This window comes from Mercenaria mercenaria, chromosome 6 (assembly GCF_021730395.1).
Source record: "Mercenaria mercenaria strain notata chromosome 6, MADL_Memer_1, whole genome shotgun sequence".
Lineage (NCBI taxonomy): Eukaryota > Metazoa > Mollusca > Bivalvia > Venerida > Veneridae > Mercenaria > Mercenaria mercenaria.
The window spans coordinates 45,471,921-45,616,099 of NC_069366.1; the positions used below are offsets into that span (position 1 = coordinate 45,471,921).

A 144,179-nucleotide genomic window follows, 5' to 3' on the forward strand; every position below is an offset into this window, starting at 1 on the left:
TCGGGGAAAAAACACATTCCTCTTTTATTGATGTATTTACATTCTGCTGATATGATTTTATTTTAAAAAAGTTCATATTTCACATATAGTGAGAATTTGACCCATAAGCTACAACCCCTGAAGAAAAGAATCGAAAGATCCTATATTCTTTACTTATAACACATGATCATTCCCCAGATTTAACATTTGCAGTTTTTGTAAGATATTTTTATTTTCCAATAAATACAGTACATCTACAACAAATACATCAGTAACAGGTTATTTCTTTCTAATATTGAAAAGGAAGTACATTCTTAATTAATCTGCAGTATTCCTTTTTTTTTATTATAAATGTAAGTATTATTGGAAAATATGGTAAAAATACGAGGAGAGTAAAAACTAGTAAATTAAAGAAGAGAAAAAAAAAGAATGACAAAAAATGCATGAGGAATGTGTTCCTTATCTTGTTCATGCGATATAATTTTCAGGCATTCCTCAGATGTTTCAAACCAGTTACTCTCGATGGACAAGTCGTCAGCGGTGTGGCCCTTCTTCCCGGTGTTGCGGTCATATTAATAAATGGAAAAGAATTCCAATTTCTAAAACAGGTATTTTGACAATAAATATGATGCATCTTTAGCAAGCAAATGTAAAATGAATTTCTAATTTTGCATTCAAGATTGAAGAAAATACTAAGAGTATACACAGTTGAAAGTAATATAAATATTTGAACAACCATATTTATGGGAGTGAAGGTATGTCGCAGTGTCAAGGAACGGAACGGGGCTTTAACCATTCGATTCTACAGAAATTATGTACACCTTACACGCATTCAGATCTTGTTTTGTACATTGCTTGTATGACATAAAACACGAGACTGCCAACTCCAGACAGTGGTAGTAAATGAGTTCATTATTTTATAAGAAATATGTTTTGAATAAGGATAAATAGATAAATCGTGCATTCAGTTACAAATTATTAATTCTTTATTATTAAACGCAAGACGAATGTCTTAAGATGTATTACGAGTTATTTGTTGATGTCAAAGGCTCTGCGAACAGAGAAAAGAATAAAACCGGTCGAGGAAGCTCTGAGGTTCGTTTTAGGACAACATGATCCTGAAGAAATATGCGAAAAATATATCAACGACTTTATAGGTAAATTTGTTAATGAAAACCTTTATAAAGAGCTCTTTCATTCTATAGTAGTGTTGAAAAACGTAGATTCGGGTGAGGGGGTTTATACTCCATTGATAAAATACACTTTAATTCCAATTTTCAATGTTAGTTTATTATGAGATTTTGTCTAGTGATGGAAATAAGTCATCAAAATTATAATTTCTCTCATTCCTCTGGTCTAAAGTCACTTATAATTTTAACTGTAAATATTTCATTTCTTGTTTCTATGATCTGTCATTTTCAAAGTCCGAGCCAAAAGTAAAGAAATTCCCTCCCAAGTTCTGACCTAGGCTTATATACAAAAGCATGTACCCTCCCATATTTGGAGTGTATCACAGTGATGAAAGACAAAGATTACCCCTAATATTTATGAGGATAACCGTTGACTGATGGTACCATCCCAAATATGGAGCCACCTCTAACTCTAACAAACCAGACATGTTTACGATGGTACATGATGACAACATACCCTGATAAAATGATACAAAACGATACACACTTCAGTCCCAAACAATTTATGGGGGTAACTGGTGAATGACATCTCTAGTAGCAGAGGCCAAAGTTTCACATCAGTAGAATCAATTAATAAATCAACTTTAATAAGACTAGCTGCTAAATTTACAACAGTAGTTTACTTGATAACGATACAGTAGTCAATAGTAAAACACTGATAGCTTCGAAAACACCTTTTTTTCTGTAGCATCATTTTCTTTCATGCTGCACGAGCTAGATCGAAGATTTAGTATGCCTTATTTCGATTGTCTCAGACCCAGAAAGCAGATACTTCTCGCAGCCTTCGAGGTGATAGCCAGTTTATCAGCATGTAATCAATAAAAAGCAATAAATCACATGTAACTGCTGATAAGCTAAGGCTAAAATTTCATTAACGTAGGATTTAATCTAAAAACACATTTTAGTGTATTCTATTTTTCTTTCTGAACATCCTTTATAATTTACAAGGAAAATGGTCTTTAAGATGTCTTTTAATATGACATTTTTTTGATAATGAATGCAGTGCAAATCTACATTTTTGTTTTTTTGAAAGGTGATACTACTGTTTAGCAGTAACCATTCTACTGCTACAGATGAACTAGACGGCAGCAAGCATCTGTCAGAGATAATTAGATAGCTGCTGTGCTTAATGACCATTTTATCGGTCTCTGGCCAGTAAATCAAATGCATCATTATGTATAACAATATCCAGCTTATCAAAACTACTAATTAAAAAAAAACAAAAAAATCTACACTGAAAACATTTTATAGTTTTAAATAATATAAGAATCATTGATTACATCTTTCAGCTGCTATAAACTGCAGTAAATAAAACAGGAATAGGAGTATTTCTTCACTACCTGCCTAAGTAAAACAATTTATTTTTAACGTATATGAAATACACTATGTTCACTTTTTATGTCTCAGGTCGAGGTGTTTTTGCGAAAAAAAATATCAGAAATGGAAAATTCCTTGCGGAATACCATGGCGTTTTATCCAAAGCTGACGACGTGAAGGACAAAGATACAAACTACACATATTTCTTTGACTTTAATGGTGTCAAGTACTGGTATGTAAAATATTTCAACCTTTAAATGACACAAGCCTTTAAATTCAAGCTATAAAATTGGATATCAAACGCAAAGGCGGTTCTGTGTCTGTTTTAGAATAAGGTAATCAAAGGCAAGGCAGTACTGTGTAACATTTACATAAATGTGAATCGGATTCCTTCAAGAAAACTAATGTTTATGCTTTCTTTTATTAGTATAATGCAACATTTAATCCATGAAAATACTCGTGTGAATAAAAATGCATTTTCAAAATTAAAAACATCCATTTGAAATCTGCATGTTTATATTTGGTCTCATAAATGTATATCTAAGATAAATAAATTAACTTTAAGACTTTATCGCACTAGTTTGACACATTTGTCTGTTCAGTGCGTTTTAATTTTTGCTATTATCATATTTTTGGTAGCTTTGATGCCTCAGAGGAACCAAAACTGTATCAACCGTCGTTAGGACGGCTAGTAAATCATGCAGACAAAAAAACAACAGAGAAATTCAAGAATAACAGTCATTGGTGCGAATGGGGTTCCTCATCTTGTACTGTTTGCGACTAGGTTAGTTGTTGCTGTAATTTATTACACATGTTATGAATATGAAAACAGGAATGATCTAATCAGTTGATTTTGCGTTCTTTATATAATTAAGATTCTCCATCAAATGTATAGTTACTGTCAAGCAGCGATTCAATATCTGGCTAAGAGACAGTTTAAACGAATAACTAACGGTTATTTCAGAAAGAGAAAAAACATTCATATCAATAGATATGTAAAATATATCTAATTTGAATAATATTCAACAATAAAACATCATAAATAACATACATGATAAAAATTGTGGACATTTACTCTTCACTGTTTTTATTGTCGCACTGTGGACACCAAGTCAGTGAGCGTTCAAATCTATCAGTCTGCATTGTGGACACCAAAATACTGCTCACTAAATCATTATATCTGCCTTGTGGACACCAAATAACATATATGTAATTATAGATGATTTAATGTTGATAAATATTAGTTTTTAACAAATGAAATTTGAATGATGTGTTATTTATTACGCGTGTTACTTCTGACATGTTTTGAAATACAGTAGGGGATTTAAATTAAACATTAACATGTTTATTCAGATTCTTCGTAATTAATAATTATTACGTAAATGCAACATGCCATATTTACAAATACAACAGTTACAAATTGTCAGTAAATGCATTTGTGTAATTCCAATCAAAAGTATAGTCAATGTAAAGCAATTATTAAATATAGTTAGGAGACTGTTTAACCGAGGTACTAACAGTAAATGCCAGAAGCGAAAAAAACAAACAACATAAATTTCAACAGATATGTTAAATTCTAATCTGAACAATATCAAGCAATTACATATCATAAATAAAATTTATGATAAAAAAATTGAACATTACTCATCAGTGTTTTCTTGTCACACTGTGGACACCAAGTTAGTGAGCGTTCAACTCAATCAATCTGCATTGTGGACACCAAGTTACAACTCACAAAATCATTCTATCTGCCTTGTGGACACCAAATTACATATGTGATTGTAGATAATTTAATGTTAATATCGATTATTTTTTACCAAATGGAATTTAAATGACGTGTGATTTATTACGCGTGTTACTTCGGACATGTTTTGAATATGAAAACATTAATAATCTAAGCAGTTGATCTTTAGTCATTGTGTAATTAAGATTCTCCACACTAAATGCAGTCGGGGGTTTAAATTAAACATTTACATGTTTATTCAGATTCTTCATATTACGTAAGTACAGCCTGACGTATTCACAAACTGCGACTGTTACAATTTTTAGTAAATGCATTGTGTAATTCCCATTAAAAGTATAGTTATTGCCAAACATCGTATCAATGAACTGTTTAGAGACAGTTTAAACGAATGACTAACATACATTGCAGAAAGAGGATTCAAACATAAATGTCAACAGAACTGTAAAGTTGTAATTTGAACAATATCAAACAATAAAACATCATATTTGATAAAACACATGATAAAAATAGAGAACATTTACTCCTCACTGTTTTCATTAAGTCGCACTGTGGACACCAAGTCAGTGAGCGTTCAACTACTATCAATCTGCACTGTGGACACCAAGTTACAGCTCATTTAATCATTCTATCAGCCTTGTGGACACCAAATTTAAAATGTAATTGTAGATTATATAATGTTAATATCGATTTTTTTAACAATCGGAATCTAACTGATGTGTAACTGGTTACACATGTTATTTCTAACTTGTTTTGATTATGAAAACAGGAATAATCTAAGCAGTTGATCTTGTAGTCATTATGTAATTAAGTTTCTCCACACTAAATACAGTCGGGGGGTTAATAAAACATTAACATGTTTATTCAGATTCTTGATATTACTAAGGGTGCGACCCACCAAATTTACAGATACGATATTTACAATTATAAGTAAATGTATAATTGTAATTTCCATTAAAAGTATAGTTACTGTCAAATAGCGCATCAATGTAATGTTTAGAGACTGTTTAAACGAATGACCAACAGTCATTGCAGAAAGAGAAAACAAACATAAATTTCAACAGATATGTAAAATAAACATAATTTGAACAATATCAAACAATAAAATATCATAAATAACATGATAAAAAATGTGAACAATTCCTCTCACTGTTTTCATTAAGTCGCACTGTGGACACCAAGTCAGTGAGCGTTCAACTCTATCTAAAAGAACTTCCATTTCAATCTTCACCGTTCCAGAAGTAATTTCTTTTAAATAACATTTGTAGGACAATTAAAAAAACACAAAAAAACATGTTTCTTTTTTCAATCATTACCGGGTATTTCACTTTGTTTTGGTCTACATTCAGATTTGACTTGTAATGAAAACTTCGACAATGGGTCAGTTCAGTCTCCTGTAGAACGCAGGACGTGTGAATACCAAAGGAAGGTCTGTAGTTCGATTGGTCATGAGAACAACAACAACAGTGGTGTAACATCGGCTTCCAAACGCAAAGCAGGTATTGTGTTAACACAATCACTGCATGATTTTTTTGCAGTCAGTAATAGTTGTCATTCAAATAAATTAGACATTAATGTAAAGGCTTAACAACTTTATATTTCTTCTTTACCACTTGTACTTTCTAAACCTTAAATGTAATTAGAACCCTTTGTTGAATATGATAAATTTAATTCATTTTAATTTCAAAGCTTTGTTTATTTATTGTTTCTTTATTCTTTTTTCTTTCTTTTTATCCTTCATGATTCTTTGTACTATGATTTTATGTGTTTTTTACAAAGTAACTGAAACAATTTTCTTGTATATATTAGAATTTCCAGTACAAACAGGCAAAAAGATCAAGGTCGTTTCTTGGACAGAGGAGCAGTTAGAGGTCATGCAAAGGTCATTCGCCAAAATTCTCCGCTGCTTAAGAGTTCCTAACAAGGAGGAATGCGAACAGGCAAGGAAAAATGAGAGCCTGTTGCTTTCTCGTGACTGGAAGATCATCAAATTCCGTGTCCATCATGAAATACAGATTAAAGAAAAAAATGAAGTCAGTCTGAAAAAAAAAATTAACAGAAAAAGAAACATACGTTAAACTTGCAATGAAATCTTACAGACATACATTTTCAAAATGTAAAAATGTTTATGTGTGTTTTCTTTTACATAAAGTCCCAGACACTCGTTGATGTAAAGTATTGTTTTTGCTGGATGTCCATGTTAAGAGGTTATGAAATATCGACAAATTACTACCACGGGTTCGTTCATGAAAAAAATAATAAATTGACTAAAATAAAGTATTGTAGTTCTTCTACTGAGGTTGTCGTTCTTAATGAAAGCTATACCTCCCAAACAATTCATTCTTGCAGAATTTGTACAGAACTTTTGTTTAAGTATTAGTCCATTATCATTCATTTACATTTATTTACGATAAAATCGTGTCCGCGGTCCGAATACATCTATTCATCCTTTGCACTGTGTTTGTTTTCAGTAATTGTGATAGAAATTTTAAATTAAAGGCCTAGATCTTGGCAGTGGGCCAAGGGATTTCTATCTTCACCAGCACAGTTTGGGGCTAATGACTATCACAGTATGGTTCCAATAAACAAGGATCATTGTTTATTGGAGGTCAGTCTACCTTACAAATGTATCAATTAGTGAGAAGGGAAAACATAAATATTGATAACTTTTAAAGTTATACCTATTTGTTGGCATTTTTTGTGTAAAGAAAAATATCTATTGGTCAAACACATTAATTAAATAATAAGTAACTTTATTTTAGGAAAAAAGCAGGTTTTTATTTTTTCAAATTCTGTCTGGAGACGTGTGATCTTGCAGAAAAATGTGACTTTCACTCATCTAAAAGTTTTGTTTAATGCTTGCAGAATACTGTATGTAACATTTGTCTAAGATTGAAACCGAATGTGCATTTCAGTGTTACAAAATAAAGCATGATAAAAGTACACATTTGGCAACTTACTGAAGTTGAAAGTTCAGTATAGATGGAACACAATAATTTGATTTTATCCAGTATATTATATTCAAATAATGGTGATTTCATAAATACGAGAAAACCATTTTCCAATTCTATTTGTAAATATTCTAAATAAATATAAGGATCACCTTCATCAATGTAGGGTTAACGCACGTTTTTTTTGTGTAACAACATCTGCAGAATCCCAAGGGATTGGTTGGTGCACGAGCCCGTAGGGCGAGTGCACCAACATAGCCCGAGGGATTCTGCAGATGTTGTTTCACGAAACAAACGTGTGTTATCGCTATTCTTGCATAAAACACAACTAAAGTGCTGGAAATATCGAAAAAAAAACAAGACTATTCAGCTGACATTAGCCGATCGAAGTCGGCCGTTTCAGGTTGTTATGGACACATATTTTATTTATGCATTTCCAGGGCATACAGAAACAGTGCATATTTTATACATGTCGAACGGACATTCTTGTTGTGGTAATTTCTTTAATATTAAATATATGTAAAATAAGCATGACACCCCCTTTTTCCGATATATCGGTAGGAACTTTAGCTTTAGAGGCTCTGAATTATGAGAAAAGGGCAAATACACGGCATCCTGTCTTTACACAATTTGCAGGTGTCTGAGGTGAGGTGCCGACAGAACACAATTCTGCTTGGTTTAAATTAATAGTCTGTCCCTTATGCTTTTTAAATGTAAATATTATCGTTTAATAGAAACTGGTATCGATACCTATATTCTTCATGTCGTTAAAAATGAAATCTCTAGGCCTATAACTAGAAAATTTTGCTTTGCACCCCACATCATCGCGATCAAAGTTTGATAAACACAAAAATTTGAATTTTTCCAACATCGATATAACCAACTTAGATTGGATTTATCAACTCAAACATGGTTGGAGAGATCTACAAATAAATTGAAAAATATATAATAAATACCTTCTGTTCATTAAATGTTCATTAACTATGGAAAAAAACTTCAAACTTTACGCTTCGTCATGTTTATGCTTTACATTACACACCATCACTACATCAGTAAACTGCATAGATGTGTAAAGTAGACACAAACATTTTTTAAAAGTTTTAGTGTAAGATTTAAAGTTAGCATGTCAACTTTCTCGACTCAAATTAATTTGGAAAACGAAATTGTATTTTTGTAAATTGTTGTTTGCTTATCATTTTCAGGGATTAAATCGCGGCGTGTAAACTTACTTTGAGTCTAATACGCGTAATAATACAATAATAAGGAACGCCAATTCAGTCGCGTATCAAGAGAGGTAGCGCTTATTACAAGTTAAAGTAAAGTTAGGTTGAAAAATGATATTTTTAATAAATATGCAGATGAAAAGATTTCATAAATCTCGGACCTTTCGACTTCGGCCAAAATTGATTCGGGATCCATAATTTGCTTACGTTGGACCCACAACAGCATATTCAAAACGTTCACCAACAGCGCGTGCTCACGAGAATCTCCTTGTTTGTACACATTTTTTCCCTGTTTGTGCATGCCCGAAATCGGCAAAAAACAAAGGTTTTATGCAAGAATATGGATTTCATAATAATTATGATATTGGAAAATATTGTTTGTCAACACAAAGAAATCATTGAGTTTTCACTATAACTGTGTTTTATTATCATTATTATTTGTAATAATATTACTATATCTTTTATTATTTTATTTATAATGTTATATTATTATTGTTATCTATATAATATCAAAATAATAGTAATTATTATTATTACCGGTATTCCATATTGAAGGAAAATTAATTTCTTTCAACTCCACTGCAACATCTTCATGGTCTAGTTTGGACCCTGCTGAGCTAATTGTCCTTTAATCAGCTACTGTTACATAATCGCTGACAAGCAGCAAATAAGATGGGAGTTGTTCATTGGATTGTGGGGGACACTTATATAGTAGTGGATCTAGGCCTTTAAATACTATTGTGTTGAATGATCCCTTAGTCCTTATCCTTTACCTGTATCAAAATGTATGCACACTCGCACATGTGACCATGTGGACACCTACCATATAAGGCTGGTGTCCACAACAACTAATTGGTGTCCATATTGTGGGTTACCCCTTCTTCATTTCTATTGGCTATTTTCAGTAAATCATCGAATGAGTAGCCTCAGTAATAAGATAGAGTAAGAAAATTATCAATTCTGTTTGAATAATACCATTAGAAAGTAAAGTGTCCACAGTAAAGGTTAAAACTGCAGTGTCCACATGGTAGGCAATATGAGTATGTGTGTGTGTGTGTGTGTGTGCGTGCGTGCGTGCGTGCGTTTGTGTGTGTGTATACTGTTTTAAACAACAAAAGCAAGCAGCAACGGATTCTAGAATAATTATGAACTTGGTATTCACATTCGAAAACTCCGCTTTAGGTTTAGGGTTGTAACTGGCCCCACCTTGGGGCAAACTTAATTTTACATAGAGCTGTATAGGAAAAAAACCTTTAAAAGTCTTGAACCACAATGCACAGAGCTTAGATATTTGGCATGTAGCATTTTCTAGTGGACCTCTACCAACATTGTTCAAATTATGACTGATCTATGCCAAATGAAAAGTTGATTCTTTAAGTGTATCGGTTAAAATGTATGGCTTACTCACATGAAAAATTCAACGCCACGAGTGAGGCTCGAACCCACATCGATGAGGGGCAAGTGATTTGAAGTCAGCGACCTTAACCACACGGCCATATTAGAAAGAATGCTTTGCTGCACCATTTCTATTTCTGTGATACAGTCTGTCCATGTCTAGTTGACATGTCTCTTCCTAACTGTAACAACATCTACTAGATAATTATATGTAAACATATATCTTTCTCTGCACATGTTTCTATATTTAGAACAAAACATTATAGTGCCTTTAATCTAAAAGAAATTATTACCCCGCAATACCACCGTCAAAAATAATGTTTGTCCTAGTCCAAGTGCACTATACTATTCTTTGTTAAGACTGACATAACAAGAGCTTGTAGAACACGAAACCCCCCGCTTGATGCATTCAGTAATTGCACAAGGAACAGAAATTATTTGGTCACAGCTGTGCACTGGACGTTTAACATACTGCTCTCAAATCAGTAATTATGGGTCATTTACCAGAGTCATTAGTAAACTCTGCATCAAAAGTGATCTTAGACCAAAGCATTTTCTAGTTATTTGGCAAAAAATGTTCTACTGTTCTGGGTCAATATGACATTGACCTTTGACCTACTGACCTCAAAATCAATAGGGGTCATGACCAACTTCATAATCAACGTTCATGATCCTACGCCCAAGCGTCCAGAAACTGTTTAACTGTTCCGGGTCACTGTGATCTTGACCTTTGACCTACTGACCTCAAAATCAACAGAGGTCATCTGCGGGTCATGACTAAAATCCTTATTAAGTTTCGTGATCCTAGGCCCAAACATTCTCGAGTATAGTCTGGAAACTGTTGAATTGTTCCGGGTCACTGTGACCTTGACCTTTGACCTACTGATCTCAAATCAATAAGTGTCATCTGCTGGTCATGACCATCTTCCCTATCAACTTTCATGATCCTAGGCCCAAGCGTTCTCGAGTTATCATATGGAAACCATTTAACTGTTCCGGGTCACTATGACCTTGACCTACTGACCTCAAAATCAATAGGGGTCATCTGCTGGTCATTGCCAACCTCCCTATTAACTTTCATGATCCTTGGCCCAAGCGTTCTTGAGCTATCATCCAGTCTACAGACTGACCGACCGACATCTACAAAACAATATACTCCACCTTCTTTGAGGGGGGGGGGGGGGGGGGGGGGGGGGGCGGCATAAAAAGAAATACTTCTAAATTAGACATATCCACAATTCATGGAGAACATGTGTGTGAAGTTCCAGCTTTTAATGTTGGAGGAAGCCCCCCAGGTGACAACTGGGAAATGTTTCATACATAAGCAGGCACATGGAAAGAGCAATGGATCCTCAGTAACTCAGTGGATGCACATATATATATATATACAGAGTTGTATTTATTGATGCAGAAACAAGCCAAAATACTTCACGGAAATGAAGGAAACTTTGTATGGCTGTAAAGGGGAATTTTTGTTTATAAGGTACTTGGAATTTATCAAGAACTGTCCAATGGTACCGAGTGTAAGACAGAATTGGACAGTTCTCAATAAATTTAAGTTTTCTGAGGGAGTTCAGGTTTATGATAATTTCTTTGAGACATTTACAAGAAGACCTAGACATCAGTACTGGATGGAGGGTGATTTCTCAACGTTTGATTTAAAGGTTTTCCGATATGGTTTCAATATAATTCAAATAAACCAACACACAAAAATATTTCTTTTATATAAATATAATCTAATTTTAGTCTTTAATAATTCAAGAGTAAATATTTTTTTATTCATGTCAATAAATAACATTCAAATCACACATCTAAGAACATCCTAGCAGTATTTAAAGCTTTGAGCAAAGTCAACTCTCATTATACGTTTTACCATTTTTTTTTGGTCACACTTCAGCTATTCTGCCAATTTCAGTGAACAGCCTTTTTTACCAGAAACAATCAAATGAACAAAACTAATACCTGTACATAAGCAAGAGATGCAACTCCGGCAGTCCAAGTTCTGATATATTCTAAAATGACAACATCGCACCTTTTAGAAAATGTCCACTTGCTATCTTATTTTTCTCATTCAATTAAGCTTGAGCTATTTTTCAAAACTTGATGAAATTCAGTAACTAAATACACGACTAATGTCATTCACTAACCTTTCATTTAAATAACATCCACAGATATCTTCTCAAGGCATAAAATAACATTCAGTATTTTTGCATTCCTGATGATTATAATAATAATTTATGGCAGGAGAAAGACAGTTTAGCTGCAAATAATGGTCATAACACTTAAACACTGTCAATTATAAGTAATCATGTATATACAAGATATGTACATCTAATCTTTTCATTGTATGCTAATCTATTCTTACAACTTTCTGGCATAAAAAATCACACTAATATCACATAAAAATTGTGACCCATCGCATCAATAAGGACCATATCTTCCAATTTGTGTTTTAAAATGTTCCCCATAATAATAATCATCCATATTTTTATACTGTTTCCAGTTATTTTAAGTCAAAATCACAGGGGCTGTATAAGGTAACATGAGAATACTTGGATGCAGTGTAAAGTACGTTTGATACAGCTAGATGTTTTGGTTTCGTATTTTTCTCTCTCCATTTTTTGTTTTGTTTTTACAACAGCTTGAATGGCTTACCAGGAGAGCTAAAAACCCAAAACGACATCAAACCAGTATTTTACTCGCCATCCAACCTGTCCTCATGTTACCTCGTACATCACCTGCTAAATGTTGGAATTATCTCAAAAATCTTTATTTTTCAACAGGATGTTATCTTTGGAAGATGGCCCCTTTTAATGCGATGAGTCATAACAAAAGATTGTTCTTAAATCACAGTCTATTATAACTTTGATGAAGCTTTCTGCTGGAAGAAGTTCATTATTGCAGTCATACATTCATTGGACTGCCATCTACCAACAAGCACTCTGCATTCCTCCTTGTTTACACTGTGCAGCTTCTCTCGCTCGGCATCACGAATTAATACTTTTGAAAAACTCATACTCTGAAAATGAAGAAGGTTAAGATCATGGAAATGCAATATACATGTGAATATTCAATAAGGTCAAATAAGAGGCCCATATAGGCCTAAGTTGCTCACCTGAGGAGGAACTTGACCATTCGACCTTACTTCTGACCAAATTTGGTGATCATCATTTAAGCAAACTATTAAGACCTTTCTAAAGCTTATTCTATATTTTGCTATGACAGCCCCAAAATGTGCAAGCTTTAGAACAAACCTGAGAGAGATCCAGCAAAGGGTGCAAAATAGTAAATAGTGTCCATCATATTCATGACAAGAAGTTGTTACTTTTCAGCTCTGGCAGCCCTTGCCTGCAGTCAAGTGGAAATATCTTTCAAGTGTTTCATGACTAAGAAAAAGTAGTTTAAATGTTTTTTTTTCTATTTTTCAGCTGTAATAAGCAGAACCATCTGAACAAAACAGAGGTACAACATTTTTAAAAGATTTCTATGGATCAAGTTTAGTGATGATCAATCAAATGGTCTTTGAAAGTTTCCCCCCCCCCCCCCCCTATCTTTAGCTCCGGATGCCCCTAAATGATGCCATACACAGCCATCTGAACAAATGTAAGAGAAGTCAATACAATGATGCTATAGACCAAGTTTGGTGAAGGTCCATCATCTGGTTCATAAAATGCAGTTTGTTAAAGTTTTTTCTCTAAAGTTAATTTCTCTATTTTCAGTTTTACTGCTCCTAAAAGGGTCCAAACAGAACCACTTGAACAAATCTGACAGAGAAATATACAGAATGGTGAAGATCCATTAATTGGTTCATAAAATGTTGTTTAAAGACTTTTCTACTTTTAACTCTGACAGTCCTTAGAAGGGGTTGAGCATTTGTCAATCTAATACAGGTCCATACAAGGATGCTTCTAAGAGGTTTAGTAAAGGCCCATCAACTATTGGTTCATGAAATAAGTTGTCTAAGGGGTTTTCTGTTTCCAGCTCTGGTGGCCTCTAGAAAGGGGTGAAACTATATGAATAAATTTGACAGAAGAACATTCAAAGACAATACAGTCCAAGTTTGAGGAAGATCCATAATCTGGATCATAAAAAGAAGCTATTCTAAGCACAACCATTTGAACAGATGTAAGAGAAGGCCATACAAGGTTGCTACAAACAAAATGTTTCATATAATATGTCATTTAAGGTGGAATGCGCCCCAAATTTTTTTTCCGAATTTCGTCCTGAAATTTATACTGTACAAAATTCAGGATATATGCGATTAGGTTCCGATTTTACTTTGTCGCCAAATTCTTCGAGTTTTTTGCTATTGTGTCACAAACATGCCCCCTGACGTCACTTTTCGTGCAACGCCCAGTTCCGAATGCTCTCGGCATTTTTCCTTTCCTGCGCTCTGAATGTCATAATAATGAAAAATACAAACTTATAATCACTTTGCGTACAGAAAATGCTACTCAATAGTACGAAATTCAGCGAAATAAGATTGATGCTTAAAACGTCAAAGACGATATTGTGACGTCAGAACGGAAAAACTCACATCAAGTTTTGCTATGAATTTTGCATTAAAATCCAGTTTACAAGAAGTCGGCTCGATAAAAAAATGTATAACTTTTGCATGTTGTTTCACAGTATGTGGTCGTCTAACAGACACATAAATACTTAGGGGTCACCGACTTCTATTTTTCGCAATATAATATAACTTTACCCCCACCCCCACATGGTTTTAGGGTATATGACGTTAGAGTTAAAAAGAATGCGTTTTCAACTTGCACAACTTACGTTCTTGTTAAAAACGAGATGTATTTATTATAAGAAATGTTCACGATATATTTGATCTGAACTGCAGAAGAAAAGAAAACAACTTTGAAACAAGAGCACCGCCTTGCGGGTGCTGACGCTCATCTGATTTTTTTTGTATAATAGAAATATTGTCCTACCCATGATTTTCTAAGTCTAAAAAGGGCCATCATTCTTGCAAAAAGCAGGATAGAGTTATGTTTCTTGATGTACAGTGTCCACTTATGATGGTGAAAAACTGTTGCAAGTTTTAAAGCAATAGCTTTGATAGTTTATGAGAAAAGTTGACTTAAACATAATACTCAACCAAGAAAATGATTTTCTAAGTCCAAAAGGGGCAATAATTATTGCAAAAAGCAGGATGGAGTTATGTTGCTTGCTGTACAGGGTCAGCTTATGATGGTGAACAAGTGTTGCAAGTTTCAAAGCAATAGCTTTGATAGTTTAAGAGAAAAAGTTGACCTAAACATAAAACTTAACCAAGAAATCTGATATTTTCTAAGTCCAAAAGGGGCCATAAATCTTGCAAAAAGCAAGATGGAGTTACGTTTCTTCATGTACAGGGTCTGCTTATGATGGTGAACAAGTATTCTAAGTTTCAAAGCAATAGCTTTGATAGTTAAAAAGAAAAGCTGACCTAAACATAAAACTTAACCAAGAAATCTGATATTTTCTAAGTACAAAAGGGGCCATAAATCTTGCAAAAAGCAAGATGGAGTTATGTTTCTTGCTATACAGGGTCAGCTTATGATGGTGAACAAATATTCCAAGTTTCAAAGCAATAGATTTGATAGTTTAGGAGAAAAGCTGACCTAAACATAAAACTTAACCAAGAAATCTGATATTTTCTAAGTACAAAAGGGGCCATAAATCTTGCAAAAAGCAAGATGGAGTTATGTTTCTTGCTATACAGGGTCAGCTTATGATGGTGAACAAATATTCCAAGTTTCAAAGCAATAGATTTGATAGTTTAGGAGAAAAGCTGACCTAAACATAAAACTTAACCAGGCAACGCCGACGCCGACGCCGACAACCGCTCAAGTGATGACAATAACTCATCATTTTTTTTCAAAAAATCAGATGAGCTAAAAAATGTATATACTTCATACTTTTGTCCGTAAGTATTGACCTGGCACTCATTAATCTTCGCTGATATTTTCAGGCGTTTTCGTTACTTTACGCAATATTGTATCCTGAAAAGACTATTAGCACACAAATAACCTTTATAGTTAAATGTCTGACTTCCACGCACGTTACCACGGGTAAACACTTTTGACAAAATGTATATTTTATACTATTGTCGTAAGTATTGACCTGGCACTCATTAATCTTCACTAATATTTTCGGGCGTTTTCGTTACTTTACGCAATATTGTATCCTGAAAAGATCTATTATTACACAAATAACCTTTATGATCAACTGTCTGACTTCCACGCACATTACCGCGGGTTCAAAATTACCTCAGACCATTTTTGTATATTCAATGTACAAAATGTAATGTAGTGTTATCGTAATTGCTTGTATTCTTACATTTCCTTGCTACAATATTCACGCATTTTTATTTGTTTTCACTTGTAGTATCAATTTTCGGGAGTAATTTGTCTTTTTATCTAAGATACCTACCTTTACTCCACACATTCTACAAAATATCTTGAATGCAAGTGTATTTCTTTCAATAAATGAACCATAAAATTTGATCAGATAAGTTTTAATTTTCCGGCCTGTACAGTTTGGAGATGAAATTTAAAAAATAGATTATCAGACAGAGGACTCGAACCCACAACCCCGGGATTGATGGATAATCGGCTTGTCCCCGCAGCTACTTGCACATGCGATATTTTGTTTATCATCAAGAAATATTTACGCTATTTATGTCCGGACACGGAGAATTAAATAACGGAAATGTACGGAATATTCATGACTGCCAGGTCAATACTTACGGACAATATCCACTATTTACTATCCATTGTTTATTTGCTATTGATGTTTTCAAAATGCAAATTCAAAGGTTGAAAAATAGTTTAACGTTCAACACAGTCTCTTGCAAATGCTACCTTAGCTTTGTAAAAAAGCTTGTATGTGGTCCGTTGTCGATTTAATATCGTGAAAATAGGTACTTTAACGTGTTTTTAGCATTTAGAAAGTTCGTTCAAATGTAATTTTATGAAATGAGCATTTGCCTGATTTTACCAGAAATATTTATCGACGCATGGCAGACAGTTGCTCCACTTTACATGTATAATCAGCACGAATCAGCACGAAAATAGTATATCGGATCCTATATCTGATAAGAAATTATTATTTTTTGCACTAATTAATTTATGGTGAATCATGAAATAAATTCTACTAATTTAGACATCAATCTCCAAATCTCATTCATGCGAGATTACGAGTTGAGAAAGGAGTCTATTCTATCCGCATAAAGCTGAGCAAATGGTATCATTTTTCACATTCTTGGTAAACGACTGGCAATCAAAGTCATAATATTTCGCACCGGAGGCAGACGCTCCAGACAAGATGACTTCACTGAAAGTGGAATCGTGTGCATTTATAGCTCAGTGGAAGAGCGTTCGCCTCTGGATCGCGAGTTTCGGAGTTTGAGCCCCACCGGAGAGAGAGAGAGAGAGAGAGAGAGAGAGAGAGAGGTCACAGTTAGGCAGAGTAGCTAGTTTTTATTACAATTAAGCACAGCTGCAGGTCCGATGCAAAGAATTCATTTCTTGGCGGAAACCTTTTAATCAAGTGCAGTAACAAACTCTTAATAAAGTAATAAATACTAGAAAAGATGTTATAAAACCCTCACCAGTTGTAGCGTTAGATTTACGGAGTACGGAGATTTAGTAAAAATCCTATCTGTTTCTCCGAATGTCCTGGATATAGAAATTATAGTTTCAACACTTAATTTAACCAATGAACAAGTTTTTTTTTTCTCGATAATATCCTTAGATACGACATGTCGTTAACATGATTTACACCCTTTATCAAATATCTCACCAAGATATTTCATATCTACAATTCTTCTTTCGGAATATGTCCGTAATCACTGAATGTTTCAATTTATTACATGTATTAAAAAATCTGACCTTTTCTAACACTTTCTTAGCGAATCTCCCCTTATGTCTCTCAATACCTTCCGATTTACCGTTGATACATGCAACTTCGCATACTATTTAGATTATTTTGTTAAATAAAACACGATTTAGCGTGAAAACACGATTTAGCGTGAAATTTCTTAATGGGGTAGGGGTAAAATATCGTCAAATATTGAAAAATAAAAGTCGGTGACCCCTACGTATTTATATGTCTGCTAGACGTACACATACTGTGAAACAACATACCAAAGTTATACGTTTTTTTTATCGAGCAGATTTTTTTATAAACTGGATTTTAAGGCAAAATTTATAGCAAAACTTGATGTGAGTTTTTCCGTTCTGACGTCACAATATCGTCTCTGACGTCTTAAGCGTCAATCTTATTTCGCTGAATTTTGTACCATTGAGTAGCATTTTCTAAATGCAAAGTGACAATTATTTTGTATTTTTCATTTTTATGACATTCAGAGCGCAGGAAAGGAAAAATGCCGAGAGCATTCGGAACTGGGCGTTACACGAAAAGTGACGTCAGGGGCCATGTTTGTGACACAATAGCAAAAAAACTCGAAGAATATGGCGACAAAGTAAAATCGGAACCTAATCCCATATATCCTGAATTTTGTATAGTATAAATTTCAGGATGAAATTCGGAAAAAAAATTTGGGGCGCATTCCACCTTAAGGTGTTTTTTTTTTTTTTAGTTTTAGCTCGGGCAGTCCCTAAAAAAGCAATGCAGAACCATTTGAATAAATTTGAGATACTTCTGGACAATTTTGGTGAAGATCTGTCTTATGGTTCATGAGAAGAGACCTTTTGTTTTTTTAAATTTTAACTCTGGTGGTCCATAAAATTTAAGGACCCTACACTGATGCTACTGACAAAGATCAAGTGTTTCATGAGAATTAGTTTTTTTTCTAGTTTTAGCACTAGGGGGAGAGGGAGTGGGTGCGTGGGGTGGGGGGCAAATGTAACAAACTGGAGCGAGGTCCATGCAAGGATACTGACCAAGTTTTGTGAAATTCTGTTCAGCAGACTTCATCCAACACTGGATCATCCACCTATACAAATAGCTCATCCGGAACAAAGTTCAGGTGTCAGAGCTAAAATGGTATTATTTAATGTAAGTTTTATGAATGTGTTTATGTTAAAAGTTACTGAAATCTAATCAACCTGATTCTACACAAAAAGAATTCACCAAAGATTCACATTTAACCTTTAGCCTGCTGGCGGCAAGTGATTTTGCCTTTGCGACCAGTACAGACCTTGATCGGATGTGCAAGCTGATCGTGGTCTGCGCTGGTTGCTATTCAGTCAGTAAATTTTCAGTGAACACCCCTTTGAATAGTAAGTGCTCCTGCCAAAACTAAATGATGATCCAGTTCATTTTAAAACTTTAACAGCATAAAGGTAATATGTAATTATTTCATCCCACCTGTTTTTGCTTTGAAATTTCTTTATTATTAAAACATGAAAGCAACCATACCTCCTTTGGCAATTTAGCAATAGCCTGAACTTTAGCACTAGTTTCCTTTGTAAATACATCATCAGGTATAACCTGGGTGACTAGGTTCCTGTTGAAGGCCTCGGCTGCTGAGATCTTCTTGTTGAACAGTAACATCTCACTTGCTTTGGCAGCACCCATGAGTTTAGGGAACGTGTAAGAGGAACATCCCTCTGGTGACTGGCCTAACTGGGAAAACGGTGTGTGGAATGAAGCCTGAAGGTATAAATGTTTTCTAATAAAACATAGATGTAATGTATTTAACATCAATGACAACTTATCAAAATTCTTTTCTGTGTATTTATAATGATGTCAAACAGAAATATACAACATTTTTTGTGACATCTTTTCAACAAAATTTAACAATTATCACGCTGGATTTATCAACACAGAAACATTAAAGAATACAGAGATGAGAAGATTTTATTTAACAGCTGTGAGGAACATGAGATTCAACCTTAATACTTTAGCAAAGAAGTCGCCTAAACATACAAACATGTAGTTAGAAATGGCATTTTATCATCTAAAAATAGACTGTTCTGACATTTTCAAGCCATGGATGGTTAGAAACATTTATTTTTTCATACATCTTTGCCTACCACTTACTCTGTCACTTGCATATACCGCATCAAACAGACCTAGTACTGTCACTGATACACCAACAGCAGGCCCATTCACTAGGCCAATCAATGGTTTCGGGAAGTCTATAAATGCAGATACAAAACGCCTGCAACAAAAAAGAAATTCAGTAAAATTAAGTGTTGTAAAAATGTAATATGAAATTGCCTTTGTATCTAAATTGCCTTTGAACATATTGGTCACTACAAGGGCTCTATATAAATCAGATTCTGGTAGAAGCTTGATATATTTGCTGGGGACTAATTTTCTTGGATTTCATGGTTACATGAATCCATGAAATTAAATTCCATTGAACATGTAAATTCCCATTCATTTTATATTGAAAATTTGAAATCCTCAGTTCGTATCTGTGCCCATGGAATTTAATGATTTCACCGTGTATGGTAACAATTTATCATACAGTTATACCCAAACAATAAAAACAATCAGATATAAATTAATCAAATGCTTGATAACAAATTCATTAGAAAGAATATTAACCATTACCCTGTTAAACGGGGTGCTTACCAAAAAGACTGACTGAACGGTGAACAGTGCAGATCTTGATCAGACTGCACTTGTCACAAAGGCAGAACCAATCGTGTCCAGCATGAAACTTCAACATTTATATCATCTGCATTGCATCAGTGTGTAGCTTAAGTATTACCGATCCAAACATAATCTTGATTTTAACATTTCCATTTCAGACCAATTAGCACTAAGTTAAATATGGGAGGAAGTTCTAAATGTTTTGCTATAAATACATAGCTAAAATCTCAACTTTCATTACCTTTCAGTTACTGTATAAAAGCAATTATTAAAACGACTTTTGACGTGAATTGAAGAAATGATAACTTGTATTCTAAATTCCTTTTTGACTGATTTTCAATTTAAGTCAGTCAAAATAAGTGTTCCTCAATTCAATTAAGTGTACCCTTTAAACGTTAAACTTCAAAGCTTTCAAACTTAACAGAGAACTTCTATAAACTAGACTTACTCCAGAAGTTCTCCGCCTTTCACAGCCATGGCACCAATACCTTCTGGAGGGATGTTCATAAAGTTACTCAAATCATTCCCACTACAGTAAAAATCACCAGCTCCTAGTGAATGACAAAAATAGGTTTCCAATATAGAGACATAGACTTACTGGAGAAGATCCCCAAACTTCGCAGCCATTGAAGCCATTCTGTCTTGAGGAATGTTCATAAAGTTACCCAAATCATTGCCGCTACAAAAATAATCTCCTGCCCCTAACAAATGATACAATGTATGTCAGAAAACTATGGATGTGATTACTGGAACATTCTGTATTGATAAATCAACAGGCAAGTGCCTGCAATATATTAATACAGTGACAGACTCATGCGCTGAAGTTATGACAGGAAGAAACAGACCAATCTGAGGTTAATGAGGTAAGATAATAATTACTGCCCTTGAAATCTAGGAAGATTCTGTACCAAAAGCAAGTATAGAAGAAGTAGTAGTCTGTATGATTAATAGAAGACAGTTTTTCTACCCGAAGTAAATGGAAATTGCTGTGCTCCTTATTTATTTATTTTATTGGATTTAACGTTGCACCGACACAATTATAGGTCATATGGCGACTTTCCAGCTTTGATGGTGCAGGAAGACCCTAGGTGCCCCTCCGTGCATTATTTCATCCGAGCGGGCACCAGGGTAGAACCACCGACCTTCCGTAAGCCAGCTGGATGGCTTCCTCACATGAAGAATTCAACGTCCCGAGTGAGGCTCGAACCCACATTGCTGAGGGGCAAGTGACTGGAAGTCAGCGACCTTAACCATGCTGTGCTCCTTAAATGTATTCTATAAGCATAACCTGATACATATAATCAATCTAAGCATATTGTCAAAACATTTTTATCTCCAGTAAGAATGGCAGTAACAAAACTTTTAAAGAAAAAACAAATCTTATTTGTAGAACAATGCCAATATATTTACCTTCAAGGAGACTGTTACTTACTGTTATATACATTATGCGTAGGTACAGAAAATCTAAACCTGATGAAAAATCGATTTTGGTATTTACTTTAAAGCTGTTTTATAATAAAAGTTATTATGGTAACACATAGAGTTATCAATCACTATCAATATTTAAGAATTGGTATTTAGTATTTACTACCCGACTACATTTGTAATTACAAGAACAAATGAGAAACTAAAGTACATAGAAACAAAAAAATCTTTGAAAGCAATTAACCCTATTCAAGGACTTGTGAAAGTTCTATGCTGCAGGAAAGTTACTTTTAAAAACAAAAGCTGTCCATAAGACAGCCAATGCTCGCTATTTGAACTGTTGTCCCAGAAGCTGGAATATTACCCTAAATGATAAAAGATCTATAGAGTTTCAATCCAGTATCTGCATTAGTTTTGGAGATAGTAACTTGCATGCAACACTTTAACCAGAAGTTTAAGTTCAAAAAGGGACATAATTTGGCCATAATGCATGTCAGAGTTATGGGACAGGATGCTATAACCTAGTTTTATAACCCCAAAGACACATGTAAAGTTTCAATGCAATATCTGCATTTGATTTGGAGATAGTAACTTGCACGAAAAACTTTAACCAGGATTTTCTAAGTCTAAAAGGGGGCAAAATTTGCCCAAAATACATGTCAGAGTTATGGGACTTGACCTATTGAGGTTGATAATAGACCTAGAAAAGAACAATTAAGTTTCAGAGCTACATGTATATGCCTTTAAGTAATAGCTATATGTACTTGCATGCAAAACTAACCAGATAATGATTTTCTAAGTAAAAAAGGGAGCATAATTTGGCCAAAATACATGTCAGAGTTATAAGACTTGACCCAGTGAGATTGATACTTGACCTAGAAACAGACAAAATAAGTTTCAAAGCTATATGCCTTTACATGATAGCCACATGCGCTTGCATGCAAAACTTCAACCAAGGTGTGCCGCTGAACGCCAACATCGACGTCAGGGTGAGTAGAATAACTAGACTATTCTTTGAATTGTCAAGCTAACAAACATGACACTACTAAAGTTATCATGAAATGACTGTCTTTGTTTACTGGTACATTGACCAAAACGAGTAGATTTTAACAAAATTTAAGGGACATTCAATAAATTTTATGCAATAAGGCTATTAACTGCATTCTTAAGAAATAAAGTTTAAAACTGCATAAAAATTCATATACAGTCAAACTCGCTTTATACGAACTCATCCGGACTGAAGAAATATGTTTGTATCAAACGAAATTCGTATTAATGTATGTATGACCAGATAATTTGTCCGAGCAATTTGAGCAGTATCACCAGTATCATCGGTGAATAGATTCCAAAATTATGATACATGAAAGTAGTTAATAGTTTTGCAGATAACATTGAAATTACTCAAGAAAAGTCATACTTAAACATGTAAAACTGTATTAATTTAAATTTTAATGTGCGGTCGAGGTCAAGAGCGCCAAATTATATCCACCACCAACATTGAAGCTTGTACTATATAACAAGCATTCTAAGAGGTATAAAGTTTGTTTATTTTGTAAGACACAGCCTACCTGTATCAACACTAGAATGTCAATAATGTGTTTAAAATTATTTACACCTCTTTAAATCTTGACCTGTTAATTGACATGATACACAAAAGACCGAGTGTTTGTTTGTGAGTAAGTGTGAACTACTCCATTGTCCATTTACCACGCGGCACAAGCTTGACCATATTATTATTTTCAACACATTTTATAACGGCCCCGACTTCTAAAATGAATTCGTATCAAAGAATGGAAAAGTATAATATTTAAGCTTATTGGGACTCCCAAAATGTGTTCGTATCTACCGATTATTCGTATCAAGCGAGTTCGCTATTACCGAAATAATTTTACAAAGAAAATAGAAGGACTCGGTCGGGGAATTCGGACTTTATTCGTTTAATCCGAAAATTCGTATCAAGCGAGTTCGTATTAAGTGGACTCGACTGTATTCAGAAAATGAATAATAAGTTTTGATGTCACCATAATTAATTCTATTATACATTAGCACTAAAGATAGCCCATGTATAGCTTTCCCTTAAATATTTGTATTCACGTCCAATGTAAAAAAACATCAAATGTACCTATCGTAACTTTATGAAATAAATGATTTGAGTACACAGAACTACATTAATAATCAAATGTCATATAGTAATAGTTGTTTGTTAAACGCTTCTAATTATTTTACTGCAGTATACATTAATTAGACTAGCCACCAGACTGATAATAAAGATATTTCCACAGTTTTTTTCTCTTTTTGTCTAATTCCATTTCATACAGACAAGAGCCAGTCTAATTCAAGAGGTTTTCTTTTGAGAAATGATGTTAAAATTATGATATTGGACATTGGATGTAGACTGGGTCAGTTCACAATGTTCACTAAATCATAGAAATGTAAAAAGATATATCATAGTCTTGGAGCTAGTCTAATTAAAAGTTTAGCTGTATTTACATGTAATAAGTGAAACCTTACATAAATACTATGTACACGAACTTCTGAATTTATATTTACAACAACTATCTGTAGTAACTGCTAAAACTTCTATAAACAAGAGCACCGCCTTGCGGGTGCTGACGCTCATCTGATTTTTTTTGTATAATAGAAATATTGTCCTACCCATGATTTTCTAAGTCTAAAAAGGGCCATCATTCTTGCAAAAAGCAGGATAGAGTTATGTTTCTTGATGTACAGTGTCCACTTATGATGGTGAAAAACTGTTGCAAGTTTTAAAGCAATAGCTTTGATAGTTTATGAGAAAAGTTGACTTAAACATAATACTCAACCAAGAAAATGATTTTCTAAGTCCAAAAGGGGCAATAATTATTGCAAAAAGCAGGATGGAGTTATGTTGCTTGCTGTACAGGGTCAGCTTATGATGGTGAACAAGTGTTGCAAGTTTCAAAGCAATAGCTTTGATAGTTTAAGAGAAAAAGTTGACCTAAACATAAAACTTAACCAAGAAATCTGATATTTTCTAAGTACAAAAGGGGCCATAAATCTTGCAAAAAGCAGGATGGAGTTATGTTTCTTGCTGTACAGGGTCAGCTTATGATGGTGAACAAGTGTTGCAAGTTTTAAAGCAATAGCTTTGATAGTTTAGGATAAAAGCTGACCTAAACATAAAACTTAACCAAGAAAACTGATTTTCTAAGTCCAAAAGGGGCAATAATTCTTGCAAAAAGCAAGATGGAGTTATGTTTCTTGATGTACTGGGTCTGCTTATGATGGTGAACAAGTATTCTAAGTTTCAAAGCAATAGCTTTGATAGTTTATGAGAAAAGTTGACCTAAACATAAAACTTAACCAAGAAATCTGATATTTTCTAAGTAAAAAAGGGGCCATAAATCTTGCAAAAAGCAAGATGGAGTTATGTTTCTTGCTATACAGGGTCAGCTTATGATGGTGAACAAGTATTCCAAGTTTCAAAGCAATAGCTTTGATAGTTTAGGAGAAAAGCTGACCTAAACATAAAACTTAACCAGGCAACGCCGACGCCGACAACCGCTCAAGTGATGACAATAACTCATCATTTTTTTTCAAAAAATCAGATGAGCTAAAAATAAGGGTCTAGTATACCTATAAAATGAATGCCAAAATCTAATATTCCATCAGATTTTTCTTTTCTCAGGCTAGGTATAATAATTATATATAAACTACAGCTGCTTTTGAGAAAAGCGCATGTCTTCCACAACAGCCTAATCATCTGAGTAGTAGTATGAGTCAACCATGCACCAAGACCTCAACTGCCTAATCATCTGAGTAGTAGTATGAGTCAACCATGCACCAAGACCTCAACTGCCTAATCATCTGAGTAGTAGTATGAGTCAACCATGCACCAAGACCACAACTGCCTAATCATCTGAGTAGTAGTATGAGTCAACCATGCACCAAGACCACAACTGCCTAATCATCTGAGTAGTAGTATGAGTCAACCATGCACCAAGACCTCAACTGCCTAATCATCTGAGTAGTACATGCACCAAGACCTCAACTGCCTTATCATCTGAGTAGTAGTATGAGTCAACCATGCACCAAGACCACAACTGCCTAATCATCTGAGTAGTAGTATGAGTCAACCATGCACCAAGACCTCAACTGCCTAATCATCTGAGTAGTAGTATGAGTCAACCATGCACCAAGACCTCAACTGCCTAATCATCTGAGTAGTAGTATGAGTCAACCATGCACCAAGACCACAACTGCCTAATCATCTGAGTAGTAGTATGAGTCAACCATGCACCAAGACCACAACTGCCTAATCATCTGAGTAGTAGTATGAGTCAACCATGCACCAAGACCTCAACTGCCTAATCATCTGAGTAGCAGTATGAGTCAACCATGCACCAAGACCACAACTGCCTTATCATCTGAGTAGTAGTATGAGTCAACCATGCACCAAGACCACAACTGCCTAATCATCTGAGTAGTAGTATGAGTCAACCATGCACCAAGACCTCAACTGCCTAATCATCTGAGTAGTAGTATGAGTCAACCATGCACCAAGACCTCAACTGCCTAATCATCTGACATGATTAAATCTTGGGGCATAAATGACCCTCATACTACTATTCACATTAGTAGTATATGGGTCCTTTATGTCCCCAAGACCTGAGTGATTTTCGTTAATTCAAGGGCCATAATTCCGAAGTGCCTGGGCAGATTTGGCTAGTTATCGAACTTCGCCGAGGACTTATTGGCAAACACATTTTGTTCAAGTTTGGTAAAGATTGGATGGGAAATGTTCGACTTAAGAGTGCGGACAAGATTTGTGACAGACAGACGGACACACACAGACAGAAAGGAGTAAATCAATATGTCTCTTCCCGCACCACTGGGATTAGAAGGTGTGTAGAATCATTCAGCTATAAAAACTGTGCATATATTACTCATATAGCTGTTACCTGTGACAGTTGCTATGACAACAGAACTATCAGCACCAGCTTCTTTCAATGCCAAAATCAGCTCTTCATACATCTGTAAAATTGACAGCAATAAATTGTTATATGTAATTAAATAAAATTACTATATTCAGAAAGAGGAAAATGTATGACAGTCACAATATGATTTATGTTACACTCACTATACAGGGTAGTTACTGAGAATTCGAAGCCGAGGTTTTTCTTGTCTTGTATTTATGCAGGGTTGAAAAATGTTTAGGCTTTAACCATTTTTAATATTTTAAGAGGTAAGATGGATATTTTACTTTCAAAAAATCAAAACATAATACTGAGGCACAGTTTTATTGTGCATATTTAATTTCCTCTCTAGGCAAAAGGTATGGGGACATCAGTTCCATTCTCATGTTCCTAAAAATATCTCTGTTTTTTTTAAATTTTTCAGTGAGCTTTCAGAATGTGCTGTAAATGTTTTATCAATAAAAGGCTTATCAACATAGAAATTTGAATCAACATGTGGTGTCACTATGATGTCAATGGCTCTGTGCTAACACAAATAAATAGGTTAGATACATTAAAGACTGTTCTACGACACATTTTAAAGAGATTGCTTAACAACAATCTAAGCTATAACAACAGTTATAAGGCAAGTAATCCTAGAGTAATACATTTCATACAGTAGTCTATGAATGTATGAAATACCTGAACAGTGATGGCATTTTTCTTGCTTGGTCTATTGAGTGTAATACTGTATATACCATCAGCACAAGACACAGCCAGGGTTTCAAACTTCTGGTCTGTGCCTGACTGAGCCCCGGATGATTCTTTGGTCTCTGCTCCAGCCAATGTATCCACTAACTCTATATACTGCTTCTGAGCCTCATCCTGCATGTACATTACAATAAAGCCCAAAATTACTTCAACAAACAATCCTTTAAATGGTTTTACATTTTTACATTGCCATCACAGTGTCTATTCAATATCTTTTTGTTTGTATACAAATTTATTTATAGCTGCCACCAGTAACCCATATGGGCTATTCCGCAAGAAGACTGTTAGTAACGTTAGTGGGAGGATGGTTCAAGATACAGAAGATGCTCCAATTCCTGAAGCTTCCCTGGTTCTTTAGCATGTCAGGTGTAAAGCACTCATGCACGGGACTCATATCCCAATGTTAGTATTTTTTAGTTGGAGAAGCGTGGGCTCAAACTCATGACCCCTGGTTTTGTAGTCAAACAGTGTTACCACTGGACCACTGCGTCCACTCTATTTTCAATTTCTGTGTGATAGACTTTCATTTAAACAGGTGATATGGGGGACATAAAGGGCATTTCACTTATGATTACTTCTAATGGATGGACTTAAAAAAATATATATCATCTATTTTTTTTTTTGCTTGGTTGCATTCTACGCATTCAAAGGAATTTCTTACATACACCTCTTTTCATGTAATTAATTATTAGATGTTTCAAAATAAAATAACTTTCAACACTTTCAATTTTCTGTAATGTTTGAATCTTGAAAGCCATAAATTCATCTCCCCACAAAATAAGACTTCTTGGCCACAATCATGAATTTTAAGGCTAACAAATACAAGAGGGTCATGATGACCCTATATCTCTCACCTGTTAAACTTGGCCTTGGAATCATCAAGATAAACAATCTGACCAGGTTTCATAAACAGACCTGGGGTTAATTACTTTTATGTAATTAATTAAATTACATTGTGAAATGCTCAATTAAATTACATGTACAATTACCATCACATGAAATTTAGCAATGTAATTAATTAAATTACAATTACATGAAATTTAGCAATGTAATTAATTAAATTACAATACCAAATGTGGTAACAACCTATCATTCTTTTTACATGAACACTGTTGCAAAGTCTTTATTATGTACTACATATACATGATAATACACCCATAAACTGATTTCAGTTACTTCAAAATTGAATTTATGCTCGAAGTAAAATGTGCATTTGCGGGAGAACATCAATCAGTCCTTAATATTGCAAAAGAAAGTAACAGTCAGCCCTTAATTAATTTATGACTCATAAATGTGGTTTCTCTACAGTGTTAACAAGCGTTTCCTTCGATTTGAGTGGTGACATAGTTTTTGACCCCACATGACCCAGTTTAATTTTATAGTACCTGAGATATATCTCCTAAATCATTCCAGGCATTCCACTTGTACTTGCCAACAATATCCATCATTCCTGGTTTAGGAACATTACATTTTCCCACAGTTGCCTACAAATATACATAAAACATTACTCAGACCCTGGGTATTCACTACTGACTACAACAATAAGCCAAAGGAACACTTTTTATTCATCTTTCAAGTTTGTTGTTACTAAATAGATAACAAGAGCTGTCACAGGAGACAGCGCGCTCGACTATTTCGATGCTGGATAGTGAAACTGGGCACATCTGAGGAAATTAGAGCTGTCACTGGAGTGTTTAATGACTCCAACTGTGGATGAAGATATTGCATAATAGCCTGTGTCTATGTCAAAAATATCAACTTAAAGTAATAAGAGAGGTAAAGATAAAATGTATCAAAACACTATATAAGTATATCCTAAGCAAAAAGGGGCATAATTCATTTATTATTGGTGCCAGAGTTATGCAGCTTGTGTCATATAGTGTGGGTGATGATGTTGAACAACTATTTTAAGTTTGAATCAAATCCATTCAGTAATAACAGAGACAGAGTGAAAGTGCATCAAAACTTTAACCTAAAATTCTAAGTAAAAAGGGGAAATAATTCATGAAAAATTGGTCCCAGAGTTATGCACCTTGTGTCATATGATAAGGGTAATGATGTTGAACAATTGTTTAAGTTTGAATCAGATCCATTCAGTAATAACAGAGATAGGGTGAAAGTGCATAAAACTTTAACCTGAAATTCTAAGTAAAAAGGGGAATAATTCATGAAAAATTGTGCCAGAGTTATGCATCTTGTGTCATATGATGTGGGTGATGATGCTAAACAACTATTTTAAGTTTGAATCAAATCCATTCTGTCATAACAGAGGTAGAGTGAAAGTGCACCAAAACTTCACCTGAAATTCTAAGTAAAAAGGGGGAATAATTCATGAAAAGATGGTGCCAGAGTTATGCACCTTGTGTCATATGATGTGGGTGATGATGTTGAACAACTATTTTAAGTTTGAATCAAATCCATTTAGTAATAACAGAGATAGAGTGAAAGTGCATCAAAACTTTAACCTGAAAATCTAAGTGAAAAGGGGGGATAATTCATGAAATATTGGTGCCAGAGTTATGGCCCTTATGTCAGATGATGTGGTTGATGATGAGGAATAAGTATTTCAAGTTTGAATCAAATCCATCAAGTAATTACAGAGATAAGTTGAAAAAAGAGAAAGTGCACCAAAACTTTAACCAAGGTGGGGACGCGGAAAGACGCCGACGCCGACGCCAGGGCGAGTAGGATAGCTCTCCTTATACTACGTATAGTCGAGCTAAAAATAAAAGGAGTTTTAGTTTACTTGCACATGTATTTACGTAAATGAGTTATTTTATTACTATTACAAATATAAATTTTGCAATGGCAATGATAACAACTTGCGTGCAAATTTCAACCAAATATTCAAAAGTCAAACACCAATTATTTGAATTAATTAAAGAAAAAGATTTCTCTAACTCGGGTATGTAAGGATGTTTGATGAGAAAGATGTCTGAAAGACATGAAGGTTGACTGCTTCACATAAAACTTTAACCAAACTTTGTTATTAAATATGGGTAACTTCAGGAAATATCTGATTATAAAGTATCTGTGTCAATCATTCACACCATATAAGAAGTATTTTATCATGAGGCTGAGAGAATTCAACACCTTGAGAAAATGAAAAAAAGGTAACGTATCACTACAGTAAAAGAAAGATGATCACAGAAATGTTCAGAAGCACTTAGACAGAGTGATGGCTTGAGAAAAGATAGTCCAACTCGTGACATAAGTCCAACTTGTGACATAATTATCACTTTCATTTCATTTCAGTCTGATATTACGACAAAATTTATTAATATTACGTCCAACTCAGACACGTCCGAACACAGGCGTAATCACTAATGAAAAAACAAAGGGAATATTTTAATTTGCTGTAGGTAATACATTTATCTCGTGAACAGAAACGTTAATTGACATGTTCTGCATAAAAAACTATAGAAAAACAGCTACCAAATATATGCATGAACGTACAGCATTTAGCACAGTGTGAAGTTGTACTCGATTTGTTCACCAAAGTTTTTTCCGGGTGTTCGTGAAGGAACAAGCACACGTTAGTCACATGAGAATATATATCAGCATGCCTACTCATTTTTAAAGTTAAGGGTACATGTACCCCTGCTTCTGCAAAATAGGGGTACACTTCAAAATTTGGGGGTACAGTACATGACAGATCTGATCAGATAATTTTAGAAAATTTAAAATGTTTTTCCAAAGTTAAGATAGTAAATTCTGAATCAAAGGACCCCTCCCTAAATTATACTAAATATAAATAAGTTTTCTGCAAGGTTCATCTATTCCCAATTTTGTGGACAGAACATGATACGTCCGAAATAACATACAGTCAACTGAAGACTGGTAAAAATCGCTGATCAATAATAAATGCCCGAACTATTACAGACATGCAATGTGTATCAAAATTGCAGTTAAATATCGAAAAATAAAATACTGTTAACCTTTTACTGAGTCTATAAAAGCTAAAATGCCTTTTTGCATTTTTATATCCATACTTTCTTTGCGCACGACCTGTGTGACGTCCGACTAAAACGCTCACCACACCTCTCTATGCGGCTGACAATTACGCTGAGAATTCGGTGATGGAAACGAAATTATCACCTCTCTTGACCGGATCTGCGTTTTAGACCGTACCAAACAATTAGCAAGTGCACGATGAAATAAAAAGCGATTTGGCAGCCAAACAGGAGTTCTGAATCTCTGCGTGCATGTACCCCCAACAAGTGATTTTTATGCGTGCATTTGATATTTTGTGCGTGATTCACGTACTGCAGTGCGTGAATGGGAATGCTGATATATGAGTAGATCTCTCCCAATATCTGTTTTGTTTTCAAATTTTGTAATTGAACTTTAGATCGTAGTAAATGTACAAATAATATTGCGTTAATACATTTAGAATTAGTCCGAGACGTTGTGCTCATCCGGTACTGGTACCCGACTATGAATGAAATGCGCCAATAGTGACGTAATAAAGCTGTGACATCACCAATGGCGAAAAACAAATCGATAATGTAGGTCAGTGGGTGACTTTCTTCAGGTACTACGAAGTGCTCATGGCATGACATATCGTGTTTTCACAAGACAAGCACAAGAATAAATTTGCTATTCAGAAATATTTTTCTTTTCGCCATTAAATCATCATTCTGCTTGCAATCATGTCTGAAAGACTGAAGTACCTCGATTACACCGATTTTAAATAGTCGTTGCTTGTGACTCTGTGGACAGACCGTCAGGGGAGGTAACTAGAGTCATGGATTGGGACTAGAGAAAGGAGGGGTAGGGCATAATTATGACTTAAAATTATTTGACCAAAAATGGTTATGTTGATGATGCTTTTTCATCATGTGAAATCTTCAATAACTCACACAAAATTCGGAACACATATCACTTTATTATTAAATACAAAAAGAGATCACCTGTTTAAACAATGCATAAATCTTCAGTTTCGCTTCATTTCCAGGGTCTTCTTTCAAACTATTCAGCCGTTCTTTCGCCTTGTTGAATTCTGCATCATATGCACCCATTGTTTTTATAGCCAGATGAAAACTGCGTTGATGATTGTTGATTATCGCTGTTGTACTGAAAGATAAACAACAATTTGGACTTTGATCTATTTGGATAGAGATGAAATTCGAACAATCTGTAATCCTAAATTATTAACAAATATGATTTCCCCACGCTCGCTTTGAGGTTTACTTGATTTAATACAAATTTAAATTCCCCAAGCGAGCGTGGGGAAATCATATCAGTTGGGGTCGAAATGTCTTGTGGTCGAATCGTCTCCCGGAGTAGAAATTATCGCTACCCCTCCCCAATTTAGCCGTTGTGGCTTGCTAAAATTCAATCACAGATAATGCCTGAAAAAAGATCTCTTCAGTTCTTAATTAGTGGCTTATTATCCACTTCGGATCGTAAACTTAATTGGAAGTAAAAGAAAATGTTTATAACCGGCTGAATTTCCTCAGAATGGGCGCTGCCATTTTAATAGAAAGAGCCACCTGGCGGACACCGGCAGCGCTTCCTGTAATGGCGGGCACCGGCGAATTCGACTACGAGGTGAGAGAAATCGATTTCCGATAGATCACGTCACTTTAGAAAATGAAAGAAGACAAGTGCAGTAAGAAGGCAGTTCATGAATGTTGTCACTTACTGTTGTCAACTTTTGAGTTGTTTTTTTTTGCCGTTTCATTTTTGTCTCCCCCAATCACCGAGTTGGTGCCTTTGTTGTTTGTTCACAATCATGAAAATAAATAGATGTTACACCGAGTTCAGTTTTATAAATCTGTCTATTTCATTTAATATAAATTACTGTTTTTTATGTTGCATGTGTCTGTATCAGAGCAAAAGATGTGTTTGTATCAGAGCAAAAGATAAGCTTATATCACAGTATCTGTCTGACTTGAATAATTTGCATATAAAATTATTCATGGCTATTTCAATATCTAATTCTTTATTATATAAATAAACAAGTCAGAGACTGAGTGTTTAAAATCGGTGATTTCATAGTTGCTATTTCTTGCTAAGGTGCAGGCTATTATTTAACTTTAATCTGAGTACAGTATATTATACATAAAACACATAATAACGGAAGATAGTCTTAATATTATATCAAAGTTCTAGTAATATCCACAGGTAAATAGGATAAAATGTTTGGTGACAAGCAACATTTCTTTTCATCAGCTGTTCATCGTTTATCATGTTTATGTCAGCCAACGCGTGCCTAATTGTCTAATCAGCTGGGTGATTAAACTCGTCAGTTAATCCAATTATACAATTAATTTGACACCGAAAGTGTCACTGACTACTCAAAACACAAGTCTCAAAGTGTCATACAGGTGATATAAACAACACATGTAATCATTCATGCGCGACCTTTACCTTGCATAGATTTTCAGTGTATGAGATAGGAATTTTACTTCCGTAATAAAAATCTCATCCTCAGTTTTTTTGTTTTATTGTTTTAGCAGGGATCATCCTAGGTCAAAATTTTAGGGAGAAGTGACCTCCCTCCACAGAATTTAGGGAGAAGTTGAGGAATTTAAGGAGAAGAATCGGCATAGCTTTCAGTTTCCTGCCTATATATATATCCACTTTCTGTGGGTCTAGCTGTAACTTATAAACAGTAATTATTTAAGGAAATTGATTCTTGTATTATCATTTTCATGAATTTCTAAATAAAGTATAAACTTAGCTATGAAAAAGGCACCTTTAAATTTTTATCCGAAACTTCCATGTCCGAAACTCATAAATTTAACAGGTGCACGATCAAAACGCCGTGAAATTTTTCAGTCATGTTTCGGTTCTCGTGCTTTTATAATGCCCGATTTTTGCATCAACTTGTTCAGATTTATACATTTAATTTATTTATTTATTTTTTTTCTCGAAAATAATATCAAACTCGTAGATAATGGCGATCTTTTTACAATATTTTGTACGGCAGTTCTGACGTCCGTGAAATCATTTTTATCCACAGTACCCGAACAATTCATTTACAGAAATTGACCGTAATCATGGTAATTGAAATGATTTTTGAAGTAATCTTTAATAAAATGAAAGAATAATATATAATTGTTGCATAAAATCATGCTGCATAAGATCATGCTCTCATTAAGTTTATCGGCTTTTTACACGCCGATTGAAAATTTTCAAAATGGTGGCGACTTACAATATTATTGATTGACACTGTGGGATATTAACGCTACGAATGGCTGAAGTTTGACAGGCGAGTAGGCGGGGTTGACTATGGATTAATCGATAATTTAATCAAGTTTTGCAACTTTAAGTAAACAGATAATAACTCGCTGAAAAACTCGGCGATTTGGATTTCGCCCGGAGGCAATAATTAGGCGAAGTGGCCGATTTTAAAGCGACGATATCACTCAAATCGCCTTGTAGGATGATCCCTGTTTAGGCGCCACTAAAATTTGCCAATTTAGGATTTTTAGCACCAGAATTTATTAGCATTTGCTGGTCGTAAAGCTCTTTACTTAGCAAATCGCTTATAAATGTTTTCAGGGTGACAAATACATATGCAGTCACTGCATAATACAATTATCAGTCAATAATACACTTGAAACTTGTGTATACCCTGTATTGCATATTCCACAAATTTAATTGCTTATTAACCTAAATATATTCAGGGTTCGAATTTAGCCAGATTTTCTACTTGCATTTTTTTGCAAGTGGTATTTTTTTTTAAATTGCTAAATGAAAAAGCAACTTGCATTTTCCGCGACTTGTCACTTTATTAGAACATTAACACAAACATCCACCTGATGAGTCCAGCCAATCGTATTTGCGCTATATAAATAGTAACTTATTATAGATTACCAAAAAACCCACCGGATGCGGTAAACGTCATCAAAATTGGCACAGGTACTTGTCAGCAGTTGAATAGACACGAGACATGTATCGATTGTAAACTTCCCTTTACGACGAAAGATGAGAGTGCTCCGAAATTCGTTTGCAAATGACAATGCGCTGCAGTGACCGCGAGTTGTTAAAGAAAGAACAGTGTAAGATCGAGACGACCGTTAGAAATGCACATTATTCGGCCAAAAATTTTCACTCGCAAAAAAATGCTGGTATCTGAAATCTCACCTCGCAGTTTGAAATTTGCACTCGCATTTCGCAAGTGGCATTCGTGGATTATGGTCCTTGAATTACTCAAAAAACTGCAAATTTAGCCTTGTCCGCTCTCTAAGTAGAACAGTTTTCATCCGAACTTCACCAAACTTGCTGACAATGTTTGTGCGCATAATATCTCGACCAAGATCGATAGCCACCCAAATCGCCTCAGGCACTATTGGATTATGGCCCTTGAATTACTCGAAAAACTGCGAATTTAGCCTTGTCATCGCTCTAAGTAGAACTGTTTTCATGCTGACAATGTATGTGGGCATAATATCTTGGCCAAGTTTGATAACTACCCAAATTGCCCCTGGCACTCTTGGATTGATATAAATTAATTAAAACCTTGCAGGAGTCTTTATCATGATATGAACTTGTGCACCTCCTATTTTTTGTCTGGCTCCGCCCCCTATTTTCAGAGTTATGGCCCCTGAAATAGTAAAAAATGCACATTTTCACCTTGTGACACGCCTAGCTCAAAAAGTAATTGATATAGATTCATGAAACCTTGCATGAGTCTTAATCATGATATGAACTTGCGCACCTCCTATTTTTCATCTGGCTCCACCCCCTATTTTCAGAGTTATGGCCCCTGAAATAGTCAAAAATGCAAATTTTCACCTTGTGACATGCCTAGCTCAAAAAGTATTTGATATAGATTCATGAAACCTTGCATGAGTCTTAATCATGATATAAACTTGTGCACCTCCTATTTTTCATCTGGCTCTGCCCCCTATTTTCAGAGTTACGGCCCCTGAAAGTCAAAAATGCACATTTTCACCTTGTGACACGCCTAGCTCAAAAAGTATTTGATATAGATTCATGAAACCTTGCATGAGTCTTAATCATGATATGAACTTGCGCACCTCCTATTTTTCATTTGGGTCCGCCCCCTATTTTCAGAGTTATGGCCCCTGAAATAGTCAAAAATGCGTATTTTCTGTGGCATGCCTAGCTCAAAAGGTGTTCAATATAGATTCATGAAACCTTGCATGAGTCTTAATCATGATATGAACTTGCGCACCTCCTATTTTTCATTTGGGTCCGCCCCCTATTTTTAGAATTGTGGCCCCTGAAATAGTCAAAAATGTACATTTTCAAATTGTGAAGCACCTAGCTCAAAAAGTATCTCTAATGTTTTGGCTGGCTCCACCCCCTATTTTTAAAGTTATGGCCCCTGAAATAGTAAAAAGATGCACTTTTTCACCTAATTATGTGCCTTACTCAAAAAGTATTAGATGTAAATTCAGGAAACCTTGCCGGAGTCTTTATTGTGATGTGACCTTGCACATTTGGCATTCTTCTTGAGAATCTTAGCTTTTATTACAGAGTTATGGCCCTTGAAATAGCCAAAATAGTGGATTTTTTGTTTGTGATGCTCATAGCTCAAAAAGTATAGGGCCTAGAATAATGAATCCTTTTCATAAAATGTTTGTTGAGGTTATACCCCATTAAGACTGCAAACATTTGAATTATTGCCCCTTACTTATGACAAATGTACCATTGGTGGGCACACCCTGTGTCCTACAGACACATTCTAGTTTTTTAATTATAATTATTATTTAGAAAGCAAATACGAGTTTTTCAGTATTTTCAACTGTTTTAGTTCTGTAGACTTGATTAGTTACACATTGTTGATCTTAAATGCAGGTTCTTCTTTCATTTGTTCAATGTTGAGTAGAAAACAATTCAGCTTCCAATGAAATATGTATCACATGTATATTTAAGTTTTGATCGCTTATTTTGTCCTATACCTGTATACACTAATCTATGTCCATTAAAAGTTTACTAACACCTATCTAACCTGCCATCCATAACAATACAACTATGATATTCAGTGATGCAACAAATCATTAAGTAAAAATTACCTTCAAGTTCTTTGGTTTGATTTGTGTTTTATGGAGCACCAAAACGGTACAGGTTATATGGTGCCAAACAGGTTTAAACATTTTGATTCCGCATCTCATTTACATGAAAAGAAAAATGAGATATTGAACCAAAACTTTTATACCTGCTGAAATCATGGAAATACATCAAAAACAAAGTGTTTATACTGTATTAGTCACCTTGCACAATGATGCAAATGTAAGATGGTAGTTCTAATACTTTTCATACACATTTAGTGTTCTGGAACCACATGGGGCTCCCGCTGTTTCAAATGACACTTTAGCTTTGCATCTGGTTGGTGGAGCCTAGCCAGCATTACTAAGATATATGTCTTATTGTTTGATTTTCACTATAAGTAAATTATATAATTTACTTTATAATGAGGTCCCTGGCTGAGTGATTAAAGTTGCTGATTTCAAGTCAGATGCCCTCCACCAATATGGGTTTAAGACCGTGCTTTGGGTGCATTTTTCATGTCAGGAAGCCATCCACCTGGCTTACATAACATTGAAGGTTCTACCCAGGTGCCTGCCTATACCTACTAGGACACCTGGGTCTTTGTCCACAATCAAAAGCTGGAAAGGCTGTCATATGACCTAAATTGTGTTGATGTGACCTGAGACCCGGCCCATACAAACAGAACACTTTATCTGGTAACTACTTGCACATCACAAGATCATTTGCTGTAAAAGAAGCAGAAATAAGAGGATTAAATTGGAAGAACTGTGGTTAGATAAATGTCTTTAATACGTAATGCTTACCTTTAACATGCAATTATGTCATGACTTTTAGCTAGAAGCACATTTTTTGTAAAACACAATTTGAAAAAGTGATTTAAATACATGTCATAAATATCCATTAAATCCATAACGCAGTATTGAAAATCATGGACCAGGCCAAAGTGCCTTTGTCTTTTTGACACTTTATTGTCATTAAAACTACCAGGTGATATTTCTGATCTTGTCAAAATTTTGGATCTTTTTAAAATAATTTTTCAGGTTGACAGCCTCGTGGAGAAGCGAATTGGAGAAGGTTCCCAGGTTGAATATCTAGTACACTGGAAAGGCTTCTCTGCTGACTGGGATACATGGGAACCAGCATGTCACCTTGAAAACTGTAAACAAAAAATTATCAAATTTGAGAAGGAACGGAAGAAAAAAGCTGCAAATACTCAAAAAATTGTCAAGAAACTAGTAAATAAAAGTAAAATGGCCAGACAAGACCAAAGTCAAGTCACTTCAGTGAAACCAAATTTCAAACGAAAGAAAAAAGAACCAAAATCTGAAAATATGAGCAAGAAAAAAGATGAAAAGTCTAACCAGAATATGTCAGCTTTGACTTTGGATGATGTGTTTGAAACAGTAGTTAATGGAACTAGTTCTAAACCATCCTCTATTAAAAAAAAGAAGTCCCCAAAGGATAAATCTACCCCGCAAAAAGGGGACAAAAGTCAGATTGCTAAGAAAATCATTAGTAGTGCTAAGAAAAAGACAATTGCATCGACACCCAAACAGAAAAAGAAATTACTGAAACCAGCGAAATTATCGCCCTTTGCTAACAAGACAACTAAACCAAAGAAACTGAAGGAAGTTAACAAAAGGAAATCAGACAGCGATGTTTTAGATTCCAGAAAAATAGGTTCTGGAAAAAAAGTTAACAAGACAAAAAGTTGGACAGCTGTTGATGAGGAAATTTCATTTTCAAGTGAAGATGAAATAAATGAAAAATCTTCATTGAAATTACAAAAAGACAAAAGTAAACAAAATAAAAAGGACAATGAGGTAAAACTAACAAAGAAAGCTGTCAAAATAAAAGATGTGAAAGTAAGTACAGGTAGCAAAGTAAAACATGAGTCAAATGCTGTTAAGAAAGGTCTGAAAGTCTCAAAATTTTACAGTCCGAACCTGGGCTCAAATACTAGCCATAAATCTGCATTTAAACCATTTAACAAAAAGAGGAATCATATGAAACTATCAGTTTCTCATTTGATAGGTGCAAAAAAGAAATCAGACGGAGATAAATTGGAACTAAATAAAAGTATAGGAAACTCTGGGAAGCAAAAAAAGAAACTTAACTCATTGCAGCAAAGGAAAAGAAAATTGGACTCTTCTGACATTAAAATAGAGACAGACAGTGATAGTGATGAGGAGATACTGTATTCATTGTCTGATACGTCTGACCTAGCTATAAATGATCCAGATTCTAGTCAATTTCAAGCTTCTAGGAAACCAGATGCAGATTCTGGAAGATCAAAGTCGGAGAGTAGTGTGGATAAAAGTAAGAAAATATTACAAAAGGGAAAGAAAGTTTCGGTAACAAAATCCAAGTCATCCTCGGAGACTACACCAGGAAAGTCCAAGAAAATTAAACTGCTGGACAGTTTAAAACAAACCACATCACCTGAGAAACTTGGTAAGAAAATGTGTACAGCCTTATAATATAGTATAATGCCATTATACACATTGATCATTATGATTATCATAAATGTAAATCTATATTTGATTATTTCCGCTTTAGTTCTCAATCATACCTCATTGTTGGAAAGACATTTCTTGGTTCCACTTAAATTGTAGGAATATGCCAAAAGCTACTTTCTGTTGAAGTATAAAGCAGAAAGAAACGCCTATTTATAGATTTAGAGAGACTATGCTATGCATACCATGTTTTTCATGTTATACACTATGGGACTTGCGTGGCAGAGTGGTCAAGGTCGCAGATTTCGAAGAATCTTGCTGTTTACTAGTATGAGTTTGAATCCTCGCTAGAGTTGTAAAATTCTTCTTGTGAGAAAGCCATCAATCTGGCTTGTAAAAGGTGAGGTTGGTGGTTTATACCCATGTGCCTGCCCATACCTAGAATAATGCCTGGAGGTGCACCTTGGGTCTTCTTCCAGCATGAAAAGCTAGAAAAATTGCCGTGTCATCTAAATTGTGTCGGCTTGACCCTAAACACGGCAAGAACAAACAAAAATTCATGTTAGTTGAAGAATTTCTCCTAGGTTTTCAGCTATAAGTGTTTATTTGTGGGCAAAATGCTTGTATTGACACATGTAACTCAGATGTTTGGTTTCGGAAGACATTCATGTATAAATCATATTTTGCAGTGAGGCCAGTTTCTCCTACCCCAGTGTACACAACAGTGAAGCACACTACTCCGTCAGGGAGTGTATTACAATCTAGTCAGCCGTTGCTTGCTCAGCCACAGTGGGTATTGGATGATGAGATCACTCCTGGTACAGCACAATCAGCTAGTTTGCCCATCAGTCCAGCTTCTATGTCATACAAGGTATTGAACTCACTTTTTTGTGACTAATTGAAACTGCCTGAATTTCCAGTGAACTGACTTAGTTAATATATTGCAGTTTTGTAATGTAACAGTATGGTTACTGTAAGTAGCTGACAGGTAAAAAAAAAGAGTTAATTGCTGTATGGATAACTCAAATGAAATTCTGTTTTAAGTGTTTAGGAAATGTAGAAAAGATAGTCAAATTTATTCCATGTAATTTAAAAGAGAAAATCTTCAGTGGATATGGCATAAAATTTTAAGACCAGTGTTGAACACTTTCTCCATATCCTTACTGTAATACATACTTATAGTTACATGACACTATTTATATATATATAATGGAAACTTTCACAGGTATTGTTGGAAAATCTCCCCCATCAGCTCCACCCAAAGAACAAAAAGAAAACAACAGATATAGTGGAGAGTGACATTGAGCGTCGTGTCAGTGTGCGTGCGAGCGAGTGTGCTTTCAAGTACAAGGAAATAGTCATCAAGAAATGTCACAAATACACACAAATATGGCTCAATACACACACCAAGATGAAAAATGCTCTCAATCCATTGGTAATCTTATTTGATGATAATTTTCTAAATTCTTCCAAGTCTAGTAATTTGCTGAAAGCTTCATATCCACTCAAACACTATGGCTCATTAGGACTTGACGAATCCACTCGTCTGATCATGAATATAAGTATAGAAAAGCTCTGTGCATGTAGAACATGTAGTAGTAATCATCCTGCAGGATGAGTTAGATTTTTTACTGCAAGTATAAGAAGACGTACTTAAACAAGCCGTGCATAAACTTGATAACTAAAGACCCGAGACAGAAGTTGATTTATGATAGTAACTCTAAAATCTACATTATGTACCATGTCATAATCGAATTATCAAGATGTTTTGTAGTTTTAGAGCAAGAGTCAGGCATGTATCAATTTTAACAGACTGGAGGACAACTTGCTTTCAAAGAATTTGTTGAGCCTTGGGTACTCTTGTTGCAAAGCCAGATACTCTCACATTATTGAAATGCAACTGCTTTATTCAATGATGCGTTTTTGAAAAAATGATTGTAATAAATATCAATTAGCTTTAATTACCTTTCAACCCAACTGTGACACCAGTGACGGCACCAACTCTGACACTAAGATATGTAGAGTAGCTTTCACTTTCTTTTAATAGTTGAGCTTAAGAAGGCCAATAATTCTGTTAAAGTAACCGACTTGGTTATGCAAGGTTTGATGATAGGAAGCCTTTTGTGAGTTTCAAGTGCCCTGAACATATATTTAATTGTAACACTTTAATAATTTATGTTAAATTCTGCCAAGAATTATCTAACTTATGTGATGATTTAGAAGCATTTTGTGAAGTCTTAATACAATACCTATAGATTTTATTGAGAAACAGCCCAGTAGTTCGTTCCTGCAAAAGTTTAACTGAATTTTTTAAGTGAAAAAATGTCTACAATTTACCTTATAATTGAAGTTATATTCAAACGAAAAACTTAAAATGTAACAATGTATTGTTTTATATGAAGGTTATGCAAGAGATCTCATCAGCACTGAATGCAGCCAAGTATGATGACAGTAACCTCGTTATGTTCAGTGGTTTGTGTAATGTTTTCTGTTCTGGTGTAGATCTACACTATCTTACTGTGGGAGATAAGAAAGTTGCTGCCAGACAGATGGCTGATGCTCTCAGGTAATACCTTGTGTTCTTGCTCATCATGAAAATGTTGTGCATTTTAGCATTTTCAGGAAGTATTTTAATGTTTCACTTAAAACTGAACTCTACTAAAACAGTAAAGGCTGCCTGCTATCCATGGCCAAGTGGTTATGATAATTGTACTGGAATCACATTTTGTTCATTGCAGCTGGTTCAAAACCCCACTTAGGATGTAGGATTCCCTCTCCCCCTTGCCATTTATTTGTGTGTGGAGCACTTAGATTCACCCTTTCCAGTCAGTCTATCTTTCTCAAACAAATTTTATCACACATATTTCCAGAAATATTTAACCTAGAGTTGTTTACCTGTAATAATGCTGTTCAGCATGTGAAGTTACTCACCTGGAGTTCTGTTTGGGATTCGCTCAGTAAGACCAGACCTGTGGCCTACAATGAAATCTGTAAACACATTTAGACCTAAAATACTTAATATTGATTATGGCATTCAGTTCAAATGCCTTTGAATGTTGATTATGGCATTCAGTTCAAATGCCTTTGATGTCACTCTTTAAGATATGAATCTGACCTTACCTTTTATGTACAAATTATTTTACCATATACTGTAAAAGCACATATTTTCGCTGGGTAAAAATTTCGCGAATTTGAAATTTTAAGTGTGTTCGCCTGGTTTAATATATTCGGGAAATAGTAAAAATGGTATCCTACTTGAATTAGAATTATACTAATGGTGAATATGTAAGCGAGGATTAATTTTTCACAAGATGTAGGGCCTCGTGAATATAGTGAAATTAAACCCTTGCGAAAATTTCTGCTTTTACAGTAGTAAGTATGACCAAAGAATTAAATTGTTCCTTTTCAACTTTAATAGGAGAAAATTGTTGTTTATGTTCTAATTTTTTGTTTTCAGGGATCTTGTCCGAAAGTTCATCACATTTCCTAAACTGATTGTTGCAGTTGTGACCGGTCCAGCTATAGGTCTGGGCTCAACCCTGCTACCTCTGTGTGATATTGTATATGCCAGTGACAAAGCTACCTTTTACATGCCATATGCTCAGTTGTCACAGACACCAGAGGGTTGTGCCTCGTTTACACTACCAAATATTGTTGGCATTGCTATGGTAAGTCACAACTAAATACACTGTTGTCAATATGAATACAATTATGCAAAATAGATTTATTAAATTAATGTTGTAATCCAAATTGTATTAGATCTCGCATTAAGGAACTGCAGTAAAAACTCAGATGACAAGTAATAAAGTTACACTAATACCAAGGGTCCCACAGAACTAAGAAATCTGGAAAAAAATCCAGACTTTTGAGCAGTTGATTCCAGGTTATGAAAATGCCAACAGATTGAAAAAAAACTAGTAAAGTATGAAATTGTCTTGGTACAAGTATTTGGTTAAATATTATGGAATGAAAGTGTAATTGTAAACAGTTGCATATTAAAATGCTACATGTCTGTCTAAGAAGCACAGAGATTGATAATTGATAATACAATGTAAATAAAACAGCCATTTGTGGTTTTGGGACTCAAAAAGGAGGATAGAACTGAAACAACCCTGAAGTCCTGCATGTATCACGAGAGGTTATTTAGCAGGCTTTAAAAAGTAGAATCTTTGCTAGTATTAACCACTGGAATTTTTCCCATTTGTTGAACCTGGAATTTGTAAAACAACAACAACAACAAAAAAAACCTGCTCGTTGAAAAAAGTATGAAATTTTATCAGCAAAGAACTGTAGCAATCCTGCTATATGCATCAAATACATGTATTTTGTGATAAGTTATATTTCCTGTTCACCTGGTAAACTAACATACATGTGATCTCCTGCGCGGGAGGGTAAAAATCCCGATTTTTTCACCTTGCCTCCCGTCTCCCGACCAAAACCATATTTCTCCCGCTTTTCAAAAAAAACAAAAAATAAGTATTATGACTGGGTTGATAATTACCGAGGAGTGCCATGCCAAACATGTTTACACAGTAAATCAAAGTGTCACCGACTGTTGTGTATTATACATGTTTGACACACATGTAGCTACAGGAAAGAGTTGTTTTTCACAGGTGAATTACTAATTGTTTGTTTTGATAAGGGATTAGACAAGCAGGGCCTTTTCCACCTGTCTCACGTGGCCAAATATCGGCCCATTCTCAATGCCAATTAGGCTCCATTTTTTACCAATTTGAAGCAAAAAACTCCCAGTCAGAAGAAATAATTCCCAACTGAAATGAATTATGATTATTCAAAGAAAAGTTTTGTACATAAATAATTGTTGGAAAAACCAACCCATTACTATTTTTAGAACAGGAGGTTATTTCCCCTTATGCAGTTACGCCATTTTCTTCCAATGTTTACCTAATTAATTTGCTACTTAAATTGGACTTATTTCATTGAAATTGGATGAAAACACACACTCATTTATTTGATAACATCAATCTACATTATTTTGGTAATGGTAAATACATGTTGATGCATTTCTGTTTTCTGTTTTTCGTGTTAAAGTCATCAGTATTTTTATACGAAAGTGGGTGGGGTAAGGAATTTACATAATTTATGAGTTGTGTTCAGACCAATTTAGAGCTTCGTTTTTTTTCAATCCTCGAGCAGAATAATGTTAATGCATGTTCACCACCATTTCAGACCTAAATTGAGACTTTGTTTCTACAAATTTAATCTGTTAAGAAAATAGAGGGAGCTTATGTAAGACAGCATGCTCGACTTTTCTCAGCGACTGACTCTGAATTAAAGCTTTGCCAGTAAAAGGGGCATAATAGTCAATAGCTTTGAATGTAACAGCGATAATAGACATTATATAAAACAAAAATGTAAGTTAAAAAGTGGCATAACTCTGTCAAAATTCAAATCAAGAGTTATGAGGATTGTTTCTTCTGTTGTAGACATATATACGTTATTGTGTGGCCAAAAATGTTGGATTTTGTCTCTAAGTTACGTGTCCGCGCGCTTAATTTATGTCGATAAAAACCTCCAGTTTTGAGACCCCAACTCCAGCTGAAAAATAGCAAACCTCCAGTTTTGGGATTCTGAACTTATCACATGTATGAAACTAATCTTGTTTGATGTTCTGTGTAATTTCATGTTCATTATTACATTAAAAGTGCATAACATAGCAAGTTTAAAATGACTTTTAAATGTGGTTTATACCAGTTGTCCATCCTATTAACAAGACAGGGTTTGAATTTATTTCACTGCAAAATTTACAAACTGATATTTTATTAATGAATTTCAGGCGAATGAGTTGTTGGTTGGAGGAAGGAAGATTACAGCCATTGAGGCATGTCAGCTTGGGTTTGTATCTCAGGTATACTGGCCAACCAGTATGATGCAAGAAGTCATTCCACGGGTACAGCACATGGCTCTTGTCTCAGGGAAGGTAAGGAATCATGTTTGATATTTTCATGAAAAGATACAGATAACTTGATAAGGGTGAACAAGACAGAATATTTATTGTTTAGTCTTCCATTTACAACAAACAGTAACTATGGACGAGAATGTTTTTCTTTGGTCTTTAGAAATAAGCCACTTACTGACTTGACTTGATAAAACATGTTACATACAGATTCAGAATAAATGTGATAAAGACAACAAAAAGTAGTTTTAATTTTCATCTGGTGTTGCTCATACCAACTTCTTTTAGTTTGACTTTGATGAAAGCTTCAAGTTTATTTGAACCACTCTCAGTTCTGAAAAAGCCATTACAGGCGTATTAGAGCCAGTGCAGCTGTACCTGTCAGCGTAATTGTTAACATATTGTATTTACTCTAGGCCTGCTGCCTTTGCGACCAGTGCAGACCAAGATCAGCCTGCACATCTGTGCAGTCTGATCATGGTCTTCGCTGTTCGCCATTCAGTTAGTATCTTTTTGGTAAGCACCCCTTTTAACAGTTAATGGTACTGTCCAAATTGAAAGATGGATAAGTTCATTATAGAAATTTAGCGGGGTAAGGGTTAGAGCTGCTTCTATAAACTTAACATTCATTCTGTTTCAGGTACTTGAAACAACGAAGCTGTTGATTCGAAGTCACCAAAGAACAAAACTTGATCTCACTAATGAATCGGAGTGCAATCTCCTTGTTGAAAGATGGCCAGCAACTGAATGCCAAAAGGCAATAGAAGAATTCCTCTCGAATGAGAAAAATTACATGTTATAATTTTAAGTTTTGTAGTAGTTTAAGCTAGTGCTTTTTAAACCACAATCTGTGGATCTTGTAATGGAAGAAAGAACTTATTTTTCAGATTTTTACTTGGTTTTGGCAGAGGTCTATGGTTATTTATTAAGTGTATACATGTAAACATTAAATAACTGTGTAATAGTCTGTAACAAGTGCATGTCTCTAGTTTGAGCCAGGCGGAGGCTTGGTTCCCTATTTCAGAATTTAAAATGTGTTCATTCTACAATAGAATCTGTGTTCATTCGTCAGACAGCTAGTCATAATTTTGTATACATAATGGTTAGGGAGGAAAGGTTTTCTGTTCCTGTTACCTAGGCTATAGTGTTGTCTCAAAAAGATGTGGAAACATTACTGTTACATTACATTAATTTTTTTTTTCTCATAACAGAATTCAATTGTTTAAGAGTCTGTATATATTACACTTCTTTTAGTGTTATTTCTAGAGCGACGCAGCGGGGCGCCCCGCTCTGCCCTTTTTTATTGCCGCCACGCTGCCCTTAAAATGTGCCCTCTTGCCTTTGATCTTCTGCTAAATCCCGCCAATTTCCCTGTTGACATGCCTCGACGATTTTTTGATCAGCAAATTACGTCACGGCGAGTGCACACAGGTAATGAGAATCAGTGTAGTGTTAAAACTAATTGATAAAGAGAATGGATCCTGTGTAATGTCAAAAAGGCGTTCGTAAGCGGCCAGCTGATTACCGAGCACGTGAAAAGTGCCCTAGATTCCTTTGTGCAAAATTTAAATTAGACCGTTGTTTAGTTTAATAACAAGTATATATCAATGCAGTTTGATTGAACTAAAAAATGCACAAATTTTAATGAATATCGAAAGTAAAAATAAATTTAGAATGTCCGTTCACGAGTCTTATTCCTCCTGATGTCGTATGCAATTTTTCTATATTTCCTTCAAAAAAGCTGACTGTCGATGTATTTTTTATGATGAGAAACATCAAAATTTGTGGAACTATCTCTGGATTACCCTAGTGATTCATGTAAACTGAATAAAAACTACTTTCAGACAACATTCCGAAAGTGTACCAGTATCCGGATAGTATATCTTGGATATGCGTTTTAGAAAACTTTAACCTGACTGTAATAGCACTTTATTGTTAATGAAATATTGATGAAAGACCTGGTCAACACAAAATGACTTGATAATTATTAGTTTACAATGTGGCCTGAAACAGGCATTTTACTATGTTGTTTACAACATGATCTTGATTTCAAGATTAAGCTTATATTAAAGCCCTCCACTATTTCATATTCATATGAATAAGTTGACATTCTAGGTGACATTTTTAAGAGAAAGGCTTGAATGGTTTAACCTAAACTACTAAGTAATTAAAAGGCCTTTGTAAACTATGTTACTGCCTTTGAAAACGTTTACTACTTTATTTTGTGACATTTCTTTTATGTGTGCAATAAAGATAAATGGAATACATATTAACTATAGACATCTAGAAATGCAACTACTGCTATGGTAACTTTCACGTCTAAAAGAGCACCCTGCCCTTTTTGAGCTCTAGAAATAACACTATCTTTGGTACACTAGGAAGGCAGCAGGAATGATATTGAGGCAGCAGGTATTGGTAACAGTGTTGTGTAAAAAAGTTCTTAATCACTTATGTTATTAATGTAAGAATTTGATCTCTTTTTTAACATTCAATTCAAAACTCCGCTTTGTAGGTTCAGTGAACAAATGTTGTAAAAATCTGTTTGTTTTTGTTGAAGTTAGTACTAGGTAGTATCTTTTTTTAGAAAAAAGACTGAAATTGTACATATTTTATGTGTATTTAGTGAATGTTTGACTGAGAGCGGTCTGTATACTTTATTATATTGCATGATTATTAAGATGTTATTTAATTGATTATTTTTAAAACTTGATCTTTTTTTTTATCTGGGCTATCCTGTAGTTTTCTGTTGTGACTGGGTTTACTGACTTGGCTTGATAGAAAGTTTCATTGGAAATTGTTAGTGGTATCCAAGATACTGCTTAATTTGTATTGAAGAGAATTGTATCACAAAAGGTTTGCAGCATAAATCCCTTGACTGTCATCGCCTGAGTTCATTAAGATGATAAAACAATAGGAAGTAGGAGTATATGCATACAAGTTGGCTGTTGATTTCTCAGCTATTTAAAGAAAACAACAACAGAAAAAAGCCTACCTTTTTTGCTTGCATATTGTTGACCACTCTATGGTTAAATGACAATTAACAAAGAGCTTTTTAGTTTTAAAGAATTTTTACAGCTAGTACAACAAAGTACTTAGTACACTACATGTTTGGTGATACAAATTAATTTGAAAAAGTTGAGATTACTAAACTTCTGATGTCAGTTTCCTATTCATAAGCATTTGTTGATATATACAAAATTTCTTTGGACGGCTACCAAGTTCGAAAACTTGGGAACCAATGCTTTTTGCGTAAAAATATTTTTTCATTTAATCGAGATAATTTTGACATTAGGAGCTTCAAATTAATAGTTTCCTTGGGTAAACCTTATTGCAACAGATGTATCTATCTAACTCAGATATCAGTAGTCATTAGTGATTTTATGCTGATTGAAATGAAATTGGAAGAATTAGTCATTGTATATATTATTATGTAATATTTATTGAAGAAGAAAACAACTTTTTTACATAATATCAGAATGAGGAGTAATTTATTTTATACAAGTGTCACAAGATTGACATAAAAATTCATGTTGTTGATTTACATTACTTAGTACAAATTACATGCATAGTTGTTTTTATACGCCCAAAGGGACGTATTATGTTATGACGCCAGTGTCCATCCATCTGTCTGTCCATTTTCGCTTTCCGCTCTGTAACTCTTGAACCCCTTGAAGGATTTCGAAGAAACTTGACACAAAAAATCACCACATCGAGACGACATGCAGAGCGCATTTTGGATGGCTCGCTTCAAGGTCAAGGTCACACTTAGGGGTCAAAGGTTTGTTTCATGTCCGCCCTTTAACTCTTGAACTGCTTAAGATTTTAAAGAAACTTGGCACAGATGTTCACCACATTGAGATGTCGTGCAGAGTGCATGTTTCAAATGGATTGCTTCAAAAGCATAGGTCATACCTTCGGGCATATATTGCTCCGCATTGCGGTGCTCTTGTTTTATAGAGTTATGTCAACTTAGCCATTATTATTAAGTTACAGTTTGTAAGTTTACCTTGGCCGACTACTTAAATTTGCCCACTTCCAAATACTTGCCCTTTACCTCTGTTAGTTTGAGCACTGCAAAGAAACCATCTATTGGGTTTGCGGACAATTTGGTTCTACTGTAGGTGAAAGCCCATACCTGAAGTAGTCACTGGAGAGGCACCTAAGTCAACAAAATTATACCATATTTTGACTTTTGAGAGCTGTTTTAATAGAATCGAAATTTATGATGTAAGAATACTTTACGTTATTGACAGATACAAAGCTTTTTCCATCTTAGCAACTGCTAAGGGTCCTTGAGACATGGAATATCAAGGATGTCTTGGAACCACAGTTTTTCTATAACAGGATATGAGAGAATTTCCTTGTGTACATTTTTTGCAGAAGATATTTTTTTATAAATGCGTAATATATTTTACAAATTTTAAGGTTGTTCATTTGCACAATGTGGAAAATTTGCTTGGAAATAAATTCAAAGACCAGAGTGTGAGGGGAACCAGTTATGGTCTGCTTTACTTTCATTATTTAGTATTTTGTTAAGGCGTTTTACCTCATGCTTTCCAGTAGTTTACAACAGATTTTATTTTGATAAATCTCAGAGAATAGATAGTGAATAACTATCAACAATATTTTTATTACACATTTCATGTATATTGATAATTGATGTTCAGTAGGTACATATGTATACATGATTTCTTACAGGCACATGGACATATGCAAAAAAACTTTTCAAGTTACAGTAAAATGTAAATTTCATAGTACTATTTTACTTTTTTCCAACATAAGTTTTGTGGTGTCATGACTTTAATGTGACATTGTGTAATTTAATGTTTTTTTGTGCTCCCCCATTTAGGGGGAGGGGCCACTTATGACTTGCCTTTGTCTGTCTCTCAGTTCATTTAAAAATTTGTGTTGTGCATTTTTAAAAAGTATTTGACCCATAGTCATCAAACTTCACAGGATTGTCATTCAAAACCAGGTGTTTTAATTGGCACTGCACACAACCACACAAGTCAAAAATATGCTTAAAAAGGGCCTAAAAGTTTGTGTTGCAAGTATCTCAAAAAGTATTTTACCTAGGACTTTGAGATATTATATAAATATTATTCAGCATGTGTAGTTGTGCCCCTGGGATTTTGATTGTGATTTCACTCAGCAGACAAGAGTTATGGCCCTTGAATTAGTCAAAAATATGCATAAAAGGGCATAAAAGTTTGTTTCGTCTCAACCTCAAAAAGTATTTGACTTAGAGATGTAAAACATTACAAGATTGTTATATAGCATATGAAGTTGTGCACCTGGTGTTCTGTTTGGGATTTCACTCAGCCAGACCAGAGTTATGGTCTTTGACTTAGTGAAAAATACACAGTAATATGCTTCAAAGTTTCTGTTGAATATTTCTTGAGCAATTATTGACCTAGAGTCATGAAACCATGGACAGTGACAGGAAAGGGGGATGGCACCTGTGTCCTATGGACACACATCTAGTTTTTATAAAGTTTAGGTTCAAACCATTGAAAAGAGTTGAAATTAAATGAAAATTTATTTTTGTTTCACATTTAATTATCTTTAATACACACCTATAGCTTTAGTACCACCGTTAGATATGAAACCTGCATTTCATGAAAACCTTGTTAAGGTACAATTTCTTCATCTATATTTTGATACCAAACAGTTCTTGGCAAGTGTTTATAATGTGATTAGGTACTATGTGACATTAAATGATCTAAACTACTTTGGATGTTGCGTCTCCTTTGGTTTTCAAAGCTGCCTTAGCCACTACCTGTATCAAGCAACCACTTAAGCAGCAAAACAGCCAACTTCCCAAATTGACTGTTTGTTCTGTGTTCTACTTGTCTTAAGCAGCCAGATAGTGTCACTGTCTTTGCTGGCTGCTTAATACAGGTTTGACTGTATTGGTGTTTTGTCCCCGTTCAAAAGCCCATTTGTATAACGTCTTACATATAGGGGAGACAAGTGGACTGTGTCACTTTTGACCATCTGTATCAAGCTTCTAAAGGTTGAAGAATGTTTTGCAGAAGTCTGGTCCTTTATTGTTTGCAGCTGACCTTTGTGAAGTGCATTTAGTGGCTACCAGAGCTAATACAGAAACGTTAACCCTTAACATACTGGACATGATTGATTCTGCCTTTGCGACCAGTGTGGGTAATGATCAGACTGCACATCCATGCAGTCTGATCATGATCTGCACTGTTCACCATTCAGTCAGTATCTTTTTGGGTAAGCACCCACTTTAACTGTTATTGGTACTGTCTAAATTGAAAGATGGACAAGTTCATTATAAAAATTTAGGAGGGTAAGGGTTAATACAATATTTCTCCATGGTATGCTTAATGATATTCATCAAAAATGGCCTGTACAACTAGAGTACTAACAATTAAATAGTTATTCTAACACTTAACAAACCTCTGATTATTAGCTCACCTGTCACATAGTGACACGGTGAGCTTTTGTGATCACCCGTCGTCCATCCGTCCGTCAACAATTTCTTGTCTGCACGATAGCGGTTTCATTTATAATTTTATTTTAAGCAAACTTGCACACAACTTGTATCACCATAAGATCTCGGTTCCTTTCTTGAACTGGCCAGATCCTATTATGGGTTCCAGAGTTATGGCCCCTGAAAGGGCCAAAACCAGCTATTTTGACCTTGTCTGCACTATAGCAGCTTCATTTATGATTTTATTTTAACCAAACTTGCACACAACTTGTATCACCATAAGATCTCGGTTCCTTTCTTGAACCGGCCAGATCCCATAATGGGTTCCAGAGTTATGGCCCCTGAAAGGGCCAAAACCAGCTATTTTGACCTTGTCTGCACAATAGCAGCTTTATGATTTGAGTTTTACTGGCACACAACTTGTATCACCATAAGATCTTGGTTCCTTTCTTGAACTGGCCAGATCCCATTATGAGTTCCAGAGTTATGGCCCCTGAAAGGACTAGAATTAGCTATTTTGACATTGTCTGCACAATAGCAGCTTCATTTATGATTTTATTTTAACCAAACTTACACACAACTTGTATCACCATAAGATCTCGGTTCCTTTTTTGAACTGGCCAGATCCCATTATGGGTTTCAGAGTTATGGCCCCTGAAATGACCAAAATTAGCTATTTTGACCTTGTCTGCACAATAGCAATTTCATTTATGATTTGAATTTAACCAAACTTGCACACAACTTGTATCACCATAAGATCTCGGTTCCTTTCTTGAACCGGCCAGATCCCGTAATGGGTTCCAGAGTTATGGCCCCTTAAAGGTCCAAAATTGGCTATTTTGGTTTTTGCAGCCATATAGAGACATCATTTATGGTTTTATTTGAAACAAACTTCCAAAATATCTTCAACAACAATAAATCTTGGATTCCATGACAAATTAGATCCAATCGTAGGTTCCAGAGTTATTTTATATCTGATTACCTCCCCTGATTGTAGTCAAAATGGATTAATATCAGTAAGTACTTATAGGACTTATTTGAAATTTCATTATTGTCATTAGTTGGACTGAGCCAATCAGAGTATATAACTATGGACTGATTTGATGTCAAATTACCTCCCTTTATTTCAAATTAAAATTGGTATATCTCCATAACTAATGAAAATACTGATCTGAAATTTCATTTATGTCAATAGATTTATTTGGCAGATCCTTCTCTTGTTCACTTACAATAATTTTTTTTTAATTACTTCCCTTTTACGTTATTATAAATAGCTTATTTTAGTAACTTTTTAGCTCACCTGTCACATAGTGACAAGGTGAGCTTTTGTGATCACCCTTCGTCCGTCGTCCGTCGTCAGTCCGTCCGTCCGTGCGTGCGTGCGTCCGTCCGTCAACAATTTCTTGTCTGCACGATAGTGGTTTCATTTATGATTTTATTTTAACCAAACTTGCACACAACTTGTATCACCATAAGATCACGGTTCCTTTCTTGAACTGGCCAGATCCCATTATGGGTTCCAGAGTTATGGCCCCTGAAAGGGCCAAAGTTAGCTATTTTGACCTTGTCTGCACAATAGCAGCTTTATTTATGATTTGAATTTTACCAAACTGGCACACAACTTGTATCACCATAAGATCTTGGTTCCTTTCTTGAACTGGCTAGATTCCATTATGGGTTCCAGAGTTATGGCCCCTGAAAGGGCCAGAATTAGCTATTTTGACCTTGTCTGCACAATAGCAGCTTCATTTATGATTTTATTTTAACCAAACTTGCACACAACTTGTATCACCATAAGATCTTGGTTCCTTTCTTGAACTGGCGAGATTCCTTTATGGGTTCCAGAGTGATGGCCCCTGAAAGGGCAAAAATTAGCTATTTTGACCTTGTCTGCACAATAGCAGCTTCATTTATGATTTGATTTTAACCAAACTTGCACACAACTTGTTTCACCACAAGGTCTTGCTTCCTTTCTTCAACTGGCCAGATTCCGTCTTGGGTTCCAGAGTTATGGCCCCTTAAAGGTCCAAAATTGGCTATTTTGGCTTTTGCAGCCATATAGAGACTTCATTTATGGTTTTATTTGATACAAACTTCCAAAATATCTTCAACAACAATAAATCTTGGATTCCATGACAAATCAGATCCAATCATATGTTCTCCAGAGTTATTTTATATCTGATTACCTCCCCTGATCGTAATCAAAATGGATTTATATCAGTAAGTACTTACAGGGCTTATTTGAAATTTCATTATTGTTATTAGTTGGACTGAGACAATCAGGGTAGATAACTATGGACTGATTTTATGTCAAATTACCTCCCTTTATTTCAAATTAAAATTGTTATATCTCCATAACTAATGAAGATACTGATCTGAAATTTCATTTATGTCAACAGATATATTTGACAGATCCTTCTTTTGTCCACTTACAATATTTTTTTTTAATTACTTCCCTTTTACGTTACTATAAATAGCTTATTTTAGTAACTTTTTTATTATTGGCCGTAGGGAAAACACGAGACCAGTTTTCTGTGGTACAACATGGATGGTACCTCCAATTTTTAGGTGTATTTTAACATATCTATACCTTGTAAGATTTTTTTTTTCTTTTTGGTTAAATTCCTTCCCTTTGTTGTTCCTGTCCTTTGGACTTAGATATTTTTTCTGAGGACCTTCTTGTCCTCAATTGCAATGATAACAGGTGAGCGATATAGGGCCATCATGGCCCTCTTGTTTATTATTGGCCGTAGGGAAAAATCGAGATCACTTTTCTGTGGTACAACATGGATGGTACCTCCAATTTTTAGGTGTATTTTGACATATCTGTACCTTGTAAGAATTTTTTTTTTCTTTTTGGTTGAATTTCTTTCCTTTGTTGTTCCTGTCCTATGGACTTAGATATTTTTTCTGAGGATCTTCTTGTCCTCAAGTGCAATGATAACAGGTGAGCAATATAGGGCCATCATGGCCCTCTTGTCTTGTGTATAAATGTGATACTGGTTCAGAAGCAACAATGCAATTTAAGAATTATGTCTTTGATTTTTATGCTCCAACATTTATGAAGGGGGCATATAGCATTGCTGCTGTCCGTACATCCATACCATAGATACCGAAATCTTGTTTGTCCAACTCCTCTAACACTAGAAGCCCGATTTGCTTCAAACCTTTACAGATGAACAAGCTTGATGTGCAGAGGATCTTAAAGGAAGGATCTTGTGCTGTGACTATTTTTACCGCAGTTATGGCCCTTTGATCTTTTTGCTATATAGAATTTAGAGAAAGATCTTGTGTGCCCAACTCCTCCCACACCATTACCCTGATTTACTTCAAACTTCCACTGATGAACAAGCTTGATGTGCAGATGACCATTAAGGAAGGAACTTTTGCTGTGACTATTTTTACTGCAGTTATGGCCCTTCGATAGTTTGCTATATAGAATATAGAGAAAAATCTTTAAGTGTCCAACTCCACAAACATTATTGAAAGGATTTGCTTGAAAGTTTCACAGATGAAGGATCTTGATGTTAAGATGACCATAATTGATGTACCTTTTTCTTTGGCTATTTTTTTCTAGAATTAATATGGCCTTTTCTGAATTTCACAAAATAGGCATAGGATGGTGCAAAACGTTGGGGACATTTGTGTCCTATGGACACAATTCTAGTTGTACATGAGTAGATCAGAGGGCAATTTTTTTGTGTGTAAATTTTAAGTGTTGACTTGATTAGCAGTACAAAGCCTCATACTTTCATACTTTTATACAAGAAAGGTGAGTAATAGTTTTTTCTTCATAATATAAATTTACCTTTTTAGCAGAGTCCTTGAAAAAAAAAACAATGATACAATCTTATTAGCTACATCTTATAACATTGTATTATTAGGTTTTTTCAAGGACTTTCCCAAAAAGGTTACTTAATTTTATGAAGAAAAATAATTATTTCCCTTTATTAAGTAAATGTAGGAGGCTATGTACTGGTTATATAGTTACAAGAATGGAAACCGAAGTTGTTTAAGTACGTTTAGGATACTTCTGTATGTACATGACTGAATAAGACCTTCAAATTTAATATAGTGTTTGTGAGACAGTCTGCAGATACTGACTAACAAAAAGCAATAGTTTTATCAAAACAGTTTGAGAAACATTAGTGTCTGTAGAAATTCTGTACCATGTACCCTTGTCAATTTTAGTGCAATACAAATCTATTTAAGGTTTAGGAGTATATCACCAAAACACAGAAATATTTCATAAACGAACAACATCGTTACCAATATTTTACCTGACCATTACATGTTCTGACGTACTGTCCCGTACTGAAAATATTCTGAAAAAGTTGTCCCCCTTTGAAAATGAATGCCATTTGTAAAGAAATAAAAATAAACAATCGCTGAAAACTGCGTTCCACCTAGTTATGTGAAATTTCAACACTCGCACGCTATTATAAATGCATCAAAACAAACATGTGTAACAGTTCCTTGAAAATGGTGAGTTTTTAAAAGCGCTTGACTGTCTGGAAGTGGGGCCTGTTTAAACAGTTCTTTTTTTCGGAATTCAACAGGCTGGTAACATTGCCCGATCGGGCTTAAGACATAAAAAGTGATATTTCTTGAAAAATAATAAAGATATTTCTTTCCAACTTGGTCCATTTATTAAGCATAACATATGATGCTTATCAAGATAGAAGTAACTTTGTTGCCTTCAGTTTTGTTAGAATTACTTCCCTTTTTCAGTTTTTTATGATGCATAATTTTTGAAGTCCAAAATAGTTGTGTTTTAATGCAATGTTTAAAACAGAAAAGGTTCAATGGCTTTCTATTGCTCCAAACTTGTGCGCCAATACCTTTATTCTGTATATTTAGGGTTAATACTTCGTTTCTAGTGCAGATGTATGAGCATGTTTTTAAAACTAATATTTCTCTATGATGTTGTAAGTGAAAGCAAAGTAAAATGTAAACATTCATGTACTAGCGCAATAATTTAGAGCATTAGAAAGCCATTGAACCTTTTTTTTGTTTTAAACTTAGCAATAGAACATGTTTTTTTGGACTTCAAAAATTATGCGTCATAAAAATCTGAAAAGGGGAAATAATTCTACCAAAACTGAAGGCAACCAAGTTATTTTTATTTTAATTTGTATATTTTGTTATGCTTAATAAATGGACCAAGTTTGAAAAAAATAACTTCATTAGTTTTCAAGAAATATTACTTTTTATGTCGTAAGCCCGATCGGGCAATGTTACCAGCCTGTTCAATGCTTGTATCCGTATACTGACACTTGTTTTGTAGAGTAATATAAGTAATATACACGCTATCATTACAAAAACAACAAAACAAGTGTCAGTATACAAATATAAACATTGAATTCCGAAAAAAGGACTGCCTAAATGGGACTCACTTCCGGGCAGTCAAACGCCTTCAAAAATTCACCATTTTCAAAGAACTGTTAGACTTGTTAGTTTCGATTCATTTGCAATCGCATGCGATGTTGAAATTTCACATAATTAAGTGGAACACAGTTTTCAGCAATTGTTTACTTTTATTTCTTTACAAATGGCATTCATTTTCAAAGGGGGACAACTTTTTCAGAATATTTTCCGTACGGGACAGTACGGCAGAACATGTAATGGTTAAGTAAAATATTGGTAACATGTTATTCGTTAATAAAATATTTCTGTGTTTTGGTGATATACTCCTAAACCTTAAGATGTAAGTTAACCCCTAACAAAATTTCCAGTAATAGAATAATGTATAATAATTAGAAATTCGTGCAGCTCGTTTTACTGTAGATCAGGTAATTTTCGTGATCATTTCAGTTTCACAAACATCTAGTAATATGCAAATACAAAACACTCGCGAATATTAAGAATCATTGTCTTCAATGACGAAAAACCTGATTTTTTTATCATTGCATATGTAACTCGTGTCTGTCAGTCACGAAATAAAAAAGTACAAGTTTTCTTTCATGTATTTGTTAAAATCAAGCCAGTAATACTAAGATCATTCCATTCTGAATTTTCATAATTGCTGCACTGTGGTTACACGAGTGACATAGTTTTGTCTAATGATAAACATAAACCATTTCATCTGTGCTACACAATCTCCCGGATACACATATATATGCAAGCTCTGTTTGGTCACAATATCATTTGTAACTATTGTACGAAGATGTCGTGGTTTCTTTACTTCTCAAAATATTTTTGCAATTTAAGCCAAGTTGGAATTTCAGTTGTTGTTGTGAAGTTTGGGGGTATTGTTAAAGTGACTTGTAAGCTTCCATTGCCGTTGTTAAGTTTGGGTTCAATGTTGAATATATATTATGCAGACCAACCTCTTCGTTTGGCGGCGAGAGTTTAATTCCTATGCTAGCTCTCAACATACTTGCACTAATCTGAAGCGGTATGATGACCAGAATGCAAATTAAGCACGCTATATACAGGATCTTGTACAAGGACAGTCGGCAACACATTCGTCTGTCGAAGCGGCCTTGCTCTAGAAAAAATTAAATCACGCAGTTATAACCCGTTTAGATCGTGACAATAAAAAACATTTTCTCAAGAACTGCTGGTAATGTAAGGGAGAGGAATAGTTAAATGCAAAATATATCGTAATCATTCTCCCATCTTAGTACCTGTAGAGTCGCGAGTACGCGACCTACACGGAAACGACTATCAGTTAAAGTAGACTTTAGTGAAGGTTGACTACTGCTGTGTTAACTCAAAGATAAGCCCATACCTTAGCTTTTGCGTCATATTTAGAAAAATACTTGTCGGGCAGGAGAAAACCCCAGCAAAAAAATTGGCTTCTGCACCTTTAGCGTATTTCTTGACACTAACTAGTCATTAAAAACAAACCACTCATTTACAAAACTACATTGTATTTATATTTTTAAAAAATCCACTTTCTAACGTGGCCTTTCACTGATAATTATATATTCCTACACCAAAATATTAGAAAGTTATTTTAAGCAATAATTGAACATTATTTAAAACTTAGGCAAACATTATCGCACGATTTCAATAAGAATCAAAACCTCAAATTCATTCTTCTTTTAAGCCCTTACAGAAATGTTTGTTACTTTTCGTTCAGACAGCCTAATGCCTAATCTATCAGGTACGCTCTGCATAAGAGTCAATTTGTTATGGTCCAAGAGAAAAGGAATGTAACAAAAAGATAAGTTTATTAACTATTTGAAATCTGTTGAATATTTGATAAACAAATCACTTTGGATATAGTACATCTGCAGACTGTACAGACAACATTTATGAGTTACTAACCAGGTTTTTCGGAATCAAGAAGCCTCAGGCGTTTGTATGGTTTCTCCTTTCGGCCACCATGTTCCTTCATGTTTATCATGTACATGATAACGGCAAGCAATGCCACACCAACTTGGAAGCAAAAAGACAATCCCAGCAGCCATAGAACAACAGCAACATCGGTGGAGCTATTGGTGACTTTCATGTTGTAAATGTTCGTAATGTCAGCAACGGTACTGCAGAAGAGAGCTGCATAGAGGCCTACTGTAGACACGCCTTCCAAAAATTTGTAATCGTTTGGCTGGAAAAAAGACGAGAAGTCCTTGTTGCTTATAAACAATCATTTTTCTTACTTGCTTATATAATTGTTTATTTTTGGAGATAATGATCTTGAAAGGAACCGAAAACTGAAAAAAACAAGAAATGAAGTTTAAATGATATAAGATGTTTCACCGTTTTCTCTGTTTTACTAGGGCGATGATTGATATTAGCAAGCGTCAAATTCTTGCCCTGATTGTGCAATAACGAAAGAGATACGATGTTACTTCATTATATTACAAAAGCGGATGGTTTTAACTTTAGTGAAAACTTGATTTTTTGTACACAAATGCTTTCTGAGGCGATGTTACTATATTATACTACAAAAGCGAATGGTTTTAACTTTAGTGAAAACTCGAATTTTGGTACACAAGTGCTTTCTGCTGTACCTTAAATAATATGATGTTGAATGAGTAAAGCTGACCTTTGTTTTGGCATCTTCTCTTTGATCTTCTAAATCCCAAAAATATGAATTCTAACGTTTATTTTTTTTCGTTGAAAAATTCGTTACATGTATTATATTCGTAGTATACTTTGAATGACGAGACTTTATATTTGATATTTTTTCTATGTACTGCTTTTCCCAGGTCGTAGGCCCGGGTATCGACAGGAATACGAAAACCAGCAGAAAATGAAAGGAAATCTGTCAGAGCTTATAAGTCGGGAAGATTTATGTACATTTCACATGGGTCGCAAAATAAACAAAAGAATAAAAGAAGTTCAGTTTCTCAATTAATAAACAGCAGATTGAACTTACCGCCATTTTCTATCCGTAGTTTGATTGTAAAAAGAATTCTTTAAAACATTTAAATGATCATATCATGTGCAAACATTGTTCACAAAACAGATAAGATAATCATGCCTGTCGAAGTGGGTATTTTAAAACGAGTGGATCAAACTGTCAATTTTAGATACTAGTACTCCGGAAATATTAGAATAATGCATGATAACATACAAGACCTTGTAATGCATGCACAAATGTTATCAAAATAGCATTGCCCCTGCACACTGCAACCACTTAATCATGCATACTCTCCAAATTGCTCGCGATATATCAATGAACAAAATTAAATAATATACAGAATTATTCTCTGTAAAGTAATTTATGTATGTACCAGGTTTGTGATAAAATCAATTGTCCTTTGAAAGTTAATTTTGGATTCATCTTCTGTGTTTGGCCGAAAGACTGGCAACAAGCATAGGAAAAGACAAATGTACGAAATGAAAAGATGTATCTGTAAAGGTACATATTTCCTTCTATCTATGAACAAGATTTCATGGAAAAGTATCTTATTATACTTTCAAAGATACGACAGAATCCGCCTTTTTGTGACTGCCTGATGAACATACAGTCTACGGAGTCTTTCTTAAACACTTATAGTCATTTACAAATGTATTACAGTACCTAGTTGTATTAAAATACCTGCAGAAAGCATATTTTGCGGAAAGACATCAGACGGACTGACTGGTGGACGGAGAACAAATCGATAGCCTACACGTTTCAAAGACATTCCTGGATATTTCTTATGTTAATGAATCATTGTATTAAAAGATGATAGTACTTCAATTTCCAACAAAGATTCCGCTTAAGAAATTATCATGACTTAAACAGGCGTACTGCCCATGCGCAGTTAATGGATCCTTTCGATTTTGAGGTTCAAGGTCATAGTGACTGTTTCCGATGTCTTGACATAGGATCCTCAAATTTTGCTGGCATATTGCCTGAGCACTGAATGACTCCAAATGATTTTCAGGTCAATTGTCAAAGTCACAGTACTTAGTGGTACAGCACAAAATCTTTTTGCTCAGTATATTAAGAATGCATTTAACTCAAACATAGCAGGTACGTTGCCATGAGCAGCGGATGGTCCCTATTGATTTGAGGTCAGAGAGTTAAAGGTCAAGGGAACAGTGTTCGTTAGTGCAACGCATTTTTTGAAGAAAAAAAAAGTCATTGCTACTGCCATGCTAATTGATTCGATGGACGTATGTAATGGTGCCGGTATTAGTCCGTCTGTTAGCAATTTAATTTCCGCTCAATACCTTCTGGATTCTTGACCTTTGACGCTCAAACCTAATAAGCCCATTCTTTCGGGCTTATTTTGAACTGCACAGGGGTACTGCTTCAATATCATGAATGATATTTTTGAAGACAAATTGTTTTTGTTTTGGTTCTCAGTTGAAACAATTAATGTTAGTTACATAATGTAAAGCAAACGCAAAGACTTCTTACAGATTAATGTGCCTTAGTAGATGTCTTAATAGCTCACACATGAGTCAAAGGCACATACAGCCACCAAACCTTAAGACAGTTTAAATAAAAACTTAATACAACTTTTCTTTTGCTGCTTGATGGATAATTTACCAAACCTGGGGCATAGAACTGGAGATCAAAATATATTCTGGCTCTAATCCAACATCTGATCCTGTACATAAATGTCACACTGATTCAACGCAATAATGCAATGAAAAAGTATGCCCATGTACATGAACAGGTATGCAGGTCTTAGTTTTTGGAAGTGTATACTTGACAAGCAGTATAAAACTTCCACTTTGTATGCAAATATCCGGAGCAACTAAGTGGAATTAGATATTCAATTCATTTCAAAAGTTTATTGCCACAATGCATATAGAAAAAGTTCATAGCAGTTTATATAAAAATAGTATGTTAAAGTTATAAGTACTTTTTTATTTTGAAGTATTTGTAACTGTAGTTGATTGTTAACATGAATACAAATCATATTTTTAGGTATATTAGATCCAGATCTTGAACGTTTATGTAAACATAAATTAACAAGCTTTTATGTATTAACAGTACTATGCATTATATTTGTTTACATGCATAGAAATAAAAAAAAACTGGCTGTTATTACTTGCATGACATTTGATTATGAATGTAGTTCTATATGCAAACTTAATTCATATATTTAGTAAAGTTAAATACATTTGATGAGGATTTTATACATCGGAAGTAAATATCAAATATAAAAGATGACCATTGGATATCTTTGAAGTCGACTGTCTAATTTTCTTTTAATTTGTGTAATGATAAACGTACACCCTTTCGTTTGTGCCACACAACCGCCGGAATTCACATGCTCTATTTGGGCCACAAGATCGCTGGTAATGATACGAAGATGTCGTGGTTCCTTTACTTGTCAAAACAGTTGTAGAATGATAAGCTGGTGTTGTGGTTTCCATTGTGGTTGTGAAGTTTGGGTTCATTGTCGTGTGAGAATCACTAGTATACTGATCAACCTCTTCATTTGCCGACTTAAGTTCGATTCCTAAACCTGCACTCCAGATACTAGCGATGATTTGGAGGAATGTGATGATCAGTATGCAAATTAAGCTCGTCAAATACAACATCTTGTACAGAGACAATCCACAACACACTGGTCTGTGAAAGCGGTGATTTTGTTCTTGAAAAAAAAAGAACATTTTCAATAATAAACTCTATGCAGTTATATTTAGGTTTTGTTTTGAATCATGACAAACAGATGTTCTTGTTTTAAGAGACGGTAATAGGAGCCAAAACATAAGTATCAGTCTCTATCTCTAAGGTAGCAGGTTTGCGAAATGGCGGCGGACTATCGCCATTCAGTATGACATTAATTCACGAGTGAGTTTAATTGGCGTTCGGGCGAATACTTAACAATAACTAATCTGTGTTGAATTTGATCCACAAAATGGTAAAAAGTTACTAACCTGGTTCGTCTTCGTCGCAGTTATAAATTGACAGACGTTTGTACTTGTCCGATTTCTGTTGGCATTTGTCGTCCTTCCTACCCATCACATACATAAGAATTGCGATCAATGCCACAAAAACTTGGAAACAAAAAGACAACCTCAGCAACCAGAGAACAACATAAACATCTGTGGAACCATTTGTGTCTTTTGTATCGTAAATGTTCTTCATGTCTGCAACAGTATTGCCAAAGAGAGCAACATTGAGACCAACGGTAGCAATGCCTTTGAGCTGGTGATAATCGCTGGGCTGGGAAAAAGAGAGACACAATATAAATACTTTTACGTGCAATTTATAATTGCTTCACGAACCACAATCGTATCACTGTTTTTTGTTAACCTTTGTATATTTTGTAGTTGCCATGGTTCATTATCCCTTTGAAATAGAACCTGGGGTTTATGTGTTGTAATTATAATATTTCCCTGTAAACAGAAATAAATCTATGGTATCTATTGTGTCCCCCATGACATCCCAGCTTGCTGCAGAATTTTCTAATCCATGAACGAAAAAATTAGAGATAATGTGAAATGTTAAAGATGACATGCGTGTTTGTGCAATTTTCAACATACAATTAGTATGACTGTTTAATTTGATATTATTTATTAACCCCCAGCAAATCAGAACTCGTTTTGAAAGACAAAAGATGGTACTTCAACGTATACTGCAAAATCAATGTGGGCGGAGTTGGAATGCGGAGTGTCACAGTACCCCTTTTCAGGGAAAAAATGGCAATATTTCATACTCTCGGACTCGACTAAAATACACTTAAAATTGAATCGTGTATATTGAACTTTTAATAGTTTTTACACTTGACCGAGACAAATGACTGTTTCCAGGCAATTGACATTTTTCTGGCTTTTGGATCGTGTTCATCAGCTAGATACGAAAACAATCTAAAATGGTCTTCCGTAGTCCAAATTGTTGATATATATAACAATTTTTATACGGCTTTATCAGGGAAATTTTTTCAACATTTCCTCAAACATCTTCGCCCCTCCCCTACAGGAGAAGTACGTATATATTAGCTTATAAGACGCACTATAAGGAGTTATATTTCCAGTTCAAAGAGTGGGAGCATCTTATAAGCATGTACTACAAGAGAATTAAAAAAAAAGAAACCCCAGATTGCTGGGTGCGTCTTATAAGCGAGTGCTTCTTATAAGCGAAAATATACGGTATATCGCTGACAAAGCTACCCCCACGTCTTGTCGAAACTGAATATCGCATCTCCTTTTACAAAGTTGTGTCTACATCCCTTGTGAAAATTTCACAGAAATTGCTCGAAAGCTTCTCTTTTCGCGTGCTACACTGACCTCTGTTTTGGCATCTTCACTTCGATCTTCTAAATTTACCTCTTCCCGGTTTTCAGACTTGTCCTAAATATAAAAATGCATTCTGTGTAAATTCATTAAGCATATCATTATTTATCTTATCTACTAAGTTTGTCAATCAACGTCATGTGACAACCGTTTATTTTCCATACACGGCTGCCAGATGCTTATTGATGTACTAATTCCCTTTTTGTCGGCGATGAGTAATTATTTAATGTCTTACACCAGAAAACACAAGCAATTTAATAAATCGAAAACAGAACTGTTCTAGTATATTTTTTCAGCTTTCGACGTCGGTTTTTTTTTGTTGGTTTTTTTGCCAACACTAACAATTTCGAAAAGTTTGGGTTTTTTTTTCATTTTTAAGATATCTTAAATAATGTCAATTTTATAGTCAAAACTGTATTTCCCCTGTGTAAAAAATCGAACCAAATCTAAGTTCAAATTTTAGAAATTTTACATGGAAACGGTACCTGTATGCTAAGATATTTTTTGTTTCAGAACTTATCAGGTATTTTCAAAATTTAAAAAAGTTTCTATTACCGCCTTCGGAATTCTTTAGAATGACATTTGATATATAACATTCAAAGTGAAATCAAGGGGGAAAACACTTGTTGCGGAAAATGCGGATCAAACTGCTATAACATTCAAAGTGAACTTGTTGCGGAAAATGCGGATCAAACTGCTAAAGCAATAAAAACGAAAATGAAAATGAAAAGAACAAACAACAACCTATATGCACAAAAATATGTTAAAATAAATTCGTGATGTGAGTAACTACATTGTAATATGTTTACACTTCGGATGAAATAGCTTAATACTGGTTTTGCACGGTTGGTGGGTTCGTATACAGACAGTAAAAATCTGACAAAAACGTGAACAGTCAAGAACATAAAACTTTTCATTTAAGCATGTATGTTACTGGTCAGAATGAATAAAACACGTGACGAAATTCACGTACTCTTGTAAAAAAAGTTGAACTTACCGACATGTTTGCTTGGATTCGTCGTTAAAACATTTTAGACCGTGTATGATATGCAAACATTGGTTTTCCAAAACTGATAAAATAGCATGTCTTGCCAAAAAGGCCAAGTTAAATTTATGTTGTTTTTCTCTGTTAATTAAGCAAAGAGAAGTGCTAAGACGATGTTATTGCTGTTGTTGTTATTAGAATACTCTTACACGAATGAACCAAACAGTCAATTAAACAAACAAACAAACAAAAAAGAAAAGAAAAAAAAACTCAAGCTCAAGTTTTGCACATACAGCTAAACCTGAAAAAGATACTGAACCAGGATATATTCTTGTGCATGGAGTCTAAAGTAGCGTGTTCAAATAACAGGAGAGCTGTCCTTAGTTTTTCTCGTGCCTAATAAACAATAAGTAAGCAATACACGTGTGCCCTGGTTAGGATGGGGCGGTAAGGATTTAGACGGAAGTGTTTTGAGGATTGTTACAAATTGAATTTATGTTTCTGGCCTAACTGAATCTAGACTTCTGGGTCTGGACAATTTATCGTATGTACTTTTAGCCGTGACAAAAAGAAAGTAAAGACAGACGAATATATCGATTATCAGATGGTAGACATCTGAGCATTCCGAGAGAGGTGCCGTATGTTGCATGAATATCTTCACTTCGAAATTAAAAAACAAAACAAAAAAAACTTCAGTGATGTCCCCGCAGTTCATAGGTTATCAACAGACTAAGTTTCAAGTGACATAAAGATTAACTTTAATGATAACCGCGTAATTAAGATATTTTCTGATATTCAGATAATAACTGTAACCAAGTATACATCACTAAAGGAAGGTTTGACATTGAAAACTAGATGTACAGTTTTACCTGCCTGAGCGGTCACCTCTATCAAGCAGACACTTGCCTTAAACATCCAGTCAGCTTACTTCTCAAACTTACTTTCTGTTCTAATTTCAACCTCTTTTATTAAGTGTACATGATCAGAAAGTTTTTTTTTGTCCGACTTGAAATTATAACAAGAGGGCCATGATGGCCCTAGGTCGCTCACCAGAGTAACACAACATAAACATGTTTGACCTAGTGACCCAGTTTTTGGAACCACATGACCCAGTTTCAAACTCATCTGAGTTTTCAAGGAGATAAACATTCTGACCAAGTTTCATCACGATTGGAGCAAAAATATGACCTGGGTAGAGAGTACAACCTCAATAAATACCAACAATACATTTTATGACTTGACCTTATAACCTAGCTTTTTATCTTAATGACCCAGTTTTGAATATGACATAGACTTCATAAACGCAAATATTCTGACTAGGTTTCATCAACAAGACAGAAAATATGGCCTCTAGAGTATTAACAATGCTTTTCTATGACTAGACCTAATGACCTAGTTCTTGATCCCAGACAACCTAGTTTCAAACTTGCCCTGTATTTTAAAATGGTAAACAATCTGACTGGATTTAAAAAGCAAAACGATCTGACCAGGCTTCATATAGATCTAGAAGAAAATGTGACCTCTGGAGATTTAACATGGTATTTCTATAATTTAACCTATAGTGACCTTGCTTTTGACCGCAGACGGCTTACTTTCAAAGTCATTCAGTATTTTATTGGGGTAAACATTCTGGCCAAGTTTCATTAACTATGATCTCTGGAGTGCTAACTGTACAAAATGTTAAAAATAGACGACGTGTATCATGACAGTTCATCTCTCACAGTTATCTATCATTATACAATTGTTAAATTCTCTTCAGTGGTGTCAAAATTATTGTCCTTAATGTTTCTGGATGGATGGATGGGAACGGATGGATGGGACAATGGTTCAAATTTGTTTTACCTCCAACAATATTCTAGAATTTTATTGGTTTAAACATGGTGACTGAAAAAAGTGGTTGTTAGAATGAATCAGTTATTGGGTTTGTTAGTGATCTGCCACAGAACAAGAGCTGTCTGATTTTTTTTTCTGAATTAGAGCTTTGCCAGTAAAAACTTTATAAAACTTGAACCAAAAAATCCTAAGTTAAAAAGGGGCATAACTCTGTCAAAATTCAATCTGAGTTATGGGGATTGTTTCTCCTGGTGAAGACTTTGATAGTAAATAACTACTTTAAGTTTTAGGTCAAAAGCTTTGATAGTAACAGAGATATTTAACTTTTAAGTTTATCAAAAACTCTAAGTTAAAAAGGGTCATAACTCTGTCAAAAAAGTTTTGATTGTAACAGAGATATTTGACTTTATCAAAAACTTTAACCAAAACATTCTAAGTTAAAAAGGGCATAACTCTGTCAAAATTCAATCAGAGTTATGTGGATTTTTTTCTCCTGGTGAAGACTTTGAAAGTAAATATTTTAATTTTAAAGTCAAAAGCTTTGATAGTAATAGAGATATTTGACTTTACCAAAAACTTTAACCAAACAAGAGGGCCATGACAGCCCTATATGGCTCACCCGAGTTTAGTTGCTTGCTTGAACAAATTTCTTTGCTAAAGCTTCAAAAACAAAAAAGTAGGCGAGTAGGTCACAGTAAAGATAATGATATAAACTACTGAAATCTATATGAAAAATTACAGTTGGTTCAAATTTCTTTGCTGTAGCTTCAAAAACAAGAAAGTAGGTCAGTAGGTCTTGATTAAGACAATTCAAAATGAATATTGAAATCTGTATCAAACATCATACTTGTGGTGCAACTTTCTTTGCCACTGCTTCAAAACAACAAATAAGTCTATGTAAAACAAGGGACCACCCGGGCGTGGCTTATATTAACCCCAGGGTCATGATTTGAACAATCTTGTAAGAGAACCACTACAGCATGCCACATACTAAATATCTAAGCTCTGGACCTTATGGTTTAAGACAAGAATTTTTTTAAAAGGTTTTTCCCTGTACAAGTTTATTTAAACCATGACCCCCCCCCACACACACACACACACACTCCTGGGTGGGGCCAGGGGAATAATTTGAACAATCTTGGTGAAGGACTACTATACAATGCAACATACCAAATATTAAAGCCCTAGGCTATGTGTTTTTGTGCATGAAGATTTTCAAAGTGTGACCCCAAGGGTGGGGCCATTTTTGACCCTAGGGAGATAATTTGAACAACCTTGGTAGAGGACCATTAGATGATGCTACATGCAAAATATCAAAACCCTTAGGCACTGTGGTTTTGGACAAGAAGATTTTCAGGTTTTTTCCTATGTAAGTCTATATAAACCATGTGACCCCTGGGGCAGTGCCCATTCTTAGTAGAGGACCATTAGATGATGCTACTTACCAAATATCAAAGCCCTAGGCCCTGTGGTTTTGGACAAGAAGATTTCAAAGTTTTTCCCTATATAAGTCTATATAAACTCATATTTGACCCTAGGGGGATAATTTGAACACTATTGGTAGAAGACCACTATATGATGCTACACACCAAATATCAAAGCCCTAGGCCCTGTGGTTTTGGACAAGAAGATTTCAAAGTTTTTCCCTATATAAGTCTATATAAACTCATATTTGACCCTAGGGGGATAATTTGAACATTATTGGTAGAAGACCACTATATGATGCTACACACCATATCAAAGCCCTAGGCCCTGTGGTTTTAGACAAGAAGATTTTTTAAGTTTTTACTTTTGGTTGCCATGGCAACCAGAGTTCTGTATGGAATTCAATTCTTTGAACAATTTTTAAAGAAGACCATCCAAGGAACATCCCTGTGAAGTTTCATCAAAATTGGCCTTGTGGTTTAAGAGGAAATGTTGTTTAAAGGGAAGTATGGAAGGATGCCCGACGGACGGTGAGTGATCACAATAGCTCACCCTAAGCCTTTGGCTCAGGTGAGCTAAAGAATCTAAGTTTAAAAGGGGCATAACTCTGTCAAAATTCAATCAGAGTTATGTGGATTGTTTCTCCTGGTGTAGACTTTGAATAACTATTTTAAGTTTCAAGTCAAAAGCTTTGATAGTAACAGAGATATTTGACTTTATCAAAAACTTTAGTCTTTAACCAAAAAAAATCTAATTTAAAAAAGGGGCATAACTGAGTCAAAATTTGAATCAGAGTTATGGGGATTGTTTCTCCTGGTGTAGACTTTGATAGCAAATAACTACTTTAAGTTTCAAGTCAATAGCTTTGAAAGAAACAGAGATATTTGACTTTATCAAAAACTTTAACCAACGACGACACCAATGCTGGGGCGAGTGCAATAGCTCTACTTTTTCTATGAAAAGTCGAGCTAAAAATGTGGGGTCAGAATTATAAATATCGGAATCTGAATAACGCCTTGCCTCAAATTTATCAGAATGACCATAGATATTTCTACAGAGTGTCACTAACAAACCAGTTACTAATGACAGCCCTCCATCTCAAATGTTTTTCATAGGGATATAACTAATAAAGGTGTCATGAGAAAGTGCTGCAATGACCCCAGAAATGCCTGAACATATGACCTCCAGATGAGCTGCCAACACTATAATCAAAAGACCATTGCATCTGCCACTAATATGGTTTCTTAAGAACTATGAGGTAAGGACAATGCAGTTTTTCATTAACCCTTAGCCTGCTGGCGGCAATTGGTTTTGTCTTTGCGACCAGTGCAGACCAAGATCAGCCTGCACATCCGTGCAGGCTGATCATGGTCTGCACTGTTCGCTATTCAGTCAGTAAATTTTCAGTGAACACCCCTTCAAATAATAAATGGTATTGCCCAAACTGAATGATGGACCAGTCCATTTTAGAAATTTAGCAGGCTAAGGGTTAAACTTTAAAAGAATTTATTCAACAATACAACATAAAACATATAATCAGAATCACAGTACAATGCCAAAAGCTCTGAAATTAAGACAAGAGCTAAAAGATTAAATTTTTTCAAATTGTTTTCTAAGTGATTTCTCTACAGCGTGCTTCTGTAGTGGTACCTATAATTTCTATTTAAGGTACTTAAGATATTTAAGTTTTCCATTTCTAATTTATTTGGTATCCTGGTGTATATTTTCTACCTTTATCACTTACTAACTACAACTATGTATCCGTTGTTTTTCTTCCTACAGTAACTGTACACTCTAACACTTTTTTCCTATCAGTATTTTCAATTTTAAAATCACAGTAGCTTTTATTCAAGAAGAGACAAATTTCCTTAAGTGTCTGCAGGTGGTTTAACATTTGGAATATCTTGACTTTTATCCACTTCTGGCATTACAGGATCTGGAATGTCTTGACTTTTATCGACTTCTGGTACTTCAGGATCTATCTGTTGAGTATTTGATGCAGGATGCAAATATTGTTCTGTTACAAATATTTCTGGAGCAACAAACTCTGTCCTTTCCTCCTTATTCTGGCCCGACTTCTTCTGAAACAGAGAAATGTAGAACACAGATTCAATGCTCTGAGCAGTTTCAGTCCAAGAGTAAAACAAGATACCAGAAAGACAGCACCTTTCTTGACTATTTCAAAATGTTTACCAAGATATTACTACTTAAAAACTTTAAGCAGCTCTACAACAATGTTTGACCCTAGTGACCTTGACCTTTGAGGCTTCTGACCCTATTAAAACTAAGGCATGTCTGCCCACTACCTAACCTTTATGTGAAGTTTGATGACAACAGGGTCAAAAGGTAGGAAGATATGAGCCGCGCCATGAGAAAATCAACATAGTGGCTTTGCGACCAGCATCCAGACCAGCCTGCACATCCGCACAGTCTGGTCAGGATCCATGCTGTTCGCTAACAGTTTCTCTAATTGCAATAGGCCTTGAAAGCGAACAGCATGGATCCTGACCAGACTGCACGGATGCGCAGGCTGGTCTGGATCCATGCTGGTCGCAAAGCCACTATGCTGGTTTTCTCATGGCGCGGCTCAAATTAAGAAGCATGCCATAAAACTTTAACCAGTACTATTACAATATTTGACCTTAGTGACAATGACCTTTAGGATACCAGACATTAAGGTACTAGATGTATGCTCCCTACCAAATCCAATCCGTATGTGAAGTTTGATGATACTAGGGGCATTTGTAGTGACACTGAGAAGCTTGACATAAAACTTTAAGCTGGATGCAACAGCAACAGCAAAGGGTACAATAGCCCTCCTTAATCTTCAAATAGTAGTGCCAAAAACTAGATTTCATAATAAATTGAATACACTCTAATAACAAGAGCTGTCCGTAAGACCGCGCGCTCCACTATTCTGGGATTTGACAGTAAAATGAATGAGGCCTAGCGCTGGGTTGAAAAAAGTCTGAGCCAAATTTTTACATCGTGGATCGAAGAGGCTCGCATGCTCAGTAGCGTGTCCACGACAGGGCTTTGGTGGGGTTTAAAGGGGGCTTTGCCCCCTGAAGCTTTTGGGCTTTAGGGTATATCAAATGCTTAGATTGCAGCAGAAAACACCATTAACTGAATGGTCTGTCCTTGTGTAATAATAAGCAAAACAGTGCATCAAGGATAAATTTATTTTTAACCATAATTTATATCATTTCTTAAGATATTAACAATATAGTCTCGCACGCCCATTCGCGTGTCCATGACAGGGCTTTGGTGGGGTTCACAGGGGGCAAAGCCCCCTGAAGCTTTTGGACTTTAAGGTATTTCAAATGCTTAGATTGCAGCAGAAAACACCATTATCCACAAATGTTAAATCATACTAAATGCTTCATAACTGAAAATAACTGAAACTGTATTTGAAGGAATTATGCCCCTTGGTGTATCTTCCTTTTTTAGTAGAGGTCTCTTATTCAGACATACATTCAATGTATGTCTGAATAAGAGACCTCTACAAAAAAGGAAGATACACCAAGGAGCATAATTCCTTCAAATATACAAATTAGTGTTATTAGGATTGTTACAACAAATGCAGATGATGATGGTAATGATATATTTTGAGTTTCAAGTCATTATCTTATAATAATATTATAGTACTAAAGTTATGTCCAGAAAACGAAGTTAGTTAAAAGATTTAAGTATAAAAGGGGCATAATTTGCAAAAATACAAACAGAGTTATGGGGATTGTTACCACACATGCAGATGATGGTGATAAAGATACACTTTAACTTTCAAGTCTTTATCTTATATTGCATTAAAGTAATATCCAGAAAGCGAAGATTGCAAAAAAAATTTAAGTACAAAAGGGACATAATTCTGTCAAAAATACAATTAGAGTTATGGGGTATGTAACCACACATGCAGATGAAGATTATAAACAAATCTTTTTAATTTCAAGTCATCAACTTTTAAAGTACCAAAGATATGCCTATTAATAAAGCTTTCAAAAAATTTAACATGAAAATAATTCCAAGTATAACTCCTTGGTGACCTTGACCTTGGGTATAATGGGCCCAGCCCCTGCATTTATTATGTTTGTATGCCGGACAATGTTTATGAGAAATTTCAGTAAGGTATAAGCAAAAGTAACAAAGTAACGACAGAAAAACAAAGGTTGCCGAAAAACTTTAACCTCAAAAGCAACCTAAGTATAAGACCTTGGTGACCTTGACCGTGGATAAAATGGGCCCAGTCCCTGTACATACTTTGTTTGCATACTTGACAATGTTTATGTGAAGTTACAGTAAGATATAAGCAATAGTAACAAAGATATGACAGAAAAACAAAGGTTGCCGAGAAACTTTAACCTTAAAAATAACCTAAGTACAACACATTGGTGACCTTGACCTTTGGTATAATGGGCTCAACCCCTACACATAATTTGTTTGCGTACTGGACAATGTTTATGTGAAGTTACAGTAAGATATAAGCAATATTTACAAAGATATGACAGAAAAACAAAGGTTGCCGAAAAACTTTAACCTTAAAAATAAACTAAGTATAACAGCTTGGTGACCTTGACCTTGGGTATAATGGGCTCAGCCCCTACACATACATTGTTTGTGTTCTGGACAATGTTTATGTGAAGTTACAGTAAGATATAAGCAATAGTAACAAAGAAATGACAGAAAAACAAAGGTTACCGAAAAACTTTAACCAAGAAGGGTCACGCCGACGCTGGGGCGAGTAGTATAGCCCCCCTATTCTCCGAATAGTCGAGCTAAAAAGGAATGTTCGATCTAAGGTTTTTCTCATGATGCACAAAATAATCTGAATGCAACAATATCATAGCATAAACAGTTGATGCTGTAGAAAACCTGACTGACCCTTGTTTATAATTATTCCAACCACATAACCATCATAATATACAGATCTTTGCTTCCACCCACACAGACAAATATGATGAACAGTTTGATGGAAACCGGCTTTATTCTTCAGTATTTCAAGTTTAAGATTTAGATATTAACTAGATTTCACTTTGCTTGTAACTCTTTAACAATTTTTACATATTCAGTTTCTAGGAATAAATTTTCTTATGTGCTGAAATTTTGAAAAGGAATCTTTAGCTATAAGAACAACAGTCACAAAAACATGATAGTTTAATACAAATGGGACCAAAAAAGTTTAACATACATTAATGCTTCAGCCCTAATTTCATAGAAAATGTTAATCAATATAATGTATGAGGCTAAAGAACATTCTGATATGCTTTTCTCTGTTAAAACACTCTTATGCTAGAATGACGTCACGTTAACGTGCGGTGATGTCAATGTTTTTGTTGCGACCAAGAAAGAGCACTACTCTATTTTACCTACTGTTTTGGATCAAGGGCATATTAGAATCGAAATAATTTATAGCAAAACCATGTCTTAACACTATTTATACATTCGGGCGGTAATACGTCGTACAAATAATTGCACTCGGGCTGCGCCCTCGTGAAATTATTACACCCGACGTATAACCACCCATCGTGCATAAATAGTGTTAAAACACTCTTCTGCTATAAATTATTTCTTAAATAATATCTCAAGAATGCAACTTATATTTTGCATTGTATTTGAAGTGATCACCTACACTTTACAAAAAAAAGGTTTAAAAAAAATTAACTGATAAACAATTCAGAAGAGACAACAATGAGACATGCAAACATGATAGCAGAAATATGTTTGAAGTACTCTCCTAAAATTCAGTTAACTGCAAACACAGGAAAACTTTAACATATCTGAAAATAAGCTGAAAAAAGATATGAGCCGTGCCATGAGAAAACCAACATAGTGGGTATGCGACCAGCATGGATCCAGACCAGCCTGCGCATCCGCGCAGTCTGGTCAGGCTCCATGCTGTTCGCTTTTAAAGCCTATTGGAATTGGAGAAACTGTTAGCGAACAGCATGGATCCTGACCAGACTGCGCGGATGCGCAGGCTGGTCTGGATCCATGCTGGTCGCATACCCACTATGTTGGTTTTCCCATGGCGCGGCTCATATACTTACACCACCAACTAAAGAGGAGAACATTTTCCTGAAGCTACTAAAGGATCCCATTTCATTCTCAGCCTTGTTTACACATTCTTCCATACTGTTCACATCTTCACGTACAATTTGCACAAATGCCTACAAATAGTACAAAATAACATGTACAAATTCCTACAAAAAGTACAAAAACATGTACAAATGCTTACAAGTAGTACAAAATAACATGTACAAATGCCTACAAATAGAAAAATAACATGACTTGTACAAATACTTACAAATAATACAAAATAACATGTACAAATGCCTACAAAAAGTACAAAAAACATGCACAAATGCTTACAAATAGTACAAAATGCCATGTACAAATGCCTACAAATAGAAAAAATAACATGTACAAATGCCTACAAATAATACAAAATAACATAACTTGTACAAACACTTACAAACAGTACAAAGAACATGTACAAATGCCTACTCCAAATAACATGTACAAATGCTAACATATCGTACAATAGCAAGAGCTGTTTATATAACACACATACTCCCACCATCATGATGGCCTGTCAGAGGTAACTAGGTATGTTATTTTGTATGTTGTGACTTTGACCTTTGCCTAAATAACCTCAAACATAATAGTCATCTGTGACCTAGGTCTTTGACAACCTGGCCTCCAAAATAACAACAGTCATATTCTGACCACAACAACCATTCTATGAAGTTTGACGATTCTAGACCAAAGCATGCTTTACTTATTTAGGAAACCATTTTCAGTCTCAATGTGACCTTGAACTTTCTCCTACTGAACTCAAAAACAATAAAGGTCATCTCTTGATCACAGGCAATCATCCTGTTGATCACTGGCAATCATCCTGTGAAGTTTAACAGCTGGAAGCGAAAGTGTTTTTGTCACTGTGACCTTGACCTTTGTCACTGTGACCTTGACCTACTGACCCAAAAAAACACTAGGGGTCATAATTATATAGTTTATTCCAAATGCAATTCAAAAAACAATTTGAACAATTTTTTAGAGGAAATATATGAGAAAGTCACTTTAGTTAACTTGAAGATGCTTTTGTAGAAAAGCATGTATCTCCCCCAAAGCATAATTAAGTAGAAATTGGCAAGAAGCCAGTAGGGGACAGGAGCAAAAGCCAAAGAGACACTGATGGTTTGCTATTAAAGTGACTGGAATGCAACTGGAACCATTTATTTGGCATGTCTAATCATCCTATCAAGTTGCAATGTTCCTCAAGTTATGGGTTGGAAATGGCTTTCCATGCTCTGGCCCATGTGACCTTTACCTCTGAATGAATGGCCCCAAGATCAATATGGTTATTTACTAGCCATGTCCAATCATCCTGTGAAGTTTCAATGTTCTGGGTCAGCGTTTCTCTAGTTATGGATCAGAAACAGTTTTCTTTGTACTGGCCCTTCAAAAACAGGTTTCCATGATCTGGCCCTGTTACCTTCACCTTTGGTCGAGTGGCCCCAAAACTAATAGGGGTCATCTACTCTGTAAGTCCTATCAACATAATGAAGTTTGAAGGTTCTGGGTCGAATGGTTCTCAAGTTATAGAATGGAAACGGGTTTCCATGTTCTGGCCCATGTGACCTTGATCTTTGATCGAGTGACCCCAAAATCTATAGGATCATCATTCTACTCTGCATGTCCAATCATCCTATGAAGTTTAAACATTCCGAGTCAAGTGGTGCTCAAGTCATTGATCGGGAACATTTTTCCATGTTAAGGCCCTGTGATCTTGACCTTTGATCTAATGACTCGAAAAACTATAGGTATTATCTAATCCGTAAGCCCTATCACCCTATAAAGTTTGAAGATCCTAGGTCAAATGGTTCTCCAGTTATTGATTTGAAATGAAGTGTGATGGACGGACAGACAGGGCAAAAACAGTATGTCTCCCCCAATGATGACAGGGACCAAATCCATTTGCTTGTTTGTTTTGGGCTTAGCACCATTTTTCAACAGTATTTTAGTTATGAAATGGTGGGCACATAACCTAATGAGTGTTCCTGGATTTTGTATCAGTACCAAGCTGTTCTCAGCAAGTAACTGCTAGCTTCTTCACATGAATCTGGGATAAAGTTAAAGCATATATTACTAATGGCAACATTATTATATGACAAAGAAAAATGCTCTGAAAAAATTAGACACTTACCTCCAGTTGGTCAATTCGTGTAAAAATTTGTTTCATGTCCGCACACTTTGCCTGTATCTCTCGAACATTTTTATCTACACATAAACTTGTGTCACTTCTGATCTGGTGTAAAACGTAAAAGAAATGCAACATATAAGGAACTTCAAAATTTAAGGATTTCAAGAGAAAATCCTTAAAGCTTAACACAAAATCATCAAATTTTATGTTTGTTCTGAAAATGATATTTTTACATGATGCTATTTGACCTATAAAGAATAACTTCTATTCTAAAAAAAGTTTATGAATTTCAAATAAAAGTGACTGCACTATGTGTTAAAATTGTTGCAATTTTTATCACTACTTAAGCTACATATTTGAGAAAATTATGATGCTTGCATGTAGTATCATACTAGTATGTAATGTTACTGAGAAAACAAAATGGAAAATTGTGCAAGCAGTTTAATGACAGACATAGAGTCTGCTAAGTCTGAAACTTACAATAAGAGATAATCACTTTAATAATGAAAGATTATAGAAATTTCAGTAAGTAATATTTAACTTACTGTGTCAACTAAACCACCAAACTCATCCAGTTTTGTTAACATCTCTTCTATACTGTTGTAGAAAGCCTGTCTCTGAAAAAAGTTAACATGAGAATAACAAAAGTATATTAACCCTAACCCTGCTATCTTTCTATAATGAACTTGTCCATCTTTCAATTTGGACAGTACCATTAACAGTTAAAAGGGGTGCTTACAAAAAAGGTACCGACTGAATAGCGAACAGTGCAAACCATGATCAGACTCAAATGTCCACAGATATGCAGGCTGATCTTGGTCTGCACTGGTCGCAAAGGCAGAATCACTTGCCGCCAGCAGGCTAATTTAAGGGTTAAGCTAGTGAACTTACAGGATGTTTACATTTTATGTGTTGGCTTTCATTAGTTGTACAAAGCTGCAGTTGCAGTCAGCTAGATCAGAAACTCGAAGGTACGTATGCAATATCACAATGAAATCCAAAGTTCATGAATGTTATCAATACCATTTAATGACGAAGCATTTTTCATCTTGTTTACATCTTTTGCACATAAATCAAATGAAACCCAAAGAAAATCTCATGTATTGATCTATGCACTTTTATAATAAATGCATTTTATTTCAAAGTTTCTAAACGTTACCAATTGTAAGTGACTGAGATACTAAATTTCAGAGGAAAAAAGCCATGGCAATTAAGATTCAATTTTTCATCATTTCCATGAAAAGGAAAGTGTATCTTGTTTCTTTGTCAGAATGAGCATTAACACTTGCCAAGCCAATACATGCATACAATATTTCATATTATAATAGCATTAAAGGGATATTACATGTGCTACCTATTAGCTAAGCAAATGAAAGTATTAACTCAGATAAAAATGTATAAATTGACATAGAACACATTATAAATAAGACAAAAAATTTTGTTCTTTAGCCCTTGTACCAGTCCTATATAATGGTGTTTAGTTTCATATGTGGTGGACGGACAGCTCAGTGGTTTGAACACTGGCCTTCCAATCCTGTCGATCCCCGGCAGCTACTCAGGAATTTTCAGAAACGCTTTTCAGTGTTTCCCACCCAACTAGAGGTGTACATCTACATCTTTCACCCAACCGTCGATTTCCGACTATCACTGGGCGGCGCTGTCAGAGAAACAGTTGTTAAAGAACTGATATGTTACAATGTTAAAAGAATAAAAGCTAAAAAAGACAGTATGCTACAGTTAAAATGGGACAGAGGCAACAGAATTACATACTGACCACCGCCAGCCTCTCCCTAAAGATACTGAGACTGGGGCTAGATTTAACATAAGTTGATAGGGAGTTCCAGAGTCGGATGGTCCTAGGGAAGTAGGAGTTAGAAAAGTACTGAGTGTGAGACATGGGGATTAAGTAATTTAGGTTTCTAGTTGGAATAAGATGAGATTGGTCGACTGCAACTGTCTGGGTCCTTATTTTATAAAACATTACTAATGAATTGTGTAACCTTCTATATTGGAGTGTATTCCATTCTAAGGTTTTCAGCATTTGTGTAACACTACTGGTGTAACTGTAGTCATACATGACGTACCTAGCAGCTGACCTTTGGACATTTTCGACTTTGCTAGTAAGGTTTTTTGCCAAGGATGCCAGACGCTTGAACAGTACTCAAGTTGAGGGCGGACATAGGTGTTATAGGCAGCAATTTTGACCTTTTTATTGTCAGTTTTGACATTTCGTTGTATGAAGCGAAGAGTGGAAGTTGCTTTGGAGGTGATATTGTCAATGTGTTTGGACCAGTTTAGATCTTTGGAAATGGTTATGCCTAAGTATTTAGCTGCCTCACAAGTTTTTAACTCTATGTTGTGAAGTTTGTAGGGGTAGACTACAGGATTTTTCTTTCTAAAAATTCTAAGGACTTCACACTTGTCCGGGTTGAACTCCATGGACCATGTCTTCTCCCAGGTTTCTAAGCTAATGAGGTCTTGTTGCAGAGATATACTATCTGAAATGGAGTTGATGGTAAGGTATATTATGGTGTCATCTGCAAACATTCTTGCGTTACATTTGACGGAATCTGGTAAGTCATTGATATATACCAGGAAGAGACAGGGCCCAAGAACAGACCCCTGGGGAACTCCAGACAGTACAGGAAGTTCACTGGAAAAATGACCATCAACAGCGACTTTCTGGGAGCGATTGGACAGGAAAGATTTGACCCATTTGGTAACTTGTGGGTTGACACCAAGGCTTTGTAGTTTATAAATTAGTCTAATGTGATCGACCTTGTCAAACGCCTTGGAGAAGTCCATGACAATAACATCTGTTTGTTGACCCTGTTCAGTGTTATTGTAAAGTTCCTGAGTGAAATTAATGAGCTGAGTCTCACAACTGTGACCTGATCTAAAGCCGTGCTGGAACTGGCTAAGTAGCTTATGCTTGTCAAAATAGGTCATAAGATTGGAAACAACAATGTGTTCAAGGAGTTTGGAAGCAATGCAAGTTAGGGAAATTGGGCGATAGTTACTAGGTTTAGACTTGGGACCTTTTTTAAATACGGGGGCTACGGTGGCTTTTTTCCAATCACTGGGTACTAGGCCAGATTCGAGAGATAACCTGTCTATATGGGCAAGTACAGGAGCAATTTCATGGTGGAGTTCTTTTAGGATGCGTGGGGATAATTCATCAGGTCCTGAGGCTTTATGTGGGGATAGGCCATAGAGCAGTTTTTCCACACCTTCAGTGGTGACCTGGATCTTATTCATCATGGAGACTGGGGATGAGAGGACGTTGGAACATATATGCTTCAGACTAAGGGGCTGGGGAGGGGAAAAGACAGATTCAAATTGTTTGTTTAAGATAGTAGCCTTTTGGATGGGGTCTGTGTAGGTAAGACCATCTGATTTAAGGGGGGCAATGCCGACATTTTTGTCAGGAACCCAGGCAATCCTTGAGTGTATGAGTGCTATACACTGGGCATGTTAAAGAACCAGGCTGTCTATTCGCAACGAGCTCGGCTAAGTCGGACAAGCCTGTATCTGATTTCTGATCTCTCTGTCATGGGGACTTTGTCTCAGTCTGTCCCTCTGGTCAGATCGCTCTGTGTCTGTACTAGTAGAGGATGAATTATGCGCCCTGTGTGGCTGCATTTGAACTATGTAAAGCGCCTTTGAACGTGAAATTGATCATGAAAAGGGTGCTATATAAACCTGGTATAATAATATAATATAATATAATAATATAATATTTAGTTAAAATACTAGGATATTTTTAGGGACAGACTGATAACTTTTAACTGTTGCTGTCCAGAGGGAAATCAACTTTTAAATATCATATCATAAAATAAGTCATCCTGATTAGACTAATGAGTATATATTAAAGGCTAAACCTTGTTCTGCAGAGCTGGTTTTCTAGTCCCAGACTCAATAAATTATCTTATATACACCAATCATCCTATCCATATCATCATAACAGCATATAATCTGAGCTGATTTTTTTAGCTAGATTTTGACCAACCTCTTTTGAAGCATCCACCTGTAAATACTGGCCATAGTCTTTTGTCAGTTCATACAAATCTGTCTGCAGCACTTGTAAATTCTCTTCCTCTGTCTGTGGATTGTCCAACATACTTAGTTACTGCAGAATACTTGTTATTTTGTAAAGAAATGCGGACAAGTATTCATTTCCTTGTTAGTAATTGTGGTTTTCAAGTGAAGAGTATGAGTGATCATGTGACAGTACCACGTGACGTAAACATGTCTGCGCCCACGTAATCGTCAAAACAAAAGTAGAAGTATGTCAGCTGAAGATAATTCGTCTTTACAGGTAAATTTCATACTACAGCTTATTGGAGTTTTTCTTTAAATGTATGATAATAGTTGAAGCACACTCCACTCGAAAGATCACGTGAGCTTATGTTGTACTTGTTTGCTTTCTTTTTTATTCTATCTTGCATGTAACAGATGACAGTATCTATTCATCTTCGTAAGACGGCTCAAAGTTAAGTCTAAGCATAGCTTTACTTATTTGGCCTATCAAAGTGGCTTATTTTATGATATTCTACTTATAGTGTCCATACCTTAAGAGTTATCACGCTATACCTACACGTCCTGTAACTGTTCCAAAAATACTTTATCTCTTTTTTCTTATTCTCACCAAGATTTTATATATTTGCATACAGTTTATCACATATAAGCTATCTGACATTATATAGCTAATGTACCTATTATATGTAATTAGGCTTAAGTAGAATCTAGCCGCACAGTGAAGTGCATCCCGTTTTTCAAAAAAAAAATGGATATTCTATTCCATTGTTTATGCAATATTCTCTGCATGATTGAATGATACATCTGTTGCAGTAATTAACGTTAAACCTAGTCTGTATTCAGACCCAATGTTTTGTTAACTCCTAAGGCTATGCAATTTGTATAATTATGCCTTTTTTAACAAAACAACTATGAGGTTAATTTGCAGAGGTAGTACAATCGAAAAAGTAGAAATTTAGGGAACTTTTTTTAAAATATTGAAAAAGATTATCTGGCCAGACCACATTAACCAAACATTTCGATGAAGTCCTTGAATGATTTAACCCACACTTTTCACTTGATAGTGTGTTAGACTTATTTTATTTACAAAATGTACAGAGAGATGAAATAGAAGCTCTGTCTGCAATATATGGTGAAGAATGGTGTGTGGTTGATGAAGATCATAGAATATACTGTATAGAGGTAACAGATGGGCAGACCAAGCCAGTTTGGACAGTTTGTATACAGGTGAGATTTCACTGTCAGTTATTCTGCAATACATGAAATTGCTGCTTTATTTACTGTTTTATATATAGACTATTAGTTATCTCTTTTAAACAGTTAATATATAGCAGTTTTAAGTATTATTTGATAGATAACATTGGCAAAGCTTCCTGTAGGCCCTGTAGTCACGTGCAGGCCTAAAATATTGTTTAACAAAGGGATTAAAAGCGCTGCAAGTAGTCCCATATATGTTACTTCTTTTAAAAACTCTCAGTATTGACACTCCTCTCAAACCCATCCTGAGTTTCATCACAAGCAGGACCGTGTCACGCAACTGAAAATGCAGCTACGGTGATACAAACTTCAAAATTTTCTGACGTGGCCCGGACCATCGTAGAAAATTAGTGCATACACAATGAGTTTTACCAGGCTATAGCCGTGAATACGAACATAGACATAATTGTATTTGGGTAATTGAAAGATTATTATAATCGGAAATAGTGAATTACTTCTTCTCTTCAGCGTTTTGCTACAGCATATCAGGCACACATTCAGTGATTACTTTTACTATACATACTTTCAGGTTCATCTTCCAGAAAACTATCCGAGTGAGGCTCCACCAGAATACCAGCTTAAGTAAGTCAACCAGTTGTGTTACCTATACAGCTGTATCTCTGTGTACGTTCTGATTTACTCCGTAGCTAAAAAAGAATATGTTTGATAAAAGACCGGTATATGCAGCGCCAGTTTGCTAACATCTGCCATGGTTTTCAGTTGTGTGTGGAATACAATGTGAGTTATTAAAATGTTCGGCTTCCACGATTACTCTGAAAGCAGTCAATTAATGTAATTCAGTGAAAAAAATAACGCAAATTGCAGTCGTTTCTTACCAAAAATGTATGAAATAGAATATTTTGCAGTTTTCTTATGACTCAACTGTAGTTTTCTAAACTATCCAATCTGGCGTACCTAAAAAATAAACTTTTTTTTTCCAAAGTTAACGGCGACTGTTGATCTAATTTCGCATAGCACACGCCTGCCACAACCAACGTCCAATATAAATCGCACGCATCTTAAATTACGGAATGGGCGCCGTTGTGAAACAAACGCGGTGGCCTCGACACTGCACACAAATGCTCCCATAAGTATAAAACAGGAATTGTAAAACTAAAGGAAAGGATTTTGGTCTGCACATAAACAACAGACATAATACGTGATTGTAATTCCACAATGGCTGTGTAAGTAGGATCTAAAAACTTGATATTCCAGTGCACCATGGTTACGTGGCGATGAAAAGAGAAATCTCGAGGCAGCTTTAGCAGACATTTACTGGTAAAATTACTTCCTTCCTTCGTTAGAAAGAAAAAAAAACTTATAATATTTATACGTATATATTTAAAAAAAACAAAACAAACCTATTCTCGAAGAACAGTGGTAAATCAGAAACTATCAAATGATTTTAATGATTTCTTTGTCACATATTTTTGTATATGGAACCTCGAATTAATTTATTTCCAGTGAAAATCTTGGTGAAAGTATCGTTTATCTGTGGGTGGAGAGAATACGAGAATTTCTACAAGCAAAAACAACTTCACCTGATAGTAAAGGTATATAATTATGTAAAAAGTAACAGTTAGATGCATTTCTTTCCTCTTGAATAAATGCTTTGTAGGTATTGTTTTTACTGCTATGAAAATGCGTACACGGTCACCATCATGCACCATGTGGAGTAACTTGAGTTTAGGAAGTAGGTCGAGTGAAATCATAATTTGTTTACATCACAGTAATACTTAAAATCTTTGCTATATGATGTGTAGTTAGTAATTCCAGAGTGAATGCATGTATACATGATGTATGTTGAATCAGTTTTTTTTGTGGGTGCAGAAAAACCGTTTTTCACCTTACCTGCTATTTCCATGCAGTCTCTAACGCGTTAATGAATTCAGTAAAATTACGTAGTTTTCTAACAATCATTTAGTTTTTTTTTCTGTAATTTCTGTACAAGTCATATAGTTTTCATGTATAATTACTGTAACAGTCATTTAATATTCGTGTACAAGTGCTTTAACAGTCACGTCGTCGTTGTGTACGATTACATTAACAATCACGTAGTTTTCACGTATAGTTGCTGTAATGATCACGTAGTTTTCACGTATAGTTGCTGTAATGATCACGTAGTTTTCACGTATAGTTGCTGTTACGATCACCGTAGTTTTCGCGTGTCATCTTTATTTCCAGATGACGAATTGCTGTTTGGTATACGCCAGGTCAACTTGACAACAGAAGTAGATCATGGGGACGATTTTGACCACAGTTTAGTGATAGCAACAGATCATTCAGATCACATTTCTGATCAAGGAGACGGTATGTGTAACCTCGATTATAATATATTTTGAACATGGTACGGTCAATAGTCAGCCTGTACGGATTATGGTCACCGTGGTAGAATTAAAGACAGCAGACCTATCCTTAAAACCACATTAATCGCACATAAAAATAATAAAATCTATAAAAAAGATCATTTGGAAGCATAGAGCGCAACGATCGAAGCAACATAACAGCAGGCACGGTTTTGGTTGGTCTCGAGTCCGTTCATGAGCCTCATAGAATTCGAAAAGTCCTTACATTTTTGTTGGTCACCTAAAAATTACTAGATTTCTTCAGACCTAAGCGGTAGCATTCGCATTTCAAGAATAACAACAAAAGCTAATCAAACTCTGGGATTCATTATGCGAAACATTACCGGCACAATCCATGAAAAAGTAAAAGAACTGGCATACAAGGCGTATACCATTTTGAGCCCTTATACTTCGAAAAATATCAACGAACTTGAAATGGTTCAGAAGCGTCAGGCGCGAGCCATACGTTAGGTTAATTACTCCCCGCTTTTAAACCATGTAAAAAGATCTGAGCTGCCGGTCTCCAGAACACCGGAGATTAGACTTCAAACGTACTATGTTTTACAAAATCTAATACAATATTATAGCAGTCGGCTTTACAAACCAGCTTAAGCAGACATATGCATATGCTGTCACTTAGACACTAAGATTCGCCTCCGGTTATCACAAGTACTCGCTTTTCGCATGTAGTATTACGCTTGGAACCAGTTGCCAGGTAACATCGCAACCCTACCCGACCTTGACCACTTCAAGCAGGGTTTTGTATTTAGATTAATGTTAGTACATACATAGCTCTATGATGATGTTGTACAGTCATTATGTCTCCCACCACACAGTGGTGTGGGAGACATATTGATTTACTCCAGTCTGTCTGTCTGTCTGTGTGTGTGTCTGTCACAAAGCTTGTCCGCACTCTAAGTCGAACATTTCTCATCCGATTTTCACCAAACTTGAACAAAATGTGTTTGACCATAAGAACTCGGCCATATTCGATAACTAGCCAAATCGGTCCAGGCGTCTTGGAGTTATGGCCCTTGAATTACCAAAAATCGGTCTTTTTACTCTTGTCCGCACACTAATTCGAATATTTCTCATCCAATCTTCACCAAACTTCAACAAAATCTGTTTGACCATGAGACCTCGGCCAAGTTTGATAACTAGCCAAATCAGTCCAGGCATTTTGGAGTTACGGCCCTTGAATTATCGAAAAATTGGCCTTTTTACTCATGTCCGCACTCTTAATCAAACATTTCTCATCCGATCTTCACCAAACTTGAACAAAATGTGTTTGACCATGAGACCTCGGCCAAGTTCGATAACTAGCCAAATCGGTTTAGGCATTTTGGAGTTACGACCCTTGAATTATCGAAAAATCTGCCTTTTTACTCTTGTCCGCACTCTAAGTCGAACATTTCTCATCCGATCTTCACCAAACTTGAACAAAATGTGTTTGACCATGAGACCTCGGCCAAGTTCGATAACTAGCCAAATCGGTCCAGGCATTTTAGAGTTACGGCCCTTGAATTACCGAAAAAATCGGTCTGTTTACTCTTGTCCGCTCTCTAAGTCGAACATTTCTCATCCGATCTTCACCAAACTTGAACAAAATGTGTTTGGCCATAAGACCTTACCCAAGTTCGATAACTAGCCAAATCCGCCCAGGCACTTTTGATTTATGGCCCTTGAATTACTGATTGGATCCACTCATCCAGACCATCTAATTGGATCCACTCGTCTAAAACATCTAGAGAAACTAACATTTTCACATAGGGGCAGTTGTGGGAGACATGCGCTTTTCTCAAAAGCATCTCTAGTTGATACAGATTTTACAGTTATAAAAATATATACTATAGGAGATTGCTGATGTTGTTGATTTTCTAATTTTTCAGACTTTTTCGAATTAGGTATACATGGGAAAGACGTATGATACAACTTCATAAATACGACCCCAGACATACGCTTATCCCTTTCGAATCTGTAAATTTAGGAAAGATGCAAGGAAGATTTTAAAGCAATTTTTTTTATCATTTTTACAACTAGGCTGGGAATGTCCTGAAATTACACACGGAATATGTGTCACAGACAGGCGGAGTACCTTCCAGCCTCACTTAGCTCCGGTCTTTCATAAGTGCCAGGTAATGTTTCATTATTGTAAATTTGTACAGATCTTGTATTTACTGACTGTATAACATGTTCAATTATGTAAGACTTAAGCTATTTATGATTAATATCAACACATGTAGGACTCTTTTCTTCCGCCAATACAAATCAACATTGTATGTATGAGTAATACATTTGACTTCGCAGTAATATTGTAATATCTACTTTTTAACCATGGGGATTTCGGTCTCTTCTAAAATGCTGTAGGTATGCATTCTGGTATTATTTTTCACTACATGTTAGAGTAACTTGTACCTTACGTTTGGTTCTACACGGGCCCCGGTATTTTCTTTCCTTTGTGATTTACTAAAACCTAGTACTTCTTTGAGGGATTTCGTGTAAATTTAGTGGCTGTTTTATACTATAGGTCAAAATGGTACTTGATAAGCTATACGAGAATAAGAAGATTGCCAACGCTACTCATAACATATATGCATACCGGATATGCCGGAAAGACGCACACTCTGTACTGCTGCAGGGCTGTGAAGACGACGGCGAAACACATGCTGGATCCAGAATGCTACATTTGTTGCAGGTAGCTTTGTTTTTATAAGCTTCAATGAACGTTTGCAATTTTATGTTTATCCATCTTTCCGTGCAAATTACCCATGTTAAACAAGTCTTAAGTCACTTGCATGACATAAACTAGGTCTTGTAGAGACCTTCAATATTTGATACTGTATGAAGACCACATACACCTTCCACTGCAATATTTTAGGCGTATGTGGGCACAATGCACGTGTTATGTGGGCACAATGCACCAGTTTAAAGGATGAAAATAAAACTTTCAACAAATTCCTTCACTATCGGCACAATTAAGTACATACAGCGACTTTCCAATTTCTAGAGAGGAGGAAAAACACAGTTGTCCCCCTGTGCGATTTGGCACCATGAACACCTCTCAGGGATAAATATTTGATTGTCAGGTCGGTACTATTGAAGGAATTACCCCAATATTGAATTTGGTCAGCATAACCAGACAAGCGAGTCAGCACAAAGTATTGCTGGCATATTAGCAATACCGCTTTTCCTATTAACCATCTGAAAGCCAGCTGGATAGCTTCCATATATGAATAGATTCGTCATGAGGGAGCAGGTTTCGAACCCATAGCGACAAAGGACAAGCAAATCTAAATTACTTTAGCCATTCAGCCATGGAGACAAGTTTATAGTTCCATAGCTGTTCGATTTTTTAAACAGGGGCCGTTTTAGTTGATAAATGTCAGTCTGAAAAGGTCACACTGCCGAATTGTAAAACATCTCCGAAGTACACAACTATAGAAAGCCTGCTACAACAATCTACCAATATACCGGTCGATAAGCTTCACATGCATCTTTTCAAAGGCTTCTTGCATCAAAAAATAAGTAAATAAAATGAAAATAAATTTTGCTGCATAAAAAGTAAGGTGTGTAAAATGTATATTTATCTTATACAGATTTTAAATGCGGAGAACGTCCTGGTCATTGTATCAAGATGGTATGGAGGTATATTATTAGGTCCGGATAGGTTTAAACATATCAATAACTGCACGCGGACAATATTGGAAGAGCGCGGATACATCAAGGAAAAGGTAACGATTTGCTTGTCATTTAATCAAGCTGTGCAAAGTATGAACTTTAAAAGGAAATAGTTGAACCATTTTAAACATTTTTACCCGTTACTGATACAAGTCAACTTGCACTTAGCACATCAGAATCAGATATTGCTCTAAGCCTGTTCGTGAAGGTTGTTTACCTTACATAACCATCGGAATGTAAATATTAATTCACAGTCTGTAGTTTGATTTCACTTAGTTTTATTTAGAACTCTGTATTTTACAACTTGTACTGTTGCTATGGTCGAAAACGAAACAAAACTGTCGAAGGGCCTGTATATGAAACAGTAAACATATTATTTCAACTGAAATATGCATGTTATAGTAACTAGCAACTAAGTCCTTGGCTAGTGGCAATGCAACATACTGAACGTAAATATTGCTAGAACATGATTATAATGTTCCTCTTCATTTTATTTTCAGGGAGAAAAGAAAGGCCCAAAAAGTGGTGGAGATAAAAAGAAAAGATGACAGCGGTTTACTAGTATCCAATATGATATATGAGCCGTGCCATATGGCACGGCTCAATTATGCTGTTATACAAGACTTTTTAAATTCGCCCGCCACTGTGCTACATATTTGGTCAAAAAAGTGTTTGTTTCTCAAGTATAAGGCTGGAGTTCCTATACTCCGTCTCGGAATAGTGATTCATTATGTACAACCATGAAAATTGTGAAAATATTTTTTAACTGGATACAAGAATGGTTTCTGCGGCAACGACAACAAATGCGTTTTTACATATAGACCATTTGATTTTGATTTTTTATGAATGAGTTTTATCAGCTTAATACAGGTGTCGTTTTCATATAATTTTCCATTCTTCAAGGGTGAAAGTGTATACATCTACCATTATTGGTGAATAGGAAGTGTAAATTTAAGACATGATTATAATATATTACAGTAAACGTATATTGAATTATGTCAGCCAAAGTCTCAATGGGCTACGCTTATAAGCTTGGGGAAATTTTTTAGCTTATGACTGATTTATTGTCTATGCAGCCCTCCACCACACACCATCCCTTTGTTATACGACTGTTCAGCGTCACCCAAAAGTGTGTACTTCTGACACCTGTTACAAACTTCGGCAATGCAGATGTCTAGAATACTCCAACAAACCAAAGCAGATAACATAAATTATAAACAGATTACTTAAAAGTTAAAAACACAGTTGTTAGGGGATTTATTGTGTTGTTGATCTCAGATTGTTGCATTTTATATTTTTTTTGTTTATGTTTATTTTCCTTTCTTTGTTAGGGCTAAAGAATTACAAAACAACTACTTTAGAAAAGTATTTTGATAAACTAAATGGATTATAAAAGTTGTAAATATGTATAAATTTAGATATATAGAAACAGTTGGTTGATCATGCAATACAAAAGTGAACGAAGGTCTTGTCTAATATTTCAATATGCAAATACATTTTGTATGTAAACTCCATCTGCGAAAATGTCAATATTCAATAAATGTTCATAAATGTCATGAAAAAATAAATGTTTTATTGATGCTGTCAATTTAGAAATTGGAGTTCAATCGCCTCTCCAAAGCTACTCTCCAATGATTGGCGTGAAGTGTTTAAACCAAGTTTGGTATACATTGTATATTTGACAATGAAAAATGATAAAAATGGGTGAAAGTATGAGGAAGATATTAGTAAAATGTCAAAAAGAATGTTAATTTTCTGTCTTACTTCAAAAAGATCAAAGCGGTTTACTGCCTTCTGCACAATATTTTTGGTTATTAGGATACTACACATGCAGATTATTTGAGCCGTGCCATGAGAAAACCAACATAGTGGGTATGCGACCAGCAAGGATCCAGACCAGCCTGCGCATCCACGCAGTCTGGTCAGGATCGATGCTGTTCGCTTTCAAAGCCTATTACAATTAGAGAAACCGTTAGCGAACAGCATGGATCCTGACCAGACTGCGCGGATGCGCAGGCTGATCTGGATCCTTGCTGGTCGCATACCCACTATGTTGGTTTTCTCATGGCGCGGCTCATTTGTCAAGAAGTTTGTGCCACAGTTGAATTAACGGCAAAATAGTGATAAACGCGTTAAAACTTTTAGACATTCGGCGGTATGCTGGCTTCTTTCGGCTATTAATACACCCTACTTTCCACTACATATCCAATTCAGTTTTCTTCCACATTAATTGATTTGTTGGTCATTGTTGTTTTTTATTAATTCTTATGTAACTTGTTACAGTTAAAATTATGGCTTAAGTTTCTATGCATAGACATATATATATATATATATATATATATATATATATATATATATATATAGAGAGAGAGAGAGAGAGATAGATAGATCTATATGATTTTCACCCGTGAATAAAATATCAAAATCAAGTTGTTCTTAGTGTGATCTGAACAGTTTAGGCTGTATTTTACCTCGAACTCCTCGTTACTTATCACAAAATTTAGTGTGTACATAAAATTGTAATTAAAATATAGCAACACAAATTCTATATTGATATATCATTTCACTAGGAAACATTTACTATCTGGAACTAACGCACTGAAGTTGATAATGTTGATTTCCTCGTCATCAAAGAAGACCACCTTATTTTGAACACTCCTCACCGAAGATCCACCTACACAACAGTCACTAGACGTGCCCGCCGATGCTCTGCAGACTCCAGCATCGACCGTATCACCATCCGGGTAATCTACAGAATCGACAACGTCTAGATCGTTTACTGGTTGATAGTTTTGTCCGCTGGGATAATTGCTTCTCAAGTTGTGTTGGGTCACTTCTATGAACATTTCTGCTTTATCATAACCGCATATTATAATGTTGCCTTTTCTGGCAAACTTTCCCGCCTTTACTTCAACTTTATCTTCCTCCTTTGTGAAGAATTCCAACAAATCTAGTTTATTTACTTCAAAAAGAAGAGTATCGAGATTGATTTTTGAAGGATAAATTGCGCTTATTATATACATATCGCAATTTTTCTCAGTCTTCCATCGTTGCAAGCTCGCCTTTCCTACCCTAGAAAATATTTGTCTATTTGTATGATCATATAACTTTAGGGTGTTGTCCCAATCGAACACAATAGTACCTCCATCCGGTATGAGGTTGTTTGTAATCCGTGTACATGTATTATACTCCATTTTAAGTAGACTGTTTAATATACCATACACACTTCAAATCAGTAGAGATCTACATGTAGATTTAGTTGGTACTGTAGAGCTACTTTCTTTAAACGAGAAAAAAAAAGTTATATTTAAGTATTACACATCTTCGTTAAGAGCAATTTTCTCTATTTTTAGTCTATATTCACTAATACCATACACATGGTATGCGTTATATATAATTAACTAGTAAAAATGGTACTGAAGTATAACCGTGACCTGTGTAAAACCTGTGCAAGGGAGTTTACTCTAACGGAACTATACGTGATCACTTTCAAATTCCCTACCATGGCTACATAGGCTGTACAGTAGTAAATTAAATTTGCTCTATGTTCTATATAAAATTAACAATATTCTGAGAGCTGTTACACATAGCCACCACGTCCATTTTAAAAAAGAATTACTAGCCTTATGTTCTTATATGACTTATAAACCACCAAAAACACCAAGAAAAGTAGGGGACGTATCTTCTAAGAGAGATTTCTTGTCTGACGAGTCAACACTATGGAATATGTTTCAAACTGACAGCTAAATTGTGGGTTTGAACATATGAGTAATAAGGTTTGTGTACATTTCTAGAAATGCAAAACATTTCCTTGAACATACTACCAAAATGTCAAGTATAGGTCGGCAATGCAATAAAAACAGGAACATGAAAATGCCTCTTTAACTGGGAAAAAACGAGGATTTTTTTCTTTCTGTTATTTTGCGGCCGCTTTTTAAACCTGGAAAGTCGCGGAATTATTTGTGGTATGCATTGTTTAATAAAGGGCGATTTCTAATGCCGAGCACATCTGTAGCACGTACAATGATAATCAGTCTATATAATGTTGTGTTTCTTTTAATCCGTCTGACATTGCATACAATCTGCTACATGTAAAGAGAGTTCTTTTCACTGATAAACGTCTTCTTTTTGTTAATTTACTTATGCATTCATTTGGTAAATTTAGATAGCTCTCTGAGCTAATAAGCCCCTTTTTTATTGGAACTATTTGAAATCCAAGTTGGATTCGAGCACAGGGGCGTACCTTGGCATACATCTGTACGCCCGTGCGTACAATTCAAATTCGGCACCAGGAAAATAAAAAAAAAAGCTTTAAATGTTAAAATGCACTAAAATGTAAAGCCTAACGGCGTTAGGCAGCTATTTAAAGTTCATTCAAAATCACCTAAATGAGATTGAATTCCTTTTTGAAATATAAGTTTCATTTGTTTTTATAATTATCGTGTATATAGCATAAAATGAAATGTAAGGCCTGACACAAATAGAAACACACGCACGCACGCACACGAGTGCGCATACATACAAAGGATAAAAGGAACTCAGCCAGGAACAACCAGTGGCAACACCGAACAATACATCTATTTTCTACAATAACAAGAAAATCAGCAGTTTGTAAAGGTAGTCTCATTAATCATTGTAACTTTTAACTGTAATAAATAGCATCATGACACTTATGCACCTGTCAATATTTTGCCCGTCCGGGGAGGGGGGAGTTGGGGGTGCGGGCTGACCCAGGGGAATTTGACATTTCAAAAATTTTGTTGTCTAAATCCCCACCCTAGAGACAACCTTTTTTGTCTAAATCCCACCCTAGAGCCTGGTTGGTACATCAAATGTTTGTCAAATTCCCGCCTGTCGGGAATGGTCTTCTGTCTAAAGTTCCGTGTATGCCCGCCGCTCCCCCGGGCGGGCAAAATATTGACAGGTGCATTATGGTAAGCTCGGTATGTCAACAGCCTCTTTAATTTAACATGGTAATCATTTTGTAGATGTGATGATCGTTATCCTACTTACATTGACTGATGTCAAGCAGACAATAGATGCCTGTGTCCTCTCAACAAGCTGGTTATTGGATGGCTTTCGCACCTCAGTGTGTGTGTTTCTCTCTCTACCCCATTTATGCTTAATATCCGACATTTAGGTCACTAATATAGAGTACAGACTGTGCACCTCTGAGCGTGCGTTGCGTGCATGCGTGCGTGCCTGTGTGCTTATTTATAGTTACCACCGATAACCCATACGGGCGACTCCTCCAGAAGAAGTAATTTTTGTTGAGACGGACGACGTACCAATTCATGAAGCTTCTCTGGTTCATTAGCGTGCCAGCCTGTAAAGCATATTATACACGGGACTGTGAACCCATGTTTATAAGTTTTGTCGGATAAGCGGTGGGTCGGAATCAAGACCCCTTGCTCATAATCAGGCAGTACTTCTTCCGCTCTGTCACCTTAGTGATGTGGATTATGTATTGGTCAGTTCGTTTCATCCCATCCGGGACACGCTGGTCACGTGAGCGGCAAGAAAAAAATGCCGATTTTTGAATAAACGAACACCCCGGCGTACGCCACCCACGTGAGCTGCAAGCAAAAGATAACAAATTTCTAATGAATTATGGTTTTCAGTTTTGGCCAGTTCCAAATTAGATAGCGATTTTTTGCGGTATGTTTCCGCCTTTACTGGTATTAGACCATGACAAAATCCGAATTCATACCGCGAAGATATATAATTTGCCGCTTAGCCTGTCTCGCAGGACCGGCGCACATCGGCGTGCGCCGGATAGACCCGAGTAGTGCCGGGAAGCCATACGAACGCCTAGCCGGTTGCCAGCGGCGAAAAGGCGAACGCCGCAAATGCGAAACGAATTGGTCCTATACTAGGCCGTCGTGCTGCAAGTTGCGTATCGGTGGCCGGCATAGAGTATGTTGTGTCAGCTAGATGACCTCACGCATCATGTAACATGGGAAAATGAAAGTATAACGATGTAAGTAGGCCTCTTTTAACATTTTTACATCGATTTTGGCACTTGTAAGATTTTTTTTCAATATTCCCGCTGATCAGGTATTTATATTATATGTGTTCACGTAATATGTCTTAAAGACGATTATCTATGCGGAAAACTGAATACGTATTTCTTTTAGAAGGATTTCGCGGCTTCCACAGATAGAAGGTTAGTTCTGTTTCTCTCTAAATTTGTATATATTGTAATCTGCTATTGAGTATTTGATGCATGCTCTGACATTGATTATGTATATATGAAATTGCATTTGCTTAAGGTCTAAAGCGTTTTCATTTATAGAAAGTAACTTTTTAAGGATAACTATGGTGGCTGATTTCTGCCATCTCGTTCTGGCGTGTTGGCGCGTTTGCAGGGCGCCAGAACGCCAGGACGCCAGGACGACAATTATACGCGCCAAGACGACAAACAAGGCATTTGTCGTTCTGGCGGGGGCGCCAACACGCTAAATTGGGAAGTTGTCGTCCTGGCGTTCTGGCGTCTTAGCGCGTTTGCAGGGCGCCAAGACGCCAACACGCCAGGACGACAATTATACGCGCCAAGACGACAAAATCCATATTTGTCGTTTTGGCGCGTTCATTTGTCGTCTTGGCGTGTTGGCGCGTTGGCGTTTGCAGGGCGCCAAGACGCCAACACGCCAGGACGACAATAATATGCGCCAAGACGACAAAATCCATATTTGTCGTTTTGGCGCGTTCATTTGTCGTCTTGGCGTGTTGGCGCGTTGGCGGGGGCGCCAAGACGCCAACACGCCAAGACGACAAATGAACGCGCCAAGACGACAAAATCCATATTTGTCGTTTTGGCGCGTTCATTTGTCGTCTTGGCGTGTTGGCGCGTTGGCGGGGGCGGGGGCGCCAACACGCCAACACGCCAAGACGACAAATGAACGCGCCAAAACGACAAATACGGATTTTGTCGTCTTGGCGCCTATAATTGTCGTCCTGGCGTGTTGGCGTCTTGGCGCTCTGCAAACGCGCCAACACGCCAGAACGAGATGGCAGAAATCAGCCACCATAGATAACTTTACATTCTTCAAAGTGAGATTAAAACGGACACTTTTTACACAATCTTTACATTTCAGAAATACTCCGAGTATCAAATGAACAAAGTAACGGACTTTAAGCGAAGCTTACGTGAATGGTTAAAGCTTTTTTTCGGCGACGCCGTCTAATTTCGTTTTCGTTACCTATGCCACGTGACTTCAGTTTGCGAATCAAATTACTTGATAACGCATTATAGATAATTTATCAAAGTGGAAGATTTATGTAACACTCTGCCTGATTGGACGAGAGTGTCAATTTATTTCACTCTGTTGAATGTGCTACGCTGAGTGAAATGTAGACAAAGCGTTTATCCTAAACGACGCTGTTCACAGTTTTAAAGCTAACTTTGGCTCAGTATATTTAGCAAGAATATTGATATATCTCAAAATGATAAGTAAGTTTAATAAATATGATAAAAACCTATTTAAATACCAACATATATCAAATTAAAGAAAGAGCTGAATACGGTCTGCGTATCACATGAATAAGGGTGTGATAAGAGTCTTTTATGTAGAGAAGTGCACATTAAAAGATTTTCCTTGTTAGATTGCATATTAAAATGAGTACTTGTTTGCTTTGATATATTTGTTATATATTATTTAACTGATTTATTATACATGAATATTTTTCTTTAGTATGGTATGCAAATATTGAACTCAGTTGAAATCTGTTTTATTATATATATGCTATATAATGACTAAATCTCATCACTCTGATATGAAGGTACGCTGCATACAGTTTATCTATGTGATACGACTACGGTCAAACTTTGCTTCTATGTTTTGCTTGACCTTCACTTTTTTATAGGCGTGACGTCATTGTCCAAAGATTCATGAATAGCGAATATGCTATTTGTTAAAGCGGGATCAGTTGGCCTATTTTAGAAATAAATAAAAAAATCCTTTAATTGATTTTTTCTCATGTATTCTAATCAAACTTGATTTGTAGCATCTTTATTAGGCCCGCAGCCAACTTTGTTCAGCTGGGACATTTGACCCCTTTTAGGGGCTGCTAGAGCTAAAACTAGAAATGCCTTTATACAGCGTCTCATAAACAGCTTGGTGAATCTTTGTCATACTTGGTCTTGAGCATCATTATAAGGTCCACTTCCAAATTTATTTATATAGGAACTTGGGCCTTACTAGAGACCACTATAGCTAAAAGTAGATATGCCTTTCTTCGCATTAACCACTAAAATGTAATGGATTTTTATCAAACTCGATGTGTAAAAATATTGTAAGGTCTCCTGCTATTTTGTTACAAATGGGGATAGGGACCAATTTAGCTAAAAATATAAATACGTTTAATGACCTCTTCTCATGAACCGCTTCATGAATCTTCATCAAACTACTGTTGTAATTATTCGTCTAAGGATAAACGAAACAAAATTGCAACCCTACGAAACCTTTGCGAAAAAATTAAAAGAGAACCATTTAAATTGTTAAATAGCGGTGTTTAGTTTTGCAATTTGAAAAATGCTAGATTAAAGATGAATGTTAGATGAAAAATTCATAAACTTCTTTCCTTATTACATTTCGCCGACTATCATTTTTAAAGATATTTCTTGTTACACATAATGATGTTCTTGATCTAAGTAAAGTGAAATGGTAAATAATCAATAATGATAACGGGATGGGAACTAACTAGAAACTAATACAATTTTGTATTTCAGTATATTGCAAAGCCTTCGCTCCACTCGTGTATGCGATTCGTGTATCTCGTACACGAATTATTGACTTTTCACATCCAGAACATCCACGTATAAAGTGTTTACGAAAGAAACATAATTATATGTGTAACATAATCTGCGTACACTATATTATATATACACATACATGTACATACAGTATGCATAACTGTACGTGTAACTATTTATAATTGTTAAGCATATAAAACTATTTCGTTAGTTTTCTGCGACTATGAACAGCTTTGGTACAAACAGCAAAGAGGTGTCCTAACTCAAAGGTCCAAATGTTAGATTTTTTAAAATAAAATCAAATGGCATTTTCAAACATTGTGCGTCATAGCTTGAGCAACGTCGTATTCGTCGTCGACGTCACGGATTCTCTCTTTCCTCGCAGGATATTTGTCGTCGTCAAAGTGCGCCGAAAGCATGCAATCTCGAACCTTCCTCACCGACGAGTTTGATGCTAACAGGTTATCGTACAACAGACCAGCAATGAGACCTCCAGTCAGAGGTCCGATCCAGTATACCTGAAATTATGTTCACTGAAAATTAATGGTGTGTCAAATAAGGAAAAGGCCGAACAATGCCGATAAATGCAAAATGGTAAATTAGAATATTTAGAATCCATTTATTATCTATTATTATCACCCAACTGGACTGACATACATGTTTTATAATATTTTATATAGCATAACACATTTAAATTGCTTTCTAAGTAACGTCAACAAAATGCTGACTGGGTAAATTTCAAAGTGTATTCTTTTTAACTCGTGCAAATACGTAAATCCGAAATATTTAATTAAGAGAATGAGGCCACTACATAATAAATCGCTACAGTAGGTCCGTGCGAATTAAAGCCAGCTTACCCAGTGGTCATCCCATATCTCCATGGCAACAGCAGGTCCTAGACTTCGCGCTGGATTCATGCTAGAACCACAGAACTCAACCTACAACAAAGCGTAATAGAATTAAATGTTTATTTAGTGCAGCAATCGGTCATTGAGGCGTTTGGAGGTCATTTAATGTAATTATTTTTCTGGATGATGCTTATTATACAAGATGGCTAGGTATCGAACAAATATCGGACTAGTCATCAAACATATGGTAGACAAGAAGTTAGTTCAGTAGAGTTCATATAATGACCCTTCAATATTTGATTATGTTTAAAACTTTCTAAAATGTAAAAATATAGCTATTATTTTCTACATACTGCTATTGACTGGAAGTTGCTGCTCAGCAACCTATATGTACATGAATGTCAAGTTTTAATACAAGTTTTAGGCCTAAAAATATAGTTTGTTTAGGGTAAGGTTCGCAAAATTTGTAGGCTTTTTATCTTTTCTTGTTTTTTTTTCTTTGATAGATCATCAGAAATGCCACTGTTACGACTGTTCCTTTGGTTGCTTTTGAATATAAAGCAGCAAAACTGGAAAAATGTCTAAAGGTAGGTTTCAGGTGAAAACACAAACAAAAGTTTTATTTTAGGCTTCAAAAGTTCCCTTTGAATGCAGGGATACCCGACACTTAAAGGTCACAGATTTCAAACCATCTAGGCAACATAGTAAGTTATTTCTACCGTGCCTTAATTCAATGCAGAAGATGCACCGACACCGGTAAAAGGTCGGTTTCCAAGCAAGATAGGAATGAAGTTAAATGAAGAACTTTCATGTGTCAGATGTAAACATTCTCGATTAATCTAGTGGTTGTGACATTCATTTTGTACTGTGATCCTTAGATATGATGTTACGATTTTAGTAAGATTTATGAATGAAATTGCTGACATTATGATTCCCTGGTAGTATATACTAGTATATAGGAATGTTTTAGACGCCAGATGGACACTGTAACTATACTATCAATTCCCGTATAAGATACAAATGTATCTGTTTCCATGATTTATCAGATGTAAAAGATAAACAGACAAATAGTAGATCTACATATAAAAAGGCAGCCATTGTCATATAAAATTTCAAAGTTTTTTTGCTAACCGTCAGCTAAAACGTGATAATTTAGCCTAATAACCTATATATAAAGGGTGTTCTGTTTGTTTCCGACATTTAACTTTACCCAGCTGAATTTCTAAAATGGACTGGTCCATCATTCAATTTGGGCAGCACCACTTATTACTCAAAGGGGTGTTTACTGAAAATTTACTAACTGAATAGCGAACTGTCAACAGCGCAGACCGGCTGATCTTGGTCTGCACTGGTCTCAAAGGCAAAATCACTTGCCGTTGACAGCAGGCTACAGGTTAAATACAGTCACATATGTCGTCAGCGTGAGTTTATGAACCCATTTTTCCCATGACCATATTTGATATACTGTCTCTCCCCTTGATTCATTTACATAATAAAAAGCATTGAGATAATGAATCATTTGCAAACCTTCCTTCTTTGCTATATTTCAATTAATCTACCACAAGAGTAAGCCCTGTCATTTACTTTTATGTCTATGGAGGCCCCGTAGCCAAGTCATGCGCTTTTTAAATCACTAACTTGGGTTCAAGCCAGCTATTTCATGTAAGGAACCAGTCTAGCTGACTTATGGAAACTCAATCATTTTACCCAGTTGCTTGTCAAGAACTTTGGTCTTTCTTGTAAATTACGTATTGTCGGTATTAAAATCTTACCGCCCAGAGATGTCCCATGGTAACAGACAGACCAATGGAGAGCGGGAAACTGCCAGCGTGGTCTGTTCTTTTACTGTCACAAGTTGCGAACACTGTCAACACCAAAAACATTGTAATACATAGCTCAATGCCAAATCCCATCGCCGGGGTAACCCCAACATTCAGAGTTGTTGTCCCGAGTCCGCCTCTCTGAGCGGCGGGTGTCAGTGCCTTAAGAAGGCCAGCCGCGGCTATCGAACCGACACACTGACAAATAATGTACATAATCGCACGGATGAGACTGATGCGACGTGTCACTAGCATGCCTATCGTCACGGCTGGATTAATGTGACCGCCACTAATATGTCCAATAATCCAAACCGATGTGGCAACAGCCAAACCGAAAGTAAGGGCTATCTGCACGACATCTAGTGCATCTGCATTCCATCCCTGGACGGTTGACCCTAAGGAGACGATAACCAGTATGAAGGTCCCTAGAAATTCGGCGAATAAAGCCCGCCAGAACTGCAAAGAACGCACATCTTCTATGCTAGTCTGCATTCTGCAGATGTATGAACAGCCACCTTTTTCCTCTTCAGAACTTGACTGAGACACGTTCGATTTGAGCTTACTTGACATCTGGCCTTCGAAACTGCCTTAAAGGCCTGAAAAGATAGTTTAAATTTTTAGTTACTTTTATAGTTACTTTTAGCCTGCAATGTAAGCCTGAACAAGGTTAGCTTTCTGTAAAAGCTAGTCAGCTACCAGTTAATTATTGTACCTTCTCTTGAGACGGAACACTTATGGTCAACATGTCACACTTAACTAAACAGGTAATGGATACTAAGGTACTGTCAAAGGCATCCGAATACCAGTAGGGCGCCATCATCTTGGACTCTTGCATATTCATTACAAATAGCCTTTCCCTTACAGAACCAAGCCTCTGTGGCGTACATGCTGCGTATAAAATTTGCTGTGTATATGCCGCGAACACAGTAGTACGCCAGAGGAGTACATTTTACATACACCACATGCCGCGTACATGCCGCGTACTATTTCGACGAGTACACAGCATGTACGCAGGAGGTCACTAGTACACTTCAAGTACGCAGCACAGACTCTGAAAATTTAAGGAGTACACTGCATGTACGCAGGAGGGACTTGTACAAGAAAATAGTACACTGCATGTACACCGCAGATACTTTGAAATTTGTGCAGTACACTTCATATACGCGGGAAAGACTTGTACAATTTCTTTTGGCATTTATACTTAGTTTTTTTTTATAAGTTAAAGTCTGAAGTAAACTTCATATACGCGGGAGGGACTTGATCATTTTCTTTTGGTGTTTATACTTTGAATTTTTTTAGGTAAAAGTCTGAAGTACACTTCATGCAGGAAGGATTTGTACAATTTTGTTTTTTTTTTGGAAGTAAGAACTTGATTTCCGAGTAACTTTTATCTTAATAGCATAGAATAGTTCAGATTACCGGTATTCTGAACAATGAAAATTTGCCAAACTATTTGCAATGTTCATTTGTGAAGCTTACATCTTAGTGATTTCTGAGCTGCACCTTGCATGCATATATATAAGAACAATATCAATAAAGGGGTACAAAAGTGAAACAAGCACCCATGGCTTATGAGTGTATAAGTTTAAAGTGAGATAAGCAGAGAAAGAAAGAGAATGCATTAAAGTATAAAGATTCATTCGGATTGTAAAATGGTGGGAGCCAGTTATATTACATAATCAAGTGCTCATGAAAATCTTCTACTTTCCATGATGTAGGTTTGAACTGCTTGAAATATCTGGAAGTTAATATCATCGCTGAGATTCCTGTCTCCATTCAGTAAGGTGTGAAGTGTTACAGTACAAAAGATGGCAGTCTCAAGAAGACGGACTCTGATGTCACTATAACGGTGACATTCAAAGAAGAAATGATGGTTACTCTCCGTAGTGCCACATTGACAAAGAGGTGATGGATGAATGTTTTTTCTAAACAAATGCTGGTTTAAGGAGCTGCATTCAGTACGAAGACGAGCATGATGGACTTGCCATTTCCTGTCGCCTACGTAGAAGTATTTAGGACATTTCGATTCGTTCAATTTAAGCTGCGTCTTGAAGGAGGCCAGGGACGATGAATTTTGTAGCTCTTTCGGAAGTTCATTCCAATCTCTCAGAGCCGATGGCAGAAAAGCATTATAGTAAAGGGATGTCCTTGTGTGGAATGACTGGATGTCATCGGCATTGCGTAGGTTATACCGAGAAGTTTCTCCAACAGACGTTGGGACTAAGGATGAGAGGTAATCTGGAGTTAGGCCGTTTTTCATTTTATATAGTAGAGTTAGTTTATGGTTTTGTCTTCGGCGCTCCAGGGAGTCCCAAGGAACTTCTCTGTTGAGTTCATTGAGAGACACAAGTTTAGTTGTCCCAGAAACGATGCGGGCAGCTTCATGCTGAATTTTGTCAAGTTCGAGTTTCTCATACTGCGTACAGTTGATATAAACCACATCAGCATATTCAATAAGAGGTCTAATAAAAGATAAGTATATGCAGTTACGACATTTTCTTCAAATGTTTACCAAATTACATGCTACAAAATTTGCTTTCTTTCATTGAAAAGTGGACGAAGAAAAGCATATACTAATTTATTTGATAACATCAATCTACATTATTTTGGTAAGGTTAAATACTTATTGATGCATGTCACTTATCTTTTTTCTGTTTTTTTTTTCTGTCCAAATGATCAGCATTTGCATACGAAAGTTGGTGGGGTAAGGAATTTACATTATCACAGCAGTTTCGCCACAAGAGTACACAGCATGTATGCAGCAGGAGTACACAGCATGTACGCCGCAGGACTCGGGCCAGGAGTACACAGCATGTACGCCGCAGGGGTAGTACACCGCAGGCTCATTTGCATGTGAAAAGTGTATGTGCCGCGTACATGCTGCGTACTATTTCCCGCATACTAAATTCCTCCAGCGTACATCCTGTGTACTATGTAGTCCACAGCATGTACGCAGCTAGTAGTACGCGGCAGAGCTCATTTGCATGTCAAAAATGTACTAAAAACGTACTATCGGTGTATGTGCGGTGTATATCCTGCGTACGCATCATATACGCTGTATGTACACAGCAAGAGTACGCAGCAGGCCTTTTTCTTCTGTAAGGGTTATGCCGATGTGTGTTCTTACGCCTTTACGTAAATCTATTGTGAAATGCATTTTATTAACAGCAGGCTGACAAGGAACAATAATTCGTATAGAGTACTAACCAGTGCATTGAATATTTGATACTGTAGAATAGAGATTAATGTAATGAATGAGTGCTAGTTCTGCACAAAGAGCTATAAAATGTATTTTTAGTTCTTTGTTCTGCACAGAAATTCGAAGATTTTGATAATGAACACAAAGTAAACTAACATACTTTCATCACTGTCATATTAAATATCTGCAATATGATGCTAAAACTTCTGATTGTTTTTAAAGACAAATAATTGCATATACGCTAAAAGGAACCTTTTGGTACTAATTAATCATAGTTTGTGCTATATGACCCAGACCAAAGAGCTATACTTCTTTGACCAGACCTATTTAACAGGTGTTAACTGGCCTTATATTTCAAAACTTTGCAATTAATTTCTTCAAACCCGGGTAATAGTTTTTTGGGGTATTGACTGGAAATTCATTCAATAACGAGCCATGCGAGAGTTTTCAACTATTTTAACCTTTAGCCTGCTGGCAGCATGTGGTTCTGCCTTTGGGACCAATGCAGACCAAGATCAGCCTAAACATCTCTGCAGGCTGTTCATGGTTTGCACTGTTTGCTATTCAGTCAGTAAATTTTCAGTGAACACCTCTTTGAAAAATAAAAAGTATTGCCCAAAATTAATGATGGCCTTGTACATTTTAGAAATTTAGCAGGCTATAGGTTAATATACCTGCAGGTAATATCAGTATAAAATTCTGCGTGTAGATCTATTTTATTTACAACAAGAGCTGTCTCCATAGGATGACACATGCCCCCGATGGCACTTTGAATGAATAGTTATGGCCAATGTTAGAGTTTAGGACCTTTGACCTACGGAGCTGGGTCTTGCGCGCGACACGTCGTCTTACTGTGTCACACATTCATGCATAGTTATTTTAAAATCCATGCATGAATGACAAAGATATAGACCGGACACGCCCATCAATGCACTGTCATGAAAAATGAGTTACGGACCTGGGTCTTGTGTGTGACATATTGTCTTACTGTGGTACACATTCATGCCAAGTTATTTGAAAACCCATCCATCGATGACAAAGATATGGACCGGACACGCCCATCAATGCACTATCCTTTAACGTCTAAGTGTGACCTTGACCTTTGAGCTATGGACCTGGGTCTTGCGCGCGACACATCGTCTTACTGTGGTACACATTCATGCTAAGTTATTTGAAAATCCATCCATCGATGACAAAGATATGGATCGGACACGCCCATCAATGCACTATCCTTTAACGTCTAAGTGTGACCTTGACCTTTGAGCTACGGACCTGGGTCTTGCGCGCGACATGTCGTCTTACTGTGATACACATTCATGCCAAGTTATTTGAAAATCCATCCATCGATGACAAAAATATGGACCGGACACGCCCATCAATGCACTATCCTTTAACGTCTAAGTGTGACCTTGACCTTTGAGCTACGGACCTGGGTCTTGCGCACGACACGTCGTCTTACTGTGGTGCACATTTATGCCAAGTTATTTGAAAATCCATCCATCGATGACAAAGATATGGACCGGACACGCCCATCAATGCACTATCCTTTAATGTCTAAGTGTGACCTTGACCTTTGAGCTACGGACCTGCGTCTTGCGCGCGACACGTCGTCTTGCTGTGGTACACATTCATGCCAAGTTATTTGAAAATCCATCCATCGATGACAAAGATATGGACCGGACACGAAAATTGCGGACAGACCGACAGACCGACAGACAGACGGTTCAAAAACAATATGCCTCCCTTCGGGGGCATAAAAACTTTTGTTTACCTGCAGGTACAAAATTTTACTTCTATAAATCATGTACATCTGCATGTATAAATTTTCAAAAGTAATCAGGTAAAAAAAAATAGCCTATTCTAATTAAATGTGCGAGTAAAAACATTAACAATGTAAACATTATATTAAACGTAAACATTTACGTCAAAGTTTTATATGTTTTACGGCGCGTAGGCTATATCTAGATCTAATTATGTTTCCATTGTTTGCAGTTGTTAATAATGCATTTAAAGAAAAAATGAAACAGAAAGCAAAGGGGCTGCCCGGCATGTGAGCTATAACAGCCACGTGTTGCCTGCAATTTAAATACATCGAGTAAAACGTTTTTTGGCAAATAGATTTCTGCAAGTGCGGCAGAATAGGTTACGTGACCTTGTGAACGTAAATAAAAAATTGTTTTAAAATAAAGCAGTCTGATGTCACTGTGGTTTTTGATAAGTTTAATAAGAAAATGAATCTTTGTACATGTCTTTTTTGACTCCACACTATGTCAGATATTCTTTTCAAACAATTACGTAAACTCCTTGAGGGCAAATAGGTCACAGAGTGTAGATATCTACTATTATCGTTTGACAAATTTACCTGTCAGTTTATACGGGATATTGCACATTAGCTTTTTAAAAAAAATTAAAGAAGATACTTTTTTACTGATTTCTTCTCAGCAATTTAGGAAACCGAGGCCGTACGATCAGACAGTGAAATGGCGCGAAAATATGACGTAATGCCATGACAATCTCGGGCAACTATACCGCTTTGATCTCCACTTCAAATGCCATGATACCGACACACTTCTTTTAGCTCTTTGAGGAGGTTTTAATTGATGATGAAAACAAGGCCAATTTCTTGTTTATCAACAGAATAATTACCAATAATTGTTAATGTTTTTTTTTCGCTTTAAACACGGATGGGTTGATGATTATTGTGTCCATATTTTTTTGACACGTCGCCCCGGACTGTGATATTTACTTGATAATAAGATAATAATGATTCAACTTTTTTTGGCCATGCCACCAGAAACACAATTTTTTTTTGGGGGGGGGGGGGGGGGGGGGGGGGGGGCGCCTAACCAGGCTGATCCATTATTGCAGTTAAATTTGAACAACTACACTATATTTTAAAGGCCCTGGATTAAAAAAGTAAGTATAAGAAGGGTAGTGTAAATTTGAACCCCACACCTGGCATATAACTAGATACTGGTATAGGTTTTACTTTTTTTCTACAGTTTTCTCCCATAATTTTTGTCGCCTAGTTACTTGAATATTGCAACATGGTTATCCACTTATGTTGGGTTAGCCTGCCCATCAATAGTGTGGGTAGGTTAGTTGACTACCATTTAAATAACTGAATGTTGAATTAAGCATAAACCAAAATACATCATATTTATAAACAAAATGATTTCGGGCAAGTAAAAATGTTTTCGGGCAAGTGGTTTTCTTAACTTACTTGCCCGAAAGGACAAGTGCTGAAAAAAATTAAGGCGAAGACTGGTAGAGAGTCACACAAGGAGCATTTGTGTAAAATAATTTTATAATCGGGCAAACAGTTTCACACAAGAAGATTTTTAAAGTTTCCACAATATAAGTTGACGACGAACGGACGGACGGACGCACGCACGACGGAGGAGGACACAGCGTGATCACAATCAAACTCAAACTCATATTGAGGGTTCGAATTCAGGTCTTTACCATACACAACAACAAGAACAACAGCAAAAACCACAACAGCAACCAACGTACGCAGATGTTGCTACTGGCATTGACAAACGACAACAATCAACGAAAGCCCACGATGAAAACAGTGAACGCCCTCGGACTCGCTCAAATTCAACATCACTATTTGCATCAATTGCCGCAAAGAGAGCAGAAACAAATAACATTCCAAAACCAGCGACACAAAACGACTCCTCGGCAGCCTTGAACAATAACACTCAGTCCGTAGCAGTGAGTACTTCTGGTCAGTCGATATCAGTAATGATCTCTGAACGAGAGCCTAATTTGAATCATGGCGGTCATCGGTCACATCTTGATGATGACACTGCTCAGCACGACGCAGCAGAAAGAGACAACATGAAATCAGATTTAAGCAATTCTCATTACAAACAACACAAAACCTATAGCCATGATAATAATGAACCAGTCTTCGAGAGCGTTCAATCACGCCGTACTCGCAGATACTATGTCGGAAGTATATCTACAAGTTCGAACAAAGCTGGAATATTGGAGTTCCTTAAGAGCAAAAATGTAAAGCCGTTTGCTATCAAGCTTATTGATACAAATCGTGGATCACTCGCAGCTAAGCTAACAGTCTATCAGTCTGATTGCCGACATGTTGAAAGTAAAAACTTCTGGCCGCGCAAAGTTTACTGTCGTCGCTGGTACACGGAAATGGAATGGGAGTCAAAGTTTTACAAAAATGGTAACACCGAAGAAAATTCGGCCCAGCAGAACTATGAACAATACCATGATGATTAAAGTTAAACACAAACCATCTTACTATTAGTTGTTAAATTCTTTATTAACATAGTTACTACAAACAAGACCTTTTCATGCAATATTCTTACATGGAATGTTCGCGGTGCAATGTCTTCGTCTGGATCTATCAGTTATATGCTTGATAAGTATAACATCGACTTTGCGTGCATAGTAGAGCACAAACTGAAACCTAACAGCGTGCACTTCCTAAATACTATTCATTCCGATTATCGCTCACACACTGTTTGTGAAACTGTTGACATGAACATGAGATGTGGTAAAGGTGGTGTAAGCATATTATACAGAAAATCGTTAGATTTTGATATTGATATTTTACCAAATGCAAATCTAAATCGCATTGTAGGCATCAAAATATCGCAAACAAATTTGGTTCCAACATTTTTATTCTGCGTTTATATGCCATCCGTTAATTATACACTTGAAGACTATGTAGATTGTATAGACGCGTTACAAGGTCTACATGACTTATATTCATCTGAAGGCAATATACTGTATTGTGGCGATGCAAATGTAGATATTGACTATAAACTACCAACGCACAATGACAGAGTGGCTAGCTACAGACAATTCCTAAGGCAAACTGATTTGAAACCCTGTGAAACAAGTGGTATAAATTATACATTTCGTCCCACTCAAAAAACACTAGATTATATCATAATTAGTAAATCCAAATGTGATTTTGTTAAATCTAATATTATATTTGATGACGATTGCTGTTCAGTTTCAGATCATCTACCGATACTTACTACATATTATTTACCATTAACTCATGTATATGTGCCTGACTCTCCCTATATTGCATGGAACAAATGTACACCCGTTCAACTTTAGCATACACGGCTTCTCTCCAAACAGAGTTATCAGAAATAGATATCGCAAATCAGAACTGCACGATAGAAAATGTTGAACTCTCATATAGACATATTGTGACATGCCTTAAAAAATGTGCCGACGGTTTGCTACCTATTTGTAAATTTAACAGTCACGTTAAGCCTTATTGGAATAAAGATGTTAAGCTTGCATATAAACATCAAAAGGCTGAACGCATAAAATGGCTTCAGCAAGGTAAACCGCGAGGTAGAGATAACATTTATTTTGCTAAATATAAAGATGCTAAACGCAAATTCATAAATGCTCAAAAAATTGCTATATCAGATGTCAATAGAAAATACTATGATGAGCTAAATGAGACTGCTGAATGTGATATGAGGCTCTTTTGGAGTTTAATAAAACGAAAAAAGGTAAACGATCAAACCCAGTAAATGAAATCATTGAGGGAGGTCAAATTATTCGTGAGCCAGTCGGAATTGCACAAACATTTAGAAACTATTATGCCGATGTATTCACCCCAAAGAACAAATCAGCTTTTGAAAATGAATTTTTGCATAATCTTGATAACAATGTAAGTACGTTTGAAGCATGTGACGACTTTTCAGAATATGAAATCTTAACAAGGGAGATAACACTTGATGAGCTGAAAACTTGTATTCGAGATATGAAGCGCAGAAAAGCACCCGGGCTAGACTCAATAACATCTGAACATATAATTCATGGAGGCGATACTTTATCTATCCACTTGCTTAAATTTTTTAATATGATGGTTCAATGTTCTTACATTCCGGAAGCATGCAAAATTGGAGTAATTATACCAATTCATAAGGATGGAAAACAAAACACGGAGCCTAAAAGCTACCGAACGATAACCCTTCTGCCAGTTATCTATAAACTTTTCGAACGAGTTTTACATAAACGCATCACTGATTGGACTTTATGCAAAGAGCTAACATTTCCAAATACTCAGCAAAATGCATATCAAAAACATTTAGGACCCGTGACAGTGTCATTTAATTTACAAGAAGCTGTTTTATCATACACGGAGAGTAATTCCAATGTCTACGCCGCTTTCCTAGATACAGCAGGTGCTTTTGACAATGTGAGACACAGTGCTTTAATAGTGAAAATGCAAGAACTAGGTATCAAAGGAAAATTTCTACGCCTTATGATAAACTGCTATCAAAATTTATTCGGTTGTGTCACAGTAAATGGTATAACATCGGATTTATTTCCAATCATGCAAGGCATTCGACAAGGAGGCATATTGTCTACCTGGAGTTATCTACTCTTTATTGACGAACTTTTGCAATATCTTGAATCTTCCAATCATGGTATAATCACCGGGAATATTGCCTGTGGCAACCCAACACTGGCCGATGATTTGACACTTTTAAGCCCGTCGCTTATGTCACTGGAACACCAGCTTAACATCGTCAACACGTATGCAAATAAATGGGGCTACGAATTTAACTATGACAATTGCTGTGTACTCAAATTCGGCGGAAAATCGCATGATAACACGTTCCAAGCGAAATTCGGCAATTCTGAAATAAAATCTTGCGACCTAGTCACACATGTCGGTATAAAACTCAACAAGTCATTATCTGCTGCAGATACAATCGATCTACGTGTACATAAAGGCCAATCATCGCTCTTCTCTGTGCTAGCCCTTGAAAACAATGTAGGTGATATAAATCCTCTAACCCTAGCATCATTGGTCAAGAAAGTATCGTTTTCAACCGTCCTATATGGATCGGAATTATGGCATAATATGTCGAAAGCTGACATAATAAAAATCCAAAGATTTGAAAGACTAGCTGCAAAGAAAATTCAACATCTCCCACAAAGCACTAGAACAGACATGGCTCTAAGCGCATTAGGATGGTTTTCTACCGAAGCAGATATTGATCAAAGAAAACTGAGCTTCTTACAAAAACTGTGCACAATGCCAACAAATACTCTTTCTAGAAAACTTTTCAACTACAGACTCAACTTGTTTGCTATGAAAGGCTACAAAAACCAACACGGCTTCATTCCTGAAATATGCAAAATATTATATAAATATGAACTATTTCATTTTATTGTCAACTATATGAAGGATGCAAATTTTCCAAACAAATATACATGGAAATGTACCATAAAAAAGGCGATAACAAACAAACAAAATAACATGTGGCAGGACAGAACAAATAGTGATAAAGAATTCGAAAGATTTATTGCAATACGTGAATCGGTAACACCATTACATCTATGGCTTTTCTCAAATACAAACAGTGAAATTATCGATGCTATAAGTGCTGTGAAAATACTAGATCTATTCTATCGGCACTTCGTAAGAAACTATTTCTGCAACAAGTGTCGAATAGAAACTGAGGATATAAACAAACATATATTAGCTGAGTGTGATGCCTATATAATTGAAAGGACAAGATTTACTCAATCCATTCATGCAGAAATAAGTTCTGATATTTGCAGTTTCTTTCTCAGAGTAAATTCAGAAGCATTCATAAGAGGTCTCTTTGATTACAATCTACTTGCTGTATTTTGCGTTAACCCAGAACTCCAAAAGAGCTTCAACACTTTATGCTGTAAATACATACACGACGTATCAATGGAATATAAAAATAATCTTAGATCCATCTAATGGCATCCTCCTTTGGAGGTTTCTTCTTAGATGACTAAAACTACATGAATCTGTATTGTGTATAACCTGATTGTACATTCCCTGACATGATACTTTTATTTCGTTTTTCGATAAGTTATGTAATGGGGAATGCAGGGAAATGCTGTGTAAATGCATTCTATTGAGCTGAACAAATTTATTTGTCAACAATTTTTCATTATACTTTGTATATGTAATAGCTACCATTCTTATGAATGTACTTACATATGTTATATTGTCATTACTCATATATTTTGTAATATTTTCTGTGTATATATGTAAATAGTTGTTATGTTATGTCAGTCAACGAAAAGTGGAATAAAAGAATGTATATATGCTCAGGTGAGCTAAAAACAAAATGTTCACCTAACGTAAAATGACTGAACATGCAATAAGGAAAACCTAATGTGTAAACACGATTACCTTCTATGAAAATCTTCCTAGACTAAACCAGACTATGTTCCAGGAATATGACATTATGACGTCACGGTATACTGCAGTAGTGACGAATCTATTCTATCGCTCAAAACAACGATGACTTTTAACTTTATATCTCTTGCAGAATAAGATCTAACTGATTGATAAATTAAGTCCATATTCAAATATTCATTTAATTTTCGGATATTTTAAAGTGACGACTTACAAGAAGACACACTTTTGATGGACGGTCATACTATTGTGGCACATTTGGTTAAATTTGACAATTTGATTAATTCAAGAAGGCCCAGGTAGTGTAGTAGGCCCTACTTCTTTCTTTTTGACACATAAACTACCAAAAAAGAAGTAAAGAATGTAACATGTTAAGAATTTAGGCCTACATTGTGAGAACAAAATTCGTTTACCGCGCTGACTCACAAATACAAGTTCAACGATTTAAGTTTGAGAAAGTATTATTTCTTTGCCAAAAAGGATCCGGGCCTGAAAGCCTCATACGTTCTACTATCTAATGGAAACTACATCAATATGGAAAAAGTCATTTCACTGAATAATTTTCGTTATAGATCTAATTTAAAGAAATCTTAAATCCTAAATCTGAAAGTTTCTAGATATCTATCGAATAAATAAATAGGCCTTCACGAGAGTTGTCGAGATAAAGTGTTGATGATCCATACCTACTTTAAGCCAGATGTAACTTTATGATCATCATTAATTTCTGTACGAGTGATATCTAAGTGTATATATTATTTCTTGTATTTAAACCTGACCATTAGACGAAGCCATTATATTAGATCGTTTTATTGCAGTTAAGTCCTCTCTACTTCGCGAATGTTTACTAAACTTAACTTGAAAATCATAATTACATAATTTCACAGTAGTTAATCCGTGCTGGAATGTGCCCCTGATATGCACAACAATACTCGTGTGAAGTTTCGTTGACAATCGAGGCAGCCAGCAGTTTTGGGATGATCTCTATCTAGACATTATGCATACAATCAAAGGGTTAGCCTGCATAAGCTAAGGACAGTTGGTAACCACGCGAGGCGAGTCACCGCCGTTAAATGAGTTGTTTCTTTTAGATCTTCCTACAAAAACGAGCAGTTGATCGTTTTAATTATTTTGTTATAAAATTATAAATTATCGACGTAAACTAATTTCTAGCGCAACGGCCAAGTAAAATGACGTCACGTTTCAATAACCGGTCAGTATGCCCCTTCCTAAAGCAAATGTGAATCTATTTATAGTCTGGTTATACTAAAATAGCATAATATGAAGCTTGACTTTTTTTACAATTTATATACTAACTGAAACAATTCACTGAAATCCAGCCAGGCCTTTGAAGACGCTCAGACAAACCCTAGCAGACCACGGCCTACGTGGAGACATGTACTAGATAACGTTAATAAACTTTCGATGTGTTTCATTTTTATTTTTTTGAAACGGAACGATTAATATACATATTAATGATATTTGTAAGGATAAACACGACAGATAAACATATATCACCGCCACAGGATATCTTTATTGCAATGTATAAATAGTACACTTCTTTGATTATACATACAAACGACATACATATCCCACCTTGAGAAAATATCCATTTTAAACATTTCTCCAATTCAATAAAAAAAAAGATGTATTATAACTTTACATCAGCAAGCTGAAATTATCTAACATTCATGTTTCGTTAATGATTAAAATACTTCCTGCTTTTCCTCGCGTAAAGAAAATTTAGACATTTTTAAATATTCAAAATTCGAAAAAACAAAAACTATATTATACCTTAATGTTAATTCAAATTTTAGAAAATTGCAATTTTGTAGACTGTGAATAACGTAGCTTTGATTAAAACTGATGGTCGTCTTAAACGTAAATCAATCTAACCGACTTAAGATTAATAAACAAATAAATACATGTCGAGTTATATTATATTAATCATTAAGAGTGAAAAAGTAAAAAGTTCTGAGAGAAATCCACATACCGTGTTGTTGCAGTTTCCATCCTACACGAATATAGTACTTTGAAACTTTAATGAGTTTTACTGATATGTATATAAACAGGTTACAATGATCTATTACGTTCATTCAGCCAGTCACGTGAGGATTTGCATACTTTGATAGATACGTTTATTTACAGTTACGATTATGCAACATATAATCATACCCGAGTAGACTGAAAATAATTTTATATAAAAAAAACCATAACGTTAAGGCGTATTTATTTATCTACTGGATTTTCTGCAAGATCCAGTTTGTTCTTGTTATATTTAATATTTGATGGTATTTTATCACCATTTGATCTGAAACATTTTAACCATATTTGAATATTAACTGGTTGATTAAAGAACTCATATATAGTGAGATCCGGTTATATCCGTTTGTTGTTAGTGGCGGTAATACCGTGTTTATGTACAATATATCGCCGATCAATAGTTTATGTTATTGACCGGACAGGCTTTTTTTTTTTTTTTAATTAAAAACTTAAGAACAAAAACCTTGAAATTTGTTCTGCTAACGTTCGTAATAAAGCACATACTAAATGGCTTGCCGGTCAGTAGTTTAAATTAATAGCTGTCAGTCCTTCGGACCTCGAACAAATAGTTTACCATACACTTATCGAAAGGGTTGCCGGTCAACGGACACATAGTTTTGTTCGGGCATGTGTTTTTAAAACATGACATCAGAAATAATTTTTCATCTTTTATTCTTCAAGTTTTTACTTCAGTGTAGCAAAGTATCATAGAGTTGACCATAGACTGGTTTATAGCAAGATATATAGACCAGTGAATTATGTAATAATGTACTTAATATATATTGACTTCAACGTAACCCCATAAAGTTGTAATTTCCATGCCCTTGCATCCCCTATTTCCACCGCGAAAGTTACAGTAAAAACAGAGAAATGCATTTGTTTATAAAGTTAAAATTCATTTTTCAAAGTTAGAGTAATTAACGGAAGGCAATCATTTATTTTAAATTGACTGCAGTCTAATGCTACAGTGATATGAATGTTAATTAATCCAATCAATTAAACTCTGTATTAGTTAGAATATACAGAAGAAAGAAGACATTATAAATTTAATTATACAAATTAACTTAATGGGAAATAATCATTCAGAAGGCTTCAACTAAGGTGTCTATGTAGAAAATAATTTTCTACATACTTCCTCGACAATTAAAGTTTAAAAGTCATCAAGTGGCCTTAGTTCACGTCGACTTTGAATGACCTTGGGTATCGCCGACGTTTATTTTATTTAACAGGCGTAGTTTTCTGCCTTACTGTGAAAAATATTTTCATTATCTTGAAGTTCAGTAATTTTAAATAAATGTAAACCTTCATGTTAAAAAAAAAAAGAGTTTTAGTTATCGAACCTCAAATTAACTGTTTGTCCTTACCTTTTTTAAAGTCCACTTTTCTAACAGATGACCCGATGGTCTATAACAGGTTGTTTCTGATTTTCTCACTATATGTTGTGTTAGGGATAGGTCCCTTGTCAGCTGTGGTCTCATAAACTTGCTTCACTCTACAATTATTTATTCAGGTTACCTGGAATAATAAGTATGTTATTGGTAAGGTATGTATTATACTGGCGTAGAAGGAATGCACCCCCGCGAACGAAGACAATCACGCAACTTACAGGTTTGTAACCTAATCTATAACAAGATCCTTCAAAGTGCCAAGCATACACAAAAAGTACAAAGCCTTTGCGATCTAAGCATCAGCTTATAAAAACACCATTGAATGTACTCCGTATACTGTTACCTTTAGACGTGACAGACATCACTTGTGGTACGCCTAAAGGTAACAATAGAAAAATGACAACACTGGCGATCTTTTAGGTCACAAACCGGTAAATAGTATTCCCTATATATTCTATATAAAACTGACATTTTTAAAGAGCTATCAAACATAGCTAGACCCATTTCAGAGAACAAATCCTTACCTCATTTTAAAGAGTTATGATAAAACTGATATAAAATGAAGAGAAAAGTAGGGGTCATTTATCTTCTATAAGAGAGATTTCTCTTGTCACATTTGCTTACTGTAAAATCACATCAAAATCACACTGCTGTGACCTGGAAGTACTAATCATACTAAAACTGAGTTTCACTTCACCAAATACAGCCTCCTCTCCCATTTTTCCTACCAAAATGTCAAAAATACATCCACAATGAAATTTAAACAGAAACCAGCTTTAATTTAGACCTCTGTGGCCATGCCAAGTGAAAAATTAGTGTTCAAAAACCTGTCCGCCATTACGCGACCAGATGGCTCCCACGCTGGTTCCTTTACTATAGTTAGGCCTTTACAGTCGCCACTCGGCACTTAAAAGGATGTTGTTTTCAAAATTGATAAAATCTGTTAGAAGATTCCTTCAAAGCATATACTGGGACGCTCACGCGAAATATTTCAGCAAACTCGGTTTGGCATTCGTGTAACAAGAGCATAATGAATTTTAAAATCACACCACCGGATTCCGTGCAGTGAATGGTGGCAGCCACCAAATAATATGCCACCATACATGACTTATTTGACACAGACCAATGTGCCGTATAAAGTTATGCACCTTGTTAAAATCAAATTTTCGGGTAGCCATGCACCGAAAAATGTTACGGAATTTTTACTATCCCATTACTATCATATTGATATACTAGGTTTTTCTATTTGATCGTGCGATGACTTCTTAAGTGAGACTATGACATGTGTTTCCTCCTAAATACTACAAAAACGAACGGAGTTGATTTTTGTAGCCGTGCCATTAAAAGGTATGCTATTGTTGAAAATTTAATAAGTATATTGGTATACCTCAGATTGACCCTATTATATATCTGGTATTTTGTCACTGTTGTGAGAGCTGATCTCTGCGGGGAATTTGGTAATTACACTGTCTTGTCTAGCAAGTTGAAAACAGGGTGTCAGGTGACATGCCCTAAACGCGTTTAAACTCTCAGTTGTCCGTGATATAGATCACTGACCGTTCTATTTCAACTTGCATTTTGTCCGCTTCTTTTTATATGTTAAATATTTTGTATCTTATGTTGGTGACTTTTCTACCATCTCCACTTTTATGCCTCCCCTTTTCTACTTACCCTTCCCCATGTCCCCTCCCACTATTTAATACCATCCCTATTTTCAATGTATATGAAGTTTAAAGTAGTAGTCAGAGATGAAAAAAATAATAGTAGCAGCAGTAACAGTAGAAAAAAGCGTGACATTTGGTAGTCATATGGGAAAATTAGGGCAGCCTGGAAAACCTGGGATGGGCTCGTGGGATGGGCTCATGGGATGGGATGGAATGGGCTGAAGGTCATGGGATCGTGGGCCCAAGGTCAGAGAAATATATAGTGAGAAACATGAATTAAAAGTTCAACTGGGCAATTAAGAGGTCAGCTAAGGATAACAGGGACACAGCCTGTAATTACAATTCCCAGAGTGAGACTCACACTGTATTGGCTGCCAAGAAGGGAAACAAAGAAAGAAAATACAAACACTTAGTCCTCCTCTAACTTGTTAGAATGTACTTCTACGGTTCCAATATAAGTGATGAAAAATTTATGGACTGTATTTTTATCATAAGTAAAGCAAAAAGAGCAATTATTTTGAACAAAATATGACCATTTATTGTCCATTTGGTGTTAATATAAACATCATTTTTTATTATATTTAAAGCAAAAAAAAAAGCTATTAATTTGGATAAAATATAATCATTTATTGTCCACTTGGTGTTAATGTAAACATCAAAATCTATTGCCAATAAATTGAAAACTGTCATATGTTTGAGAATCCCCCTTTTCATATGTTATAATATGTCTAATATATTAAATTCATTTCTGTCATCTTTTTATTCTGAAATTTGTCAATTATTGTTTTCTTTCCAGTAACTTTTTTTTCAGAACTGATATTTCATAAGTTCCATTTCATATTTTCTCTCAAAATGAATTTTCATCAAACATTAATGTTGTAGGTTCATTCTCTTACTTGGGTTAGAGGTCAACTGCTGAATTTATCATTTTTTTCCCTGTGACACATATACATGTAATTCTACCCTTTATCTTCATAATTCTTCATTATACCAAGTTGTTTTGTTTTGATATTCAACTTCTTCTGCTATAATAATAAGTCTACTTTTATTTCATAAAGGTATCAATTATAAATACACATGCAAGAAGTATATATTTTTTAATTTTCATAATATTACTTTAAAATTATTACTGTTCTACGTGTTTTTATTTTTCATAATATTACTTTAAAATTATTACTGTTTTATTAAGTGTACTACTGACTGAATCAAGAGAATTAACAATAATAATGATAACAATATACTGTTATTAGCCTACAGAATAAGACATTAACCCATTTTGTTACTCTCGCCCAGATCTTATTGACAGTATGGCATGAATTCCCAGGAGTATCATTTATTTTATAGAGAACTGTTCACCTTAAGAAACCTTCGAGAATCTGAGAAAATCTTAGGGCCAAATAAGTTCAGCCCATGTCCTTGAGCCCATCCCATCCCATCCCACGAGCCCATCCCATGAGCCCATCCCAGGTTTTCCAGGATCCCGAAAATTAGACCCATCGTGAAAATCACCACAAAAGCCGATAATACGTTTGGCCAGGTAAATCGGCTGTCGAGACTGTTCGCTAGTTTTCGGCCTACTCCGTATTTCAGACCGATGTCTAACCCTTCTTCGCCAATGTACCGTTACATTAATACTTTTGATCATATGGATTTAGGGATATTGTTAAGTCTAATTTACAGTGATTGCAAAGACAGATTAGAAAATAGAAACCTAAATGGTAGTTGGTGGTTTAATCAGAATACCATTTATAAAGGTATTCTCAAGAAACACATTATTATAAAACCAAACAATGACTTTCCAAAAGTAATTTCTACTTTCTTACAATCAGATGGAAACTCGCTTTTATAATACTTTTTTTGATGTTCATGATTATGAAATAAAGATTTTAAGTAGTATTTTATGTAATCAAATAACTGCACATTTATTATTATGTCGTGAGCGGTGTCCAACTAGCTTAGAATCGTATGCCAGCTCGAAGATCAAAATTCAACTTCATAACTTATCGAAATTTGATCCTAAGCTACACCTGAAGATCGAAAAACGTCAAATTTCAAAATAGCTTTTAATATCGGCCAGCTCAATGATCGAAATTTATAATATTCCAAAAGCCAAATTTCGATCTCGTATTGAATGAACAGCCTGTTCCAAGATTTATATTGAAATAAAAAAGTCAAATATCGAGCAAGCAATTAGTGTCGAGCCATCTCGAAAATCGTACTTCAAATTTTGAAAAGCTGAATTTCAGTATAATACTGAAACTGCAATCTGCTCAAGATTCAAAGATTAAAAATCGTGCAAGATCGGATATATCGAAATTCAAGTTTTTATGCCCCCGGCATCTACTGATGCGGGAGGCATATAGTGATTGTCCTGTCCGTCCGTTCGTTCGTTCGTCCGTCCGTCCGTCCGTACGAGGTTAACCAAATTGGACCGTTTCGTCTAGCTTCAATACCCCTTACTAGAATGACTTGATACTAATGCAGATGTAACCTGTGACCATTCCTCATCTTCAGACATCACCTGACCTCAGTTTGACCTTGACCTTGAACTTGACCTCGTTTTGGACTTAGGTTGCTTTGTATCGACAAGGATGCCACCGGGGGCATCAAGCGTTTATTGAACACAGCTCCTTAAAAATCTAAATAGATTATTCCCGGTATTATATTTCAAGCCTGCTCGAATTTTCAAAGCAATCGAATTTAAAACTGGTACTGAACGTGAAACTATCTTTTAAACAGCCAGCTTCCTGAAAAAAACAGTACTGGTGTCATATGAGAAGTCATGGTCGTGACCCCTTTGGTGCTCGAATCCACGACCCCTGGGTTGAGCGGCCGACACATTATCCATTGGACGACCGCTCCCCTCAAAATATTTGAATTTCGGTCATCCTGCTGGATCTAATTTCAATTCTGCCTCGAAATTCGACGAATTCTTTTTATTTTAATTTCGAGTCTGTGCGAAATTCAATGTAAGCGAAATTCAACATCATCCTTTCAAAATTTGAATTTTGGTTTTCTATTTCTAACTTGCCTAAAATATGCCGCCTCAAATTTCAACGTTTCTTTTTTAAATTTTGAACTTCGATCCTCAAGCTGTTTAAAATTGACTATTGGCTGTAAACAAATCATATTATGGAGCGTCCACTAATTTATAAATCCGTACATGGAGTGTGCTGTTAAGCGGGTGAGAAGATATCAGTCTTTACCGTTAAGGAGCTTAAATTCCGTAAGAATTGACGGAAACATACGAGAATGTTCGAGTCTTTCCGATAAGGAAAAAAAACCCTATACTCATCTGCAAAATGCTTGAAAAAGACCATTTTCTTCTTCACCGAGAAAACTGAAATTAGTATGAAACAATAGCTAAATGAATATAGATTACTAAGTCGTTTGCAAAGGCCTTTAAGCCATACTGAAGAATTGGGAAAAAATCGATTCTATTATCTTTCCTTGTTTATTGAGATCAACGCTATACCTTGTTGTCTCCCTTCGACCGTCTAGCTAAATATCGATCACTATCGGATATTTTTTAGATCGTTATGGTTCGGCTATCTCCGCTCATAGGAATCTATTTATTCTTTGTTAAACAGAAGAAATTTCAGCAAATTATCCATATTTTACTATGTTTCTAATTGTAGATAGACAGACATAAAGTATACACAAAAAAGACCATTTTCTTTTAAATTCATTTTAAAAAGAAAATATTCATAAGAAAGACAATGTTGCTATTGCTACTGTTGCTATTGCCACTGTTGCTATTGCTACTGCTGCTACTGCTTAATATGTTGCTCACTGCTACTGCTACTACCGCCAATTGCACGTTTATTTTCTACTGCTATTACTGCTCTACTGCTACTGCTTAATTCCTCTATTGCTATTGCCAATTTCACGTTTATGCTACTGCTACAGTTGCTACTGCTACTGCTACTGCTTATTCTTCTACTGATACTGCCAATATCATGTTTTCGTTACTGCTACTGCTACTGTCAACAGTCACATTTTGCTACTAGTATTGACCACTTCACATCGATCGATTGTTGCAAACCGTCCATCTTTCCACTAAAATTGGCCTACTTTGCTACATGTAGCTCTGACTGTGTTTGCTGGCCAGTTTTTCCAGAGACTCTATTCATATTGTAGAAAATTAAACATAAAATAGCCAGACAACGTAGATATGTTAACTTTTCTGGTGGAGCAGGTAATCAACCCCCAACCTCCCGATCCCCAGGTTCCGTAAATTATGGCTCCGGTTATAAGTGCCCAAGTACGAAATGACGATGGGAGGGGTGCGAATTTCAATTCGGGATCCTAATGTTGCACGGATGAAAAATGCAATCCTTGTGAATGTTTGAAAGTGGGTTATTACATGCCTATTTTATTATATATATATATATATATATAGGAGTCAGGGCGTAGCGCAACCAGTTGTGAAGCTACTCAGCGGGAAGATTTGAAAAAGAGAATCATCTTCCGTTTGTGTGGGTCAGTTAAATCTCCCCATGGGTAAAGATTCTGGGAATAGAAAGAGAACATGTGGCCTGCGTAGATCTATAATACACATGACAGGCACGTAGCTCAGCATACTAACATACGCACAGGCATATCGTCATTTTTCAACAAAAGAAATTCAATAAATAAAATTTGAAGACTGAGCTAGGGGATGAGGTGCAATATGAAATGAAGATTCGAAGAGACTTTTTGCACACATTTAATGTTGAACTGTGGTAGAAGTATATAGTACATCCTGCCTTAGCGGTCACCTACAGCTATTAATTAAGTAGCCACTTGCCTTTTAAAAGTAGTTCCCAAACTGACTTTTCTATTGTTACGAATGAAAAGTTCTAAGATATTCTTTTGATATAATTATGGGCAACCCTTTTGACCCTAATCCTTGGCTGATACTACAATACTGGAGCTTATTTGAAACTGAAGAGGGAAGATCAAAGTTTAAAGTGGTATCTACAATGTATGACATAATTTGTTTGAGACAGACATTATGGATATATTTAAAGCTGTAAAATTTAAAGTGTACTACATGACTTTACTTTATATATAGATTTTTATTCGTATAAAATACTCGTACAAGTTTGAAGCAATGGTAAGTGTAAACGTGTAACAAGAAGTTATCATTAGGTTCAACACATCTGACCGAATGAATATTGCTATTGTTTGTTTAATTTCTAAAATCGAGTAATTTAAGTCTATAATTTCTATCGAAGAACTTGACGGGAAACTTATTCCGCCGCTTTTCTTGGAATTAAAGTAGCTACATACATCTCCAGTTGACATAAGACGTTGTTTTTTTTCCCGCAATCTTTTGAATTTCCTTACAGTGTCTGTCTGTTTATATTATTTGAACGCGGTTATCAAGAGCTTTTTTTCTCATTTTGTTTTACTTGTATGCCATGAAACTGCAACTAATGCCCATATTAGTAAGTAATGAGATCCAAGCAACTAAAAAGGCAAAAATACTTACCTTGGGGCATTCATTTCGCTATTTACATTTAAAAGCAGTTTCATCGGACCATTTTTTCCATAGCATTGTTGATACTTTTTGCATTAAGCAGTGTTTAGATTATAATGTAAATGTATCTGATAATAACATATACTGTCATGTTGATACAGGAAACATTTTTGACTGACAAACTTGATTCAGTATTATATTTGGTAAATCTTTTTAAGATTACTAAAATTTCTTTACTGATTGAATCATGAAAGGATATCAAATTATATTAACCTGTCATCCACTTTTGTAATAGTGGTAAAACTTTTGTTGATATAAACCAATATGGTATCATCTACATTTGAGCACGGTGGACATTAGTGAAATAAAAGTGCGAGTTTACAATAGAAATTATTATATGAATGAAAATTGTGAACTGTAGGACTAGGAGTACCAAAATCCGCATTAGGCAAATTTAAAATCTATATTCAAGTACATGTATTTTGACTGTATCCCAGAGTTTCAGATATGCATATGCAACAGAAATGTTTTATCAATCACTGGACTAGCTAATAAATTACATTAAAAAAGCGGAACATCTTAACTGAACGACTGAAACGTCGATTGTGTTTGTTTTTAGGTTTAAACGCCGTTTTTCAACAGTATTTCAGTTATGTGACCTAACCAGTGTTCCTGGATTCTGTACCAGTACAAACCTGTTCACCGCAAGTAATTGCCAACTTACCCACATAATTCAGAGGTGGAGGACGAATGATTTCAGACATGTCTTTTATCAAATCGTCACGGAGAACATACGCCTAGCCCAGGACTCGGACTCACGATCCCGAGATCCGTATCTGCGCTCTCCCTATTGAGCTAAGCGGGCTGACCGACTGAAACGTCGAGATCTGATATTTCTTCAAACATGTCCTCGTAAGTAGGAGTCCTAAATAGATGCAATCTAAATAATTGGCGCAATGATTTGTAGCATTTTATTTTTTAGGGTGGGGGTGGAGGTATGTGGTGTTTAAGATCAAACAAAGTAGCCATACTAAGGTCCTGTATTTTCTTCTGCAATTTATAAATATACAAAAATACAGAGTAATTATATATATATGCGCAAACATTGGCACTAGCCTCATACCCCCGCCTGATCTGTTTCATTGCTTCTTTCGATCTGTTACCCTTTTTACTTTTTGCAAATGTTACTCAGCAATCAACTGAGTAACTGAGTGTGCCACGCTACGCGCCTGGGAGTGACCTCTACGTTACTGGCTAGTATTTTCGGATGCTACTTTGGAATATTTAAAACACTTATCTGAAATGTGCACACCAACCGATGTACGATAATAATATATCTGACAAACATCACACAGCTGTGACGTCGTACATATATATGCAATAGTTTGTTCTATATTTTTATAACAAATTTATTCGAAAAATACTTTTTAAACCGAAGAACGGCTAGTAATTAAAACCAGCCCCGGAGACCGACCAAAAATAATGGCCAGGCAAAAAGTCAACCGAGGCGACTGAGGCAGAAAGATCGACCGAGGCAGAAGAGGCAGAAAAATTGACAAGTGCAAGTGCCTCGGTTGCCTCAATAGTCACTACGGCCAAGTGAGCTTTCGTTGCAGCAAGTTACATTAAAGGATATAAAGTTATTGTAGTAAATGTTAACAAGAGGGCCAAGATGGCCCTAGGTCGCTCACCTGAGAAACACACCATAACAGCGTAAACATGTTTGGCCTAGTGATTTCATGGAAACAAATATTCTGACCAATTTTCATTAAGATTGGCCCAAAAATGTGGTCTCTTAAATGTAAACAAGTATATTCTTCAATTTGACTAAGTGACCTAGTTTTTGAGCCAAGATGACCTACATTCGAACTTGACCTAGATTTGATCAAGGCAATCATTCTGACCAAATTTCATGAACCTCAATTGAAAAATACAGCCTCTATCACATACAAAACGTTTTTCTTTGATTTGACCCATATTCAAACTTGACCTTAATTTCATCAAGGCTCTCATTCTGACCAAAATTCATGAAGATCAATTGAAAAATACAGTCTCTACCGCATACACGAGATTTTTCTTTGATTTGACCTAGTGTCCTAGTTTTTGACCACAGATGACCCATATTCTACTTTGACCTAGACTTCATCAAGGCAATTACTCTGACTAAATTTTATGAATATTCAGTGTAAAATGCAGCCCCTATTGCGAACACAAGGTTTTTCTTTCATTTGACCGGGTGACCTAGTTTTTGATCCTAGATTATCCATATTCAAACTCGACCTAGATTTCATCTAGACAAACATTCTGATCAAATTTTATGAAGATCTGTTATACAGTGCAGCCCCTATTGCATACACAAGGTTTTTCTTTGATTTGACCAAGTGACCTAGTTTTTGACCCCAGATAATCCATATTCAAATCTGACCTAGAATTGATCAAGGCAATCATTCTGACCAAAATTCATGAAGATCAATTGAAAATACAGCCTCTATCGCATACACAAGGTTTTTCTTTGATTTGACCTGGTGACCTAGTTTTTGATCCCAGATAATCCATTTTCAAACTTGGCCTAGATTTCATCAAGGTTATTATTCTGACAAAATTTCATGAGATCAGTTGAAAAATACAGCCTCTATCGCATACACAAGGTTTATTCTTTGATTTGACCTAATGTCCTAGTTTTTGACCCAAGATGACCCACTTTCAAACTGGCCTGGGTTTCATCAAGGTAATCATTCTGACCAAAATTTATGAATATCAATTGAAACATACAGCCTCTATCGCATACACAAGGTTTTTCTTTGATTTGATCTAGTGACCTAGTTTTTGAGCCCAGATGATCCATTTTCGAACTTGGCCTAGATATTATCAAGATAATCATTCTGACAAAATTTCATGAAGATCAGTTGAAAAATACAGCCTCTATCGCATACACAAGCTAAATGTTGACAGACGACAGGCGACGGACGACGGACGCCGGACATCGAGCGATCACAAAATCTCACGTAATAAAAGGTGAACAATTCACAAAAAGGGAGATTATTCTGAAGTAAATTAAGACAGAGTAATGGTACTTGTGATCGGCACTTTTTCTAATTGCATTCTATATTTGTATCAAATGATATAATTCCATTCAAGCGATTCGACATTACATGTACCAGGCACTAAAATACCTGAACCAGTATCGTACATGTTTACTACGCTGACATGTAATATATAAAAAATAACAGCAGCCCTAAATTAGACGCTTGCGGAACTGGAAGGAAATGACATCAACAATATCAATTTCTACTTTATTAAACCAACTAGTTACATTAGTAATTGGTCCTAGTGCTGCAAGTGTGATGTCTGACAGTATCAAAATCCATACGGAGGACATATATTCATGTAATCTTTGTCCATCTTAAATGAGATATATCATGTATGAAACAAACGCAGATAAAACGTCATTGTTTATACACCTTCTGCGACCATTGATCCCGAGGTTTATCGTAAAAGACAGGATGAACTTACTCTTGTTGAAAAAAACAAACTAACTTTTTTGCTTCAGACCAGTTTAAACGGCAGTGTTTTGGGTATTCGACATGTCCGTATTTAACGAGTACAATATGTTAAGACCATATTTGTTAACATGATCAATATTTGACCTTGCCACAGCTCTGAAATTCATGTCATATGTAAAACTTTTATCTTATGTAAACAATTCATTAAAAATTATATTTTAAAGACTGTGCAATATATCAAATGGCTTTTATCTTCCAAGAATCAGTTGTTGAGTCTGAGTTATTAGTCATAATTTCTAATATATAAATTGTACGTCCCCAAGTTATGTTTCTAAGCCTCTAATTTAAAAGACTGAATTTAGTCTAAAACTGATATAACCGATAATTGCAATTTGGGTTTTAGACAAAACCGAATCATCATCCACAGAATCAAATGCATGCATTTTCGACATCTCAGTTCCAGGTATAAATTCTATGCCATAAGCTATGAATCCTAAGTTCAAATGGCCCTCATGAGCTTCCGTAATACCAAATAAGTTAAAACAGCAATTAGTTTCCTTTTTGCAAATTAACAGTATTTATTCCTTGTTTATTTTTTGTCGCTAAAACAAAATTTATTCCTTGAATTATTGCGTTTCAGATTTGTCACGGTATACAGAAAGAACGAAAAAGGTACAGAACATACAGCTTTCTTAAGTAAAGTATATTTTTTTCTTCTTTTTTTTTTCATTTAAATGTATGAACACGTACAGAACATACCGAATGTGTAGGTTTTTAGCAAACCCCAGAATGTGTTATAACGTCCTTTCAGAAAATAAGTATAGCAACACTTAAGGTCGACAAGTATACATATTACAATAACTCGTATTCATTAAAACATTTTTTTTTACTTTAATTTCGATGTCATGAAGTCAACAAAAATACAAACATTTTTAACACGTACCAGGCTCTTTAAATTTCATGCATCAAAGTTGGCGTTATCACATATTAAATTTAGATTTAAAAGATATAATTGTATAATCTTTCAGAATACATTGCTAGAAATCAAATATTACCTCACTTTCAAGTAATCCATAAACTGCATTCACTTTTCTTGGAAATTTCTTTTTATCTTTATATTGTTTTATTATTATTATTACTTTGCTTTGTGTCTGCGAAACACCATATATCTACTGTATTCTATTTTACATTTTCTATGCTACTTATAGGAGTAGATGATTTCATGCACTGATGGAGGTTATAAAGTATAATATGGAAATCTTTGCCACAATGAAACTTATCTGTTATATATTTCTACAATTAACTCTAGTCTCTAGATGTAGACGCAATTAATCCTTACCCTGCTAAATTTCTATAATGAACTTGTCCAACTTTCAATTCGGACAATACCATTAACTGTTCAAAAGGGTGCTTACCAAAAAGGTACTGACTGAATGGCGAAAACAAACTAACTTTTTTGCTTCAGACCAGTTTAAACGGCAGTGTTTTTGGTATTCGACGTGTCCGTATTTAACGAGTACAATATGTTTAGACCATATTTGTTAACATGATCAATATTTGACCTTGCCACAGCTCTGAAATTCATGTCATATGTAAAACTTTTATCTTATGTAAATAATTCATTAAAAATTATATTTTAAAGACTGTGTAATATATCAAATGGCTTTTATCTTCCAAGAATCAGTTGTTGAGTCTGAGTTATTAGTCATAATTTCTAATATATAAATTGTACGTCCCAAGTTATGTTTTCTAAGCCTCTAATTTAAAAGACTGACTTTAGTCTAAAACTGATATAACCGATAATTGCAATTTGTTTTAGACAAAACCGAATCATCATCCACAGAATCAAATGCATGCATTTTCGACCATCTCAGTTCCAGGTAATAAATTCTATGCCATAAGCTATGAATCCTAAGTTCAAATGGCCCTCATGAGCTTCCGTAATACCAAATAAGGTAAAACAACAATTAGTTTCCTTTTTGCAAATTAACAGTATTTATTCCTTGTTTATTTTTTGTCGCTAAAACAAAATTTATTCCTTGAATTATTGCGTTTCAGATTTGTCACGGTATACAGAAAGAAAGAAAAAGGTACAGAACATACAGCTTTCTTAAGTGAAGTATATTTTTTTCTTCTTTTTTTTCATTTAAATGTATGAACACGTATAGATACCGAATGTGTAGGTTTTTAGCAAACCCCAGAATGTGTTATAACGTCCTTTCAGAAAATAAGTATAGCAACACTTAAGGTCGCCAAGTATACGTATTACAATAACTCGTATTCATTTAAACATTTTTTTTTACTTTAATTTCGATGTCATGAAGTCAACAAAAATACAAACATTTTTAACACGTACCAGGCTCTTTAAATTTCATGCATCAAAGTTGGCGTTATCACATATTAAATTTAGATTTAAAAGATATAATTGTATTATATTTCAGAATACATTGCTAGAAATCAAATATTACCCCACTTTCAAGTAATCCATAAACTGCATTCACTTTTCTTGGAAATTTCTTTTTATCTTTATACAGTGTAACTTCCGAAAACCGGACCTTCTGAAAACCGGAAACCTTTGAAAACCGCACGAAACGCAAGGTCCAAATTTTTCTGTTCTTATTTCTATATATTTTTAACCTCTGAAAACCGGAACTTCCGAATTCTGAAAACCGGACGATTTTTGAAGCACCGTTTATATTTAAACACTAAAATTGACTTCTGAAAACCGAACAGCAAAATATTTGCTGGATTAAAAGTGTCACCTGATAATCCAGAAACGATGTCAACATGTCCTTTTGTTTATTTATTAGCGGTGCGCGTTTATTTTGACACGCTATATAATCACAATGATCATTTGATGCAAAAGTAAGGAAGTAATTAGCGATTATTTTCATTTGTATTCAATTTATGAAAACCTGATGAATTAAATATCTTATGTGTTAAAAACTTTCTTAATGTTTGAACGAAAGAATTAATCTGATGTTTTAAATGATTAGTTACATCGATTAAACTAGCATTATCAACATTAATTAAAATTTAATGTTGACGAACTCGGGACTCCAAAGATGGTAAAATGTAAGTGGAAAATGTTTGCTTAAATGCTATTATTAAAGTTCTGTTGTTTCTTTTCATATTTGTTATTTATGTATATATTATCCTTAATGTTTGTAAATAATTAATTAATTATCTAATTAATTAATTAATTTTTATTAAATTGTAAAATTAATAAGGATAAAAATTTCCTTGATCCTATGTGTAAGAAAACATAACTCTTGTGCACCACGTCCACTTTGCCTACAAACTTTCAAACTTCTGAATTCCGGAAACTTCCAAAAACCGAACTTTTAGGCTGGTCCGGAGGTCGTTCGGTTTTCGGAAGTTACACTGTATTGTTTTATTATTATTATTACTTTGCTTTGTGTCTGCGAAACACCATATATCTACTGTATTCTATTTTACATTTTCTATGTTACTTATAGGAGTAGATGATTTCATGCACTGATGGAGGTTATAAAGTATAATATGGAAATCTTTGCCACAATGAAACTTATCTGTTATATATTTCTACAATTAACTCTAGTCTCTAGATGTAGACGCAATTAATCCTTACCCTGCTAAATTTCTATAATGAACTTGTCCATCTTTCAATTCGGACAATACCATTAACTGTTCAAAAGGGTGCTTACGAAAAAGGTACTGACTGAATGGCGAACAGTGCAGATCATGAGCAGACTGCACGGATGTGCAGACTGATCATGATCTGCACTGGTCGCAAAGACAGAATCAATCGTCTCCAGCATGATAAGGGTCAATATACTTTGTAGATTGTAGATTAAATTACGAACGCATCCAAACTGTTGATGAACATTTGTTAATTTACCTAAGCGTTAAGCAAAATCGACTATAATGGCATTTATCTCGAATTTTCAAGATTTTTAAGCAAAATCGTCGCGGACTCTCATTTTAATGACATTTTAATATTCAGTCATGTGTATTATTTAACTGGCACAGCATAAATTTCCAAAGAAACTAGTTTTAAATTGCGGAATAATATTTCACGACATGATAAACTTTACTTCTCAAAAATATATTTATTTTTATCATTTACTTATTTCATTTTTTTTATCATGATGAAAGAAACAGTCTTGCCGAGGGCAGTCAGACGAAAAAATGACAGTGTGAAATGTTACTGAAAATGTAACAGTGTTTCGTTGATAGGAAAAGGTCTAATTACTCTATGAATCGACGACATAAGCTTTGAGTCAGAAACCGTGAATTGTGTTGATGTTGATGGGCTGTTTACGTAATATAAAAATAGCACCTTTTATGAAAGCCTGAAAACACAACAGTATTTCATTTCTCAGTCTAAAAATAGTCTAAAAATAACTTAACATTCTAATGACGTTTTATTGGCTGTCGAGAGCTTGTCGACGTCCAGGAAAAGAAAGACTGAATACGGCTGCGCCGAAAAAACATTCAGATTTACATTGTATATCGTATCCTCCAAATTACTAGAGAATTCTTTAACAGTGACAAATTTGAAAACATTAACATTTCTCCATGTTTACTATGATTTAAGCAAGACTTCAAATGTCTACGCTGCAGCAACAATGTTGACGTAATCCGCGCAAGTTGTTTGACAATTGCATCTAATTTCTCATTTCGGATTTTCATTTTGTTGACGCCTGATGTTTGTAGGGCTTATTGTTTGCATGTAGCCTACACATTGACATATCAAATACAAGATGCATTTATCAAATACGCTGTGATAGTTGTATCTTTTTTTTAATGAAACAATGTGTAGATTTGTCTTTTTCGTACGAGTGGTGTTTAATTCTCAACGCCCATAAATTAAATATGTTGTTACAACAACACAATACGTTTCGGGCAGGTTCTGTCTAACATTTACGTCTGGAAAGTATCAAAAAGAAATTAATTAAAATAGAATAAAAAGGCTATAAAGGCCCTAGGTCACTCGCCTTAATCTTATGACACACTGTAGCACTTGCCCAAACTGGAAGGATGCTACAGACTAGGTTTCCGTAAAACAGTTCAGGAGTATTCTTTTCTTTTCTTCAAACTTGAGCAATCGTGAGAAAAGTCCATGCAAGAATGCCGCAAGACCAAGTTTGGCGTAAATCTAACAAATTATTTCAGAAGAGATATTTAAGTAGACGTGTTTTTACAGGTCAACCGGCGATGAACATCAGGCGCCGGACCATCCATCTTTACTTATAGCTAAGCTTGGCCTTTTGGTTCAGGTGAGGTAAAACGCATAGGCTGCTGCTTGCAGTCAAACTGACCGCGTTCACGTTAACATGTAAAATTGGAGAAAAATTAGATTTAAACACATGAAAAGGTTTGCTAAACGAAAGAATTTGCAGTGACCGCTAAATTTGTCATATTTTAGACACTCTTTCGAAACAACGGTGAATAATTTCGAAACGAAATTAACTCGAATTTTCAGGTGCAGGTACACGGATTTGCATGCGAAAAGGACTTAATTGTCATTCATATGCTTTTCTATATTTCGAAAGAGGTAACCAGTTTAGTGCTCGACATAACGTCTCGATACAGTGCTGAACTTTACTAACATACACGGGGCATATCGTACAAATCAGAGATCATATTCTGACCTCTCGAGATGACGTTGAGCGCTCGAGTTATCTTTACTTTTTAAGCTTGTGTCCTAAACATACTATTTGACAATTCCTTTTTCTATCTATTTATATTCGTGTATAGTTTTTGCATTATAATACGTTACCTTGACCAAAATTAAAATTACCGTTCCCACTGGACTGAAGACTGTTCTTTATCATGATGTGACAGTTTTAGCTTCTATTCGGTTTCAAGACGACTGTCCAATAAGAATTAAGACAATACAACTTATATAAATAGCTTTCACACACACAAAAATAAACACAAAACGATGAAACCAGATTAACTTATTTATGTAAATAGTTTATACCATTAGCAATAAGTTCATATAAATAAGGAAGAGCATTAGTGCCAGGTGCGTTTTATTTATTAACTCGAAATTTCGAGATACCTTACTCGAAAATTCGAGATACTAACTCGAAATTTCTAGTTACTATCTCAAAATTACGACTTACGTTACTCGAAATGTCGGGTGAGAACGGACCGACCGACAAGCTCACTCCTATAAACACTCCAAACTTCGTTTGTGGGGGTATAATAATTTCACAGTATCGTCTAGCCTATCTGAGGTACCCAAGTTACTAAGTACCGGTGTGTGGTTTCAATTCTGCAAGTCCAAGAAATCTCACATAACTGACAGAAGAACCATCTTAAACGCAAAGGCCATTGTACGAGTTAGTAACCAGAAATTTCGAATTAGTAAGTCGAAATTTCGAGTTACGTTGAGTCGAATTTTCGAGATAGTAACTCGAAATTTCGAATAAGAAGTCGAAATTTCGAGTTATATAACGAGTTAATATAGAAATTTCGCCCTAAGTATCTCGAAATTTCGAGTTAATAAATAAAACGCACCTGGCACTAATGCTCTTCCGTACATATACGAGTATTTAACTTCGGATTTAAAAAATATGTATCTATCGTATATCATTCAAAATATATATTGCACAAAATAAAAAAAGTACCTCATGACAAAAGAATCCTTAAAAAACAATTTTGTATGTGTCTTTAGTAGTCAGTCTGCTCTATTATAACAGAATGGTGCTGTAGTTATGGAGTATATCTGGATAGTAAAATATGTATTCGTTAACTTTGGCATTTTAGTAAGCCATTGGCTTATTCCCGCCTGGGAAATTTATAGATATATTTTTTCATGTAAATGTATTAACCCGAACTATTTCTAAAATATTAAACGGTAACCCAAACCTCATGTTGTTTGCTTGATGTAAACCTAAGTGGGGAATAAAAGTTTCAATGTTAAGCTATTAACCTTAAGCCTGATGGCGACAAGTGCTTTTGCCTTTGCGACTAGTGCAGACCAGCATCAGCCTGCACATCCGTGCAGGCTGATCGTGGTCTGCACTGTTCGCTATTCAGTCAGTAAGCTTCTGTGAAAACCCCATCGAATGATAATTGGTATTGTCCAAATTGAATGATGGACCAGTCCATTTTAGAAATATAGAAGTGTAGAGGTTAAAATATTCTCAACTAAGTTCATCATTCACAGCAAAGAGGAAATGAAATAATGGTTCAGTAAAGTTCGTGCGTAATATTTACAGAGAGAGAGAAAAAAAACAACACATAAAATATATCATGCAAACAAATTAGAAAAAATGAGAATATATAATTGCACGGACATTGTCGATTGTCATCATGGGTCAACTACCTTAAACCAACGACGAGCAGCTATTTATGGCCGTATTTCTTTGCCTTTTTGGAACAAAATTATAAAAAAATCTAGAGTAGTCTTCTAATTGTTCTCAAAGGAATAAGAAAAATAAACTGTTCTGCTCTAATACCCTGTCGTATTGAGATTATCCGTAATGGATAGGAACCAAGATCTGCTTTCCATTGTCGTAAATATTTATCACATATCTGGTCTGCCTGCACAGGGTTTTATTACGCGTTCTAAACGGTCAAGAACACTATTCTTTCATTCCATGTGCAATACCTTCTGAGTATTCAATGGAATATGACCAATAACTAAGCGACTTCAAAACGTCGACCGCTGAGGTCCCTCATACTGTATATAGCTGTAGTTTACAGATAAGGCACATACTTTCTTGGGTACATTAACCTTTACCCTGCTAAATTTCTAAAATGCACTGGTCCATCATTCAATATGGGTAGTACCATTAATTATATGAAGGTATGCTTTATGAAAAATTATTGACTAAATAGCGAATCAGCCTGCACAGACTTAATTAGAGCTTCTTTTTGTATCTTTTGTCGTTGTCTTGAGTTACGTCTACGTGTTGTCGTGTCGTATGTGGTCGTCTTGGTATCGTATTGTTCCACTGAACTTTCAACCTAAAATTATGGCATGTTTTGGTATATTCTACATTCCTCGCCTATCAGTTGAAAATTTAAAAAAATCTTCAGATGTTTGATTTCTACTCTTAAGATATTTTAATTGTGAAAAAAGTGCCTTATTAGCATAATATTACATGATAAAAATCCTATCATCGACATACGTAATAAATCATTTTTGGTTAACGAGTTTACCTCCCATATTTTGTAATAAATCATTTTGATCAATTTATGCCTGTGATAATTTACTTATGTCTGCGATATAGTTCGCCAAATTGCATCGTATGAAATAAGAATTCTTATGCATCTATCAAAAGACAAGGTCTGATCTGTGACCAAAATGAAAATCTAACGAAAACTTAAAGGGACTGGCCTCAAGATCGTTCGAAAAAAAAAACATTTCTTTTTTAGATATCTGGAAATAAATGCTATATTTCTTAAGAAGGCTTGAAAAATTAATTACTGACACACTATATGTTTTCGGAAACACATGAGAATTTGCTGTTTTTGCTACCAAGGGGCAGGACGTGAAGGGTTGCACACTTGGTTCAAGCGAGCGGAACGGTCGCAAACTTACAAAATGGCGGATATTTTCTGAAATCATCGCGTGTTCGCTTGCTTTTTTATCAGGTAAGTGGGTTTCAACAGTACTTTGAACTCTATGAATATGTGCATGCATCAGTTCTATGTCTACGTCACACTCGGTTTTGCGTTTCAGGGTTGTAGATTTTAAATTCTCGAAGTTATTGAAGTTATAAAATGGTCATGTCCATGTTTTGAAATTTGAATTGTGTCGTTTCTTGCCGTTTTTAACACTCTAATGATTAAACTAGCCTGAACATGTATAGTTGTGTACCCAGACCTGGTCACACCTTGCCTTGGTCCCCCCCCCCAAAAAAAAACCTTTTTATTTTTCATGTGATGTTTTGTACCCTCACCCACCCCCCCCCCCCCCCCCCCCCCTCCCAACCACCAAAAAAGCAGTCATTTTCGTTAAATTGATTTTGACTTATGAAATTATTTGCCTCTAAAGTAACATCCTTAACTTTTTGCCTGATATATTGTTTTGCCATTCCTCACTACAAACCCTTTCGGCGGGGGATACCAATTCATCGAATTTGCTTGTTATTAACTGAAGATTGTTAGTTTGAAACATTTAGTGCTAAAATCATGTCCCTTTTTGACATAAAAAATTTGTGCATGTTTCGAAGAAATTACTAGGCCAAATGGTTCAAGATTCTCAACACCTTTCACATCATAAGATTTTTTTCATAACTCAGCTGCATATGTTTTGGCAAAATTATGCCCCATTTTCAACTTAGACAGTGTGTTAAAGCATTTCAGCTAAGACAATTGTGTTAAAGCATTAAAATTGTATGTAACAATAGCTTTAAAAAGTCGAGTGCGCTGCCATTAGACGTTTTCACTGGTCGTCACTGGACGGATGTTTATTCCTTCTTGGTATGTAACATCCTCTGATGTGGCCGTTTTCAAATTTTAAAATTTGTTCAAATGGTTCTGCTTTACTGCACTTACTGGCCGCCAGAGTTGAAAAAATAGAGAAAAAGACCCTAATCATGTTAATTAAACTATTTCTCCTGAACTTCTGGTTACCAACCTATTCTGTAGCATTCTAGCTAGACTTTTTTTCAGTTCTCTTCATTACCAAAAAATTAGGGTCATGTCAATAACTTTGGACGTAATTCTTTCTGGCCTTTTCTGATAGAATCCTCTCGGAACGTGTTTGAAGATTTCTTTGGAGTAAGTGTTGAAAATGTATTCGTTTGTTAGGGAGACTTTCTTTTTTTGTAGATAATGTCAAGAGTGTTGCATTAAGATTTTAATTGATGGGCGTTGAAAATTAACACCAATCGCATTTGTTAACTGAGAGATACAACTTTTAATGCTTATATGATGAGATGTAACTTGTTTTCAATACCTCAGTAAGTGCAGTATGTGTGGGTGTCAGTCTCATAAAACATCATGTGTCATCAAAGTGTAATTCCGAAACAATTGTCAAACAACATGCGCTGTTTCCGCCAGCTATCATTTACCGATATTGTTTTTGGAAGATAGAAATTTCAATGCAGTTGTTGATTGCACTCATGTTCCTTTGCAGAAAGAAATTTCACTGCAGTTTTTAAGATATGCCATTAGTATGGAATCGTTATTTTCTTGTAATTTAAAGATGTGACTTACAAATATACGTAGCAAAGAAAGTTTGAATTAAATTAAAAGTTTTTCATAAAATACATAGTAGTATGTTTTCCAGTAAATCCAGGAATAATGTATTTGTCTAGTTATTACCACTGGTGAAACTGAAATCAATGTCAGTGCCAACTTCTCGATGCTCATATATATACATATAAATACTTTGTCAGATCTAAGATCTGTTCCTTTTCCAAATAAATGTAAATACTAGTAGATCGTTAATTTAGCATGTGTAAACGTTACCTTCGTGCAAATGACGGTGTGATTCGAGACAACCATTATTTAAGTGTCCGCTCGTCCAATAACACTTTGTTTGGGATTTAAAGAACAGTTATATATGAGAACCGCAAAAGTATTTTATATATATGCCACTGTTTCAGAAGAAGAGCATACTTTATGAATATGCACATATGCCTAAAAATCGAACCGGAAGTAACAAATACAGAATTGTATTATCATAAAGTGCATATTAAGAAATATTCCTGTTACAGTCCTGCTTGTATCCTCCATACAATAAACTACTAAAAAGACATAAATATTGTACATTTTGCATTTAATATTAAAATTCATTTAGATATTCAATGTTGTACTACAAAAGTTCATTTAGTTATTTAAAGTTTTACTACATATAATAAATTGTCTTTCAGTCATAAATAATTTGTCATATATTAAAAATTTATGTAAGTTTTACATACAGTTTCTTCCCCCTGTATATTTCACATGGTTCCATTTTATGTATTCCCTGCCCGAAATCGTTAAAAGTTAAGAGTCGCAGAACTTAGATATCAATTTCATACGAGTACAGATACTATTTATTAGAAATGTATGTAGAAAAAAAGGTAATGTTATAAAGATGAATTTTAAACAGGTTTTTACATTTTAATCTTGAAACTGTAATGATGGAAGGTTTTTGCATAATGTTCTTAAATAAATTATCAAACTTTCAGAAACAGCTTGGGTTCGTTCTAGTTTTTACACTGCTGGGTGTATTTTATTGAGTCTTCATCTAGAGACTATATAAGCTTCCTAGCGAAAAAAATGCAAAAGTTGATAATAAAAATATATAGCAGATAAGTTTCATTGCTGAACAAAGATTTCCATATTTTACTATCCATATTATAATTTGTAACCTCCACCAGTGCATGAAATCATCTTCTGTTATAAGTAACATAGAAAATGTAAAATAGAATACAGTCTCGAAGACGGGTCGTTACAGACACAAAGCAAAATAGTAGTAGTAATAGCAATAATAATAAAAAAAATACTACTAATATATAAAAGAAATAAACAGAAACTTCCAAGAGAAAGTGAATGAATTTTATGGATTACTTGAGCGTGAGTCAATATTAGATTTCTAGCAGTGTAATACTGAATTGTGATATATTAAACAATTTATATCTTTTAAATCTAAAGTTTAATATGTGATAACGCCAAATCTGACGCATGAAATCTTAAGAACCTTGTAGGTGTCAATCACGCACAGTTTGTATTTTTGTGGACTTCGTGACATCGAAATTAAACCAAAATAAAAAAAAAAGTTTTTCGTTTTAATGCGTACGAGTTTATGTAATACACCTACTTGTTGGTCGTAAGTGTTGTAATACATACTTTTTGAAAGGATACAATAAAACGTATCTGTTTATACCTTTGGGTTTGTTAAAATATATGTGAATACTTTAGAACAAAAGAATATCCTAGACTTAAGAAAGTGTTGTCTCACATACCTGTATCTTCTAAACCTTTTCTAGGTTTTGTTTTAGCGAGAGAAAAAAGACAGGATACTGTAAGTTTGTCAAAAAAATAAGGAAATTAGTTTTTGTTCTACATTAACTCGGTCATACGGTAGCTAATAATTTCCTTTTGCAAAATTTCAAGTTTAAGCAAGACTACAAGAATAATAATAAGAGGCTAGAAATAGGAACTTGGGACGTACAATTTTCATGTATGGCATGAATTCCAGAGCTGCGGCAAAGTCAAAGATTCCTCATGTAAGCCAAATAACTGCTTAAACTGGTCTTATTATCTAACAGGTATTATTTTCTATTATTTTTGCAATAATATTAAGATTATGAATGTTTGTTTAGATTGTCTCTCACGTCAAGTCTGAATCACAGTATCTTTAGAAGGTTGATAAACAATGACGTTTTATACCTATATGTTTATTATGCTAATTGAAAATATATGAAGCTATTTGCGTGTTTTTCGGGGATACAAAGTTTATTCAACGTGTTAAAGCGTCTTTTTAAGGGATTGTGGTTTTAGACAAGAGGTTTCTTCTGGCACCTGTCATATTCATCAGCCACCACACGGACAAAGATTATATTATGTATTACGTCAGTAAGGCTGGCGATAATCATACATGACGCTGGCAGTGGTAGGACCGACTTCTACTGTATCTAGTTGCTTTAACATTGGTTGATGTCATCTTCTGTCAGTATTGCTTGTGGTGTGCCAAACGTGTCTATTCTAGGGCTTCTGTTATTTTTGATATATGTGATTGACATACTCGCCGTGGTAAACATGACGTAGATAGTTCGGGTATTTTAGTATCAGGTCAAATGTATTCGCTTCTTTCTATTAGACTAGAAACTGTGAGTGGCTTATCATATAATAGTTTATATATATATTTGTAAAACAGAGTCTAATTTATTTGGTTCTAAAACGAGACTGAATGTACAATTAATCTCAATGTGAGATGTAATGATCTAATTAATGGAGCTAATAAAGTCAAGGGCCCAGGAACAACCCTTGACGAACGTATAACTGATGAATCAATGTTTAGCTGGGTCTCGAGTGAACATTTGTCACTGTTAATTCTGCGTAAAATTTATGTGCAAGATTACGAATTTCAGCTTCTCCTCTTCCAGTTGATTCATCAAAGGTTTCGTCAACGGTACAGTACTGACACAGATTGTTTTAATCACTAAAAGTAATACAGGAACGTTTTTACTTATGAAAAATGTTACAAACAGGTCATATGTAAACAATAAATTATCTCCAAATTATCATAATATACATCAATGTGTAAATAGATTATCTCTGTACGTAATAAACGTAGCCATGAGGTTAACAGGTCTATGTCACGTTCACTGGCCTGTACAACCTTATACTGTTTTGTTTTTCTCTTCATTTTCTGTTGCATAGATAACAGTTACAAGTAGTCCTGTTTTCAGTTTGAAGGAAAGTCCAAAATATATTCAGAATTAAAAAAAAAACTTTTATATTGTATACATGGACCTGTTTCTTCTGTATTCGGTTCTTGCACGTGGAATGCTTTTGACATCAGACGTTTTTGTAATGCATTCATGTCGTGGTTTTAAATTGACATAGGTTTTAAACTCTTTAATGCACCAGTTGCTTGTGGTCAACATATGCAGACAGTTTCAATAGGTTGAAAGTCGGGAACACAACCTGACAATGCTGATACTGATGTGGGCTGTACAGTCCTACCAGATTGATGGGGGAGGGCTATATGGATATCGAACTTTGGTATCAATAAGTCTAATTTCGAGAAGTAAAACCTATACTTTAAGAATGAAGTTTAAAAAGTGTAATAATTAAAAGTGGCCATCAAATTATTTATTCATTGTCTTGAGTTATTCCCCCCCCCCCCCCCCCCCCCCCCCCCCCATGAATAAAATTCACTGGCACAACAATACGTTTCCAGTCGCTAGCAAGGAGTTCTAAGGATGTAACATTAAGACATCAAAGGTCAGACGATGACCCTTCATTCAATTTTCCAAAGATAATCCTCAAGGATGATCTCGTAATGACGAAATTTAAGAGTTTTATTCAAACGCTCTGATGCCAGTTTGTATTAATTATAAGCGCTTTTGCTGAATAATGGGTGCAAAAATTAAAATTAGATCCAACGAAACAGTTAAACATGAATAGGCATGACCATTATGCAAGGGAAATGTATGTTTTCGTTTTTTATAAACAATTATATATGCCCAGTCTGGAAATAAAAAAAATCGAATAAAATAAAACGGCACGATTTTAGAACTGAGCGATTGCACCCAGTGTCTGGTTAGTTAATTACATCTATTTCAAATGTTATCTTTAAAACATTAAGAATACGTTGTTAGTTAATTTTCCAGGCTATCAATACTCCCATCATTCTAATTTTGTTTCTATTATTGTTTGATTTCGTTTTGAAATTTAAAAACTAATAACACTTACGATTTTCCCTTGGTGGACATGCTGCAAAATATAGAGTGGGAGTCAGAAGAGTAGAAACAAAACTTAGCGGACAAGTCAAGTCCATAATTACGTCGGAGATCAAGCACACTTACAGCTTTCATTGGTATTCATACAAACATATAAATTTGTATTTCGTGTCCCAGATATATTGGGGATGGGGGTGGGGGTACATTTTTTTTAAATTTTGAGACAAAAACTTTGAATTCGGGGGATTCAATATTTATGCAAAGATATAAAACGATGTAATTATCACACCTTTGCACTGATTTTTTTTTTTCATTTTTAGATGACCGATTTCATTAGGAAGTTCTTTTAGGCAAATATCTTTTACGCAGAATGACTGAGCTTCAAAGAAAGCTTTAGTTTTATAAATAGTTTAAATGGCAAATATTTCCTGTGACATATATGCCAATGGCCAGGTGTGCACATGTTGTTTTCCTTAAATGTTTCTTGTTTCTATGGGTACTTATTTATTGTCAGTAAATTCTATAAATCTAGTCATCGACACTGCCGTTTCCTTTTTTCTTTTTCTATGCTGATTTTAGCTTTAATCTTACGGACTTTATATGGCTTTAGAAAAAATATACAAATTATACATATAACAAAAATATAGAATACTTACCATGATTTGCGCACGCTGCACTAACCAACCTGCGAAGAACCACCCATGCACTGACGTTTTAATTAATGCAAATAGTTTAATTTGGTGTGCGTCTCTTGTTTCAGGAGATAAGTAAATGCATAATGATAGGCTGATAGCGTAAGTTGTTTTGTTATAATTAACTTAATTACTGGTGTTCATTATGTGTGATACTGTGTCAGTGCTTGATCTCAATGAATAAGGATGAAATTATTTCTGTAAGTTGAACTAAATTATTTCTTTATACTTGTATGTTCCTGATGTGTTGTTTATTGTGGTACATATTTTTTTCACCCATTTTTTGACATTGCAGAAATACACATAAAAGAAGGTTTGAATTCGGTTTCTGAATGTAAATCAGTATGATGTAACGGGATAGTGCGGAATCTTAATTTTGTGGACATTTGATTTCTCGGTTTTTGGCCAAAAACGTCTGTTTCGTGGGGACAACAATTTGTGGATTCCAAATGGTGATTATAAAATGAATGGGAATATCATTTGTTCGTTGAGATAAGGGATACATTATATTGCACTGTAAGTTAACAAATTTCGTTTTTTTTTGTTCATATAAAAAGATGAACTGGTGTACACATCATTGTTTTGTACAAGACAAGCTATTTTTGACACCGACCCATTCTGCTGCATTGACAGCACAAGGTTAAGGTCTCAAAGGCACGGATCTCTCTGAGTGCTCCTTTGAATATTGCAAATAAATTTGGTCTAACAAGCGAAGGACACGTCCTTGGCCATCTTAGAGACCTGATGTTACCGTATTTACGACTTTTAGAATGTTAGTATCGCTAGAGCTGAAACAAGATTCTAACTACAGCTAAATATATCAGATGCAGATAATGCCAGACTTTTAGAATTGTTTTAGCGAAATGGACAAAACGAACCTATACGAAGTATAAAAAATCTTATCTATGTTATCATTAAATGTTTTAAAACGTCATCATTGCTGTAAAAAATGTCTTCTTTTATACTGCGCCATAAATTGTTTAGTAGATGTGTTATATGTATATTCAGGATGCTGTTTTTAACGTATCATATTTTAATTAATTCATCAGACATCATAATAATAATAATAATAATAACTTTATTTTCTGAAGGTGACATACTAAGTGTACAAATACAGATATTTTACAACTTATTTCCAGTATGGCCTTCAACTGATATACATTCACACATACACACAATCATACAGTCAGTTTATAATTAAACATTTATACAAAAATACACATATCAGAATTACTTAAATTTTCTCGACAAACACGTCTCAAATTAAAGAAGTCTTAAATAAACGTAATGTAACAATAACTGTGTTTTAAAAGAATTACCATGCGTCACAAAGATTATACATGACAATTAAGATACATACAAAAAAGAAAGTCTGTCCCATAAGATAATAAATAGTTCCAGATTTGAATAATAAGATAGTATGAATATTATTATTATTGGAATAGAATACAGTAACATCAATTCAACAAAATTCTTGTAATTACAAGTAATTAATTGTTAAAAACTATTTTAACAAGAGAAAATTCTTTAAATTATGCTTGAAAGTAGTTATATTATTATTATGAAGTTTAATGTAAGAAGGGGTCATCTTAATTAAGTGTGTTTTAAGGTTTATAGTTTTAATGCATAAAGATTACTAGTATTCTGTACTTGCACAAACGTTTAAAAAGTGTAAATAGATGTACATTTTACAAGTTCTAGTGTAAAGATGTAAAAAGCATAGAAAAACTCCAAAATGCAGAGAAACAATGAAACATTTCACTGCTAGTGCGCCAGCACGAAACTTATGTTGATGACACGTGTCGCGTTCTATATATATTTTTTTTGTTGCATTATTAGTTTCTTTTTTGTCGCGTTGGCGTTGTCGAAACCATCATGGGCGACTCACCACGAAGACTGTTAGTCATTTTAGCGGGGGATAATGCAAGATGCAGACGACATCCAATTCCTGAATCTCGGGAACCTGTGATGGCTGATTTAAGACATTTCGATATGTCGCGTTGGTGTGCACACTTCTCATCTTGCCATCCTGGCGCACGTGCCAACGCGCCAAAACAAAATTTTGAAAGTTTTGACAACGCCAACGTGACAAAAAAGAAACTAATAATGCAACAAAAAAAAATATATAGAACGCGACACGTGTCATCAACATAAGTTTCGTGCTGGCGCACTAGCAATGAAATGTTTCATTGTTGCTCTGCATTTTGAAGTTTTTCTATGCTTTTTACATCTTTACTTATCTCTATATTTCGAAGTTGGTATATGTTTGTACGTACTGAAATTGTTCTATGTTTTTACAATTTTGTCTCTGCATATATGGAAGTTGTTGTATACTTTTAAGAACTTTTCTCTGCCTTTTGAAGTCTTTTTATGCTTTTTTACGAACTTTTCTCTCTATTTTCATGATGTTCTGTGCTTTTAACAAACTGTTTTATTTGATACACTGTATTGGCATGTGTGGAACGTATACAAATGGTTTGGCTCAGAGGGCACACAAGCGCCACATAACGTGTAAAAAAGTAATAGTTTTGTCTATTGCCCGGCATGCCAAGTGTTTTATTACATGACATCAGAAATAATTTTCCAAACTTTAACATTTTTACTCAGATTTTGACTTAAGAGTGACAAAATATAGTGTTTAACTTAGATTGTTCACAGGATTAATCGTTTATAAAGCTTCAATCATTGGTTTGAGAAAGATTTTCGAATTTTTATATTGCATCGGATTTTAATCAACTTTCTTGTTTGAGAGGTTTCATGCTACTATCAAATTGTTATATATATGTAATTATATACATATTTCCTTTTCACACTATACTCAATGATTGAATCAGACATTAAAGTAGTTTTTAGGAAATTTGAGCCCTCACTCCCTGTCAGTGTACGGACAGAAGTAACTTTATAAGTTATATCATTTTACCGCGAGTTTGGGTGTGAGTTGTCCGAGAACGGTTACAATACTACAAAACATTATCAAGTGATCATCATAACTTACAAAATACATTTTAGAAACGTGCGAGACAAACATTTAAGCCCTTATTGCAGATTTTTGTCTAAGTCATGGGCCAGAACTCACAAACCCAAAGGTTCACAACTTCGTAATTATGCTGATTAATATTCCTGTATGAACAATTAAATTTTTAACATTAACTTAAGGCAATAACTTTGATTTCATAAGATTATTTAAAATGTTATGGTTCCTGTAGACAAACATAAGGCTCTATATTTCATACAACCGTTTCAATCAAGCCTTCTGTGGAGGTATGAATCACATTCAGTGATAGCTCTAGTGTAAAAAGCGAATTTAAATATCCGTTTCGGGGACACGTGTTTTTGTTGTTTCGGTTAACATATATTCATTTTTATTATTTTATGCTGGTGTCGGCTTAAATCTTATGAATCTGAAATAATCTAAGCGTACAAATTAAAAAAAGAATAAAAATACAGACTTATTACAATGATCTAACGGACGGTCTTTTTGGTGTACGTCACTGAAAGTCAATGTATAATCCGAGTCCAAAAGTATATAAATTGTTTCTGTAATTTGTACTAGTTTGTTTCTGCGCACATGAAGTTGTA

General features: G+C 35.2%; 9 protein-coding genes across 12 annotated transcripts; 3 read left to right on the forward strand and 6 right to left on the reverse strand.

Annotated features, from left to right (window-relative positions):
* The first annotated feature begins 1,897 nt into the window (after positions 1–1,897).
* LOC128545889 (uncharacterized) lies at positions 1,898–6,568 on the forward strand. The gene is made up of 4 exons (XM_053546980.1): positions 1,898–2,718; positions 3,126–3,270; positions 5,577–5,726; positions 6,037–6,568. Exons 2-4 carry the CDS (start codon positions 3,237–3,239, stop codon positions 6,303–6,305), a joined length of 453 nt encoding a protein of 150 aa, XP_053402955.1. The 5' UTR covers positions 1,898–2,718; positions 3,126–3,236; the 3' UTR covers positions 6,306–6,568.
* Positions 6,569–12,049: 5,481 nt separating this feature from the next.
* Positions 12,050–33,007, reverse strand: LOC123549045 (enoyl-CoA delta isomerase 2-like). Of its 2 annotated transcripts, none has more exons than XM_045336821.2 (9): positions 32,929–33,007; positions 32,397–32,559; positions 28,869–28,967; positions 27,415–27,597; positions 26,719–26,791; positions 20,802–20,904; positions 19,793–19,913; positions 19,169–19,402; positions 12,050–12,815 (listed from the first exon to the last, which is right to left on the reverse strand). In XM_045336821.2, the coding sequence occupies exons 1-9, from the start codon at positions 32,958–32,960 to the stop codon at positions 12,654–12,656; spliced, it is 1,170 nt and encodes a 389-aa protein (XP_045192756.2). In that variant the 5' UTR covers positions 32,961–33,007; the 3' UTR covers positions 12,050–12,653. The 2 variants fall into 2 exon arrangements, with proteins under 2 accessions (XP_045192756.2, XP_045192757.2); XM_045336822.2 differs by lacking the exon at positions 20,802–20,904 and adding an exon at positions 20,952–21,054.
* Positions 32,885–51,559, forward strand: LOC123549044 (chromodomain Y-like protein). 2 transcript variants are annotated; one of them, XM_045336819.2, is made up of 8 exons: positions 32,885–33,036; positions 38,496–39,909; positions 40,601–40,782; positions 41,137–41,346; positions 42,314–42,477; positions 43,369–43,579; positions 45,709–45,852; positions 46,469–51,559. In XM_045336819.2, the coding sequence occupies exons 1-8, from the start codon at positions 32,947–32,949 to the stop codon at positions 46,628–46,630; spliced, it is 2,577 nt and encodes an 858-aa protein (XP_045192754.2). In that variant the 5' UTR covers positions 32,885–32,946; the 3' UTR covers positions 46,631–51,559. The 2 variants fall into 2 exon arrangements, with proteins under 2 accessions (XP_045192754.2, XP_045192755.2); XM_045336820.2 differs by having other exon boundaries at positions 32,988–33,097.
* Positions 51,560–57,899: 6,340 nt separating this feature from the next.
* On the reverse strand, positions 57,900–60,732 carry LOC123550156 (uncharacterized). Its single transcript, XM_045338593.2, has 3 exons — positions 60,615–60,732; positions 59,561–59,840; positions 57,900–58,775 (listed from the first exon to the last, which is right to left on the reverse strand). The coding sequence occupies exons 1-3, from the start codon at positions 60,618–60,620 to the stop codon at positions 58,540–58,542; spliced, it is 522 nt and encodes a 173-aa protein (XP_045194528.2). The 5' UTR covers positions 60,621–60,732; the 3' UTR covers positions 57,900–58,539.
* Positions 60,733–62,315: 1,583 nt separating this feature from the next.
* Positions 62,316–70,521, reverse strand: LOC123550155 (uncharacterized). The gene is made up of 4 exons (XM_045338592.2): positions 65,922–70,521; positions 64,919–64,981; positions 63,566–63,854; positions 62,316–63,279 (listed from the first exon to the last, which is right to left on the reverse strand). Exons 1-4 carry the CDS (start codon positions 65,925–65,927, stop codon positions 62,891–62,893), a joined length of 747 nt encoding a protein of 248 aa, XP_045194527.2. The 5' UTR covers positions 65,928–70,521; the 3' UTR covers positions 62,316–62,890.
* A 163-nt stretch (positions 70,522–70,684) lies between these two features.
* LOC123549043 (biogenesis of lysosome-related organelles complex 1 subunit 4-like) lies at positions 70,685–81,577 on the reverse strand. Its single transcript, XM_045336817.2, has 5 exons — positions 81,377–81,577; positions 77,913–77,984; positions 77,371–77,472; positions 75,212–75,331; positions 70,685–71,248 (listed from the first exon to the last, which is right to left on the reverse strand). Exons 1-5 carry the CDS (start codon positions 81,485–81,487, stop codon positions 71,036–71,038), a joined length of 618 nt encoding a protein of 205 aa, XP_045192752.2. The 5' UTR covers positions 81,488–81,577; the 3' UTR covers positions 70,685–71,035.
* On the forward strand, positions 81,573–90,150 carry LOC123549042 (protein IMPACT-like). Its single transcript, XM_045336816.2, has 10 exons — positions 81,573–81,685; positions 82,504–82,632; positions 83,192–83,244; positions 83,878–83,940; positions 84,127–84,215; positions 84,847–84,972; positions 87,048–87,142; positions 87,535–87,702; positions 88,604–88,738; positions 89,186–90,150. Exons 1-10 carry the CDS (start codon positions 81,656–81,658, stop codon positions 89,231–89,233), a joined length of 936 nt encoding a protein of 311 aa, XP_045192751.2. The 5' UTR covers positions 81,573–81,655; the 3' UTR covers positions 89,234–90,150.
* An 899-nt stretch (positions 90,151–91,049) lies between these two features.
* On the reverse strand, positions 91,050–92,137 carry LOC123550154 (uncharacterized). Its single transcript, XM_045338591.2, has one exon. The coding sequence runs from the start codon at positions 91,877–91,879 to the stop codon at positions 91,244–91,246; it is 636 nt and encodes a 211-aa protein (XP_045194526.2). The 5' UTR covers positions 91,880–92,137; the 3' UTR covers positions 91,050–91,243.
* Positions 92,138–97,400: 5,263 nt separating this feature from the next.
* On the reverse strand, positions 97,401–115,050 carry LOC123549041 (aquaporin AQPAe.a-like). Of its 2 annotated transcripts, none has more exons than XM_045336814.2 (4): positions 114,909–115,050; positions 100,061–100,704; positions 98,298–98,378; positions 97,401–97,958 (listed from the first exon to the last, which is right to left on the reverse strand). In XM_045336814.2, the coding sequence occupies exons 2-4, from the start codon at positions 100,676–100,678 to the stop codon at positions 97,752–97,754; spliced, it is 906 nt and encodes a 301-aa protein (XP_045192749.2). In that variant the 5' UTR covers positions 100,679–100,704; positions 114,909–115,050; the 3' UTR covers positions 97,401–97,751. The 2 variants fall into 2 exon arrangements, with proteins under 2 accessions (XP_045192749.2, XP_045192748.2); XM_045336813.2 differs by lacking the exon at positions 114,909–115,050 and adding an exon at positions 113,495–113,646.
* Positions 115,051–144,179: the final 29,129 nt, after the last annotated feature.

Excerpts from the sequence above, each read along its gene's own strand:
- LOC128545889 (XM_053546980.1), top strand. The coding sequence starts at position 3,237 with ATGGGGTTCCTCATCTTGTACTGTTTGCGACTAG. Across the intron at positions 3,271-5,576 it reads CTTGTACTGTTTGCGACTAG|ATTTGACTTGTAATGAAAAC; the intron begins GTTAGTTGTTGC and ends GTCTACATTCAG. Across the intron at positions 5,727-6,036 it reads GGCTTCCAAACGCAAAGCAG|AATTTCCAGTACAAACAGGC; the intron begins GTATTGTGTTAA and ends TGTATATATTAG.
- LOC123549042 (XM_045336816.2), top strand. The coding sequence starts at position 81,656 with ATGTCAGCTGAAGATAATTCGTCTTTACAG. Across the intron at positions 82,633-83,191 it reads TTTGGACAGTTTGTATACAG|GTTCATCTTCCAGAAAACTA; the intron begins GTGAGATTTCAC and ends ACATACTTTCAG. Across the intron at positions 83,941-84,126 it reads GCTTTAGCAGACATTTACTG|TGAAAATCTTGGTGAAAGTA; the intron begins GTAAAATTACTT and ends ATTTATTTCCAG.
- LOC123550155 (XM_045338592.2), bottom strand. Across the intron at positions 63,855-64,918 it reads GTGAAGATGCCAAAACAGAG|CCCAGCGATTATCACCAGCT; the intron begins GTCAGTGTAGCA and ends TCTTTTTCCCAG. Across the intron at positions 63,280-63,565 it reads CTGCGACGAAGACGAACCAG|AACAAAATCACCGCTTTCAC; the intron begins GTTAGTAACTTT and ends TTTTTTTTCAAG.
- LOC123550156 (XM_045338593.2), bottom strand. Across the intron at positions 58,776-59,560 it reads TCTTGATTCCGAAAAACCTG|AGCAAGGCCGCTTCGACAGA; the intron begins GTTAGTAACTCA and ends AATTTTTTCTAG.
- LOC123549043 (XM_045336817.2), bottom strand. The coding sequence starts at position 81,487 with ATGTTGGACAATCCACAGACAGAGGAAGAGAATTTACAAGTGCTGCAG. Across the intron at positions 75,332-77,370 it reads CACGAATTGACCAACTGGAG|GCATTTGTGCAAATTGTACG; the intron begins GTAAGTGTCTAA and ends TACTATTTGTAG. Across the intron at positions 71,249-75,211 it reads TCTCCTCTTTAGTTGGTGGT|AAGAAGTCGGGCCAGAATAA; the intron begins GTAAGTATATGA and ends TCTCTGTTTCAG.
- LOC123549045 (XM_045336821.2), bottom strand. The coding sequence starts at position 32,960 with ATGGCAGCGCCCATTCTGAGGAAATTCAGCCG. Across the intron at positions 20,905-26,718 it reads TGTCATAGCAACTGTCACAG|GAGCTGGTGATTTTTACTGT; the intron begins GTAACAGCTATA and ends GTCATTCACTAG. Across the intron at positions 19,403-19,792 it reads CGGTATATGCAAGTGACAGA|GCTTCATTCCACACACCGTT; the intron begins GTAAGTGGTAGG and ends TTATACCTTCAG.
- LOC123549041 (XM_045336814.2), bottom strand. The coding sequence starts at position 100,678 with ATGTCAAGTAAGCTCAAATCGAACGTGTCTCAGTCAAGTTCTGAAGAG. Across the intron at positions 98,379-100,060 it reads CCATGGGACATCTCTGGGCG|GTTGAGTTCTGTGGTTCTAG; the intron begins GTAAGATTTTAA and ends GCTTTGTTGTAG. Across the intron at positions 97,959-98,297 it reads AGATATGGGATGACCACTGG|GTATACTGGATCGGACCTCT; the intron begins GTAAGCTGGCTT and ends ACATAATTTCAG.
- LOC123549044 (XM_045336819.2), top strand. The coding sequence starts at position 32,947 with ATGGGCGCTGCCATTTTAATAGAAAGAGCCACCTGGCGGACACCGGCA. Across the intron at positions 33,037-38,495 it reads CCGGCGAATTCGACTACGAG|GTTGACAGCCTCGTGGAGAA; the intron begins GTGAGAGAAATC and ends ATAATTTTTCAG. Across the intron at positions 40,783-41,136 it reads CAGCTTCTATGTCATACAAG|GTATTGTTGGAAAATCTCCC; the intron begins GTATTGAACTCA and ends AAACTTTCACAG.
- LOC123550154 (XM_045338591.2), bottom strand. The coding sequence starts at position 91,879 with ATGGAGTATAATACATGTACACGGATTACAAACAACCTCATACCGGAT.